The 128140-nt window shown below is 46.4% G+C and overlaps 6 protein-coding genes and 1 pseudogene across 10 annotated transcripts; 3 read left to right on the forward strand and 4 right to left on the reverse strand.

Moving 5' to 3' along the window:
• Window positions 1-17434: 17434 nt before the first annotated feature.
• Window positions 17435-26454, reverse strand: LOC112308861 (polyunsaturated fatty acid lipoxygenase ALOX15). The gene is given in 17 exon segments (XM_053911577.1): window positions 17435-17614; window positions 17739-17924; window positions 18028-18128; window positions 18685-18806; window positions 18983-19152; window positions 19250-19336; window positions 21221-21305; window positions 21307-21431; window positions 22596-22739; window positions 23379-23506; window positions 23509-23535; window positions 23718-23821; window positions 23976-24049; window positions 24051-24105; window positions 24198-24273; window positions 24561-24762; window positions 26320-26454. Coding segments are annotated over 17 exon segments (2001 nt in total).
• Window positions 19551-19767, reverse strand: LOC112308997 (U2 spliceosomal RNA; annotated as a pseudogene).
• Window positions 26455-50203: 23749 nt separating the features above from the next.
• PELP1 (proline, glutamate and leucine rich protein 1) lies at window positions 50204-79003 on the reverse strand. The gene is made up of 17 exons (XM_024564825.2): window positions 78597-79003; window positions 66760-66824; window positions 66260-66365; window positions 62760-62909; window positions 62458-62529; window positions 55706-55765; window positions 55256-55406; window positions 54940-55069; window positions 54699-54786; window positions 54182-54270; window positions 53985-54101; window positions 53688-53835; window positions 53387-53546; window positions 52442-52497; window positions 52092-52298; window positions 50519-51961; window positions 50204-50356 (listed from the first exon to the last, which is right to left on the reverse strand). Exons 1-17 carry the CDS (start codon window positions 78843-78845, stop codon window positions 50264-50266), a joined length of 3384 nt encoding a protein of 1127 aa, XP_024420593.2. The 5' UTR covers window positions 78846-79003; the 3' UTR covers window positions 50204-50263.
• Window positions 79004-82648: 3645 nt separating this feature from the next.
• Window positions 82649-91518, forward strand: ARRB2 (arrestin beta 2). 4 transcript variants are annotated; one of them, XM_053911503.1, is made up of 15 exons: window positions 82649-82943; window positions 86644-86704; window positions 86814-86858; window positions 87067-87263; window positions 87555-87614; window positions 88022-88089; window positions 88201-88336; window positions 88572-88656; window positions 88918-88990; window positions 89259-89396; window positions 90264-90347; window positions 90440-90519; window positions 90617-90671; window positions 90962-91096; window positions 91221-91518. In XM_053911503.1, the coding sequence occupies exons 1-14, from the start codon at window positions 82773-82775 to the stop codon at window positions 91053-91055; spliced, it is 1347 nt and encodes a 448-aa protein (XP_053767478.1). In that variant the 5' UTR covers window positions 82649-82772; the 3' UTR covers window positions 91056-91096; window positions 91221-91518. The 4 variants fall into 4 exon arrangements, with proteins under 4 accessions (XP_053767478.1, XP_024420659.2, XP_024420657.2 ...); XM_024564889.3 differs by adding an exon at window positions 86020-86050 and having other exon boundaries at window positions 82774-82943; window positions 90962-91518; XM_024564891.3 differs by having other exon boundaries at window positions 90962-91518.
• Window positions 91519-96358: 4840 nt separating this feature from the next.
• Window positions 96359-98036, forward strand: MED11 (mediator complex subunit 11). Its single transcript, XM_024564875.3, has 3 exons — window positions 96359-96537; window positions 96732-96862; window positions 97499-98036. The coding sequence occupies exons 1-3, from the start codon at window positions 96453-96455 to the stop codon at window positions 97634-97636; spliced, it is 354 nt and encodes a 117-aa protein (XP_024420643.1). The 5' UTR covers window positions 96359-96452; the 3' UTR covers window positions 97637-98036.
• Window positions 98037-98628: 592 nt separating this feature from the next.
• Window positions 98629-102809, reverse strand: CXCL16 (C-X-C motif chemokine ligand 16). The gene is given in 6 exon segments (XM_024565114.4): window positions 98629-98768; window positions 98770-98807; window positions 99486-99905; window positions 101277-101359; window positions 101627-101765; window positions 102137-102809. Coding segments are annotated over 6 exon segments (777 nt in total). The 5' UTR covers window positions 102204-102809; the 3' UTR covers window positions 98629-98738.
• On the forward strand, window positions 102746-108527 carry ZMYND15 (zinc finger MYND-type containing 15). Of its 2 annotated transcripts, none has more exons than XM_053911327.1 (14): window positions 102746-102873; window positions 103343-103949; window positions 104399-104633; window positions 104722-104877; window positions 105118-105278; window positions 105801-105953; window positions 106285-106365; window positions 106515-106631; window positions 106745-106833; window positions 106921-107019; window positions 107184-107337; window positions 107422-107480; window positions 107712-107909; window positions 108217-108527. In XM_053911327.1, exons 2-14 carry the CDS (start codon window positions 103373-103375, stop codon window positions 108514-108516), a joined length of 2379 nt encoding a protein of 792 aa, XP_053767302.1. In that variant the 5' UTR covers window positions 102746-102873; window positions 103343-103372; the 3' UTR covers window positions 108517-108527. The 2 variants fall into 2 exon arrangements, with proteins under 2 accessions (XP_053767302.1, XP_024420664.2); XM_024564896.3 differs by having other exon boundaries at window positions 107749-107909.
• Window positions 108528-128140: the final 19613 nt, after the last annotated feature.

A 128140-nucleotide genomic window follows, 5' to 3' on the forward strand; every position in this document is an offset into this window, starting at 1 on the left:
CAGTGACCAGAGTTGGAACAATTTGAAAAATAACTTAAGTAAAGTGTTATTGGGATTGTATCCCAAACTATAAAAAATATCATGATACAATTAAATGATCAAATAAATAAATGAGGGAGAAGATACAAATTTTCACGCAGAAGAATTTCAAATAATTTGTGCTAATACTTCGCCCTTAAGAAGGTGGAGCACAACACCCCACTCTTTATGTGTGTGGTGCTCCTAGTGACTTCCTTCCAATAGCACAATATGAAAAGGGGAAAAATAATAGCTTTATACAGAACAAAACTGACAAACACCACTTCAGCCAGGTGATCGGTGGTCATGAGTCATGCTGATAATACCTACCCTTGGTATGATGTGATAAGCATGGCATTATTCGTCTGTGATCTTTGTCCCCCAAACCCATACCTTCCATCTAATCATGAGAAAAAACATCAGCCAAATCCCAGTAGAGGGGCATTCTACAAAACAGCTGACCAGTACTTCTTAAAGCTGTCAAGGTCATCAAAAGCAAAGAAAGCCTGACAAACTATTTAGCCATGAGGAGCCTAAGGAGACTTAATGATAACAATGGAAACCAGAAAACAGTAGAATTAGGTATTTGGTGTATTGAAAGAAAGTATTAGTGAAGCAAGAAATGTGAGTCCAGCAAAACTCAAAAAATGTTTTTATAATTTTTTTAAATGAGAAAATTTACTTCTAAAAATCTGCTATAAAGCAAACTTCTGAGAATGTGCCAGAAGAAGAAGGAGGAGGAAGAGGAGGAGCAGGAGCAGGAGGAGGAGGAGGTGAAGGGAGAAGGAGAGGAAGAGCAAGAGGAAGAAGAAGAAAAGAAGGAGAAGAGAAATATATCTTTAAGAATTATTTGAGATGCAAGAATGTGGTAACATGTAGGGAAGCAAAACAAACATGCCAGGTTAAAGTAACTGTGCTTTATAATTTGTAGGACTTTTTCAGAGACAGGAGTTCTGGTTCTTCTCTCCCACTGAATGCAGCTATAAAGGCCTGAATAGAAAGTATGCAGCAACTTTTTAAGGACCCTGATGGTAGCAGCAGCAGATGGGTGGGGGAAAGGAGCTTACTATATTTTTTCCCTTCAGGAACTCCTAAGCTGAGTTCAAGGCAGCCTAAAACCCAGAAGTGTTTATCAGCATGGACAGGGAAGGCTTCAGGGGAAGCTCTCGGGTCTGGCTTAAAGGAGGGGAAAGAGTTCTTGTAGAAGTGACGACAGCAGCAGGGAACCTACAGGAGCCTACAACTCTGAAGAAGGGTAACTTTCCTCTACAGTAAGAAGAGGTGTGGTCCCAAGAAGGCAGGAAAAACACCCACGGCCTTTTTCCTTCTCTCTGTCCTCTTAGCACGTGAATTCGGATAAGGGCACAGTTGCAGTAAGTGTACACAGAGCAGGGTAAGTTAAGCCTCAATATTCTGGCTGGAGGATCAAAAAGGGAAATGCCAGGGAACAGAGAAGCACTGAGCGATCAAAGAGAGGGAGCTTAGGAAAGGAACCCCAAAAGGTTGTTTATAAACTCCTGAGCTCACTCCTGAACTGCACGTATAAAGATCACATCACAAACAGACTACCAAAGACTTGCAAACAGAATTAAAAGACCAGCTACCAACCAGGTTCCACACTTGCCACTGGGTGGCACATACATGAATCAGATCCAAATAGCATTACAAAGGCCTGGGAAAGAGAACTGGCATTAAAACCACAACCTCAGAAGACTGATACGAATTTCCTACCTGAACCCAACCAGCTCAACTTCTTAATAAAACAAAAAACCCAGCATTTTCTAACAAGATTGAATCTCATACCATAATATTCAAACCATCTAGAATATAATCCAAAATTACTCATAATATAAAGAACCAGGAAAATCTGAACTCACATAAGGAGAGACAATAGATGCCAATGTAAAAATAACACAGGTGTTGGGATTATTTGACAAAGATTTAAAAGGGATAATTATAAAATACTCCAACAAGTAAGGGCAAACACTGTTGAAATGAATGAAAAGATAGAAAGTGTCAGGAAATAAATATATAAAGAAGAACTAAAAGAACTGAAAAATATAAGTAAAGTTTTTAAAAATTTACTGAATGAGTTCAGCCACAGGATGGAGATGACAAAGGAAAGACTCATTGAACTCAAATACAAATGATAGAAAGTGAGCAATAATATAGAGGGGAAAAGATTGAAAATAGTAAACAGAGCCTCATGGACATGTAGAACTATACCAAAAGGTCTAGCACTAATGTCATCAGAGTCCAAGGACAGGAAAGGAGTGTGGTGCAGAAAACAAATTTTAAGAAATAACGGCTTGAAACTCCTCGAATTCCTTAAAAGACAAAGGCTTACAGATTCAAAGAGCTTAGCAAATCACCAACAGGATAAAACAAACAAACAAAAATCTTTATCTAGGTATATTACAAACTATTGAACACTAAAGACAAAGAAAAAAATCTTGAAAGCAGCCAGAGAAAAGTGACACGTTTCCAACAGAGAAACAATGTACAAATGGCTGTAGTTCTCATCAGAAACAATGGAGGCCAGAGGGAAGCAGAGTATTTTTTACCTGCTGCAAGAAAAGAACTATCAACTCAGAATTCTAAATCCAGCAAAATATACTGAAGAAATGATGGTGAAATACAGACATTTTCAGATGAAGAAAAGAAATAAGAGACTCCATTGCCAGCAGGCCTACTCTAAAAAAAAATTGCTAAAGGAAGTTATTCAAACAGAAAGAAAATGATATGAGCAGGAAATTTGGAACACCAGTAACAAAGGAAGAACAACAGAAATTTTACATATTTGGGTAAATATGATAGACTGTTCCACTCCTAATTAATTATTAAATATTTTCAATGGTTGACAGCAAATATTATAAGATTACTAATGGGTTTTTAATATATGTAGATGTGGTAAAATGGACTGACCTCTGAGTCCATCTGCTTCCCCCTCTGAAAAAAAACCCTACTTCTTCTTCCTCTGCCCAGCATGTCTTTCCTCTGCTATGTGGCTTCTACTACTTTATAACGTCTGTTTCCTTTGGCCATCTTGGTCCCTCTGATTTCTCTCCATCTTTGCTTCTATGGCTAACTGTCTGATTCTCTCTGTATTTTCAAAATTACCACACACACACACACACACACACACACCATAGCATAGAGAACCTAACTCTAAGAGTCTCCTTCTGGTTTGGGCAGTGGTTCCACTCAAGCATACCTCTTAGGCTGCTACTCCCACCAACGTGAGTGGGAGACTACTCAGATTTCAAGACTTGGTTCAAGTTGCTTCCCCTAAGAAGCTTTTTCTGTTTCCCCAAGGTAAACCCACCCTGCTTGTTTTGTGCCCACAACAGAATTCTTTCTTCATAGTAACACACAGTTGCATTTATTTTTTACATTTTCATCTCCTTCACTAGACTAAGAACTCCTAAACGGTAAAATTTCTGTAACCTCAGTGCCTGGTGTTTAACAGGTGCTCCATAAATACTTTGTGAATGAATCCAGTCTTTTTTTAAAATAATATTTTAGGAGAGCCCAGGAGCAGCTTCTGCAATTCCAGTAGGTGGGAAAGCACCAGAGCCTGGTTTTGGCCCTTGTTAGACCCCACTCCGGCTCCACTCCACTCTACTCCACTTCTAGGTTCTCTTGGAGCTGCAGTAGAGGCCCAGGGGCAACCCGTCCCCTGCAATAGAAGCTTCAGAGGAGGAAGAAATGCAGAGATATTATTCCACTATTTTTCAACCTCGATGATATCTGATAAGAGCACCTGTACATTGTGGTCAGTGGTTGAGCCTCTAGTCATCCAGCCTGAAAGGAGATCAGGAACAGACCAATAACAATCAAGACCCAATTATAACAGGAAACCTCACATAACCCACAAGGGACAGTCCTAGAGTATCCAGCTCAGGAGATCAAGGAGACGTTCCTATTCTTTATTCTCATATTTTTCTCTTCCTTCTTTCCTTTCATATTCTTTTTTCTTTGCTTTTTCTTCTCATATCTTTTTCCCTTTTATTATTCTTTTCTCTTTTCTTTTTTTTTTGTTATTGTTGGTTTTTTTAAATGATTTTTCGTTTTGTTTTGTTCTGTTAACACCTTGCTCAACAGCTTGCACAATGTGGTTGGGATGAGCCTCTCAATCACCCAGCCTGAGAGGAGATCCCACCTATGAATGGACCAAAAGCAATCAAGACCCAATTACAACAGGAAAGCCCACATAATCCACACAAGGGACATGCTAGAGCATCCAGCTCAGTAGATCAAGAAGACTGCACCACTGGGTCCCACAGCACACCTACTACATAAAACCACCCTATAAAGACTGAGAGTTACAGCAGTTTTATCTAATACATAGAAACAAACACAAAGAAACAAACCCCCAAATGAAAGGAAATTAGCAATCTCCAGAAAAAGAGCTAAATGAAATGGAGGCAAGCAATTTATCAGACATAAAATTCAAAGTAGTGGTTATAAGGATGTCAAGGAACTTAGAGAAGACTACAAGGAACTTAATGGGAACTGTAAAGAACTTAGTGAGAACTACATCAGCATGAAAAAGGAATAGAAACCATGAGTAGGAACCAGTTGGAAATAAAGAATAAAATATCTGAAACGAAGAATATACTAGAAGGAATTAAAAGTAGGCTGGATGAGGCAGAGGTTCAAATTAGCAATTTGGAAGACAAAGTAGAAAAAAAACACCCAATCAGAGCAACAAAATGAAAAGAAGACTTAAAAAGAATGAGTATAGTTTAAAGGAATTTTTGGGACAACATAAAACATAACAATATCCTCATCATATGGGTACCACAAAGAGAAAGAAATGAGAAAGGGATAGAAAACCTGTTTGAAGAAATAATGACAGAAAATTTCTCTAACCTGGTGAAGGAAAAAGCCACACAAGTTCAGGAAGCACAAGAGCCCCAGTCAGGATGAAACCAAACAGACCCACACCAAGAAACATCATAATTAAAATGACAAAGGTTAAAGATAAAAATTTTGTTATTATTATTATTATTATTATTATTGTTATCCTCATCCAAGGACATTTTTCATTGCTTTTACAGAGAGAGGGAGGGAGGGATAGAAACATCGATGTGCCAGAGAAGCATCAACTGGTTGCTTCCTATATGCGTCTGGACCAGGGACAGAACCTAGGTATGTGCCCTGACTGGGAATTGAGCCCACAACATTTCGGATATGGGACATGCTCCAACCAACTAAGCCACACCAGACAGGGCTTAAAGAGAGAATCTTAAAGGCAGCAAAAGAGAAATAGTTACCTACAAGAGAGCTCCCATAAAGCTGTCAGCTGATTTCTCAACAGAAACACTGTAAGCCAGAAGGGATTGGCATGAAGTATTCAAAGTAATGAAAAGCAAGGACCTATAGCCAAGACTATTCTATCCAGCAAGGCTATCATTTAAAACTGAATGCAAAATAAAGAGCTTCCCAGACCAAGACAAAAAAGGGTATAAGAATTTATTACCATCAAACCAGCATTGCAAGAAATGTTAAAGGGACTGCTTTAAAGAGAAGAAGAGTAGAGAGAGAGAGATAGGGGGTGAGGGGAGGAACATAGGTATAAAGGAAAAATGGCATTAAATAAGTACCTATCAATAATAACCTTAAATGTAAATGGACTAAATACTCAAATCAAAAGATATAGGGTAGTTGAATGGATAAGGAAGCATGACCTGTAAATATGCTGTCTACAAGAGACTCACCTCAGAGCAAAGGATACATAAGCTGAAAGTAAAGAGTTGGGGAAAAAAATCCCATGCAAATGGAAACAAAAACAGCTGGAGTAGAAATACTTACATTTGACAAAATAGACTTCAAAATAAAGGTCATAACAAGAGACAAAGAAGGACACTATATAATACAAAAGGGATGGATCCAACAAGAGGATATAATCCTTGTAAACATATTTGCACCTAATATTGGAGAATCTGAGTACATAAAAAAACTTTTGGTGGACTTTAGGGGAGAGGTTGACAGCAAAACAGTCATATTAGAGGACTTTAACACCCAACTGTCATCATTGGGTAGATCTTCCAGACAAAAAATCAACAAGGAAATAATGACCTTAAACAACACACTAGATCAGGTGAATTTAATTGATATTTACATGACATTTCATCCCAAAGCAGCAAAATATACATTCTTCTCAAGTGTACATGGAACATTCTCAAAGGTAGACCACATGTTTGGATACAAAATAAGTCTTCACAAATTCAAAATGATTAAAATCATATCAAGCATCTTCTTGGACCAAAATGGCATAAACTAGAAATCAACCTCAATAAAAAAAAACTGAAAAACATTCAAACACACAGAGGCTAAATAGTATGTTATTAAACGATGAATGGGTTACCAGTGAGATCAAGAAAGAAAAAAAATTACCTGGAAACAAATTAAAATGAATACACAACAACCCAAAAGCTAAGGGACACAGCAAAAGCATTCCAGAGAGGGAAGTTCATAGCATTACAGGCCTACCTCAAGAAGCAAGAAAAGTCTCCAATAAACAATCTAACCCTACTCCTAGAAGAATTAGAGAAAGAACAACAAGAAAATCCCAGAGTAAGCAGAAGGAAGAAAATAATAAAGATCAGAGTGGAAATAAATGACATAGAGTCCAGAAAAAATACAAAAGATCAATGGAACAAAGAGGTGGTCCTGTGAAAAGATAAACAAGATTGATGAACCTTTAGCCAGACTCATCAAGAAACAAAGAGAGAGGACACAAATAAATAAAATAAGAAGTAAAGAGGAGAAGTAACAACTGACATTACAGAAATTGAAAGGATTGTAAGAAAAATACTATTGCTCTGGCCAGTGTGGCTCCATTGGTTGGAGCATTGCCCTGTAACCAGAAGGTTTCGGGTTTGATTTCAGGCCAGGGCACATACCTAGGTTGCAGGTTCATCCCTGGTCTGGGTGTGTGCAATCCCCAGTCCTGGTCCAGGCATGTATGATCCCCTGTTTGACGATTACTATTCCCCGTCTGCATGCATATGGGAGGCAACTGATCAATGCCTCTCTCTCACATCAATGTTTCTCTCCCTTCTCTCTCCCTTCCTCTCTCTCTAAAAGCAATTAAAAATGTCCTTGGGTGAGGATTAAAAAAAAAGAAAAGAAAAATACTATGAACAACTATATGCCAATAAATTGGACAATTGGGGAGAAATGGAAAAATTCCTAGAAACATACAATTTTCCAAAACTGAATCAGAAAGAATCAGAAAACCTGGATGGATTGATGTTATCATGAAATTGAAATTAGTAATAATAGTAAAAATGATTAAAAAAACTCCCGGCAAGTAAAAGTCCTGGACAGATTGGCTTCACAGGAATATTTTACCAAACATTCAAAGAAGAACTAATGCCTACCTTCCTCAAACTATTCCATCAAATTCAAGAGGAGGAAAGATTCCCAAGCTCTTTTTACAAGGCCAGCATTATCTTAATTGCAAAATGAGATAAAGACACTACAAAAAAAGAAAAGTATAGGCTAATATCCCTGATGAACACAGATGCTAATATCATCAACAAATATTAGCAAACAAAATCCAGCAATACATTAAGAAGATCATGCACAATGGTATAACATGATGAACCATGAGGACATTTTGCTCAGTGAAATCAGGTAGTCACAAAAGGCAAGATACTGCATGTTTCATTTATATGAGGTACCTAGACTAGTCAAATTTATGGAGATAAAGAGTACAATCGTGGTTGCAGGGGTCCGAAAGGAGGGGAAAATGGAGAGTTTTTTGTTTAATAGGTACAAAGTTTCAGTTAAGGAAGATGAAAAAGTTCTGGAGATGGGTGGACCCATGACTGTCAATATACTTAATGCCACTGAACTGTACACTAAAAATAATAGTTAAGATAGTAAATTTTATGTCATGTATATTTTACCAACAAAGGAAAAAGGAAAAAAATCAGTACTTTATAAAATAAAAAATTTAAGTCAAACAATATATTAGACTAACCCACAAGAATCTAACACATTAAATGATGAAATGGTAAAGAAAATCAATGAAATAAGAAAACAGGGAAAGTATACTCATAATAACTCAGGAATAAAATTCTGCACATATAATTTGGCATGATCACAATAAATCAGTACCTTACTGACTCCTACATACAACACTCAAGTTTTAGAATTGTGAATCAAGTTTATCTTTTCTAATTTTATAAGATCCTAGAATCTTTTTGTATTTATTTTAAAAACATATATAACGGTAAAAGCCCAGACCTTGTGGAATATATCACATCAGAGCAATTTGTTTTGTGATTGTAGGTTGGGTGGTACAGGGATATATACTGTATATTCTCATATTACTCTTCTAAGAATTGGTTAGTCAAAGATAGGAAATAAAACATGTCGGGATTTGGTGAAGCTTGAAGGAGAGGTATTCTTGTAGACAAGTACTTCCTCTGTTCCCTGAACCCCAGCAGCTTTACATGAAACAGAAGAATGGCCAGAGGTCAATGAACTACAACAGGAACCTCTGCCAGCAGTACAGGTGAAAGACAAAGAAAGCATCACAGGTTTGACAACCATGATTACTGAGAAACCTTTGGGATATAAAAAATCAGTAAGTTATAAAGAAGCTTAACAAGTTTCAGTAGAAAACTAAGGGCAGAAGCCAACACCCACACTCAGGGTCAAATAAATAATGGGTGATTATGATATGAATCAGTGAGTGTTGATGACACCTGCATTTTGGGTAACTTTGGGGACATCTCATCTCTTTGAACTTAAATGTCTTTATTTATAAAAAGTGGTATAGCAACAGTTACCTCACTGAGTTTTTGCAAGGATTAAATGAAAGGCATTTTATATTTTTGTCTCACCAGAAAACTGAATGTAGCCACTTTTTCTTTGAGAGTGTTGGTGGTACTTCAATTATACAATTGGTAGAATCAATCTCTACTTCCTTCTACTTAAAACAACTGCTGGGAAAGAGATGATGGCAAAGAATTGAACATGTTCATGGTCACTCAAAGTCTCTGCCTTTACTTTATGCTGCTCAAACAATAAATGGTCAAGTGATTTGAATTCTTCTGTAAAATCTTAGTAAGGATTTTTGCTTTCCAATAATAATTGAAATGGCAATGGGGAGAGGGGGAGTATTGTGGGAGTGACTAGAATAAACAATGAAAAGAAAGAGCGAGAGACCTGAGTAACATGGCCTCTGTGTGTGTGTATGTGTGTGCGTGTGTTTGGGGTAGGTAGGGGGAGTACTGGAAATTTAGACAGCCAAGTGAAATCCAGCTGTCAGTAATAACCATAAAACACTTCACAATATAAATGTCTTACAGTAAACTCCATCCTCCTGGCTGTATTAGCTGATGAAACAATCTTCACTCCATTGTGCCAACTTTTAGAAAACTTGTGTTGTGTGACTGCATGAGCAATACCATTCTGGGAGGGATAACTTTTAAGTTTGGTTCATCAGATTTTACATGTCAAGCATACCTCAAAATAGTGATTTTCAAAAAATAGCATCTAATATAAAATATATACATTATTTTAGTCTGAAACCTCATTTCTGGGAACCTATCTTATAAACATAAGGATGTAAAAGGGTTTATATACAATGGTGTTCATTAAAGCACTCATCATAGTTAATACTGAATATCCATTAAGAAGGTAATCATTAAAGCTAGCAAAGGGAGTAGTTAGATGTCCATCTATTGATCTGAAGATATTCTCATCATGTATTGTTAACTGTGGAAAGCAACTTCCAAGAATGTAAAATATATAGTGTGACCTCTTTTTGTGGGAGGAATTACCCAAACCATATGAAATAATCCTATTCACAGAAAAGAGTGGGCAAGCAGAAATAGTAAATATTGTCATTACTTATTTGTCTTGGGATGGGTGTGTGGATAGAAAACAAAAGGGAAAAAAGGAACACTCCCTAAGTACACAGACACAAAAGTTATATTACAAGAAATACTCTAACATCCCTGCACTTTGAAGGGTCCCTCATAAGGGCCTTTTCTGGCCCACAATGACATTCCTAATGCCCCTTCAGCAATGCCCCGTCAACCTGGTAGGTGAAGAGAAGGTGGGTACAGTCACCCGGGAGCACCAGGAACTGCTAGCAAGAAAAGGGACAGGACCCCTTCAGAAAATGCTATTCAGTAGTAATATAGGGAGTAAGGTGTAGATGGGGGGACTGAGTGTCTAGAAAGAAAACTCTGGACTTCCAGCCAAGATAAAGGCACAAGTAGATATGCATTTCTTCCTTGCATAACCAAAAGAAGGACAACAACCAATTTAAAAACCAAAAACAACCAAAACTGCCAGAATTTCGAACTGTATGGAAGTCCAACAACCAAGGAGTTAAAGAAGAGACATTCATCCAGACTGGTGCATTGAGACCAAAAGAAAAAGAAAGAAGAAAAAGAAAAAGGCTCAAATGAAAGGACAGATAAAAACTCCAGAAAAAGAGCTAAGCGATAAGGAGATAGCCAACCTATCAGATAGAGAGTTCAAAACACTGGTAATCAGGATGCTCACAGAAATGATTGAGTATGGATACAAAATAGAGGAAGAAGTAAAGTCTATGCAAAGTGAAATAAAGGAAAATATACAGGGAACAACAGTGAAAGGAAGGAAATGGGGACTCAAATCAACAATTTGGAACAGAAGGAAAAAATAAACATTCAACCAGAACAGAATGAAGGAACAAGAATACAAAAAAAATGAGGAGAGGCTTAGAAACCTCCAGGACAACTTTAAGCACTCTAACATCAGAATCATAAGGGTGCCAGAAGGAGAAGAGGAAGAGCAAGAAATGGAAAACTTAGTTGAAAAAATAATGAAGGAGAACTTCCCCAATCTGGCAAAGGAAATAGACTTCCAGGAAGTTCAGGAAGCCCAGAGAGTCCCAAAGAAGTTGGACCCAAAGAGGAACACCAAGACACATAATAATCAAATTACCCAAGATTAAAGATAAGGAGAGAATCTTAAAAGCAGCAAGAGAAAAGGACACAGTTACCTACAAAGGGGTTTCCATCAGGCTATCAGTTGATTTCTCAAAAGAAAACTTACAGGCAAGAAGGGGCTGGAAAGAAGTATTCAAAGTCATGAAAGACAGGGACCTACATCCAAGATTACTCTATCCAGGAAAGCTATCATTTAGAATGAAGGGCAGATAAAGTGCTTCCCAGATAAGGTCAAATTAAAGGAGCTCATCATCTCCAAGCCCTCATTATATGAAATGTTAAAGGGACTTATCTAAGAAATAGAAGAAAATCAAAAACTATGAACAGTAAAATGACAACAAACTCACAACCATCAACAACTGAACCTAAAAAACAAAAAACAAAAAACAAAAAACCCAGAAACAAACTAAGCAAACAACTAGAACAGGAAGAGAATCATGGAAATGAAGATCACATGGAGGGTTATCAGTGGGGAGGGAAAGGGGGGAAATGGAGTAGAGGTACAGGGAATAAGAAGCATAATTGGTAGGTACAAAACAGACGGGGGGAGGTTAAGAATAGTATGGGAAATGGGGAAGCCAATGAACCATATGTATGACTCATGGACATGAAATAAGGTGGGAGAATACTGGTGGTAGGAGAGGGGCTGGGCACAGAGGAATAAAGGAGAGAAAAAAAATGGGACAACTATAATAGCATAATTAATAAAACATATATTAAAAAGTGTTGCTATTGATGAAAAGATGGAAATATATATCAGAATAGAGAGTTCCAAAATAGACTCACACATTTATGGCAAAGAGATTTGCAACAAAGGTGCTAAGGCAACTCAATTGGGGGGAAGAAAACATCCAATAATGTTGAATAGCTATAAAACTTCTGCAAGAAAATAGAGGAGAAAATCTTTTGCTGGACTTAGGCAAGGGTTTCTTATCTGGAACACAAAAAGCATGAAATAATTTTTTTAATTGATAAATTGGAATTCATCAAAATTTAAAACTCTTGCTCTTCAAAAGATGCCATTAAGAAAAAGAAAATGCAGTCTGGGAGAAAATATTTGCAATAGATGTATCAGTCAAATGACTTGTGTATATATTGTATCTAATATATATATAAAGAACACTTAGTAGTAAATAAAATAAGATAAATTTCTCCATTTTTAAAGTGGTAAAAAGATCTAAACAGATTTTACATATGAAGATATGAAAGTGGCTGGTAAACACATGAAAAGATGCTCAATATCACTGGTCCCTACACAGCCTTGTTTGGCCGAAATTACAAAGACTCACCATACTAAGTGTTGGAGAGAATGTGGAACAACTGTAACTCTCAAACACTGCTTGTGGGAATGTAAAATGGTGCAAGAACTTTAGAAAAATATTGGCACTGCCTTAAAATGCTAAACATATATGACCATACAACCCACTCTTAGGAATTTACCCAAAAATAAACAAAAATATATATCCACACAAAGATTTGCATATGAAATTTATTTGTCCAGACAGCCAAAACACAGAAATAACCCAAATGACCATCATCCAATGAACAGATACACAGATTGCGGTATATGACCAAAAAGGGATATTATCCAGCAATAAAAAGAAAGTACAATTATAGGGAACCTATCTGCGTGGTATGGGAAATGTAGCCCAGCCCCCATTAGGAAAGGCCAGTGGGGCACGAGGTCCGGCACACAGGACCTATGCCCACGAATAGGTTCTCCCGTGGGGAATCAGGCCTGCATTGTACCTAGGCTGCTATGAGATTTGCTTTTGCTAAAACTCCCTCCCCCTGGTTGAGTCAGCAAATGTTTACTGTATATCTCTAAAGTAGCATCCTAAAATCTGTGCTAAACCTCCCAAGTATGGAGTGTAACCAGTTCGACCACTTTTCCCCTTGATCTGTAACATCCTTCTCTTTGAAGTAATTAGCAACATCCTTTCCTTTGTTATCTGTAAAAGGTAATCACCTACAGCAAACTTGTGCATAGTAAATGAGGACAATCTTCAATGTAATGTACCCAGAAAAGCAATAAAAGCCTGTCCAGGCAGAGGTCGGGCCCTCTTGCCCTCTCTCTCACTTAGAGAGTGGCCGTGCTGTCCCTTTTTCTCCACAGGACTTCTGTAGTCCGTGTGAATTTGTTTATTGCAGCCATAACACACGGACCCTGCCAGCCAGGGTCTGCATCATACAATATGCAATAACACGGATGAATATTAAACTCATTATGCTAAATGAAACAAGCCAAGCAAAAAAAGAGTATACATTGCATGATTCCATTCTAATAAAATCCTGTAACATGAAAAGTAATTTATCACAGAAAGCAGGTGATTGTTGCCTAGGAACAGGGATGGAGGAAGGGATGAGTTGCAAAAGGACGCAAGAAACTTTTGGGGGATAATGAGAATGTTCGCCATCTTGATTGTAGTGATGGCTCTGTGGACATACACATGTGTCAAAAAATAATCAATTTATACATTCTAAATGCATGCAGTTTATTGTTCTTTAGTTTTTGGGGGGGTCTGTTTGTTTGTTTTTTAATAGAAATGAGAAGGGAGGGAGAAAGAGAGGGAGAGAAACATCAGTATGTGGTTGCCTCTCACACACCCCCAACTGGGGTCCTGGCCCACAACCCAGGCATGTGCCCTGAGTGGGAATCAAACCGGTGACCTTTTGGTTTGCAGGCCGGCACTCAATCCACTGAGCCACACCAGCCAGGGATGTACTTTAGTTTTAATTCAGCAAAGTTACACTACCAAAGTGGGAAATTTCTTAAAAGAAAAACTAAAGCTTCTTCTACTTACCTTCCAAACTTGCATTATAGTTGATGTTCTTTGGGGAAAGGCAAGCTGCAGAAAAACAGTAGGCTATTAAGCTGGTCAAAATAAATATATCCACAGAAAAATATCAATTTCTACTCAAAAGAGCCCTGACAGCTATCATTGGATTATCACATCACAGTTTACCGGTAACGATTATGTTAGTGTACCATGAGCTGTAGATATCAAAATTGTTAAGTGGAGGTTTGCCGAGACCTAAACATATTTCAAGGCTTCCTTCAGGGTAAAGACTGAGCAAAATTACTTTAGATTATGTTAGAAAAAAATAAAAGTAAAAAAGCATTTTTTTAAAATTAAGGGTAATATTGGGAGATACATGGGAGCATTAAAGGAGCTGGTGATATGTTCTTTCTTGCCCTGGCCTGTTGCTACATGATTTTCTCTTGGAGATGATCCATTAAGCAGTGCATTATGTTTTGTGCACTTTTTGTGTGTGTGTTATGTGTCAGTTTTAAAAGTTTAAGACAAAAAAGTCTTTGCCCCCAGCCAGTCCAGATCCTTGGAATCATCTTTTCCTCCCCCTTGGTACCTAATCGTGCAGACAGGATCACCGAGTCCTATCCCTTCTGTCTTCGCAGTATTTCTCACATGTTTCTATTCTCACAGACACTTCTTCCCACAAGATCACATTCTTGTGGCTGAGATTAGCAGAGAAAGGAGCTGGCAGTCAGAGAAGAAAAGCGTTCTGTGGCATAGAGAAGTTAGGGTTGGAGACGGTTTCCTGGAGGTCAGGCTTTCTCGGGGTCTTAAAAAGCTGGTCTCACACTTTTTCAGCTATCACCCCTCCAGTGCATGAATCTCTTTATCCCAGCAGTGATGTCACACCTTTATTCCCCTGAATACATGATGCAGAAACAACCATGTAACTTAAACTTCATTTACCAATATTCTGCTTCAGGTGAGCCCATTCTCAGCTCCGGACCTTTGCTCACTCTTGGTTTCCTGTCAGAAATGCCCCACCCAACCCTCCACATAAAGGGCCAGCACAAGTCTGGTGTTGGTATAGGACCCACAGAGTGGGGCCCAAGCAGCAGGGCTCATTCAGGCTTGCACTCCACTCCCCTCCCTGCAGTGAGAGAGCAGGTGCAGATCCAGCAGTTTTGATATGTAGAAACAGAAAAGTTAAAATCCTACATTCTTGCCCTGGCCGGTGTGGCTCAGTAGGTTAGAAAGTAGTCCTGTACACCAAAAGGTTGCGAGTTCCATCCCCAGATGAGGCACATACGAGGCAACTGATCCATGTTTCTCTTTCACATCCATCTCTCTCTCTCTCTCTCTCTCACTCATTCAAAGCAATGAAAAAATGTCCTCTTGTGAGGTGAAAAAAAAAATTCCTATACTCTTTCAATTAGCTTTAGCTGGAAATTGTAACAAGTCAAAGGCTCCAGTTTCAATGGGTAATTGAATGAGGAACCTTGAAAAGAATGCAAATTCTTAACACAAAGATTATGAAAGAACTATGCACTGAGCTAGCAATTATGTTTTGTTGGATCAAGGTAAATCTAGAGAGTATTTGCCAGACTTCACCTTGAAGATGCTAAGAATATAAAAAATAACCAGGTTGGGATGAAGGTTCCTTCTTGCCAGATGTATAATTATTCTATTGCTTATTATCTCAAAATTGGGTACTGGAGGTTTGTTTGCAAGAATTTCCCTTGAGCCATCCTGAGAAGGGTTTATTATAACTTCTATGTTCCATAACCCTCAATCTTGAGTCTAAGCTTCCTTTGATTCTTAATAACTTACTGTATTTCCATTTACTGATATGTGTTATAAGAAAATACATTTGTTAGAATAAGTCTGTTGTACAAAATTGAATTTACTCACCTAAAATAGTGTAAGCCACGATGACCTCATTTTTTATTTTGTAACTTCACTGGAACTTATGGGGTATATTTTCATGTGCTAGAGGACGTCAAGACCATGTGTCTTGGTTTTCTCCCCATGAGCTTGTTTGTAATAAACCTCCAGCAAATGCATTTCCAGAAAGCAATAGGATTTCATGTTTTCTCTCTCAGGGACTGAAGAGAAATGTCCTCAGAATGGGAAGATCCAGCAGGGAACAAATAAGGAGGGTGTAACTCTACAGGAGAAGGAGGTCTGGCCCCCAAAGAAAAGAGGGTGTGGCCTCCAAGGAGGATGGGTGTGGCCTCTAAGGAGAAGAGGTGTGGCACCCAAGGAGAAAGAGGGGTGTTCTCCAAAGAAAAGGAAGTGCCATTGTGAGTGTTTGACTTTCAAGACCCTGTAATGCCCTTACTTGAAATCTTTCAATGCCTGTTTCCCAAAAGTCAAGTCTAATTTCCTGGTAGGAAACATGTTCTTCATGAGACTACCCTTCTCACTACTTCCCTCCCAACTCCCACTCCTATCCCCACCACACCACGTGTGAAACTGCATTACTGCAGGATTGCTGGTGTGAAGACTGTAGTATGCTCTCTTACCTGGGCTGCGGGTTCTCCTAAATCCCGGCATTAAATCCTACCCCCGCCTCTCAACTATTTGTTTCCTATTCTTCCTTCAAGAATCAGACCAAGCATCACCTATATGTCTTCTGCCAAATTAAATAGAATCAGAGTCAAGAAGCAACTTTGTTAATATTATAAAACAACTTTGGCTTATGTGTACTGTTATCCTCTGTTTTAAAATACCCACAGATGATGCCCTGGCTGATGTAGCTCAGTGGATTGAGTGCTGGCCTGTGAGCCAAAGGGTCGCTGGTTCAATTCCCAATCAGGACATATGCCTGGGTTGCAGGCCTGGTCCCCAGTAGGGGACGTGTGAGAGACAACCACACATTGATGTTTCTCCCCCTTTCTTTCTCCCACCCTTCCCCTCTGTCTAAAAATAAATAAATAAAATCTTTAAAAAAATAAAATAGCCATGAGATTTTTACTATTTTTCTAGTTTTTTTTTTTTTAATTTGGAGCCTCTCAACTGGTAAACTGCAAATGGGTTATAAATATGAATCCCTCAGACTGAAGCCCCAAGGTCAAATACCTCCAGCTGGACGCAGCTTCTTCAGTGTAACCAGTTTGCTTCCGTTTGCCATTTTCTAGGTGAGCCACAGAGTGAAAATCTTGAGAACTGCTGTGTCAGTGTTTTGCTCTGTGCTGTGTCTGGCTTCAGGACATGTGGTAAATCCCATCTACTTAAAAAGACTTGTTATGTACTTTTGCCAGTGTTTGATTTAGGATAGTTTGATTTAATTTCTTTTCTTTCATTAGTCTAAAATACCATTTTATTGTTGTTAAACTCAGACAAGTTTCAAAATTATAAGAAATATGGAGTAGTATGTATCATTAGCCTAGTCCATTCTTGAAACAGTTTATATAAACGTGATTATCATCTGCCCTTCGGGAGACCCCAGTGATGAGGGAAGGAGGGAGGACAATAGGAAAAGTGGGAGGAAGAAAGGGGAAATGAGGCCTCTAGGTGGTTCATCTAGGGTAAAATGTATTCACTGTGGGGCATACCCAAAGAAAAAGTGACTCTCTAGGGAAGGTGGACATAGAAAGGGGTGCAGTTGGGGAGGGTAAGGCTAAAATCACCAAGGGATGGGGCTGTGGGTTAGATGGAAGCGGGGCTGAGACAACCAAAGGTCAGAGGAGCTCACACAGCCACACTGTTTTCCACTGTGCTGGGTTGCAGGTACTCGTAGGGCATGTCCAGCTTTGCATTGTGGATCTTGATCTCCTCTTCCAGGGCGGCCAGCTCCTCCCTGAACTTGTTCAGCACAGCTTTGTGCTCAGAGCCAGAAAAATATTTCTCCTTGTGCTGGCCCAGAGCCACCTGGGGTTGGAAAAGAAATGGCAGCTGAGAGCCTAGGACCCCCAGCTGGGTTGCCATACCTCCCACAGCTGCCCCTTCCTTGGGGACCAGCAAAGAAAAAATGGTGAGACCATCTGAGTCTCACCATAACTTGCTGGTGTCTGCCCAGTTGCCAAGTGAGAAACATCTGGAGAGAAGCCTGATGAAAGTTAGGCAGGGTTGCCATCACGGTCTCCATGGTCACATCCTTGGTGGTCAGTGGGGGCAGCCATATCATGCAGGGTCCATTAGGGACCCAAGCATACCAATCCAGCCAAGGAGGGACAGATATCTAGAATCAATGTCTGCTAAAAATAAAAACTCCTTAGTCACCTGAATACAGCCCCTTCCCCCACTCCAGGTGCAAATGCCCATTGACCCCCTATAATGAGTACCTGGCCCAGCTGGACTGAGGAGTGCTGGCCAGTACAGGTAAAGATGCACATGGTGACAAAGTGGCAAAGCTGGCCCTGGGACTCCAAGGAGGTGGGAAACCCTGCAGGAAGTAAGGAGAGTTAGAAGCTGTGAGGCCAGGAATAGAAGCAAAATTCAGAGAGGCTGAGCAGGAACAAGAAAGGGAGAAAGGGTGTCAAGGACTCTCAGGAACTGTAAGAACTGACATGAGCATGAGTTGGGGTTGGGGAAAAGGGGAGATCTTCTGGGAGGGCCCCACTCAATGGGGTACTGGTATGGCTCAAACTGGTTCTCAAGAGTTAGTTATGTTAAATGTTCAGGTATTTAATAAGCTGGTTGACATCAGAATGGTAGCTATGGTGGAAATATTTACACCATGGAAATAGGCAAATGCTACAAATCAGGGCTTTTTTTCACCCCAGAGAGCCAGTTGTTAAACATATATTAGCAACCACTGGTCCCACAGCATCTGGGACCTAGAGGGTTCGTATTGCATAAGAAACTGAAAAGGACTTTGGGCATTTTAATAGGTGCTGGCCATACTTCTGGGAGGTTTCATAGAAGTAGGGAAGACTCTGGGGGATGTTCCAAGGAGGAATCTCTCAGATTGGAGGTCTCAGTGCAGGGGCTCAATTCACCTTGGTCCTGGGCTCCTCACAGGCCAACTTCAGTGATCTCTCGACACCAGGCCTGCAGTTCAAGGTCCTGTGTCACTGCCTCATCTGTTTTATAGTGAAGATTCACAGTTCCTTCCACATAGCTGCCAGCCAAGGGGTTGGACCAAGAGAACCGAAGCTGACAGTGAGCCTCCAGGCCCTTTGCTCCTTGCCTACATGGTGAGGTCAGGGCTCCCAGCCCCCCAACACAGACCTCCTGTTCTCCCAAGCCTCCTCCTGCCTGCCCACCCCCACCAGCCCTGCCTTCCCCTTGTGTCACCGAGAGATGATTTCCCAGAGCCACAGAGCATCATGGGCATAGAAGGAAGACTTGACTCCCCAAAGCCCCCGATTAGCCGGGTCATCAGGAGCACATAATGATCTATAGGTTATTAAGGGTCCAGCTTGCCTAAGCAGCTCCACATGGCCTCCCCTACCAGTGCTCACCACCTGAGAAGCAAGGATGGGCAGGATCAGGCAAGTCCACCTGCCACAGGCCAGAGCCAGAGGGAGCATAAGCTCCAGATTCTCCCTTCTCTCTTCATACCCAGTCAAAAACGCCCATGTCAGAGATCAGCCCAGTCCTGGCCCGCACATTAATTTCCATGGTGTATCGCAGGTGGGGGATTATCAGCTGAAGGGAGAGAGCAGGGAAGGGCAAAATCAGAACAGAGCTGTGGCAAATCCCTGCAGGAAACTGGAGGAGTTGAAGGGCAGGAAAGATACAGTGGTCCCTTGACACCAAGAGTGTTCGGTTGGTATGTAATTCATTCTACAAACCATTGACTTATTGCTCTCTGATAATTGGAAGACATCATTCTCCTTTCCTTTGTGTGTGTGTGTGTGTGTGTGTATGTGCTGTTCTTGGAAGTACTGCAAAACCGGGTTGGTGTGTGGAGTAGATGGAGCAAGCTCTTATTCCATCTCCCAGCTCCAAAAATCCATTTAATGTAATTTCCTCAGATAAAGGATGAGGACATTTAATGTAATGTCCTCAGATACCAGATATTAAACTGATAAGAACAGATACTACACTTGACCTTAGCCAAAAGGCTGAGAAGAGATCCTTTTCTTTTCATATAAGACCGTTAAAGATCAAGCTCAATGCTTCAAAACTGTTTTTCATTATTGCTCCTCTAAAGAGCCTTTTCAGATATTTTTCCTCATCTCACCTCTCGTGAGATTTTAATGCTACAGATACACTGTATCTGTTATGTACTGTGTGTGTGTATATATGTGTGTGTGTGCTTTATACATAAAAATTATTAGTTTGTCCATGGCCTTGGGCCCACTTTAGCCTCTGGAGGGGCATAATTGCCTTTGCTGAGAATGCATGCTCTAACCTGCCTACCTCCCCAACTCCATCTCCTACCTTCTCCCTTTTGTCCCATTACACTCACCTTTGTACCTTCGTTCTGTTCTTCAAGCATGCCAAGCTTGTCCCTGCCTTGGGACCTTTGCACTCTTCTAAGCTGGTCTCTCTGCTTAGAACAATGTACACCTCGATTATCTCAGGGCTGGGTCCTCATGATCTCATTCTCTATGGCATCTCGTCCAGGGAGCCTTTCCTGACCACCCAATCTAAACTTGACATCACATCCCTCTGCTTTGATTCCCTGCATTGTACTTATCACAGCTGATATGATATAATGCAATCTTTATTGCCTGTAAGCCCTCATTGAAAATGAAAATCCCCAAAGATCAGGACCTTGCTTGTATTGCTTATTAGCACAGGCATCTAGAAGGGTTCTTGCCCAATTGGAGGCACCCAAGAAAAATAGTTACTGGGTGAATGAATACTTGGTTCAAATGTCTGTAAAAACAAACAAACAAACAAAAAACCCAACAACAAGCAAATAAACAAACAAACAAAAACCCCAGGCTACTGTTGTTGACCTGAGCTTGTCTCTGTGTTACTATTTTTTTAAAGATTTTTATTTATTTATTTTTAGAGAGAAGGGGAGGGAGGGAGAAAGAGAGGGAGAGAAACACTGATGTGTTAGAGATACATTGACTGGTTGCCTCTCGCACAACTGGGGACCAGGCCTGCAACCCAGGCATGTGTCCTGACTGGGAATCAACCGGCAACCTTTCGGTTTACAGGCCCGCACTCAATCAACTGAGCCACACCAGCCAGTACGTGTTATGATTTTAGAACCAGTCAAAACTGGCTGGAAAAGTCTTTTATGTTATTTGGGACCCTCTTTTGGGATGGAATCCTCAGTCCTTTGTGTGTACTGTTGATACACTGTATGCTCATCTATTTGTGCTTTATAGTTAAAAAGAGTAGACTTCTTGCTTTTCCTCCCCACGCCCACACTTTGCCAATGAATCATTTTCACCTCCTCTAGAGGCAAAGTCACCCTGTTAAAGATGCAGAGCAAGCCATGCTCCCTTGTTTCATTGGTTGGCTTTCCCCACACCCTGAGATTCCACAGAGAGGTTGCCTCCAGAGGCAGGACTGTGCCGTGGGGCAGAGGGCAGTAGGCAGGCAGGAGAGCAGGTGATAAGGTACCACCTTGAAGATAGGATGTATTGACGGAAGGCATCTCATGGTGGCCACAGCGATGATAAGTTGAGCCATCAAATGTGTCCTCAGAAAAAGACTGCAGTTCATGAAGCTGGAATTCAGAGCTACGGACCCAGAATTTGGCTAAGAGCAAGGCCATTGGGGGATCTATGGGTAGAAAAAGTGGTGGTAGGGGCTATTCCTCACTCGGCAATTGGAGCTGGAGCAAGGATAAGAGTGTGGGGGAAAGAGGGATGAGTGCAAGTTGCTCAGCACATTCCCCCTCCTTCATACATTTAACACCTCTTTTCTTGCCAGAATTTGCTTTGCTTTTTCCATCTCACTGCTGCTGCTCCCTAAAGCCGCTATTCCTTCTCCTCCCTTTCCTACCCACTCAGTGCATTAACATTGTACAGGCTGCTCTGTCCCTGTCCTTCTGCGGAAACTCCTTTTCCACTGACTTCCTGGCCTCCACTTTGCCTTTCAGTCCTCTCAGGGTGAACAAGATTCAAACCTTCTGCTTCCTTTATCCCACACTCTTCTTCAAAAAGTTCAGCTTCTCTCTCATCTTCCAACACTGCCAGTACTCAGCTAAGTCTCCAGTTCTCAGCTAGTCACTAGCTGGATGTGACAATTTGAATGTCTCCCTATTACCTCATAGTTAGCCAAACAAAAGCCCACCTGAGCATCTTTTTCTCTTTTTTGTCCTATTTCTGCAGGTGTCTTGCCTAACGCTACCTTTTCTCTTTCCTTGAATCCAGGCCAGTTTAATTTTCTTCTGTACCCCCATCCATCTTTCCTCTGCACCCCCACAGCTATTTCTCACATCTGAGCCCATCACCCGTGTCTTGAACAATTGCTGTAGCATGTCACCCTATCCTCTATATCTAGCATCTCCCTTTTCTGATCCGTCCTAAACAAAATGACCCATAGAATACACCCACAGCATCTTTCATAACAGCCTACACCAGCTTCCTGTGTTTATACTCCTTGACTTGGCATCCACGGCCCACTACAGTCTGGACCCTCTCACCTCACATTATTCCCCACCACTCCAACCCAACAGTCCCCTGGTAATCTAACTTCTCACACCTTAGCCTCTCTGCCCAATTCATCTTCCCCTGCAGGAAGGTCCTGCCCCTTCCCCAAAGCTCCCATGACCCCTCCCAGACTGTCTACATCCTCAAGAATTTCCTCCGCACTGGAGGGTATTTAGATTTTTCCAGTCTATCTCTCCAGCTAGACTGCCCCTTTCCTCCTTTGCCCATTTCTTCCTTTAATGCCATCTCCAGTGCTCAAGCACAGGTGACTCCTCAGTGAATCTGGGTGAGGGGCTGAGCTGAGAGGGCCAACCACAGGGACAAGAAATCCTGGGTCCTCTGACATGGATGACCATGGGCAAGAGTTTCCCATCAGGATGCAGTGTTGGCATGACCAGAGGGGCAGCCAGGTACTGCTGTTTACACAGGATGACGTTAGCCTTGATCCCATCCAGCAGGGAGAAGGCGGCTTCAAACAGTGTTCCTCCCTGGATGGGGCAGAGGGCAAGGGCTACCAGCATAAGGCATCTTCCCACGCTGATTCCCCGAGAGAAGAGGAAAAAGAAGGAAACTAATTTATCTCCATCACCTATTTTGTACCAGGTAATGAGTCACGTGCTGATTGCCTCACATAATTCTTAAATGTACTTGAATTAGCCCCAGTTTTATAAAAGAGGGACCAGATGAGAAAAAAAAAAAAAATAGACATCTTGCCTGAAGTCATACCACTTAAAACAGTAGAGCCAGGGTTCACACCCAAGTCTGTCTCACCCTATAAACCATGAATTTTATCTCCTAATTGATCCCTGTTGACTCTTGATTAGGAGTCCCACCCTTGACCTGATTCTCCTACTCCACACTCCCTCAATCCCTGGCACCAAGGCCCAGTTGTTTCTTTATTTTGACTGCCTCTATTACCCGTCACACTCTTCCTCCACAATATATACTTCTCATTCAAGGAGGAAAGCCATGTGGTTGCACATCTCCAGGATCACTCAAGATTTCCCCTGTAGAATTCTCTCTTGCCATTCGTCGGCAAGCTGGGCTCACAGTGGACCCCGAAGCGGCGCAAGCACTGACTACTCCCTTTTCACTGTGTGGCCTCCAATGGGCTGTTATGTCCATACCTGGAGTTCCTTCTGCAGCTGCGTCTGCAGTTCCTCCATCCCTGGAGGAAACACTAGGTGGGCGGGAAGGTGACCAAAGCACCTTAGCAACATGGGGTTGGCACCATTGAGAAACTGGTACCCAAGGTGTCTTCCTTCCAGGAGTCCCGCACCTGAACTGGGGAAGGCAGTTGCGCAGCACGTTGTGAGATCTGAGCTCCTCATTCTTCCAACCCCCACCAAACCATCCCCTCTTGACCCCAGCCTACCAGAGGGACCCAGACAGACATATCTCCCAGCCCTGGGTCCCTAAATGAGTGGTAAGGGTCCTGGGAGAAGTACTGGGGTAGGGATACTGACCAGCCAGCTTGCTCTGGCCACACCGGAAACTCCTGTTGAAGTCATCCAGATCATTCCACTTAACCAGAACATTTAAAGAGTCTTTGACAGCTAGTTCAGCCAGCCTTCAGGGGAGGATAGGCAAAATGTTTGAGAGTTATTCTCAGAATCAAAATCACAACCGTAGGCACCCACCTTGGGCTAGTCCAGCCCTGTGCAGTCCATAGGAACCCAGTGGACCAGGACACCTCCTTCTCATCCAGTCACCCTTGTTCTTACCCCTTGACCATTGAAGTCTCAAAATCAATTTTCTTGTCCTCCAGATATCTCTCATCTAGCGGGAGGTCAGATAAAATCAGTTTCGACCACATTCAGGATTAACCCTTCTTTCCAGATACCCCATCTGTGGTGCAGAAATGAAATCAGGTATTGATTGGAGGAAGGGCCAGGACTCACCCAGGGGTCAGGAGGAGTCACCCGGTAGGGGCAAGGCTAACCAGTACAGCATCTTTGTCTTTCAGCTCCTCCTCCCTGTATTTCTTGAATAGGCCTTGAGGGTCTTCTACCAATGTGCGGCCTAGAAGTGCAGAGGAAGGAATGGACGATGAGGCTTCTCCTGAAAGCCTCTTCCCTGTGCCTGCCAGGGGTGCCTTCTCGGTCTGTCCTTGAGGGGAAAAGGGTCTGACACGCCCCTCCCCAGGCTCCATGCTGCTGCGTGCCAACTCCAACAACTGCTTCTTCCACAAGCCGAAAAGACCCGGACCTTCTGTTTCTGCCCCAATGCCCTGTTCCCTCTTCTCCTCTCCCCCACCCCCAGCTTCTCTTGTGCCCCAGAGGCCTCCTCACACCCCAATCTCCTCGCACCATTGCCCTCGGGTGGGCTCTGGACGCCATCACCCACCACCCGGCGGTAACAGGGGAGCCTGAACTTGTCCCCACTGGCCCTGGGGCCCTGAACAGTGATCCAGTCGCAGAACCAGTTGTCATCCTTTAAGAAGTGCCGCTTGCACGTTTTCACGAACAGTAGTGGCCCCAGGTACTCCTTCACATCCACCTCGAATTCCTTCTCGTGCAGGCCACAGGAGAGGCTCAGTCAGCATCCCTGACGATCGCTGGAAGGGGGACGGGGACTGATCTCAGCGCCCGCCCGCAGACCCACCCAGGCCCTTCTGCCGGGCCTCTGGGAAAGCGGCGCAAAAGGAGCGAAAAAGAGAAAGGAGCGCACCGACTAGGGGTCTCCACGACCCCATTATGGGTTGTCGAGTTCGTCTGTCCGGGGTGAGGCCGAGGAGGGAAGATGCACTCCTTCCTGCCCTTTTTCCCGCCTGTGCTCATGGATTGTACCAATTGCTGAGCTGGGCACTGGTCACGCGCGCCACGCACCGGGCGAGCGCACAGTTGCGCCGGGAGACACACTGTTGACCTGGCGGTTTCAGCGGTGCGACCCTGGCAACCCCACCACCACCTCCAAGGCTGAGCTAGAGGCCCCCACCTGGCCTGGGGGCAGGCTTCCCGGAGGACTTTCTGTCTAAGCGGAGACCTGTAGGTGCGAAGGGTTTAGCCAGGGAAAGTGTGAGAGAGGAAAAGTTCGGTGAAATGCGTGCCTGGGAGAGAAAGTGAAAAGCGGAGGCTGAGCGAGGGCGAGCAGTGGCGTGGAGCGGAGCACAGAGCGTATGGGAGATGAGCACGTTAAATCGTGAAAAGTCTCGAAGGTAAAGCCACGGCTTTGGATTTAGTCCTGAAAACAAGTGGAAGCCATTCAAATGTTTTAGGCGGGAGGGGTGTGTGAGGAAGAAGTCGTTCTGGCTGCAAGAAGGGCTTGGAAGGGCCAGAAAGAGAGCGGCAAGGTGGGGGAAGAGGCTGAAGGAGGCGTAGGCTCAACGGGACTCTGGTGGTCGGGGTGGGTCAGACATCTGGAAATGGATGCCGGAGATGTCCAGGGTCCAGATTCTTGGTTAAGGACGAACGGAGTGGGATGCGCGAGTGACACCTAGGGGAGGCGAGAGCAGGGGTGTGAGGGGTGGGACAACGGGAGGACCTCGCTGAGGCACGTTCCTTTGCGGCACCGCGGGACAGACATCTGGATCCAGGGGTGTTGGAGAGAGCTAGATGGGCGATGGAAATCTGGGGACGGGAATTGCGGAAGAAAAAAGTAACGGGAGCCAGGGGCGAATACCAGGTGGATGTGACGGGAGAGGAGAAGCTGACCAGGAATTTCAGCTCTTAGCTTCTCGCCGACCCCCTCCTTAATTCCTCCACCCCACCCCACCCAACCCCGGTGGTAAAGCCCGCAAGGTCGGAGGTTTAGCAACAGCAGAGGAGGTTTGAAATAGCTTTTAAGAATAAAGGAAACAGGAGAAGCACAGCCGCTTCAGGGGCCCCGAGTTTCAAAAAGAGAGAGCTCTGTGAACAGCGGGTGTGCAGGAGCATCCTTCCCCTCCATTCCAAGGAAGCCGGGTGGTGGGAACCTTTACTGAGCGCTTGCGGTGGGCCGCGCTCCACCCCCTAAGCGCTCTGCGCCGCGGTCTCCGAGCGCTGTTAGCGCAGGGGGCGCTTCTCTCCCCAGTATCTGACGGCCTCCGGGCTGCAGCGTGCAGCCACCGCCCGGCTCCGGCCAGCTCACCTGGCTCTTCGCCGGCCGCAGGCGCGTCTCGAGGGAGGATCCTCGGTGCTGGCCGACCAGCCACAGCTGCACCTGGTTGTTGGAGCCCGAGTAGATCGAGGACCCAGTGGACACACCGACGCGGTAGACACCCATCTTGTCCAAAGACTTTTCCTTTCGTGCCTTCCGAAGGGGAAGAAGAGTGGATGGGCCTAATAAAAGGGCTCAACACCCCGCCCCTCGAAGCCTTGCTGGGGTGGGGATGTGGACGGCAGGTCTCCAACCAAGTCGGCCTGCCCGCAAGCTCTGAAAGGAGGGGCCCTGGCCGCGGGACCAGGTGCAGACTATTATCCTTGTGAGAGGGGGATGGAATGGGGAGGTAGAAGAGGGTATGGGCAGAAAACATGCAGAAGGAAGGAACCGTCGTCGCCTAACCCAGCAGGCAGGTGGGGTGTGCGGTTGTGTGCCGGCCTCACAGGTTGGTCCGCCCCTGCCAACAGTCATGGCTATACGGGTGGATGAGGAAGCAAGGAGGCTTGGTCTGCAGCAGCCTTTGAGGAAGGTACGTTCAGGCCACCAAATTAACTTGACCGACTTTGAACATCTGTCTGTTCCCTATGTAGGGCTCTGGGGTTCATTCCTTTCTAGCTTTCAAGCACCTGTCTCTCTGTTACCTGCAGGATGAAAATCCAAACTTGTCATTCAAAGCTCTTGCTAACCTGGCCTGCCATCCACCACCTCATTCCACTGCACCCCATTCTCATCTGCGGTCTCCCCACTTTGGGCTGGAGCCCTGTGCTTCCCAGAACCCACCATGTTGCTTGCCTTCAGTCCTTGCTCTTAGAAAATTCTATTCAGCCTTCTACACCCTGGTTAGGCTCCAATTTTTCAGAGAATTCTTCCGTGGCCATTCCACCCCTCCCCACTGCCCTCAGCAGGGCTCATCAGCTTTCCTCTGTACCGCTCTCACACTGTGTGTGCTTCTATTGATGTTATTGCACACTTAACACTGCAGTAACTTGTTAGCACGTCCACACCTCCACCAAGGAGAGCTCCTCCGAGGCAGAGAACACATTTCCAGGACGAATTACTCACTTTCGTTTACCCTGGATTTATCACAGTGTCAGGCTTGCCGGTGTCAATGTTTGCTGGAACGTACTGGACTGAAAGATCAGTTACAAATAAATCCCTCCCTTGGAGGAGACAAAGGTAAACACAAAACTCCCAGACAGTGTAGATAATAAGAGAATAGTGAACAAACTCTGGGACCACCATGGTACAGAGTGCGACCGGCATGATGAACAAATAAGTTGATGGAAAACGTCTGTAACGCCCATTTTCTTATTTGATGGGTGTGTGTGTGTGTGTGTGTGTGTGTGTGTTTGGTGAAGGGGGAATACATTCACTGGATTCAAAGTTCACAAAATACAAAATGGTAGTCACTGGTGTCTCCCTCCCTCTTGGCCCCAAGCCTCCCAGTTCCTCCACCCCACAAGCTGGGCGTATTCACAAGCAAGCACATGCCTATCTTTTCTGTCCTTTTTCTGCACATGGTACAAAACTTCACATATTGTTCCGCACTCTGTTTTCTCCACGTTGTAATACAAATCAGGAGATCACTGCGTATCAGTCTGTACAGAGCTTCCTATTTTTAAGGTTGCTGCTGAACATTTAGTTTGTTTGCAATCTTTTCTAACTATAAAAACAGTGTTGCTGAGCCCTGACTGGTGTGGCTCGGTTGGCTGGGTGTCATCCTACAAAGAGAAAGGTTGTCGGTTTGCTTCACGTTCAGGGCACATTCCTGGATTTCGGGCTCTGTCTCCAGCCAAGTGTGTGCAAGAGGCAACTGCTTGATATTTTTCTCACACACCAGTGTTTCTCTCCCTCTTTCTCACTCCTCTCCCCTCTCTTTTTGAAAATAAATAAAATCTGTTTTTTAATTTGCTGAAAAAAATCACATATTTAATTTGCTGAAAAAAATCACATACGTAACTATCACTATACAGTCATAGTTACGTATGAAAAATCACTTTTTCATATGTAACTATAACTGCAGTACAAAATCCTAGAAATGGAACTTCTGGGCCAAAAGCATGTGTAACTTTGGCAGAAATTGCTTTAACTGCCCTCTGCAGAAGCTGCACTGATTTACACTCCCATCAGTGTGTTTGTTCACTGATGTACAAGCACGCCCATTCTCTCTCACTCTTGCCGATCGTGTGCTGATACATGTTTCTACATTAGTCAATCTGATAGGTGAAAAAATGATACCTTAGTGGAACTTTAATCTCATCTCTCTTATTATGAGTAAGGTTCAGCATCTTTTCATATTGTAGGAGCCATCTGTATTTCCTTTTCTGTGAACCAGCTATTCCATTTTCTGTTGTATTTTGGTCTTTTTCTTATTGATTTGTAAGAATTATTTATATATTAGGACAATGAGCCCTTCTCTGGCTCTATCATTACTAAAAGAGTCCCAGTAGCAATGACAATCCTTTTTACCTACGTCAACTCCTTAGAGCCAAGATTTTGGTCTATAATGTTATTCTCCACTAAAAGAATCCTGGGCTCCTTAGAGGGCCGCTGGTGCCAGCCTTGGGGCAGGTAAAACTCTGGATAAGCCAGAAACAAGCTGTTTTGCTAAAATAGTAAGGGTGCTCTCAAGTAAGTCACAAACAGTTCTGACAGGGCAAGATGACCCATTTGAGGGGCTCCCACTGGCTATGTTGTGACTTTTCGAGAAGCAAAGACTGAATAATAAATAGGGTTCATTGAAATAGATAAATGTATCAGTTAGTAACCAAAAAATCAATTAATTAATTGTTTGCAGTTAACAAAAAAAATCAATTCAAAATGGCTCAAACAATAAGGAAAGTTTATTATCTCAAAAAAGAAGCCCAAAAGATAGGTAGGCTCTAAGGTTGTTAGTTCGTGGCTCAACAGCGTCATCCGAAAACCAGGGTTTGTTTGTTTCTCTGTCAACAATGTGCATAGACTCTATCAACAATAATGTAGAAAAATACCTAAAAGGGTGTACCAAAGGATCGACAGAGATTATTTCTAAGGAGTGGGAGAAGATGAGAAAGAGACTTTGGGTTTTTTTACATACTTCAGAATTGTTTAAATTTTTACAGAAGTGTGAGTTATTTCTATAATCTCAAACTTTTAATCTTTTTCATTTCGTGGATAATATCTTATTACACTGTCAGCTGGGATGGCTCAAGACTGCTTTTACCACCTCTTGGTGTCTGAGCTAAGAATGCCTGGCTCAGTTCCACCTGGAAGTCCACCACATGTACGTGTTGCTGCTGGGATCATCTTAGGTGCAGCTGACACACTTGGTTGCTCAAGCAGGCTGTCCTTCTACATTGGACTTGGACTTCCACCCTGGTATGTGCTGTTTGTATCGTTCCATAGTCCATCTCAAGTATAAGTGTCTCTGGCCTGCTCCACTGCACTGCGGGTGGATTCTCAGGTCGCCAGGCATCTCTGGTGGCTTCTGTGCTCAAATTTTTAATCTTTAACAAAATTCAAGGCTACAGGTGCCATCATAAAAGCATTAACTATAATCAAGTGTGGCTGTAAGGGAAACCCCAGGCTGAAATTTTGTGGGGCATTGGAAATAAAATTCAGAAAGATCAAAATGTAATGAATAAAAGTCATTATTTGTAGAAATGGCACAAACCTAATAATTTTCTCTCTCTTTTTTTTTTTTTGAAGATTTTATTTAGTTGTTTCTAGAGAGAGGGGAAGGGAGGGAGCAAGAGAGGGAGAGAATCAACATGTGGTTGCCTCTCGCACACTCCCAACTGGGGACCTGGCCCACAACCCAGGCATGTGCCCTGATTGAGAATCGAACCAGCAACCCTTTAGTTTACAGGCCGGCACTCAATCCACTGAACCACACCAGCTAGGGCAAACATAATGACTTTCTTATGGATGAAAAGTGTGATTGAAGAGTTGGAAAGACACCCAAAAGTCACTCACAGCAACTTGTGGATAGTTTTAGGGAGGTTAGATTATGGTGCAGTTGCAACCTTGAGAGATAAAACCCAGACCATTATTCCCCTTTTTGAGTAGGAATATCTATAGCGGTTATCCTATGCCTGTGCCACCATTGTATGTTGGGAAGAGGGAGCAGATGGCATCCTCTTCTGTTCACAGGTCTTTGGACGGAGAGGAATTTCACTCAAATGTGTCCTTAAGGAATAGCTGTCCTAAAGGAAATGCACTTGAGGAATGTCATCCATACCTGGACCTAATTTAGATGCTAAAATTCTGGACTTCAGGCTGATGCTATAATGGGATTAAAGTTTGGGGTGCCTTGAGAAGGGGGTTAGTATTTTGCAGGTGGGAGGAACATGAATCATTGGGGGAGAGGGGCATACAGAGATAGCAGTCTTTAGAACAGCCTGCAGTGACCCCCTGCATCATGGTATTCATGCCCTTGCACGTTACCCTCCCAAATGGTATTGCGGTCGGTCTGTAAACCAGTAGGAAATGGCAGAAATGATGGTAGATGACTTCTAAAGCTAGGTATTACAAGATGTTGCTCTGTCTCTCCCTCTATCTCACTACTTTTCTGGGAGAAGCCAGCTGCCATGTAATAAGGACATTCAAGAAACTGTGGAAAGGTCCACATAGCAAGGAATTGAGTTCTCCAGCCAACAGCCAGAGAGGAACTGAGCTCTCCAGCCCACAGCCATGGGAGGGACCGTCTTGGACACAGACCCTCCAGCCCCAGTCCAGCCTTCAGATGCTGTAGCCCCAGCTGACATCTTGACTGGAACCTCAAGAGAGACCTCAGCTAGAACCACCTCTCAGAAACTGTGTGAGATAATACTTGTTTGTTATCCTAAGCCACTGAGATGAGAGGGAATGCAGCAATACATAATAAATAACCAATATAGTTGACATACTTATTTTCTGAATCTCTGAACTCACAAACTTGTGTAAAACTAAAAATGCTCATGATGAACTGACCACTTACAAAATTAGTCCTCAGGTATTCCTAACAACCTTGCTCATCTAATTGGCTACAGAGTGAAACTTCAAGTTTTGATAAAGGAGACTTCATGCCCTGGCTGGTGTGGTTCAGTGGATTGAGTGATGACCTGTGAACCAAAAAGTCGCTGGTTCGATTCCCAGTCAGGGTACGTGCCTGGGTTGCAGGCCAGGTCCCCTCTGGGGGGCACACGAGAGGCAACCACACATTGACATGGATGTTTCTCTCCCTCTCTTTCTCTCTTCCTTCCCTTCTGTCTAAAAATAAATAATTAAAATCTTTAAGGAAAAGAAAAAGAAAAAAGACTTCACAAAGTCCATGGAAGTGCTGTTAGAAAACAAATCAAGCAGCAAAGAATTGACAATGTTGACATTAGAAGAACCACCCGCCTGAGATAATTCAGATAGGGGCTAAGCAGGGTTTCAGGGTAGACTGTCAATAGGAGACACACTGGCTGCCATCAGAGGAACAACCAGAAAACTTCTCTATACAGGCGATGTCCACTGGTCACTTGCGTGTGCACCCCTCTGTCCCTGAGTGGCTCCTGTGCACCAACAGATGGTGCCCTCAAACTAAGGGCAGAGGGAGCCCTGGACATGGACCCTGCTCATCTCTGTAGCTCCTCCCAGTCCTCACTCAGCACTCTGAAACTCAAAAACCCAAAACTGAGGCTCAAGTGCAGTAGGCCCAGATGAAATTGTGGAGGTACCAGGACCATAAACACTCATATGTTAATGTTGTGTTTTATTAATATTATTCCACCAAAGCGTGGCCCAGAAATGTAATGTAACGGATTACAAACAGTGCTCCTAACAGCCATGGGGAAAGGCGCAGGATATGGGGGCAAAGAAATGCTGAGACCTGCATGTTGCATGATGTGGTTCCTCCAATAAACCTTTTGGCCCTTCCATAAAAATTATGAAACGCCTGATGTAATGGGAAGTAACATTGAGTGAAGTAACTGAATTTTGCATCTAAATTTATTCAAGGGCCCTCAGAGATACCATACTAGGAGCTGGGGTGAGAAGCAAGAGGTAAAACTATTAGTCTGAAGCCTTCTACAGAAATTTGGGGGCAACTTTTGGATTTCTCTAGACTGAGAAAACTGGGGGAGGGGAGTAAGGAAATTTTCCCTAGAAGTAAAGGACATGGATGTCCCTAATTGACCATTATGCTACATTTGAGGTCCCATCCAGGATAGTTTGAACTGAGGTGATGTAGCCAACTACATGTTGATCCTGAGCAAGAAGGGCACCCTTCCCACTACCGCCCAGTTCTGCATAATCTATGCCAGCTAAGCCCACAAAAGCCTCCATGGTACTAGGAAGTCCGCTTCAAAGACAATGGCAAGATGTGTGACTACACTGAAACCAATCGTAGAGCCTTCGGGAAATAGATGTACAATCTCAGCTTGGATGTTTCAGTGGTAAGCTATGTCTACATCACTATTTGAACTTAGAGCTACTGTGCCTAACCTGACATAAGTGGTGGCAAGAAGACCTCCATATCTGGTGCTTACCAGCCTCTAAACACCCCACTCCTTTAAGAGAGTGGAGCTTTTCAGGAAGCATATTTGATATGCTTGAATTTGAGCAGCCAATACTCTGCTCCTTCTGTTGAAACAGGATTCCATTGTCCAGTTGAAAAACATTGGATTGTTTATATTTTTTAATTATATTTTTAAATTTATTTATTGATTGATTTTTTTAGAGAGACATTTTTTGTGGCACTTATTTATGCATTTATTGATTGATTCTTTTTTTAATTTTAATTTTTTATTGTTATTCAATTACAGTTGTGTGGCTTTTCTCCCCATCCCTCCACCCCACCCCAGCCAAACCCCCATCCCTCCCCACTTCCACCCTCCCCCTTGATTTTGTCCATGTGTCCTTTATAGTAGTTCCTGTAATCCCCTCTCCTCACTGTCCCCTCGCCACTCCCCCCTGTCCGTTGTTAGATTGTTCTTAACTTCAATGTCTCTGGTTATATTTTGTTTCCTTTTTTTTTCTATTGATTATGTTCCAGTTAAAGGTGAGATCATATGGTATTTGTCCCTCACCGTCTGGCTTATTTCACTTAACATAATGCTCTCCAGCTCCATCCATGCTGTTGCAAAGGGTATAAGCTCCTTCTTTCTCTCTGCTGCATAGAATTCCATTGTGTAAATATACCATAGTTTTTGGATCCACTCATTTGCTGATGGGCACTTAGGTTGCTTCCAGTACTTGCCTATTGTAAATTGTGCTGCTATGAACATTGGGGTGCACAGGTTCTTTTGGATTGGTGTTTCAGTGTTCTTAGGGTATAATCCCAGCAGCGGAATTGCTGGGTCAAAGAGCAGTTCCATTTTTAGTTTTCTGAGGAAATTCCATACTGTTTTTCACAGTGGCCTCACCAGTCTGCATTCCCACCAACAGTGCACTAGGGTTCCCTTTTCTCCGCATCCTCTCCAACATTTGTTTGTGGATTTGTTTATGTTGGCCACTCTGACTGGTGTGAGATGGTACCTCATTGTGGTTTTAATTTGCATCTCTCTGATGGCTAGTGATGCTGAGCATCTTTTCATATGTCTCTGGGCCCTCTGTATGTCTTCCTTGGAGAAGTGTCTGTTCAAGTCCTTTGCCCATTTTTTAATTGGGTTGTTTGTCTTTCTGGAGTGGAGTCGTGTGAGTTCTTTATATATTTTGGAGATCAGGCCCTTGTCCGAGGTGTCATTAGCAAATATGTTTTCCCATACTGTTGGTTCTCTTTGTAATTTGGTGCTGTTTTCTTTAGCCATGCAGAAGCTTTTTATTTTGATGAGGTCCCATTTGTTTATTCTTTCCTTTATGTCCCTTGCTTTAGGGGACATGTCTGTGAGGATGTTGCTGCGTGGAATGTCTGAGATTTTCTTGCCAATGTTTTCCTCTAGAACTTTTATGGTGTTACGACTTATATTTAAGTCTTTTATCCATCTTGAGTTTATTTTTGTGTATGGTGTAAGTTGGTGATCGAGTTTCATTTTTTTGCACGTAGCTGTCCAGATCTCCCAACGCCATCTGTTGAAGAGACTGTTTTTGCTCCATTTTATGCTCCTGCCTCCTTTGTCAAATATTAATTGACCGTAAAGACTTGAGTTTATTTCTGGGCTCTCTGTTCTGTTCCATTGGTCTATGTGACTGTTTTTATGCCAGTACCAGGCTGTTTTGATTACAGTGGCCTTGTAATACAGTTTGATATCAGGTATTGTGATCCCTCCTGCTTTGCTCTTCTTTCTCAAAATTGCTGCAGCTATTCGGGGTCATTTATTGTTCCATATGAATTTCTGAAATGTTTGTTCTATATCTGTGAAATATGTCATGGGTACTCTAATAGGGATTGCATTGAATCTATAAATTGTTTTGGGTAGTATGGCCATTTTGATGATGTTAATTCTTCCAATCCATGAGCATGGTACATGCTTCCATTTGTTTGTGTCTTCCTTAATTTCTTTCTTCAGTGTTGTGTAGTTTTCTGAGTACAGGTCTTTTACCTCCCTGGTTAGGTTGTATTGATTGATTGATTCTTATATGTGCCCTGACCAGGGATCAAACCCACAACTTGGGTGTATCAGGAGGATGCTCTAACCAACTGAGCTACCTAGCCAAGGCAACACATCGGTTCTTAAGATTTTGACAGTGACTTTCCATAGTAACAGCAAAGACAAGCAGGTTGTCTTTTGAAAGGAAATTTGGTTTTCAGTAAGATGAATTCCAGTGCGGGTGGTAAAGATGTGTGGGTGCTTGTGCGCCCATTACAGACTGTTAAATATATGTTATGTGCAACTTGTAAGGCTAGATCATAAGAGGTTATAGCTTCTCTCTCTCTCTCTCTCCCCACTCACTTGGAATCTAGCTTCCATGTTGGGAGGAAGCCATGCAAATATTCCAACCTCAGCTGAAGTCTCAGCCGACAGCCAGTATCAATCACTAGACAGTCGAGTGAGCAAGCCTTTGGAGGTTTCCAGCCCTCAGCTTTCAAGCCCCTCCAAATAATGCTGAGTAGAACAGAGATAACATCTTCACAGTTTTTAACGTCTTTAGCAAATTAAATGTTGCACTGCTTAAACCATTAAGCTTCAGGATGCTTTGCTTTATAGCCACAGTAACTGGAGGAATGGGCAACTCGAATAAGGCAGAGCATGGTTACATGAGAAACGAGGCAGGAGACTCGGCAGGGAATGGAGAATAGTCGTTATGGTGAGGCTGCCCTAGGCCCTGTGCAGTTTGTCATTAAGATGAGCCCGACATAGAACAAAGACCTCCAGCTCAGCTGAGGCTCTTCTGTCCCCTGCGTGCTGGTGCTGGGTCTGACTGCTGAGAAAACACGTGGATCACCTCATTCGGTGTTCACTCTGGGCGATCCACAGGACCGTACTGAGCAGGCACAAAGGTATCATTGTGCACGAGGTTCAAAACCATCACCCCCACAAAAGGGGGGCAGGGCTCCACCTGCAGCAGAATGTTTGCAGTCAGAGCTGCCCACAGGTGGGATGAGCTGGCTCAGAGGTAGCGAATTTCTCTTCACTTGCAATGTTCAGGGATTAGATGGCCACCTGTGTGTGACAGCATTTTACAGCTTTACTAAAGCATGATTGAAAAACAACAAACTGCACATATTTAATGTATATACACCTACAAAACTATCACCACAATCATAATAATAAACATACCCATCATTCTTCCAAATTTTCTTGTGTCCCTTCTAATCCCTCCTTTCTGTTCCTCCCAGTGCCCTGGCTTCCCACCTTCCCACCCCAACCTCAGGCAACCACTAATCTGCTTTCTCTTACTAGATGTTTTCATTTTCTTGATTTTCGTGTAAGTGGAATCCCACAGTGGATAATCTATCTTGTCTGGCTTCTCTCACTCAGAATCACTATTTGGAGACTCGTCTGTGTTGTTCTGTATATTAGTAGTTTGTTCTTTAAAAAAAAAAAAGATTTTATTTATTTATTTTCAGAGAGAGGGGAAGGGAGGGAGAGAGAGAGAGGGAGATAAATATCCATTGGTTGCCACTAGCACACCCCCAACCAGGGACCTGGCCCGCAACCCAGGCATGGGTCCTGACCGGCAATCGAACAGGAGACGGAGACCTTTCCCTTCACCGGCCAGTGCTCAATCCACTGAGCCACACTAGCCAGGGCCGTAGTTTGTTCTTTTTATTGTTGAATAGTATTCCATCATCTGGATGTACCACAATTATCCATTTAGCTCTAAATAGATATTTGGGCTGTTTCCAGTTTGGAGCCATCACAAATCTTTATATGGATCTGTGCTTTTGAGACAGGCTAGTAAGCCAGGGCAAGTGGAATAGGGAAACTGAGAGAGAGTTAAACAAGCAGTTTGTGGCCATCTAGTAAATCCAATCTTCACTAAACCAAGAACACTTATGAGTAAATGGTTTGTTCTTTTCCTTCCCAACCAGAGGGTAGATAGCTTAAACCCTCAAAGTTAAGGTTCCTGAGTATGCTCTCCTTCTCAGGGAGCATGCCTTCACCTTTTTCTTCCCCTTCTCCTCTTCTTCCCCCTCCCCACAGATATGCATCCCCTAAACCCTAGGAGATCCCACAAAGCTTGCATTCAGGGGAGCAATGGGTAGCAGCAGCCTGTCCCAGGTGGACCCCCTGACCCTACCCTGTCCCCATTATACATGAAAACACAGGTCACATATCAACTCCTTTCCAGGCAAATGGCATTCAAAACAATATCAGTCAGTCATAATGGGGGGGAACCCCCCCAAAATGGGGAGGGATTGAGCTGATGGCTTGCCACACTAGGGATTCTGGGGGAAGGATTTTTTAAAAAGCACATGAAAACGCTGCTTCTTTTTAGATCTCCCCTCCTTTTCAGCTGCTGAGGCGGAAGTCCTGGGCGCAGGCACTGGGGACAGTAAGAGGGAAGGGGCCCGTCAGTGGAGCGCAGGCCTGTCAACAGCAGGCATCTGCCCTTTTTACTCCCAAAATGATACATCCGAACACTCTATACTTCTTAACTCATTTAGAAATGACCAACTTTAGAACAAATTATTGTCTTGTTTTTAAACAAGTATTTTCATAATTTATAACTTCTATTACAAAACCATACAATTTCATTTCAAATTAATTAAAATTCTTTAAAGAATTCTTTTAAATTTATTTTTAGAGAGAGGGGAAGGGAGGGAGAAAAAGAGGGAGAGAAACATTAATACAGAGAGAAACATAGATCAGTTGCCTCTCAAAAGTGCCCCGACCTAGGACCAAACATGCAACCTAAGCATGTGCCTTGTTTATTTTGTGCATTTGTGTGTTTAGTTTGTGTATTACATGCTCTATGTCTGAGGCAGTCCATAGGAACCTCTGTACAGCCCTATTCCTTGCCCCATCCTTGAGCCACACTCTGCTCTTCACTATGGGGAGGGAGGGACACTGGTCAAAAATGCTCCAATTCTTCTTGAGATCACTCCCTTCTATGCTTATGGACCATAGATTAGAGGGATCACACTGGAGTGTGCTTCAGCTCAGTCTGAGTCTTATGAGAACAAAAGGGAGAACTATCCGGGACAAGGTCTACAAGAATTTGAGGGAAATTCTCACCCACATGCCTGGCCAAATTGTCAATCAAATGTCAGGATTAAGTTATTTTCAGACATGCAAGAAGTAAACCATTTTACCTCCTCTGTACCCTTTCTCAAGAAGCTTTTTGAGGATGTGCACCACTGAACTAAGGAAATAAGCCAGGAAAGAGGAAGGACAGGATCAGGAAACAGAGGAGAGGCAAAGAGAATAACCAAGGATGATGGTGAAGGAAAGTTCCAGAATAACAATTAAATAGCAGGCCTAGAGAACAATCTAGGGTAAGGCAGGAAGTACATCCCAATGATGAATGACGAAGTTTAACTTTAATTAAAATCTTAAGATATAGAAATATTGCCCTGACCAGTGTGGCTCTCGGTTGGTTGAGCATCATCCCACAAAGCGAAATGTCACCAGTTTGGTTCCTGGTCAGAGCACATGCCTGGGTTGTGGGTTCAGTCCCCAATTGGGGCACATGTGAGAGGAAACTTATCAATGTTTCTCTCTCACACTGACGTTTCTCTCCCTCTCTCTCTCCCTCCCTTCCTTTCTCTCTAAAAATAAATAAATAAAATCATTTTTTAAAAGATATAAAAATATTTCTGAGATTATTATAGAGCTGTCACAACAAAAGACAAGAAATAAGATGAATTTCCCCATTAAATCCTCTCTGCTCAACATTAGTTAATGTTTTCTACTACTTCCCCTTGCAATGCCAATGCATAATGACATTGCTATAACAAATACCAAAGTTTTTTTCCTGCTGCCTGCTGTCCAGGCAATGCCTGGCTTCCCCAACCATTCCTTTATGTTTCATTCATGGCACAAAAATATGAGTACTGGCTGTGCTGTTAAAACAGCAATTGTAGCCCTGGCTGGTGTGGCTCGTGGGTTGAGTGCTGTCCTGAGAACCAAGGAGTTGCTGGTTCTATTCCCGGTCGGGGTGCAGGCCAGGTCCCCAGTTGGGGGTGCGTGAGAGGCAGCCACACATTGATGTTTCTCTCTCTCTCTTTCTCCCTCCCTTCCCTTCTCTCTAAAAATAAATAAATAAAATATTTTTTTAAAAAAGCCAGCAACTGTATCACACATTCAGCCTGACCCGTAAGTTCAGAGGTCTTTTTGAGTGTCAGCCTCAGTGCTCTGGGGCACTGAAGTGATGCAAGCAGTGAGACCAGGTTCAATGTGTGTGCGTGTGGGGGGTGTGTCTGCCTTGCAGCGGCCACGGGCTCCTCTCTGGATGACTGTGTTACCAGGTGAGAAGAGAGAGATGCTTGGTGGGAACCTGATAGTCTTATCAATCCTGCCACAGCCTGGACCTTTTGGCATTCATGTTTAACAGCTATCTTTTTAGCTAAAAGTTATAAATACCTGGTCAGTTGGGATTATGTATGCTTTTGACTGGAAAGAGGTAAATACTAAATCTAGAATGTCATGTCTAACAACTAACTAAGCAGGAGGTAGCAGAGGTGACCCATGCCATAGAGATCCATCTAAGGGCCTGCGTGGGGGTCGGGAAAGGGATGAGGCTCAGGAATGGGACAAGGGAGAGATCAGGTCAGAGACAGACACAGGGTACCTGGAACTTGATGCCATTAAGAAGCTGAAACTCACCAACAGCTATCCCGGACATTAGTGAGACTACTGAGCGAATGCGGATATGGTGATATATTAGGTAACAGTATTCTCTGAACTGTTAGATTTCTTGACTGATGAAGCATATCATAATGGTGTAAGAGAGTGTCATTAATCTTAGGAAATACTGTATAAATATTTAGGGGTGTGGAAGTATGTAAGGGTAAAGAGTCAGGACAATACAACTTACTCTGAAATGGTTCAAGAAAAAATACAGATATAAGGAAAGCAAATGGGGCAAAATATCAACATTTGATTAGTCTAAGTGAAAGGTATATGACTGTTAACTGCTATTCACTTTTCTACAGATTTGAAAAAAAATGTTTAAGTAAGGAAGCTTAAATTTTTAAAAAAACAACTTTGTTTGCTACAATGTGAATGTCAAAATGTCCAGCCTCTTGGTTCCAGTCTCCTAGGATCGGTGGAGCTCCAGAGTGCCTGCCCCCCACACCGCCCAGACGACTGGCCCTGCTCTCTCCAAAGCCCTTCTGACACCACTGTGTCTCCCCACTGTCCCCACCCCTTCACGGACCCAGCAGCTCTCTTTTGGGGCTCCCATTGTATCCTAAATAACATAGCAATTTCACTGCATTGTACTCACCTATTTACCTCCCTCTCTGAGGAAACTGAGGTATCCTTGAAGGTAGTGACTGCAGTTTTCATTTTTGTTTCCTCCACACCCGGCATAATGTGTGGCCCACAGGGAGGACTACACACGTGTTGTGGAAGCAATGAGCGAAGGAATGACCTGTTGGATGAACAGATAGGCAGTTGGTAGGTGGAACATGACAAATGAAAGCAAGTAACCTCCAGGCTGCTTGACAGGGACTGAAATGATCAAAGTGTTAACAGATTTAGATTCTTGGTGTCCGAGACCCAAAAATGTGGCTTAAGCACTATCCTACCACATGGAAGCTGGAGAAACCAAGGGTATGCTAGACTGGACGGAGTCAGAGAGGTGAAGACATCGGGCAGAACTACATTAAAGTAAAGTACTAGGATGCCCTGGCTGGTGTGGCTCAGTGAATTGAGTGCCGGCCTGCGAACCAAAAGGTCACCAGTTTGATTCCCAGTCAGGGCACATGCCTGGGTTGCAGGTCAGGACCCCAGTAGGTGATGCGTGAGAGGCAACCACACATTGATGTTTCTCTCCCTCTCTTTCTCCTTCCCTTCTCCTCTGTCTAAAAATAAAATCTTAAAAAAAAATAAAGTGGGAAACATCAGAACAGCACGAGATCAGGGAAACTACATGTAAAAAGAACTGAAAATGGGCAGCTTCCTCTTAACTCCGGATCACACGCAGACACATTTCAATTATTCTGCATTTACTAACAACTCCTGTAGGACAAGCGTTTTTCTAGGAACCACAGTGAGAAAGGAATGCCGAACACAGTCTCTGTCCAGAGAGTGCCTGCCGCAGATGAGTAACTTCTTAAGGAAACCCACTGGGCTGGTTGTAGGAAGGTCACTCATCCAGCTTTTTTTTTTTGATATATTTATTGATTATGCTATTACAGTTGTCCCATTTCCCCCCCTCACTCCACTCCATCCTGCCCACCCCCTCCCTCCCACATTCCCCTCCTATAGTTCATGTCCATGGGTCATACTTATAAGTTCTTTGGCTTCTACATTTTCTACACTATTCTTACCCTCTCCCTGTCTATTTTCTACCTACCATTTAGGCTACTTATTCTCTGTACCTTTCCCTCCACTCTCCCCCTCCCGCTCCCCTATTGATAACCCTCCATGTGATATCCATTTCTGTGGTTCTGTTCCTGTTCTAGTTGTTTGCTTAGTTTGCTTTTGTTTTTGTTTTAGGTGTGGTTGTTAATAACTGTGAGTTTGCTCTCATTTTTACTGTTCATATTTTTTTATCTTCTTTTTCTTAGATAAGTCCCTTTAACATTTCATATAATAAGGGCTTGGTGATGATGAACTTCTTTAACTTGACCTTATCTGAGAAGCACTTTATCTTCCCTTCCATTCTAAATGATAGCTTTGCTGGATACAGTAATCTTGGATGTAGGTCCTTGCCTTTCATGACTTGGAATACTTCTTGCCAGCCCCTTCTTGCCTGTAAGGTCTCTTTGGAGAAAGCAGCTGACAGTCTTATGGGAAGTCCTTTGGAGGTAACTGTGTTCTTTTCTCTTGCTGCTTCTAAGATTCTCTCCTTCTCTTTAATCTTGGCTAATGTAATATGATGTGCCTTGGTGTGTTCCTCCTTGGGTCCAGCTTCTTTGGGACTCTCTGAGCTTCCTGGACTTCCTGGAAGTCTATTTCCTTTGCCAGACTGGGGAAGTTCTCCTTCATTATTTGTTCAAATAAGTTTTCAATTTTTTGTTCTTCCTCTTCTCCTTCTGGCACCCTTATAATTCGGATGTTGGAACATTTCAAGATGTCCTGGAGGTTCCTAAGCCTCTCCTCATTTTTCTGAATTCTTGTTTCTTCATTCTTTTCTGGTTGGATGTTTCTTTCTTCCGTCTGGTCCACACCATTGGTTTGAGTCCCAGTTTCCTTCCCATCACTATTGGTTCCCTGTACATTTTCTTTTGTTTCTCTTAGCATAGGCTTCATTTTTTCATCTAGTTTTTGAACAAATTCAACCAATTCTGTGAGCGTCTTAATAACCAGTGTTTTGAACTGTGCATCCGATAGGTTGGCTATCTCTTCCTCGCTTAGTTGTATTTTTTCTGGAGCTTTGAAGTGTTCTGTCATTTGGGCCTTTTTTTTTTTTTTTTTTTTTTGTCTTGGCGCGTCTGTTACTTAAAGGGGCGGAGCCTTAGGTGTTCACCAGGGCGGGGTAACACTGGTTGCTGCGCTGTGACGCTGTACGTGGGGGAGGAGCCGAGAGGGATCAATGGCGCCTGCTCCACTCTCCACCGGATTTCAGTCTTTCAGTCCGCTATCCACAATCAAATTGGGCCCCTCTGGTGCCGGTTCCCGAGTGGGTGGGCTTGTGCATGCTCTAGGCCCCTGTGGGTCTCTCCAACGACCTCTCCTGTGAGGCTGGGAGTCTCTCCTGCTGCCGCCCCAACCCCCATGGGCGTTTTCAATCAGAGGTTTGAGGCTTTATTTCCCCGCGCTGGAGCCCTGGGTTGCGTGGTCTGCTTAGTTCCCCTCTGTTCGTCCTGGTTTATCTGTGCACGAATGTGGGGCCGCAGGGTCTGCTAGTGGTCAGACTGCCTCCCCTGTTTGTCCCACACTCCGCCAGTCTCAGTCCAGCCACGACCACGCGAGTCCTCTCTGCCCCGGTGCCCGTCTCCACCCCTCCTACCGGTCTGGATGTATGTTTCTTTTTTATCTACTTGGCATCAGACTTCCTTGCCGTTGGATTTTCTGTCAGTTCTGGTTGTGCGAGGAGGTGCAGTGTGTCTACCTACGTCGCCATCTTGGTTCTCGATCCACTCATCCAGCTTTTAAAAACAGATTTCTACCTGGTCTCAGGCAGCTTGAGACTGACCGAATGGGAGAGTGAACCAGACACACAGACTGGAGACCAGTGTGATCCTGGAGAGACAGAGGCCCAGGAAACTGCCCCGTGAGCTCCACAGGACCTGTGCTCTGAGAGTTGCCCCTCAAAAGATCTCCTTGGCTTGCAGGGGGCAGTGCAGTTCCAGGGGCACCTGACAGCCCCAGCCCATGCTATTATTGTGTTCGGTCTTTTCAGAGGGAGAGGCCTGGACCAGACACTGTGTGAGATGGTTAAGGGAAGAACAGCTTGAGGACCAACCTGACAAGCTACACTCCACTGAACTCCACTGAACTCCATTTCTCTGTCTCTGCCAGCAATATACTCCCATCCGTGGGACAGGGAGCCTTCCCATCCCTTGCAGAGCTTATTAAGTTGTGGGAAAGGTTTGCTTATCTTCCACTTTTGGCTCCTCAAGGGACTAAGATGGGGCCACTGCCATGCATGTTTATGACCTGCCAGGGCTCATCAGGGATTCCTCTTCAGTTATTCATTCGGCCATTCATGTGTTCATTCATTCAGTAGTGACTGAGCCCCCCACTATGAACCAGGAATTTGGGACTGGAGATTCAACAGTACTCTCCTGTGCTTACATTCTTTGGGGAGGAGACAAACACTAAACAAATTCATATCAAACAATGTAGATCGGGTGGTGATAAGTGCTAAAAGGTGGGGGTGGGGCAGGATAAGGGCTTAATTATGGGAGACAGGGGCAGGAGGGGTGATTTTCAGCAGCAGGGCCAACATCAAATTGAAAACATCAAATCTCTGTCTGTTAGTGGTGGCCAGGGTCCATGGCCTGATGTCGGTCTGGGGTGCTGTCTCTCCCTGGAGGTTGTGGTAGGAGCCACATCCAGGCTGAGAGGCTGAAGAGCGGCCCCTCCTGGCAGACAAACCATTCCGAGCACGCCACTTCCTGAGCACGAAGGGCCTGTGGATGGGTGGCTGCAGAGGCAGCAGGGTGACCACAGTCCCTGGGGGGAGACAGCAGTGGTGGAGAGCCATCGGCGCCCTCACCCTGCATCTTCTCTCCTCCCTTCACAGGCAGAATCTGCGACTCACCTCCCAATTCTTCTCCTGGCTTCTGCCCCCACCACCTTCTGAGACTGCTCTCCCACCGACTGCTGACAAACCCCAAGGCCATCTCTCAGTAGCACCAAGGCTCCCCCTCCTGTCTGAAGCTACTCACTCATTTTCTGGGACCCACCCTCTCCAAGGTCTCTTCATTCTTCAAAGGCACCTCTTGACCCTAAAATGTTGGTGGTGTCTGGGTTCCACACTTAGCCCACTTCTTTTCATCCCAATCATATTCCCTGGGTGCCTTCCCCTCCCAAATCTCTCTGCAGCCCCAAACCCCACTCCTGAGCTCCAAACCCCACATATCCAAGCTGCTTACATGCTCTAAATTACTGCCAGACTGTGAATGCCTTTAGAGCAGGGGTGTCAAACCCATGGCCACATCAGCCTCGTGGTTGCCTTCGAAGAGCCAAATATAATTTTAGGACTGTATAATTGTAACTACTCCTTAACTAGGGGCAAGGAGCTTGGCACTGCCGCCAGGTAGAAACAAGGTGCTGGGCCAGATAAAACAAGGTGGAGGGCCGGATTTGGCCCTCGGGCCTTGTGTTTGCCTCCTGTGCTTTAGAGAAAGATCTTGATTAATGTATCAACCCCCCAATGCCTGGCACCCTGCTTATATACCATAAGCACTCAATAAACCCCAAAATTACTCCTATGTGGGCTACAGGTCCTGCCATTTGGGGGATTATCTGCCACTTCCAGCTGGCTATTCTCCCCAAAAAGCCCCGACTAGGGGGCAGAGGAGGGGAACGCTGTAACAAGCAATGAAGACACTGACACACTGTACTGACGACAGAAGACTAAAGGCCTCGGCCAGGCAGTCAGCTCTTTCTGAGGAGCAGAAAGACCTAGACATTGCTCCCAGGTGAGGCCCAGCCAGCCTTTGGTAAGGGTTCCCCAAACTGAAGCAATTCAAGACTCCATCCATGCCCTGACTGGCATGGCTCAGTGGTTGGGTGCTGTCCCACAAAGCAAAAGGTTGCCGGTTCGATTCCTGGTCAGGGCACATGCTTGGGTTGTGGCCTGGTCCCTGGCCTGGGGTACACAAGAGGCAACCCAACAGACTGATGTTTCTCTCCCTCTTTCTCCCACCTCCCCCCATCTCTAAAAATAAATAAATAAATAAATTTTTTAAAAAAAAGACTACACAGCAGCCCAGCAGCCCTACCCTAGGCAGCAGACCAGGGGCACCCTCAGATGCCAGAGTAGCCAGACCAGCCACACCTCCTGTCCCCAGCACGGCCACTGCCTAGACCAGTGCACATTTCCTCTGTGATCTCTTGGGCTCCAGCCCTCCTCCACAGGTTGTCAAAGTTGACAGAAAACAGAACTAGTCACTTCCCTCCTCACGGTTAAACTTGAATCCCTGCTACCTAGAGAACAAAGCCCAAAGCCCAAAGCCCAAATTCCTGAGCACATCTTCCCAAGGCATGCCACAAACCCATCCAACCACCACCACCCCTCCCCGCCATTCCTCCTTTAGTTACCCCTGCCTGGCTCCAGCTCCGGCTCTTGCACCTGAAGGAGAAAGGCTCTCCCAAGTCCCCCACTTATCTCCGAATCCTCTCTTTCTGCTAAGCCACATCTTCTTCCTATATTATGCAATTGCTTGCAGAGCCCAAAAACAAGAACCGTACTCAGATCCCTATGAAATTCTACCATGCAACTTCTTAAAACTCCTTGTCAAACAACTCAAAATACATGCTAGCATTCCAACTTTGAGTCCCATAAAAATTTAATAAACATATTCCACATCCAAGTTGCTTATATGGTTGTGGTTTAGGTCTGGAGCATACCCCCAAGAAATCTCCAGAATAGCCCTGATCTGTTAACCTTTGGGTTTGGTTACTAACTGCTTGAATAATTTTCTAACTATCCTAATACAGGGAGGGTGAGGCAAAAGTAGGTTTACAGTTATCGGTATGGAAAATACAATAATTAATAAAAATAATACAAGAGTAAACTTTCACATACTCACAAGTGTAAACCTACTTTTGCTCCACCCTGTATTCAGCCAACATTCTCATACTGTGTCAGAGCTTATGAAGGCAAGTGCTCTCCCATCTCCACAATCAGCAACCCAAAGCCCCAGAAGAGCTAGTCTGACAGGCCCTGTTCTGAACAGTGAACCCATTTTGGCTCCAACCAATTTATTTTTTCCCAAGGTGAAGCCGAAACCCACCTTAATAACCTAACCTACTCTTCCTAACAGATACTGGAATATATCATAAAGCCACGATCAATAAGTACACGATCAATCAGGTAGATAATGGAACAGAATACAAGGTCAAGAAATAGATCCAAATACAGAGGGATCTAGGAAATAAAGGTGGCATTTCAAATCAGGGAAAGATGGATTGCTTCATAAGTGACATTTAGACAAAACAACAAAGTTGGACCTGCACTAGGGTAAACTCCAAATGGATAAAAGGTTTAAATGTAAAACTAAAACCATGAAAGAAATTAGTATTTATAAAAGAATGGCATCATAAAAATGCTGGAAAAAATGTTAACACCTTGTAACAATCTCAGAATGGTGAGGGCTTTAAAAATGATTACTTAAAACCCAGGAGTTTTAAAAGACTGATGAATTTGTTTAATAAAAATAAAAATTTATCAGCATGGCAAAACCCACTATCAGCAATCAAAAGCCAAAAGCAAACTGACAAAAAATGCAACTCACACATAGACAAACGGCAAAATTCCCTAGTGTATTATAAAAACCTATGAGACAAGGAAATAATAAATCAACAACTGAATGGGCAAAGCATGAGGACATTTCATAGAAAGGTAAATTCGGAATCTTAGACATCCAGAAAGAGCTCAAACTCTCTCGTGAGAAATAAATTACATAGAGTGGCATGTCATTTCCATGGAACACATTGGCAAAGGTGACAGTTTGCTAACATACATCGGCAGCAGTTCCTGGTGGGGCAAAAATTGGTACAACATCCAAGAAAAGATTCAACAGTCCTGCTCCTGAAAATTCACCCTACAGACCCTTCCATGCAAATGACATGTGCCCATGTTATGTGTAGACATGTACATGTCCACTTGTTTTTTGGCAGTGAAAGATAGGGAATTAATCAAATTGTTCAGGGACTGGTTAAATAAACTATGGTATAATGAAATTCTAAACAATTTTATTTTTTAAAAATTTTATTTATTTTCAGAGAAAGGGGAAGGGAGGGAGAAAGAGAGGGCAAGAAACATTGATGAGCAAGATAAGTATCAGTTGGGTTCCTCTCACACGCCCCCAACCAAGGACCTGGCCCCCAACCCAAGCATGTGCCCTGACAGGGAATCGAACCAGTAACCCTCCGGATCACAGGCCAGTGCTCAATCTGCTGAGTCACACCAGCCAGGGCATAGACAGCTATATATTCATTTATTCATTCCCTCCTTCCTTTTCTTTCTGTTTTTGTTGTTCATTTATAGTCCCCATTCTCCCCCCATGACTCTCCCCTGCCCTACCCACCCCCACCTTCTACATTCAATTCTACCCATCTTTGTCTTTGTCCGTGGGTCCTTTATACACTTTTAAAAGAATGAGGAAGCACTGTATAAACTAAAATGGAATAATCTTCAAATTTTGCCATCTACCTTCAGAAATTATCTAGAAATGATCCAGAATCCAACCACTTCCCCAAGACTTGCTTGGCCTAAGACATCATCTCTCCTGGCTGATCAGCCCCTCACTGGAGTCTCAGCTACCACCCTTACTCGCACTCATCTAGTTCCCAAGAGCAGCCAGGTCCTGCCCAGGCGTAAACCGCAGTGTGCCCAAGTCTGTGCTCAAAATGCTCCGGGGCTTTCCTCCCTCCCTGAGTAGCCATAAGCACTGTGTCACTGCCTCCTCATTCCTCCTCCCAACCTGACCTCTTTTCCTGTTCAACCCCACAGGACTCCTTACTCTCCTTCAACACCCCAGAATGCTCCTGCTTCAGAACCTTTTCTTCACCGGTACCCTCTGCCGGGTAAGCCTTCCCCCAGAAGCCTGCATTGCTCTCCCTCGATTCCTTTGGGTCTCTATTCACTGTCGCCTTCTTGGCCAGACCTTCCCTGACCGCCCACTGAAAACTGCACAGACGCGCACACCAGTGCAGAATATGGTAGACACATGGGTATTCTCTGATTCTTTCAGCTTTTCCTAGGATTTGAAATTCTTCAAAATGTTGGAACACACCCACACAAACCAATTCCCCTTTCCTTGCTTCCCCCTGCACTAACATCTAACACCCATTGTACTTACTTATTGTCAATCCCACACACAACAGAGAATTTAAGCCCCATCAGGGGCCGAACAGGGATTTCTGTGTTTCACTCTTGTTTCTTGTAAAACAAAGCCTACTAACACCAGATTCCTGGTTTCCACACTGCACTATAATCCCGTCAGATGTAGCCACTGGGGGGGCGGGGGGGGGGCAGGGCAAAGGGCACCTTGTCACTCCCTCCCTCCCTGTGCCATCTGCAACCTCCTGTGAGCCAATCACTTATCATATTTATTTTTATACTTTTAATAAATATATTTATTTATATTATAGTTTTATATATTTATACTTATATATATACACACATATAAATATAAAAATGAGAAAACAGTGCCAAGTACCTGACACTCAGTACTTGTTGAATAAATACCATGACTTAGTGAAATTGAGGGATTTATATTAAGTAATAATATACTATCATTGTGAGAAAAATAAAGGGAAGGATTTTTATACATAACTGCTCCTATCTGCATATATTATCTCTGGAAGAACAAGTGAAAACTGATAGTACTGGCTGCTCTCGGTGACTGGAGAACAGGGTGAAGACTTTTCAACATTTTGCAGCTTTTGGGTTCTGAACTATGTGAACGTTATCTATTCACGGTACAGTTTAAATTTTAAAACTTCCTGTTGCAGCCTATTCCTCAGGATCGCCACCTTTCCCTAGCTACAGCTCCCAGAATTCAAGGTCTTTACATTTTTGAAAAATCGCTACTGCAGGAGTTTTCGCCCCTCTGCACCCATCCCTGCAGTGAGCCCGAGGCCACCAGTGGCCCTTTCCACCGAAGAACACTCTGGAACTTAAATCTGAGAAAAACAAAAACAGCTACTGAAGACATTTTAGAGATAAACAGGACACTTGAATATCACAATATAGTACATACAATATTATTTTATTACTATGACTTTTCTTAGGGCCGATGGTGGTATGTGATTAAGTAGAAAAATGTCTTTACCGTAGGAGATAATGTTGAAGAAGGGAGAGGTGCAAGTCACTTTTTACATGGTCCCACAAAAAAGGAAATGTATGCACATATAAATATGTATCGATTACAGACAGATTTATGTACATATAAACACATGTCTATATGTAGATATACAGACATTATAGAGATAAAAGCTAACATGAAAAAATGTTAACAACCGATGAATCTAGGCAAAGGTATTATACTGTACTATTCTTCCAACTTTTCTGCATGTTGGAAATTTTTGAAAACAAGTTGGGGGAAATTTTTAAAAACCCCTAAGTTTCCCAAAATTAGCTCAAATGTCACTCCTCAAAGGCCCTTCAGGATACATACAGTTGGGAAGTCACTCCCTTTGCTGCAGTTCCAAGGTCCTTTACTAACGTTCATCCTTCAGCAGACTGAAAAAACCAGGAGCATTCACCTCAAGCCCACAGATTTCGATACCCTCTCAGTTACGCACCTCTAGGTTCACGCTCACACAAGCGTCCCAGCAAGGCCTAGAATTAACAGAACTGTTTAAAGGGATCAGACACTGGCTAGGAAATGTCCAAATCTCAAGAATGGGTAGGAAGGCCTGGGGTGAGCTTGTCAAATTCTTCCCAGGAGGGTGGTGGGGGAGGCAGGGGAGAGGTGTGGGGCTGGGACGTTGTCACTAGAAGGACCAGCCCCAGAACAGAGCCCATTCCCCATACTCACTATGGACGCCCCTCAATTTGGTACACCCAAGGTTCAAATCTCAAAGAATTCAATGACTAAGCTCTCTTTAAGTCGATGGTTCCTCCTCTGGACAGTGGAGACAACAGAACAGCTATGGAGACACTTGAGGAATACTCCGGATACCGTGAAAAGCCCGCAGACAGCGGGGCTTCTGGCTGGTGGCACAGTTGTGGCAAAAGGCAGAAGCAGCAGTCGATATCCAAGTACATAACTTTATTGGGAACGATGGGGGTGGGGGGTCGTAGGAGAGGACTAAGAATCAGGCTCTGTGACCGGTGATGGCTTCTCATCATCAGGAGGACAATCAATGAAGTCAGCCAGCATGGCAGCTGTGTCATCCTGTTCCTTTTAGGGACAAAGACAGAAGGTTCAAAACCATCCCCCATACATACACAGAAGAGGGGGACACGCTGGGGAGAAACCTCTTCCCTAACACAAGCAGCTGCAACACCTTCTTCTCCCCGCCCAGCCTTCCCTGGGCTGCGTCCCCCCAGCCTGCCCACTCACCTTTTCCTGGAGAGCAGGGGTCTCCGGCTCCAGCTCGGGCTCCATTTCTTCTGCTGCAGCTGTCTCTGGTGGGGGCGGGACCTCGTTACCCCCACCCTCAGTCCCTTCTTCCAGCAGCATCGGGGGAGCACAGGGCTCCTCTTCAACAAGCTCCTGAGGCAGTGGCCCTGCTGGGGGGCTCCCCTCTTCTCTCTCTAGCTCCTCCTGGGAGGGCAGCACCTCAGGGGCCAGTGTGGGTGCAGTCTCGGCACCAGGCTCCCCACCAGCCCGTGGCTCCTCCACTTCTAACAGCAGCCCAGGCTCGGGCTCTGGCTCAGGCTGCACCTTGGGGGACTCGGCCGGGGGCAGAGCTGGAGGCAGGCTGGTGGGCGGAGGTCCTCCTTCTTCCACCTCCCCTCCTGCGGGGCCAAACTCCAACTCTTCCACCTCTTCCAACTCTTCTTCCTCCTCCTCCTCCTCCTCCTCTTCTTCTTCCTCCAACTCACCTTCCTCTTCCTCAAATTCCTCCTCAAACTCTTCTTCCTCTTCTTCTTCAAAATACTCTTCTTCATCCTCCTCTTCTTCCTCAAAATCTTCTTCCTCTTCCTCCTCTTCCTCTTCTTCCTCCTCCTCCTCTTCCTCTTCTTCCTCCTCATCACTGCTGTTGATATTAATAACTGTCATATCTTCTTCCAGGGCTGGGGGTGCTCCCCCACCAGGAGTTCCTTCAGGGACCAATTGGGGTGGCTGGAGTGTTACAGGGCCCGGAAGAGGAGGGGGTGGGGGTGGAGGGAGAGGCCCTGGGGCTGCTGGAAGTTCTTCTGGCTCCTCCTTGGTAGGTAGAGGAGGGGAGGCTGTTGGTGGCCCAGATGGGGCAACAGGGGGTGGGGTGGTGCCTGAAGGGGGTGGAAGTGGCAGGGGCGGTAGCCCCTCAGGCACGATTACCACACTGTCATCAGAGTCGCTTTCCAAGGAGATCTCCACATCAGATGCCTCTTCCTTGTCATAGTGGACAAAGGCTGGCCTGGGCACTCTCCCCCCAAAGGTTTCATCTGGGGGTATAGTAGGTGGAGGAGTGCCACTAGGGGCAAGGATGGGGTCCTCATTTGAGCCTGCCCGGTGGTTCTCAGGGCCAGGAAGGAGCCGGGGGGGTACAGATGTCAGGCCTGGGACAGAGAGACCTAAGTGGTTGGCTGTGGCTGGAGGTCCAGGGCGTGCTGGGGGCATTGGGCCTGATGGTGGCATGGGGCCCACCGAGGGCACAGGGCCAGCTGAGGGCATGGTGCCCACTGAGGGCATGGGGCCCGGGGGATGGAAGGGTGGGGCCCTGAATGGAGATGGGGCCTCTGGAGGAGGAACTGGAGCAGGTGGGGGGCAGGAGGGGCCCATGGACTGCAGAGGAGGAACCCGGGGGTGGGTCAGAGCAGCACAGGTCACCAGTGCTTCCGAACAGAAAGAAGAGACCTGAGGAAGGATGAAAAAGCAAGGTGAGCCTCTAGAACACAGGGTTTCATGGCACAAGAGAGCCTGCCAGCACCAGAAACAAAAGAATCCTGAAACCAAAGAGGCAGGCTCTGCCCCAGTCAGCAGTTACCTCCAGGTTGTCTTCTCTCTGGCCAAGGGAGAAGGCTTGCAGGGCACAGGCAAGAGGAGGTGGGCAACGAGGAGAAGGTGCCAGCAGCAGAGCCAGCAGCAGGCGATAAAGTTCACGGCGGCAGGGGTAGCTGGTATATGGGGAGCTGCCTAGGACGTCGCCCTGCTGGACACTCATAACCAGGGGAAGGACCAGATCATGCAGTCTCTGAAAAGGACACAGGGCACAACTAGAGACACCACTGAGACTACCTAACCCTTCTCCAGGGCCTCCTCCCAAGTTGGAATTGACACCCTCTGGGGGCAGAGCCGCCCCCACCCCAATCTCCATGAGGACCATGCTCCACTAACCCTGTGAGTCTCCTCCTTGATGAGAGGCCCGCACATGAGGATGGTCCGGCTGAGGCCTGGGGAAGAAGAATAGTGTCTAAGAGGCTACTAGGACTGAGAGCAAGGGCTTCTGCGGCACACAGTTCAAGGGGAGTGCCCAGCTTGCCCTAAAGCGGGCAAGTCACTTAATTGCTCTAAGTTTGTTTGCTCCACTATGAAATGGGGATCATGCTAAGTAGGACTGTTGATACTGCAGGCCACAGGTGGCAAACACAAGGCCCATGGGCTGAATCCAGCCCTCTACTTTGTTTTACCCGGCCCGGCACCTTGTTTCTACCCGGCGGCAGCACCGAGCTCCTTGTCCCTAGTTAAGGAGTAGTTACATTTATACAGTCCTAAAATGACATTCGGCCCTTTGAAGGCGACCGCGAGGCTGATGTGGCCCCCAGTGAAAGTGAGTTTGACACCCCTGCTGTAGGCCCATTATAAATGTACATTTGTAGATCTGAGGAGCACTGGCTCTCCTCTTTACAAGGGGTGGGGTGGCAGGCAGGGACATGACATGCACAGGGGACCCAAATGAACTATATGCATGAACTGACTGTACTTTTGCTTCCAGGTTAGCGACTGTGTTGGAAGCAGGGAACCCCATTGAGCAGCCCGCCTGAACAGAATGTAAACTACACTGGGCAGGGATTTCCGCCTTGCCACAACTGTCCCTGGCATGTGCCGACAATGTGCAGACAAAATAAGTGAGATTCTGGGGCAGTGTAAATGGCCGAACCCCATCAACAGCAAGGTCCAAGATCCCACCTGCAGCCCTGGGAGTTGCTGGGCTGCTCCTGACCCTTTGGTCCCCCTGCAGGTTTTCAGCTGGTTCTGCATTTTATCTGCACCCTCCAGGTGCAGGCTGCAGCCCCAGGCCACCCCAGCGCCCCGAAGGTGCGGAGCAAAGGCCTCACCCACCTCTCAGTGCAGCTGCACACACATCACTGTTGGCGTTGCTGTCCCCCTTCCGGTGGCTGGGAGGGGCCACAGCCTCCCCCATGTCCAGCTTTAGCTTCTTGGGGGCGCTGGGCTTCCCCGTCTGCAAGCCCCCATCAGGGCTCCCACGGGGACTGCGCAGCTGGCGGTGGAGGGAAACAAAAGTCACGTTCACAGGCAAACAGGGAGGCACGGGAGACAGTGCTGGACACGCAGGCTCACTTGGATGAGGGGCGCAGGATGAGAGTCCTGGCACAGGGAGGCGAGCAGAGGCCTCGCTCACCTTCAGGGCATCGGCTGGCGGGGAGATATCACTGAGCAGGTGGGTGAGCAGGGCCTCTCCCGAGGCTCCTCCCTGAAGCACTCCTGCCGAGGCGCCACACACCTGCACCCACAGCTCTAACACAGCGTACACCTTGGTCCGCATGGCACTGTGCAGTGAGCAGAGGGCAGCTTTTCAAAGGGGGCTGACGTGCCAGATCCCGCCTCTCCTCCCTCAGTATTCCCAGCCCCTTGGATCCCCCAGTCCACCCGCGTCCCTCACCGCCCCCTCCTCTTTATCCCCGTCCTTAATGGTCACCTGTAAGGCTTCTCCTGGCCCAGAGAAAGAGTATCTCTACCAATGCTCCACGCATTGAGGACCTGGGGAAGCAGGCGGCTGATCAGGGACCCAAAGCGCAAGAGCCGACCTCCACACCTGGGGACGAAGACGCAACGGTGACCTCCATTCCCAGCATGTCCCAGTCCCTTCATCACACTCTGCCTAGTCCCACTTACGCGAGGATGAGCGCAGAGAGCAGGTCCAAGGCTTCAAGGTGGATAGAGGGCAGCAGCAGCAACCGCAGGGGACCATCTCCAAGCAAGCTCTGCAGGAGAAAGTTGGCAAAGGAGTGGGGCAGAAAGGGAGACATAGAACAAGGAATGGAGACAAGGCAGGTGAGTGACTAAACACATGTGTACACACATGTAAGGAACCCACCCCCAAGCCCAGCTCTCCCAATGGGATCAAACCCCCAGCCTATGAAACAGACCATGAAGGAGGATGAGGGGAGGAATGGCTGACCCTCACAGCAATGACGTAGCTGGCCCCCAAGTCCTCCCTCCCCTAGAAAAGCACATGCTACTGGTGTCCCCACACTAGGTGTGTTGGGACAAACACAAGGAATGAGAGCATTGGGGTAAAAGGAAGGCCCTGTCCCTGCCAACCGCTTGGGGAGCTTCAGACCCCACACTACTGTCCTGGTTGCCCGGGGTCCCGAGGAAGGACCGTGAACAGAGGACACACACCACTTACAATATTCTTGGTGCTGATGCTGAGGGTCCGGCAGATGACATCCAGGATATCCTGCACGGGGATGGACACGGGGGCCCCAAACTCAGACCTAAAGAGAATCAGAGCAGGGATACCCTCAGCATAGGTTCCCCAGCGCGACTCCATCCACACCCTCAGTCTCCTTCCTCATGATGCAGAAGTCACCCCCATATAGACCCCTCCCCCTCCAGGCCCCCACTCCTTCCAACGCTCACTCACATACCTGAGCAGGAGCCCCAGGCAGCAGGCCACCCCAGAAAACCTCTGCCGAAGCCGGAGGAGGTTATGGGCATCACCATCCTCTGAGGGGGAGAACAGCATCTCCACTCCAGGACCTTCATACTGCATAGGAGCTGGACATACGCATAAGCACCTTCATACTCCGGGGCTTTTTTCCACCCCCTCCCTTTTCATTTCTAGTGGATGACCTGCCATTCTGCCTAGAAATCAACTGTCCCACCTCTCTGGGCCACCCTCCTGGTTCCCTTCTGCCACGTTCCCCAACCACTCTGCAACTGACTACCAGCCATGGTCCCTACCTGGTTCTGCTCCCTCGTAGAGAGCCCCTAGCAGACTGTGCAGTGAGGCCAGCAGGCTGTGCAGCTCCTGCTCCCAGCTTTCCGTGTGCTTCAAGCCCTGGGAAAAGCCAGCCCCTAGAGAGGGCAGCCGGGAATAACACTCACACGCCAACTGCAGAAGGTCAGAAACTTGGTCAGACAGGAATCCAGGCCAGCCAGAATCCCCCAGAGCCACCAATGCCAAGAAAAATGGAGGTCACAAAGAGGCCTTAGGGAACATAGAAAAGGGACAATGAAGCAGAAGGACACAGATGGAAACATGGAGGCAGAAATCATGCCTGTGCCTCTATGTTAACAGGGAGGGAAGTGGGAACACAGCCCAAGCAGTAACAAGAGAGAAATGCAAAGAATGAGAGATAAGAGAAGCTCCAACTTACACCTAGGCTTCTCATCTCCCTCCTTTTCGTTTACCTGCTGGAGCTGCGGGCTCAAGGCATCTACCCGAGACAAGAAAAATGAGGCCAGCTTGCCCTGGGTTGTGCAAAAGAGAGGAAAAAGCTGGTGAGTGCACCAAGGGCCAGAGACATTCACCCTATCCATTCCCAGCAGCAGAATCTAAGCCCTCGCGGCCTTCTTTCCCGCAGACACAGGAAGCGAAGCAATCAACAGGGGATTGCGCCTGGTGGCTGACAAGCTCTCATGGTAGAAAGACATCCTCAATGTCAGCTCCCGTCCTTACCCTCCTTGCTTGGTGGGGAAAGGGTCCAGCCTGTGCCCCACAGACTCTGGGCTTCCGGCTGCTGCATTTCCCTCAAGCCAAAAGGACACCGAGTACTGAAAAGCAGCAACCCCCACACTCAAATCCCTAGCAAGAAGTGAGGGTCCAAGGTGGGAGCTGAGGCTCCAACCAGAACTGTGAGGGTAGGTCAAGGCCAAGCGAAAAGGAAGGGCCTCGGGAGAACTGAAGCAGCACATCTCAGAGCAGTGACCTGTGAGTCAGCAAACATTTACTCGGCCTGCTATGTGAAGGTGCTGGCACGGGAGTGTTCGACCTGGGCCACAACTTATTTGGGGGCTGAATGAAAGGGGCCTGTGAAATGGATGGGGGGAAAGTTATGTCATTTTCAGTAACCTGTAAGTAAAACATAGCGTTTCCTTCAATTATAAGTGTAAACAAAAAGCCACAGTAGTATTAGCAGTACCTCTGGTTGTCACCAATAGAAATCATTCGCTTTCATTTCACATTATAATTGTAACAGGTACCCTGAAGTGGTCACATGTATCACTAATTTCAAATTATGAGACCTGCTGCTAGATCTTGCTGTTTGACACATTAATGAAGAAGCACATACAACTCTATCACAACTTTTTAAAATATATACTTCAACAGAATCTGTTTCCCTTAAAATTCTACGTATTTATTTTATGAATTTAAAAACACTCTGAGCCGGAGAACCAAGATGGCGGCGTAGGTAGACACACTGCGCCTCCTCGCACAACCAGAACTGACAGAGAATCGAACAGCAAGGGGGACCAACACCAAGGAAACAGAAAATAATCATTCATCCAGACTGGTAGGAGGGGCGGAGACGGCACTGGGGTGGAGAGGACTCGCGTGGCTGTGGCGGGACTGAGACTGGCGGAGTGTGGGACAAATGGCGCAGGCAGTCCGAGCACTAGCAGACCCTGCGGTCCCACATTTGCACAGATAAACCCAGAGGGCCGGACTCAGAGTGGCGGAGAGTGGGGCAGGCAGAGTGGCGGATAGCACATTGCAGCACCACATTCGCCCACAGATAAACCGGACGAACGGCGGGCAGAGAAGCAGACCGCTGCGCAACCCAGGGCTCCAGCTCGGGGAAATAAAGCCTCAAACCTCTGATTGAAAGCGCACCTGGGGGTTGGGGCGGCAGGAGAGACTCCCAGCCTCACAGGAGAGGTTGTTGGAGAGACCCACAGGGGCCTAGAGTGTGCACAGGCCCACTTACTCGGGAACCAGCACCAGAGGGGCCCAGTTTGATTGTGGGTAGCGGAGTGAAAGACTGAAATCCGGAGGAGAGTGAAGCGGGCACCACTGCTCCCTCTCGGCCCCGCCCCCACGTACAGCATCACAGCGCAGCGACCAGCATTACCCCGCCCCGGTGAACACCTAAGGCTCCGCCCCTTAAAGTAACAGACGCGCCAAGACAAACAAAAAAAATGGCCCAAATGACAGAACACTTCAAAGCTCCAGAAAAAATACAACTAAGCGACGAAGAGATAGCCAACCTATCGGATGCACAGTTCAAAGCACTGGTTATCAATATGCTCACAGACTTGGTTGAATCTATTCGAAAAACAGATGAAAAAATGAAGCCTATGCTAACAGAAACAAAGGAAAATGTACAGGGAACCAATAGTGATGAGAAGGAAACTGGGACTCAAATCAATGGTATGGACCAGAAGGAAGAAACAAACATTCAACCAGAAAAGAATGAAGAAACAAGAACTTGGAAAAATGAGGAGAGGCTTAGGAACCTCCAGGACACCTTGAAACGTTCCAACATCCGAATTATAGGGGTGCCAGAAGGAGAAGAGGAAGAACAAAAAATTGAAAACTTATTTGAACAAATAATGGAGAACTTCCCCGATCTGGCAAAGGAAATAGACTTCCGGGAAGTCCAGGAAGCTCAGAGAGTCCCAAAGAAGCTGGACCCAAGGAGGAACACAACAAGACACATCATAATTACATTACCCAAGATTAAACGCAAGGACCTACGTCCAAGATTACTATATCCAGCAAAGCTATCATTTAGAATGGAAGGGAGGATAAAGTGCTTCTCAGATAAGGTCAAGTTGAAGAGGCTCATCATCACCAAGCTCTTATTATATGAAATGTTAAAGGGAGTTACCTAAGAAAAAGATCAAAAATAGGGACAGTAAAAATGACACCAAACTCACAGTTATTAACGACCACACATAAAACAAAAACGAGAGCAAACTAGGCAAACAACTAGAACATGAGGGGTGTCAATAAGGGAGTGGGAGGGGGAGAGGGGGGTAAAGGTACAGAGAATAAGTAGCATAGATGATAGGTGGAAAATAGACAGGGGGAGGGTAAAAATAGTGTAGGAAATGTAGAAGCCAAAGAACTTATAAGTATGACCCATGGACATGAACTATGGGGGGGGAATGTGGGAGGGAGGGGGGTGGGCAGGATGGAGTGGAGTGGGGGGGGAAATGGGACAACTGTAATAGCATAATCAATAAATATATTTAAAAAAAAAAAAAAAAAAACACTCTGAGCCCTGGCTGGTATAGCTCAGTGGGTTGAGCATCACCCTGAAAACCAAAGGTCACTGGTTTGATTCCCAGTCAGGGCACATGTCTGGGTTGTGGACCAGGCCAGGTCCCCAGCTAGGGGCACATAAGAGGTAACCAATCAATGTTTCTCTCCCTCTCTCCCTCCATTCCCCCTCTCTCTAAAAAATAAATAAATAAAAATCTTTAAAAAACATTCTGAGACGCAGTCCATGGCATAAAAGGGGTAAGAACACTGAAGAAGACCTATGGAAAGGAATGATGGGACTTTCACCTTTGGTGGGATGTGGGTTAGTCCGGCAGACAAGTCTATGGAAAACAACACTGGGGGACCAGAAGTGGCCCTGTACCGAGATGAGGGCAGAGGGAGGGTCCAGAGGGACTGATGGTGGGTGGCAGGGCTAGGGAGGGCAGGACTGAGCCGGGCTTAAAAGAAAGGGGAGAATCCCCATGAGGCCAGCAAGGGGAAACACTGAGGAAAGCTACAGACCCAGAAGATGCCACAGAGAAGCAGGTTGAGGCCTCACATCCCAGCCCAGAAAGGATGAAATGTGAGGCCTTCTGGGGGAAGGGAGAATGGGGCACCACACACACAAATCTGCAGAGAAATCAGCAGTGACACCAGACATACGGCAAGGGACTTATGGGAGCAAAGCAGGAGCAGAAGCCTGTCAGTGTGCAGTTCAGGAACCACCCCTCCAAGGACTGCTTCCCACTGACCCTGGGGCAAGAACCATTTAGTCACCCACATAACACTTCGGGATTCTGGTGACCATGAGACAAGCACCGTTACAGCCGATGCCCTGTTACACCCAACGCCAAGGTAAAAGACGACCAGGAACCACTTTCCCTTGGGACTTGGACGTCAGCACTTTCACGTCTGATGTGGTAGGACTCCCAACACTTCAACCCAAATGCAGTATCCATCCACAGGTCTCCTGACTCACCAGCTCTCCAAGGATAAGATTTCTCAGAGAGCTGCTAAAGCCCCACCTGTAATGGCACTTAGTCCTTTTGGACAATTTACAGCTCACACTTCTCCTGGGACTCCAAAAGCTGGGCTGGGGCCAAAAGTAGTCTGCTTATGCAACTGCAATAAAGCAGAGTACAGGGACATGGCTCGGACCACAGGTCTGCCCCAGGGCCAAGCAAACTAAAGCAGTGGCTCGCCTGGAGCGGTTCACTTGAGATGCAAGCGCATATGCACGTGCAGGGTCTCTCTCAAGAGTGGGGTTAGCCTTCGCACTCATTCCCAGGAATTACTAATCGATTTGGCAGAGAGGTAAAGCCTTTACAGGAGTGGCTCCACGGACTCAGAATGCTTGAGTTTCACCACTTGGGAGGAGTCATCCTGACCTTGAAGACTGCACCTGCCCTGGGAGCTTCTGAGCATAGGACAAAGAACAGACAAACATTGCAAAATGGCAATTACCGATTGCCTAAGCACTGGTCTGCAAGATTTTTCAAGTACAAACTGCCCCTGGGGCCTTTGCACGAAACAGACTCTTATCTGACATGTTGGCAACAAAGACAAAATCTTCAACACAAGTTCTTCGGGTGACACTTCATTCTTAAAGAAATAAAGGCATACACACACTGTTAACATGTGAAAGTTTTGTCAGTTTGGAAAGAATACTCAAAATGCAGGCCATAACTTCAAAACTACACCTCCGACGAAAGGTGAGTTATAGATGAATTCTCCTGACCACCCACCAGGAAAAGTAGGTGGCACCAGCAGAGGACGCGCTTCACATTCTCGTCTCCCTGACTCTTCAAATGCTGACCCTGCAGATAACACTCAATCCTCCCTCCACTTTCATGGGGGGATGCAGGTAGATACAGGTTACCCCAAACCGAGGTAAGTCAACATAGCACCTCACAAACTTTGACCAGTGAGGGGTCAGGGACAAAGATCTTTCTAGCCTGTATAGGCAAACTGGCCTCTATGTAGCCAATTTGATTAAGTTAATTTACAGAATGTTTTACAATAAAGGCAGTTTTTACTTAAACTCAGTAAAATCATGAGTTACTCCAAATGCCTTCTTGACCAAAGTCTTGCCAAGATTCTGTCACCTGGCACTAGTGGCATTCACATGAAAACAGTCAGAAGCATGACCCCATGTTCTCTGAGGAGTATCAACTGCTCGGGGACCTTTCAGACACTGCAAGTAACCAGTTCCTGGAGCCACAGCAGATACCAGCCTGTCACAGCGCGTGCCCGCAGGGCTCCGCATAGGGCTCACGACCCTCCGTGAGCTACTAACAAATGGTAAGAGCTGGCGTTCATGTTGAAGCCTGCCTACCAATCCTGTCTACGTTCTTGAAAGCTTCTAGGGAGTTTGATTAAGTGGAAAAAAACACAGGCTTTAGGGGAAAACAGATCTGGCTCACACTGGTTTTACAACTACCGCATACACAACCTCGGGTTAAGTCAGTCAAACACCTGTGGGCCTGTTCCCTGGTTAGCTGGGTGACACCAACTCCGCACACCTGCTCTAGTAATAAAATCAGATGATGCATCTTGGACATGCAGCAGGATGCCTGGCATATTGTGGTGCCTATACCAGTCCCTTTACCCTTTCTTTTACTTCCTAGATTTGGTCACAGACCCCTGTGATCTTACTTTCAAGATAATTTGAATGGCGAACTCCCCCTTAAACTGATAATACTGATACAGTCAACCACAACGGTCATACAAAAACAAATTATTAAGTTGGCACTAATTCCAGTTCTCTATACAGATTTGTGCTTCCATCTGAGTAAGGGGATGCTCAGTCATTTGTCAAACAACGATGAGATAAGAAAACAACAGAATATTTATTCTACAGGAGAACAACAATTTATTCTTAGGTATGAGCTAGCATCCAATTATACTGCAAACAACAGATGCCGTTTATGTATGTCCTGGAAAACAAAGCCAACTCTTTCACCGGCCTCTCTCACCTGACCCACATACACCTTACCTGTTTAACCGAATGAGGCTGTGCTGTAAGGTCAGAGCAGCTTGGAGCAAAGGGTGGGGAAGTGACAAGGGGAGTTTAGTCAAGAATATAAGGAGGCGTGTTGGAAAACTGTTAAGGGAAGTAATATGAAGGCTTCCTGGAGGAAATTACAAGAGCTTCATGGACAAAGACTGAATGGCAGAAAAAGAGGTGAGGCACTCTAGAGGTACAGAAGAGGGGAGAAAGAGGAAGAGCCCATTGTTAAGAGCCTGGGCTTTGGCATCAGATATAGTTTCCCACCTCTATTGACTTTAGGCAAGTTATTTAATTTCAATCTCTTCATCTATACACATAGAGTGCTACAAGGTGATATAATTATAGCTGTGGAGATCAATGATAGAACAATCAAAAGACAGGTGCTTAGTCCTGACCAGTCTGGCTCAGTGGGTTGGAGCATCATCCTGCAAAGTAAAAGGCTGCCAGTTCAGCCTTGACTAGCGTGGCTCAGTGGATTGAGCACTGGCCTGCGAACCCAAGAGTCACTGGTTCGATTCCCAGTCAGGGAACGTCTGGGTTGCAGGCCAAGGTCCCCAGTAGGGGGTGTTCAAGAGGCAATCACACATTGATGTTTCTCTCCCTCTTTCTCCCTCCTTTCATGTCTCTATAAAATAAATAAATAAAATCTTTAAAAAAGCTGCTGGTTCAATTCCTGCTGGTTCAATTCCTGGTCAGGGCACATGCCTAGGTTGTGGGTTCAGTCCCCAGTTGGGGCATGTATGGGAGGCAACTGACCTCCCTCACATCAATGTTTCTCTCCCTTTCTCTCTCCCTTCTTTCCCTTCTCTCTAAAAATAAATAAAATAAAATAAAATAAAAAAGAGAGAGAGAGAGAGGTGCTTAGAAGTCTCAGCAATGGAATCTGAGGTAAGAGAGCTAACAAGGCTTATGTTGGTGCGAAGAGGAATGTCCGTGAATACTTACTTTGAGAGACCCACAAGCCCGAGGAAAATACGTCATACACGCCTTCATTCCCTCCAGTGCTGAGAGCTCACACTGTGGGAAAATCAAAAGGAGGAGGAGGTGAGAGCCCAATGCCCCACAGAGGCCATCTCCACCCCACAACCCCCAAGGTCCCTCCTCCACACACTTTTTCTTGGCCCTTCCTTCTCACTTCTTTGATCCAATTCTCCACTCACTTCCCATCACATTCCTTAATCCAAGTGGTCAGAGTTAGGGAGGTACTTCAAGGGGCCAAGGGGCGGAGGGTCTGGGAGGTGTCTCACCTCTGGTCTAAGGCCCAGCAGGGAGGTGAGAAGGCCCGGGAGGTGGTTCATGGAGATGTCCCGGAAGAGTGTAGGAAGTTGGGCTGCGTACCGGAGCAGGTCCCTCAGAACAGCCACGGCCAACTCCATCGTGGGGGGCGGGTCCTGCGACTAAAGAGTAATAACACTCCATGCTTCCAACCTCACCTTCGTGGTAACCAAGAAGAGGAGGAACAACAGATAGAACAACATAGGGCTTTTGAGAAACACGACAGTTAATGTCAATATTACCATCAGATCCACTAGGAATAGAGTGCATTAGAAATATGGAGTATCCAAAAGTAACATATTTGTCTATAGAAAGGACATGTGTTTACATTTTTGTATTAGGGGTATCTGGGGTCCTAGGAATTTGAGGGAGAAAAAAAGTAACAAAGCCACACCTTAAAGATCTAACTGGAAGATCTCAAGAGCTTGATTCTCTCGTACTATACACTTCCCTAGAATGGAATGGAGAACAGCACTCTCAGACTGAAAAAAAGTCTTGGCCACAACAAAACCACCCCACCTCTCCAAGCTGGCTCAAACCTACCCTGGAACTCATGGAGGAAAAGTGGTTTGGATTTAGAAGGACTTCCCTAAAATGTTAACATGTATCTAAGGAAAAGCATTCAGCACGTATTTCCTACTAGACCAGAGAGGTCATGTGTCAAAGAGGCAAATAAAAATGTTTATTAATAAAGTAAGAATAGTGGACCTACCAACTACAAATGGGCCCCTAACACTGGCCAGTCATCCTACTGCACTTCTCTCTGGTTAGCTCCCCTGCCACTCAAACCTTCTCCCACCACCGTCGCCTCTGGAAACCTAACCTTCAACTTCACAGAGGAAACTGAAGTGCAGAGGGGCACTCCCTCAGCTTCCCACTATCAAACCTGAAAGTCCATCTTCATCCTCACCCACCTTCTCCTTCCCTCCTCTTGTCACTCTAGAAGAAGTAGGTCGCCTTGTATTCGAGATAACCACCCCCACTGCACTTCAGAGACTATCCCCTCCCTTCTTCTAAGAACCCGACACTCTTAACTGGACCCCTCTCTCCTATATTTCTAACCAGTCCCTCCTAAGAGGACTCTCCCCACTGACATTCACACATGCTGTCTTTCCTATCTTAAAATCCTTCCTTAGTCCATACTTCACCCACCCAACCTCAGCTATTTCTCTCCCTTTGTTATTCTCTCCCTTACCCCAGTCTCAGGTATTTCTCTCCCTTTGAGCCAAATATTGACTATTTTGGAAGGACTGCCTATCTCCCCGATTTCCATTCCTTTTCCCACTCCTCATTCCAGGCACTCTGGCTTTGGTACAGACTGCTCCAAGAAAAATACTTCGACTAACCCATGAGCTGCTAAATCTGATAAATAATTTTCAGTCCTTGTTTTATTCCACCTCAGAGGGGCATAAGCAGAAAGATCTTCCCCTATATTCCACCCAACCCACCATCCTGATTCTCTCCTGCTATATGAAAGTTTGTATCCTTTCTGCTGCTGCCTCGTTTTCCTTTGTAAGCGCATCACCCTCCACATGACCATTAAATGTGGAGTGCTTTAAAGTCCAATCCGCATAAGGGCCACATCTTGATCATCTCGTTTTCTTCCTCACCTCCAGCCGCCATATAAATGCTGAACACCCTTCCCTTCGTAAAACCTACGGAATGAAGCCCCCCACCCACCCACCAAACACTCAAGGTTACACTCTGAGACACCCGGCCACTTCCACTCACATCAGATCTGGTTAGATGCTCATTAAGGAGCCTTCTACTGAATTCTCAAGGCCATATTCATGGCATTTTAACCTCTCACCTCTGAACCTGGCTGTCTTCCAATGTTCTGAAATCTAGAAGTCCTCCTGGACACATCCTCTCCCTGACCCTACTCCATCATCAGGACCTGTCCACTGTGCCTCTAAATCTCCCTTGAACTCGTCTACTTATTACTTCTACCAACTCTAACCTACTCTAAGCTACTGTGAATGTTCTCCTGGGTTATTTTAATAGCCTTCTACAAGGTCTTTCTCTTCCTGTTCTGGCTCCTTTCTAATCCTTTCTCCACAGAGAAGCTAGAGTGACATTTTAAAATGAAAACTGGATCATGTAGGCTACCACCACCTCTTCCTCACCCCTACTGAAAACCTTCTTGAACTGCAACTGTTCCAAAACTAAAAGCCAAACTCCTAACATGCCTTCCACACCATACCTGATCCCCATCTACTTAACCTCCCCAGTCACATGTCATCAGCCCCAGACATACCAGCTTGCTTGCAAGTCTTCACATGGGCCAAATTCCTCTTCTCTCAGGCCTTTTGCACACTTACAACACTTTCTTAGCCCAATTTACTCCTAGTCACCAGCTCAGAAAAGCGCTCTCTGAATCATTGCCCCCGATGACCCACATCACCTCAGTCTGGGCCAGTCTCTCTTGCTACATGTTCTCAGGGGACCACCTCCTTTACCTCCATAGCGCCTCCCTCAGTTTATCACTTCACACTCCTCTGTATAATTAGTCAATTAAAGTCTCTTGCACTATAACAGGAATCAGCAAAGTATGGTCTGTGGGTGCCTGTTTTTACATGGCCCACAAGCTAAGAATGATTTTTACATTTTTAAAGGGTTGAGAAACTAACAAAAAAACCTACACACAACAGAAACCATACATGGTTCACAGAAACCTAAAGGATTTACTACCTATAAGCATGTACTTCATAGAAAGTTTCCCACCCCCTGAGCTAGACTTCAAGCATCAGGAAAACAGGGTCCAAGTCCATCTTACCACTGTTTCCCCAGAGCTGAGCACACACCCTGCCCCCTGTGCTCAGAAGATGATGCAGAAGAACTAAATGGAGATGTCATCAAAGAATGTAAAAGCAGGAAAAAAATGAAAATGTTAAAAGAGAAATGAGAAAAAAATAAAAAGAAAAAAAAGGAAGGACTAGGCAAGAAAAAAAATCAAACACCTAGAAAAAGGCACTTTAGAGATGTCACTCATTAGAAAAGCTAATAAGGTCCCTGACTGGTGTGGCTCAGTGGGTTGGGCATCATCCCGCAAACTGAAGGGTTGCCAGTTCATTTCCCAGTCAGGGCACATGCCTGGGTTGCAGACCAGGTCCCCAGTCGGGGGCATGTGAGAGATCAATGTTTCTTTCCCTCTTCCACCCTTCACTCTCTCTAAAAATAAATAAATAAATATTTTTTTAAAAAAGAAATGAAAGCTAATGAGGAAATGAAACAGTCAGAGGTTCTGGTATGTGAAAGGTTGGATGAATTAAAATTAACCCAGTAGATAAAATGTCTAAAAGTTTCAAAGGATTTCCATCTGAAGCTTATTGTCCCTGCTATCAGAAAACTGCTTCAATTATTCTGTCCTCAGAACTGAATGTCCAGCCACAGAGAACATACCATGTCCAGAATGGAGAACAAGGAATGGTTGGAGGAGGGGATGGGGTCAGGGCAACAGCTGTATCCTCACCTGCAAGACCTGCTGAATGCTCCGAAGCCAGGAGACACAGTGCTGCTGGAACATCTCTGTAGAGCTCTCCCCCACCAGCAGAGACAGCAGACAGAGGCCCTCAAACCTTACGGGAGAGACGTGAGTGGTAACAAGTAGGTGGAAGCTACACTTCAGGGAAAGCTATTTACTGCTCTTTCACTCTCACTGGACTAGGGCAAGACTTCCCCTCCAGGTCACTGTGGTTTCTAACTCCTGAAATACTTAGAAGACCTGGAGTGAGGTGCAGGCAGCAAGAAAAGAAGGGAAGAGAGATCATCCCAGATGGGCACAAGAAACTTGGAAGCTGGAATAGTTGATATTCAGCTCAAGTGAGCTCACGGAGAGAACGACATGCCCCAGCCTCTTGGGAATGGAGAAATCTCCTGAATCCATGGGGTGGTGACAATGGATGGACAGATGTATAGCTCACTTCCTAAGGAAACATTCCCCTGGGAAAATAAACAAGGTTAAAGACTTACCGAGTTTTGATAGAACCGAGACGTGCATTACTGAGACCCACCAACGCCGCAACAGCTGAAAGGTTCTAGAAGAAAGAAAACAGAGAAGTGAGTAAGGATCAGGATGCTAGAGATGCAGAATTTCTTCAAGCCCTCCCCTGTCCCAGTATCTATGAAGCCTTTTCTGAAGTCATTCCTCCTTTTGAGGATAAAAGACCATTCCTTAGAGGCCTTCAGCCTTTGTCCTATTTTCAGTAGGTAACACACACAGCAGCCTGTCCCAGAGACTTTCCTCAACTCACTTCTTGCTTGACCCCTTCTCCCACCTTCCACCCAACAAATTAGTGCTATAAAGAGGAGAGCCAAACTCATCCCAGCTGGCAGACCTCAGCCCCTAGCACAGAGGAGACATTCATAACGTTTGCCCAATGGACAGTGAACTCATCTCTTACTCTTCCTCCTTCGCTCCCACACAAATCCCCGCCTCCAGTCCCTGGATTCCTTAGAGCTGTTAAGAATGCCAAGGTAGGCTTCTGGTCAAGATAGGAAAGTAGGTAAATGCTGTGCTCACATCCTCCCATAACCACATCAAAAGTACAACCAAACTACAGAACAACCACCATTGAGAACGGCCTGAAATCTAGCAGAACAGAAGTCCTACAACTAAGGACATATAGAAGAAGCCAGATCGAGACTGGCAGGAGGGCAAAGGTGTGGAACAGGCTGGTCCCGCACCCACCTGTGGTGGTTAAAAATCAGGAGGGATATCTCAGCTGGAGAGGTCACCCCTCAGGAGCAAGGGGTCCCAGCCCCACACCAGGCTCCCCAGCCCAATGTCAGGGAGAGAAGTCCCCATAACTTCTGGCTGCAAAAACCAGCAGAGATTGCAGTTTGGTGAGATGGAGGGCTTCTGCAGTTCCAGCCATTCCTCTTAAAGGGCCCGTGCACAGACTTATTACTCAAACTCACTCACTCTGAGCTCCAGCACTGGAGCAGCAGCTGCAAAGGTGCCAGGGATGTACAGGGAAAAATTGAATTGTCTGGCTGGGAATAAGGGATTAACAGGCAGCCTTCTCCCAAACAGAAGTGTTGGCAGAAGCCATTGTTCCTTTGCTGAGCCCTCTCCCTGCAGGTGCAGGTGGTACCACATCTGAATCTCCACCAACCTAGCTAACACTGTTAACACTAGTTAACCCCACCCTGGTAATTCCCTGATCTTGCCCCACCTAACTTGCCAACCCACCCAAGTGGCTTCCAGTGGCTTTCCCATATAAACAGCCTGTCTAGGCTCATGTCAGACTCTCCTAAAATCCTGCGAAGATCCACAAACCCCCAAAAGGCAGCATCTGGGCTCAGCATGCCCCATCTGGCTAAGCATCTCCAAGAACAGCACTAGCAGCAGCCAGCCTCAGTTCACAACTTAGCCTCTCCCAGCCACCTCCAAGCCCATCACAAACGGCAATCTGCACATCACTTCGTAGCTCACACCAGGTGGTCCCAGCAGAGCACATGCAGCAGCTGACCTTGGCCTGCACCTCCCAAGAGGCCCCAAAACCAACACACCCAGTGGCCAGCTTCAGACCACACCAGAGCACCACCCAACCACCTCCAGAAGTTACACTCTCAAAGGGCAGACTCGACTGGCACCAGAGCCCCAATAAAGCAAATCCTGCTCCCACAGGGTCAACCTATGCCAAACAGTTCCTCCACTATAGTCACAGCCTGTCCTCACAACCAGTCAGCCTGTGGATCAATCCATCCCACTGACACGCCCACAGCAATCAAGGCTGAACTACAACAGGAGGGCACACACGACCCACACAGGGGACACATCTGGAGCACCCAACTCAGGTGACCAGGGCTGGGTCCCACAAGACATGTATCACATAAAGCCACTTTACCAAAATGGGGAGACATGGCAGCTCTACCTAATACACAGAAACAACAGGGAGGCTGCCGAAATGAGGAGACAACGAAACATGGCCCAAATGAAAGAACAGATCAAAACTCCAGGAACAGAGCTAAACAAACTGGAGACAAGCAATCTACCAGATGCAGAGTTCAAAACACTGGCTATATGGACAAAACCAAAGGGGGGTAGGATCAAGGATGGGAAGTGGGGATGGCTTGTGGGGGGGCAGGGGAGGGAAATGGAGACAACTGTACTTGAACACCAATAAAAAAAAGTGACTTAGCTTTGTTCTACATGGTATTACCTTGACTCATCTGGACCTGGGTTTAACTTTTTGAATAAGGACTTTACCAATCTATCTTTACCTAAAATATTCCCAGTTCACCCTTGCAGTGTGGAAATGATAAAAACTCAGTTGTTTTTTGCTGAAAAACAAAACAAAACACTGGTTCTAAGGATGTTTGATGAACTCAGTGAGAACGTTAACAAAGAGATAGAAAACATAAAAATGAACCAGTCAGAAATTAAGAATACAGAAACTGAAATGAAAAATAATATATTAGAGGGAATCAACAGTAGATTAGATGATGCAGAGGATCAAATCAGCAATTTGGAAGATAGCAGAAAACACCCTATCAGAACAGCAAAAAGAAAAAAGAATACAAAAAAAATGAGGATAATTTAAGGGACCTCTGGGACAACTTCAAGGACACCAACAATTGCATCATGGGGTTACCAGGAGAAGAGCGAGAGCAAGGAATTAAAAGGAAATACTCATGGATTCAATATATATTTATTTAACATCTACTTCATGTGAGACATTGTTTTAGATGCGGGGGGGGGGGGAGCTTATTTTCTAATTAGAAAAGACAGAAAATAAACAAATGACCAAATAATAAATAGTAAGTTGGATGGTGCTAAGTGCCATAAGGAAGAATAAAGTAGACTAAGGAAGGGAGGGAAAGGCTGGACTAGGAGAGAGAACATTTGACGCAGAGTGGGCACAAGAGCTCTCTCTAAAAAGGCCATTTGAGCAGAGACCTAAAGGAGAATGAGGGCAAGAAACACTGATACCCTCATACACTGCTGATAAGGAGGTAAAAAGATGCAGTCACTTTGGAAAACAGTCTAGCAGTCCTCAGAAAGTTTTACAGAGCCTTGGCCAGGTATTTTAGTTGGTCAGAGCATCATCCCAATCCTCCAAGGTTGTGGTTCGATCCACGGTCAGAACGCATACAAGAATCAAACAACAAATGCATAAATAAGGGAAACAACAAATTGATGATCCTCTCTCTCCCCCACCTTTCCTCTCTCTCTCCCCCAATCTTCCTTTCTCTCTCCAAAATCATAAGAAAAAGACAACTTTTTAAACAGGGTTATACATAGAGTCACCCACATGACCCAGCAATTCCACCCTAGGTACATGCAAGAGATATAAATGAGAACGTGTTCTCACAAGAACCTGTACATGAACACTGACAGCGGCATCACTCACAATAGTCAAAACATGGAAACCACCCAAATGGACATGTCAATTGATGAATATATGAACAAAATGTAGTACATCCATACAATGGACTATGCTCAGACATAAAAAGGAATAATGTTCTGAGACACTGATGAGCCTTAAAACATTACACTAAGTGAAGAAAGCCAGACCCAAAAGGCCACATATACCGTGTGATACATTTATATGAAATGGTAAAAATAGGCAAAGCTATAGAGACAAAAAGTAAATTAGTGGTTGCCCAGGTCTGAAGGGCAGGGAAGGGGTAGGGGATAATAGGGAGTGACTACCAATGGCAGTTTCCTTTAAAAAAAAAAATAGTTTCTTTTATTGATTCCAGAGAGAGGGGAAGGGAGGGAGGAGAGGGAGAGAAACATCTGTGAGAGAGATACATCGATTGCCTCCTGCATACATCCCAACTGGGGAACCCACCTACAACCCAGACACGTGTCCTGACCGGGAATCGAACCTGTGACCCTTCAGTCTGCAGGACGAAGCCCAACCAACTGAGCCATACCAGCCAAGGCTATTGTTTCCTTTTGAAGTGATGAAAATATCCTAAAACTGATCTTGGTGGTGGGTGCATAACTCTACAAATAAAACTAAAAAGCATTGAATTGTACACTTTAAATGGATGGACTGTATGGTATGCCAATTATATATCATTAAAGCTGGTTTAAAAAAAACAGTATATTGTTACCCCCCCCTCCCCCCCCCCCACACAAAAGGCAAAGTATTCCAGGCAGAGGAGAGAAGAGCATAGGCTGTGAGATGACGGCACATCTGGCAGAGCGGACTGACTAGAGAAAAGTGAGTGAGAGAGAGGGGAGTGATAAAAAATGAAGGTCCCAGCAGCAGGGCCAGACCTTGTAGGGTCATAGAGGCAACTGCTGACTTTTACTCTAAGTAAGATCAAAGTCATGGGGACAGAAAGGAGTGATATTGTCTGACCTGTGATTTCTTTTTTAAAACACCTCAGTTCCCTTATTGAGAAGGTGGAAGCAGACAGAAGTAGGAAGCTGTTGTAATAACACAGGAGAGAGACGATGCAGCTTAAGGAGCATGGTGAAGGTGGGGATACAAAGCATCAAATTCTGGATATATTCTGAAGGTAAAGCCAATGTGGTAACAAAATGGATATCGGTGGGAAGTAAAGGTAAAGATTAATTCCAAGGTTTTTCACTTGAGCGATTAGCTATTTACTAAGGAAAGGAATACTGCAGGAGGAGCAGATTTGCGGGGTGAGAATCAGTTAAGTTTCAGATATGTTAAATCCAGGATATCTATTAACATCACAATGGAGATGCCCACAGATGTTGGGTAAGTAAGTCTGGACTTAGGATAAATCCTGGTTAGAGTATGAATTTGGGAGTTGTCAGTCATGAAGCTGGATCGGCTCACCAAGGGAGTGAAAACAGAGCAGTACAAGGACACTCAGAAGTCAGAAACGTGAGGAGGAACCAGTAAAGATGACTTGAAAGGAGCAACCAGAATAGTAACAGGAGAATCAAGACAGAGTGGTATTCCAGAAGCCAAGCAAGGGAAACTTTCCAAGAAGGGAGTGATCGGCCCTGACCGACGTGGCTCAGCTGGCTGGGCGTCAGCTGGGTTCCTGGTCAGGGCACAGTGGGTCACACAGGCAACCAGTCGATGTTTCTCTCTCGTACCCATGTTTCCTTCCCTCTTGTTCTCCTTTGCTTCTCTCTAAAAATATATAAAACCTTTTTAAAAAAATTAAAATAAAATAACTATCCTGTACTCTTGAAAAAATGTCAAGATCATAAAACAAGGACTTTTTAAAGATGATCTGAGAAACTACTTCAGATTAAAGAAAACTAGAGACATGACAAATAAATGCAATGTGACGCCAGAGCGGATCCTGGACTAGACATTTTCCTTGTGCTACAAAACACCTTCGAGACACTTCAGATTAAATCATTTATTATATCAACGTTAATTTTCTGATTTTGCTGACAGAATGTGGTTACATAAAAGAACATCCTGTTTTTAAGGGAATAAACGCTTAAGTAGTTACAGGTAAAAGGCCTGACGCCTGCAACTTACTCCTCCACAGACCCACAAAAAATATGCACAGGGAATGCTAAAGCAAGTATGCACTGAAAATGTTAACATTTGGGGAATATGAGTGAACGGTACATAGAGATTCTTTGAACTAGTCTTTCAAATTTTCTATAAATTTTAAATTACTTCAAAATAATGTTATTAAAGAAAGAATGGGAGAAGACTCAAAGGCAGCAAGTATAAATAACTCATTTGAGTTTTCCCATAAAGGGAAGCAGAGAAATAGGAAAGGAGCTAAAGGAGGATTTTTTTTTTTAAAGCAGGTATGAACTGTATGCTGATAAAAATGACCCAACAGACTTCTAGCCAAGATGCAGGCGTAGGCAGACACACTGTGCCTCCTCGCACAACCAAAAGAAGAACAACAAATTTAAAAACAAACAACAACCAGAAGTGACAGAAAATCGAACTGTATAGAAGTCCAACAACCAAGGAGTTAAAGAAGAAACATTCATCCAGATGGGTAGGAGGGATGGAGACGGGCAGCCAGGCAGGGAGGACTCTCGAAAGGCAGTGGCTGGAGGACCTGCGAGGTGGCAGCTGGCAGACAGGGCAGTCCCACATTCGCGCACAGATAAACCAGGAGGAACAAATGGGGAGAGAGACAGACTGTGCAACCCAGGGTTCCAGCATGGGGAAATAAAGCCTAAAAGCCTCTGACTTAAAACTCCTGTGGGGGTTGAGGCAGCAGCGGGAGAAACTCCCAGCCTCACAGGAGAGCTCGTTGGAGAGACCCACAGGGTCCTAGAACGTATACAAACTGACCCACCCAGGAATCAGCACCAGAAGGGCCCAATTTGATTGTGGGTAGCGGGGGAAGTGACTGAAAACCGGCAGAGAGTGAAGCAAGCAGCATTGCTCCCTCTCGGACCCCTCCCCCACATACAGAGCCACAAGGCAAAGTAGTGGGTTGCTCCACCCTGGTGAACACCTGAGGCTACGCCCCTCACTATGTAACAGGCCCACAGAGACCAAAAAAAAAAAAAAAAAAAAAAAGGGCCCAAATGAAAGCACAGATCAAAGCTCCAGAAAAAAATACAACTAAGCATTGAAGAGACAGTCAATCTATCAGATGCACAGTTCAAAACACTGGTAATCAGGACACTCACAGAATTGGTTGAATATGGGCACAAATAAGGAAAAAATGAAGGCTATGCTAAGTGAAATAAAGGAAAATGTACAGGGAACCAACAGTGATGGGAAGGAAACCGGGACTCAAATCAATGGTGTGGACCAGAAGGAAGAAAGAAACATTCAACCAGAATAGAATAAAGAAACAAGAATTCAAAAAAATGAGGAGAGGCTTAGGAACCTGCAGAACATCTTTAAACGTTCCAACAGCTGAATTATAGGGATGCCAGGAGAAGAAGAAGAAGAAGTTGAACTTATCTGAACAAATAATGAAGGAGAACTTCCCTAATCTGGAAAAGGAAATAAGACTTCCAAGAAGTCCAAGAAGCTCAGAGAGTCCCAAAGAAGTTGGACCCAAGGAAGCACACACCAAGGCACACCATAATTACATTACCCAAGTCTAAAGATAAGGAGAGAATCTTAAAAGCAGCAAGAGAAAAGGAGATGGTTACCTACAAAGGAGTTCCCATAAGACTGTCAGCTGATTTCTCAAAAGAAACTTTGCAGGCAAGAAGGGGCTGGAAAGAAGTACTCAAAGACATGAAAGGCAAGGACCTACATCCAAGATGACTCTATCCAGCAAAGCTTTCATTTAGAATGGAAGGGCAGATAAAGTGCTTCCCAGATAAGGTAGAGTTAAAGGAGTTCATCATCACCAAGCCCTTATTCTATGAAATGTTAACGGGACTTATCTAAGAAAAAAAAGATTTAAAAAATGAACAGTAAAATGACAACAAACTCACAGGTATTAACAACTAAACCTAAAACAAAAACAAAAACAAACTAAGCAAACAACTAGAACAGGAACAGAATCACAGAAATGGAGATCATATGGAGGGTTATCAGCGGGGGAGTGGGAAGAAGAGAGGGGGAGAAAAGGTACAGGGAGTAAGTAGCATAAATGGTAGGCAGAAAATAGACAGGGGGAGGGTAAAAATAGTATGGGAAATGTAGAAGCCAAAGAACTTATATGTAAGACCCATGGACATGAACTAAAGGGGGGGATGCAGGTGAAAGGGGGGTGCAGGGGGGAGAGGAATAAAGGGGGGTAAATAAGACAACTGTAACAGCATAATCAATAGATTTTTTTTAGTGACCCAACAGAGAAGGAAAATCTGATGATGGAGAAGTGGAGAGAACTGCTGAAGCAATGTGCTTGTGTAAGCAGAGAAGGAATACATCTGGTGCATAAGCAGAGGACTGGCCTTAGGAGTATGGACCAGTTCATCCCTGGTAATGGGAGGGAAGGCAGGGCATATGAGCAGAGATGCAGTAAAGCCAGCAGACACCGTGGTGGGAGCCTATGGGAATTCCCATCTTCCTGTCTCTACTTTCTCAGTGAAATGGGAAGCGAGGTCATTGGCTTAGAGCAAAGACGGAAGGAAGTAATCAGAGGTTGTCTAGGAATGCAGAAATGTGAATGGCTTGCTAGGCAACACTAAGGGTCCACTTGGGATGATGATGGCCATGAATGTAAAGTGAGACCAGTCAGCAAAGACACATGTTTTTCTCCAGCTATGCTGAGCAGTGCAGGTGCAGGCAAGAAGGAACCGAGTTGGATTAAACAAAGACAGGGCATGCCAGGCAAGTTCAATGAAGAGAAAGGGAAAAGGAAGTGATTACAATACAATGTAAACTGGATAGAAGGAAAGAGAGAACATGACAGATTAATAAATGAGTTAATTTCTTTCAATCAGTGACAAATGCTAGGAAAGAAACAAAACAGGACAATGTGAAAGAGAATGACTGGAACAGAAAATACTGCTTCATTTTACAAAGGGGCAGTCTGAAATGGCGACATGCAAGCTGAAACCTAAATGAGAAGCTCACCTTTCCATGAGTTGCCCAGCAAAGAGTGAAGGAACTGATGAGCGGTGGCCTCACGTGCTCCAGAAAGAGGTTAGCTTGGGTGGCTGGAGTATGGCTAAGACTGGGAGGGAGTCACATGAAATGAGGTCAAGAGGTAAGCAGAGGCCACATTATGTAGGGTCTTGTGCAACGATGAGTTACTGTACACTTTTAAGCAAAACAACACTGTACTCTTACTGATTTTTAAAAAGATAACTGGCCACTAACTAAAGAATGGGACAGTACAAAGTCCTGGGGATAAAAGGCAGAACAAGTCCCTCAAAGCACATGCAGTTATAGGAGAAATGAGATCTGAGATTTGCTTTAAATGCTGCAGGTGGGGGGGAAAGGCAGAGTGGGGGTGGTGGGAACTGAACAACATTGGTAAAATGTTCATTGTTAAATGTGGGTGAAGACAGCATAGGGTGAGATGGTTCAAAATACTATTTTTTCTACTTTTGTATAATCTGAAATTCTCCATAAGTTGTTTAATTACATACAAAACAAATTAAAGCAAGTTGTGTGGGTATGGAGGAGGGAGGCTGTATATATATGTGAAAAGAATAAACAGACAATTTCAATATGCTGTACTAAAGAACAGCTAACCACAGCTGGTTTGGGAAGGCTTCCCAAAGGCAGTTACAAATAAGCAGAGACTTGAAAAGATCTGGGGAGGTAGGCAGCACAGGAAGAGATTCTAAGCTGAGTACAGTAAATGCAAAGTCCCGAAGGGAAGAAAGCCCAGGTACTGAGGACTTTAAAAGGCAGCAAACATGAATAGAATTTTCCTTCCAAAACTTCATTTCAGTCGCTGTGTGGGAAATGGATTAAAAAGAGCAAGAGTGGAAACAACTTTCAGCCAAGATGGAGACACAGGTAAACACGCCTCACCTCTACACACAACTAGAGCAAAAAATACAACTAGGCTACAAAAAAAAATATCACCCAGAATTGTCAGAAAATCGAGCTGTGTGCAAGTCCAACAAGTAAGGATTTAAAGAAGCGACGTTCATCCAGACGGGTAGGAGGGGCAGAGACACAGAGAAAGTAGAGAGGGTAGAGATGCGTAGGAAGGCAGAGGCGGGAACTGGCAATACCACATCCTGGTGTGGTGGATAAAAAACAGGAGGGATACCTCAGGAGCGAGGGATCCCAGCCCCAGTGCAGACCACCCAGCCCAGGGTTCCAGAGCCGGGAAGATAAGTCCCCATAACTTCTAGCTATAAAAACCAGTGGGGGTTAGGGCAGTGGAAGAAACTACTAGTTTCTCAAAAGACTCCTCTTAATGGGCCCACAATGGACTTAGGGCTCATGCAGACCTACCCTCTTTGGGATTCAGCACCAGGGCAACAGCTGGAAGGGCACCAGTGGCATATGGGGAGAAAGCGAAGTGTAAGAGCCAGGAGACAGCTTCCTCCCAGGCAAAACTCCAGAGGTCTGGCAACGGCATTGTCCCCTCTGCAAGCCCTCCCCCACACAGAGCAACAGAGCAGTGACACAGGTTGCCTGGCCCTGGCGATTACCAAAGGCTCTGCCCCATACAACTTAACCAATCAATGGATCTTTTTCTCTCCAAGCCTACTTACTTTCATTATTCATCTTCACTAGACTAGAAATTCTCTGAGGGAATTTCCCTTATTTATCTACCTAAAGATAAGGAATAGTGGCTAACATACAACAAATACTCAGTAAATGTTCATTGAATGAAAATCTATGGAGATGCAAAGGAAACCATACAGTTCCACATATTGAAGACCCAATGCCAGAGACATAAGTAGAAAAAAAATTCAAGGCAGGATATACCCAAAAATGTGGTACAGACAATAGTAAAGGGAGGAGTCCGGTTTCCCACATTACTCTTTTCTTCTTTATTCAAAATTGTACTAGACTTTAGACACTTAGAGAAAATAAACAAGACATTAAGTTCACATGGCTCACCGGAGGGAGGAGAGTAAGACTTGAAAGAGATGATGAAAGAAATCACATATTTACTGGCAGAATAGATGATATTTCAAAAATACTTAGGAATCACATGAATCAGAGGAGGAGGATTTAGAAGGAAAATACACAATCAGCTCCTGCTTCTTAAACTGGGCGGACAGCAGAAGCATGGTTCTGGCATCCTCAACAATGAGGAGTGAGGTTAATATAATAAATGAGGTTATACCCCCCATAAAATTAGGGCTAAGATAACTGAACCACCCAGCAGGTTGTGGCAACCCTCTTCCTGGAAAGAAGCATAGCGCTGGGAAGGTCCCAGTAACAAAGACTGGACAAAGAAGACCCCATGTACATTGGTCTTGAAGAATGGGGAAAATTTGTGGGAGGACTGGGGGAAGTATGGAGGGCAAGAGATACTACCATAGGCTCATAAATGCCTACCATAGGTTAGACATGTTATGTATTCTTAGAATCAGTGCCTTTAGCTGGGCAAGATGGAGGTTCAAGCTGGGATGGGGGCAATGACAACGATATGGAAAAGAGTAGACAGACCTAAAAACTACTCAGAGGATAAATAAAATCAATAGGACCTGACAGAGTGCATATGAAGATGTGTGAGCAAGAAAAAAAGTGTTCAGATGGATGACACTTAGGTTTCTAATTACAGAACAAAATAGATACTAGTTTCTACCCATAGTACATCCAAAGAACCTTTCTAAGCCAGATTAAGAAGCTCTGCATGGTCTGTCCACTACGCACTCACCGTACCAGCTTCACAGCGCCCACTCTTTCCCTCCACCTAAGCTTCAAGCATAATGACCTTCTTTTCAGTTCCTTCCTACCACAGGGCCTTTCCACACGAGCTTTGCACTGATTGAACCACCCTCCCCATTTTCTCTTACCCAACCCCTACTCATCTTTGGGGGTCTCAGCTTAAACTCCAATACCTCTAAGCTAATTCTCCAGATGAGGTTAGAGGTTCCCTACTATACAATGCTCAGAGTGTTTTATAACTATGAGCATTTGTTCATCGCCATCGCATTCTACAACTAACTGAAGGGTCCAGTAGTTGGCTTTCAGTAAATATTCACTTATTGAATACGTCCATTCACTCAGTATAAAAAATCCCCCAAACAGATCCTGCCGGAGGAAAAAGAAGCTAAACATCATAGATCTAGTGAGTGGAGCAGCCTGGAATGTGTGACTACCAATAGCCTAGGAACAGAAAAATGAGACCCATATTCTCCCGACTTTCTACTCGTGACTGATAAAGGAAAAAATGCGTGAATTTCGTGCAGACTGATATCGTATTCACTTTCTGCCCCCAGCTCTCCCTCCCTCCACCTCCCTTAGAAGCTGCAGTTCAGCGTGAACCTGGCGTAGACTTGCTACACCAACCTTCCAACAGGGCCGCGGACGTGCGGCACACTGACTCACCTGGGCCCCGCCCACCGTCCCATGCAGCCGCAATAAGCGCATGAGTCCGGGCAAATGTGGGGCCGAGCGGACTGGGGGATGCACAGGAGGTACAGCGGAGCCCGTTCGCGGCTGGAGCAACCCGGACACGCTCTCCAGCAGCAGCATTCGGAGACGCGGGCCTGAGCCTACCGCCGAAAGACCCCCGGTCCCGCCAGAAGCCCCAGCCGCGGAGCCCGCAGAGGGCCCACTAAGAACGGCTGCGGCCATCTTCACCGGGGTCTAGTGGTGGCGTGGCGCGATGACGCAAACACACCGCGACGGACGCCTCGCGCGCAGAAGGAGTGAGAAGAGGGTTGTGGTCTTGTACAACCGGTGCGCAAAGATTGGACTCTGGGTTCTGGCTGGGAGAGAGCATGCGCTGAAAGGAGGACGGGGAAGCCGGGCCGGGAGTGTTTAGCTCAAGGGCTGTGAAAGGCTGGTGGGTGGGGCGGCCCGGGGGCGGTCCGGGGGCGGTCCAGTGGCAGTTAGGGAACACGTGGCCGGGACCGAAGGCGCCGGAGTCCGAAAGGTATCCGTTCAAAAAACAGTCTCCAACACTTTCGCTCTAGGGAACACTGATACCTAAGGAACTGGCCCGTTATTTGAAATCACAGACAATTTAAACTACATTTACAACTGCAGAACTGACACAACACACTCCTTGAAAATTTAAAAAGATAAATCTAGTATTGGGATGATGTATAAAGCATAGAACACTATTCTGTATGGTTGGCGGAGTAAATTGATGCAAACTTTCTAGACAGCACTTTTATTTACGTTTTTTTCATCTGAGGTGATACTGATTAACAGAATTATACAGGTTTCAGGTGCACAATTCTACAACACATCATCTGTACACTATATTGTGTGTTCTCTACCCCAAATCACTAGAGTCACCCCATTCTGCCAGTTCCCGTCAAAATTAAAAATAGGTATTCTTTTTCATCTGGCACATTCATTTATTCATTCAACAAATATTTACTGAGCACCTTTTAAGGTGCCAGGCACCATTCTAAGTGATGATAATAAAATAGTGAAGAAGCCCTGGCCAGGTGGTTCAGTTGGTTGGAGCGTGGTCCCAAGCACAAAAAGGAAAAAAAAAGTTTCAGGTTCAAATCCCAGTTGTGGCACATACCTAGGTTGCAGGGTCAATCCCCCAGTCATGGTGTGGTGAGTACAAAAGGCAACCAATTCATGTTTCTTCCTCTCTCTCTCTTCCCCAGCACCTCCTCTCTCTAAAATCAATAGACATGTCCTCAGGTGAGGATTAAAAAGAAAAGAAATAGTGAAGAAGACAAGACTATCTCTAGAGAGAAGAGATAGTCAATAAATAAGAAAGTAAATCTTGGATAGTGCTATTTAAAAAGTTCTTTTAAAAATTAAATATGGTAATATGTTAGAGGATGACATGGATTGGAGTGGGAACTTGAAAGCCCTCCCTAAAGTTGGCAAGATGGTGTCATTCATAGAGAGTCAAAGGAAAGTTTCTATAGGCAGAAGCAGCAGTATGTACAAAGGCTGTGATGTGGGAATGGGTTTGCTGGAGGATAGAGAGGGCTAGTTTGGCTCAAGAATAGAGAAAGAGAGGAAGAATGATTGATGCATGTGGTATGTGTTAAAGTCAGGGAGGTGGGCATGGATCAAATCATGAGGATTCTAGAAGGCTTAGGCAAAAAGATGGGGTTTCATTCACAGAATATTTGGAATCCACTTAAGGGCTTTAAGCAGGCAGTGACAAGAACTGACTTACATTTGCAAAGATCACTCTGGTTGCTATGTGGACAAGGAACTTAGAGGGCCAAGAGGGAAGCAAGGAGAGCAATAAAGAAGCCACTGTAAGAGGCCATCATAACAGGCCAGGTAAGAGAGAATGGTGACTGGGACCAGAGCAGCATTGGAGATGGAGAAATAGAGAAGAAATAACCCAAAGTGTTAATGTATTTTGGAGGCAGAATGCCAGGACTTGGAGAAGGATTAGACAGAGGGCAGTATGAGAGGGAAAGAGATGACCCTTGGATTTTACTTTAATTAGATTAAAATTATTAGATTACTTCTGTGCACAAAAAAGTCCCATTGTTATTTGATATGACATTAAACTTGTAGACAATTTTCAGTGAAACGACATCTTTATAATGATGTGTTTTCTCACCTAAAATGGGATATATCTCTTCTGTTCTTTCTGGCCATTAATATGTTACTTAAGTTGTCTTTCTATTAGTAATACAGTACTTTTTAATACAGTAGCCCTGGCTAGTGTAGCTCAGTGGATTGAGCGTGGGCTGCAAACCAAAGGGTAGTTGGTTCAATTCCTGGTCAGGACACATGCCTGGGTTGCAGGCCAGGTCTCCTGTAGGGGGCACACGAGAGGCAACCATACATTGATGTTTCCCTCTCCTTCTCCTTCCCTTCCCCTCTCTCTAAAAATGAATAAATAAAATCTTTTAAAAATATATAGTAGTTTTCATTCCATGTAGAACACTTAGCCTTTCAGTTCCAAAACCACTCGAGATATGTAATAATGAAAATCTCATTACCTTCTGGTCATGATGCTTTAACAAAAGTGATTCACGAGTCTAAAAGAAGTGTTTAAATCTCGAAAGAGGTGAAGAGAGAACTTAGAAGGTGGTGATAGAACTGAAGTGTGGGGAGTGGCAGCTGGTGGCTAGGCCTGTGTCTGAACATTAAAGATGATCTCAGAAACTGTCTTGTGGGCATGTTAGTTTTTGTTGCGTACAAAAGTGGAGGGGTAGTGTGAAGTTGGTTCATTTGGGGAAGATAGGGGGAGTATGGAAAAAGAGATGGAAGAAGAAGAAATACTGTAGCTCCTTAAATCTGAAATGTCAGCCATCCATCATCCTTCCCAAGTCCGGTCAGTTTTGCCCTAGAAATGACTCTTCAGCCTGTCACCTTGCCCCCTTCCACACTATGGGTCATCATCTCTCCTTGACTAATTTTAGTCTACAACAGCCTGGCCACACTCCCTCCACCCTCCACATTGTCCAGAATTATCTTCATACAAATCTCATTATGCCACTCCTTTGCTTAAAAAACCACTGGGTCCATGTGTCCTCCTCCAAAGAAGGGCCTCAGTCTCATTCCTTTACCTGCTGTACAAAATCTTTCAGACTCTGTTCCAGTCTCCTCCTCAGCCTTATTTCTCCTGCTGTCTTACCCCACAAACACTTCAGAGCAGGATGTGCCTCGCCTTTCTCTCTCTTTGGAATACCCTTTCTCAACTTCTACCCACCATTCAGAAGGATCGTCCTCAAATGTTCCCTTCTCTGGACAGCCTACACTCCTTCCACCCCCACCCCAGCAAAATGCTTATAGTTGCTTTGTCTTCTGGGTCATACCTCCATTATAGCATTATATCATAATACCTATTTATGTGTCTCCTCAAGTATACTAGGATGGCAGGGCCCATGTTCATTCCTGTCCGTTGATTCTTGCCATAGCAATGTAAGTGGCTGGCACAAAATAGGTAGGCATGGGTGGATGGATGAATGTTAGCCGCAATGAGTAGAGAGATGAGTAGTAGTCAAAAGAAATTAGGCAAAGTAACCTTGGAAAGATTAAACACAGACACCAGGGGGAGCTGACACACCACAATACAGAAGCGAGGGCCGGCCACAAAAGGGGCAAGCACTGGGGTGAGAGGGTGAGCTGTGCGCACCAAAGCAACCATCCCTCAACTGGAACTGCTCACCCACGTGTGCATCCCCTCACCCTCCTTCGCAGACAGTGCTTGAGCTCATTCTACATCCCCCACCGCCTCCATCACCCCCCACCGCTTCCACCACCCCACTACCCCCAACGCCACCAACGCTACTGAGCAGCAAACAAAGGGGAGGGGACCCCTGCAAGGTTCTGGATGCAGAGAGCCAATCACAGGGCTCTAATGTCCCGAAGGCGGGAGCCTTCGTTTAAGGGGGTCCAATCAGTTCCTAAGGGGGGTGAGGGAGGGCGGAGAAATGGGCAAGAAGAGCAGGGAGTTGGGAAGGGTCCGCGAGTGGTGTAGGACGCGGAGGGGGCGGGGCCGGAGCCAATCACTGTGTCTGTGAGGGAAGGGCGGGTTGCGCGGCGGCGGCGCGATCTGGGCTGACGCATCTGGCCCCGGTTCCCCAGGACCCAGGACGGGGGAGGTGGCGGGTGGAGATGGGGAGGCCTGAAGGGGAGGGGGAAGAAGAGAAGGAGCAGAGAGCGCGCGTGCGCAGTGGCTTGGGGAGGAGCAGGGACCTAGCTTCGGACTGGGAGGCAGCGAGCAAGCCTTCGACCCGGCGGGCGGGCGGCGGGCGCGTGCACGATGGGGGAGAAACCCGGGACCAGGTAAGGGATATGGGGCCACGCGGCGGGACGTGGGCTGCGGATCTGGGCGGGTGCTTGGACGGTTTCTAGACAAGGACACCAGGGAGAGAATCGGGAGCCGGACGCCTGGGTCCCTGGGGGGCGGCCATCTGGGGCCGCACGCCTGGATCCTCGAGGATAATGAGGGGGACGCAAGCCAGGTTCCCTGCAGAAAGCTAGTGCTGAAAGGGAACAGGAAACCGGCTTCTGGGTTCACTCAGGGATGTGGGGGCCGGACGACTGAGTTCTCCCATGCAGGCTGCGATGCAGGGGCGGAGGAAGGAAGAGCAGGTGGCTGGTCCCAAGGGGTAGAGTATGGGCAGGCTGGATGCCAGAAGAGGGATCCACCATAGACTGGTGCTTAGCCACTAGAAAACCTCCTGTTTAATACCCCACAGGCAGTAAGGCTGCCCCCACCTGTCCCACGGGCTGGGGAGCTCCGCTTCCAAACTTCTGCCTTCCCCGGGGTTGCTAGGAGCAACAGCCTCATCTTGAAGGAGCAGGGTGCTTGGCAGCCCTCCCTGAGTCTGGGCCTTACCCCTCTTCCCGCGGATGAGGGGAGGAGGTATCTGCCCTGGGCACACCATCCGCTCCCCGGATGTTTTATGTGTAATCGAGGCTCCTTCCTTACACTGGCACCCCGAGTTCTCTTTTTTGGTCTCTAGCACAATCCACTTCCTGTTGTGACCCAACATCCTCAAGGGGGCTGTGGGTGAATGCCTGAGTCCCTTGGGAGCAGGAGCAAAATAGGAAAAATTGGGGCTGTACGCCTCTATCCAGAGGGGATCAAGGATGGGGGCCTGGTCCTGAGCATCACTTGTTCTGCAAAACATTATCATATCAGACCCACCACTCCCCACCCATTGGGAAGGAGAACCCAGGTTTCTGTGCACCAAGTTGACCAGTATTGGAGAGAGATGATCACAGGAAGAATTGGTGTCCTGGATTTGAGGTTAAACAACCCAGAGAAAGGGGAAGTCGCTGACTTGAGGGAGGCCCCCAATTTCCGTTAAGTGGTTCAGAGAGGGGGAAGGATGGACCAAAGGGGGATTGCTGACTTGGCACAATTCCCCCTTACTCCTATCAGATTCTGGGCCACAGGAAATAAAGAGAATAGCAGGAAGTGTGAGGTGGCATCTGCTTCTGTGCACCCCCTCCCCTCACGTTCTGCCTCCTTGGCCAGTCTCGGTATACACATGCTGCTTCTGCCTAGCCTAGCCTAGCAGGATCCAGAGGGCAGGTGCCCTGCAGCTGCTCCTGGGCAATTACCACAAAGCAATACTCCACTTGGCACTCTGATTGTGGATGCTGCAGCCCTCTACCAGGGCTCCTAATAGGAAGAAACACTGGGCCAAAGAGGAAAGCAGAAGCAAAGGGGAGGGAGAGCTGAATGATGCCATAGCAATCAGAAGGACAGTAGGTGGGGTGCTTATTCTAGCTGCCATCATATCAATGTTTACTCTCCTCTATTGGATGGGGATACCCAGGGATCTCCATAGCCTTTGCCCAATGGCCTTGGATAGCTTAGCTTGGCCTTCTGGGAAGAAGGAGCAAGTGAAGTTATAGCAGAAACAGGTGGTAGGGTTGGAGGAAGGATGGGCCAGTTGGCAGGATTTCATTTGCTTCTATCTGGGGACCGTACCCAGAGATCACTGCTGAGGCAGAGTGGATTGGGAATGGATTGTAAGGTGGTGCAGCAAAGAACAAGCCCACAAGTGGCCAGAGCATTGGAGTTGCCAGATACTTCGCAATTCTTCCAGCAGTGAGTGGAGTACAGGCTTAGATTGTTTCAGCAATTAGGAATTGAATCCCTTTCAATTCAACAAACTTAACCTTAATTACAGAGGCAGGGGAGTTTAATAGTTTGGTGACTAAGAACGTGGACTCGGAGCCAGACCTCCTCTGTTTGTCTACCATTTACACTGTGACCTTAGGCAAAATACTTGACCTCTTCTGTGCCTCAGTTGCCTCACTTATAAAATAGGGATAGTGGGATCTCCATCGTTGTGTTATTTTTTTTTCTTTAAAGATTTTATTTACTTACTTTTAGAGAGAGGGGAAGGGAAGAAGAGAGGGAGAGAAACATCAATGTGTGAGAGGTTACCTCTCACATGTCCCCAGCTGGGGACCTGACCCACAACCCAGGCATGTGCCCTGACTAGAAATCAAACTGGCAACCTTGTGGCTCGCAGGCCAGCACTCAGTCCACTGAGCTTGTTATGAAGAGTATTAAATAGCACATGAAACACTTCAAACAGTGCTGGGTGTACAGTACGCACCCAGTAAACGTTAGCATTATCATCGGCATACGGCTGGCACTGTGCTAGGCTGCCTTCGTGAATAAGGCCTCTGATGCTCACAGTCTGCCTAGTGCAGCAGACAGTACACAGCTAACTGCCCTTGTGTGGCATCACACCACGAATAAAACATTAAAAAAAAAAGGAATGACCAGGGTCTGGGCTTGATCCACTTTTTAAAGGAGATGATATCGGAGCTGGACCTTGAAAGACAAGCAGGCTTTTAAGCTCCTGAGATCATAGATGGGGAGAGTTGGAGGTTAATGGAGTAGGGCCACAGTTAGGTAGTGCCTATAGTAGAAACCATTTTAGAGGCAAAGGCCAAGGTCATACTGTTTCAGGTACTCCAGCTGTGTTTGGAGCTGGAGACCAGAGAAGATGGAAAGCAGGTTAGGTCTTATACAGACAACACTGCAACTTGCCCATTCAGGTCCCCATGGGGGAGGTCCTCTGGGAAGAGCCAGGGTGGTTCCTGTGGCAACCAGTGACCATTGCCATGGCAGGGGAACTAGTAAGGGTGGAGGGAGTTGCCATGACAACCAGCTTTGAGGGGCTGCCAAGTTGGGAATATTAAGGACCTGTGGTTACCTTTCTTTCTTGGGAAAAAGTGGGAGGGGGTAGGCCTGGACCAAGCCCCAAAGCCTCCAGGCAGGAACCCTGGGTGAGCTCTGCTTCTCAGGCTGGGGAGGGACAAGGTCCTAGTGCCCAGGTCCCTGCTGAGTCTGAGGGAGGCAGTGGGGTTTCCCTTTCTGTTTTGTTAGGGTCTTCAAGAAGTCAAGCCCTAACTGCAAGGTGAGTCTCCCACAGAGCTTCTCTTCCTGACCCTCCCTGGGCCCTGACAGGGCCTAGCCTGCCCCTAGACGATCCCCAACCCCTAGCTGCCCACTTCCTGTGACAGCTAAGAGCCAACTTCCTTCCCTCCAGAAGCCCCTTGCCACAAAGGCTGCTCCACCTGAGCCAGCCACAGGGCTGGGTGGGGACAAGCCTGGATCCCTAAGCAAGACCAAGGGGGAGGAGCCAGAAGCCCACACCTATCCCTCTTAGGAACCAACCCAGGGTGCCTGGGGCTAGGAACAGTTAACAGCTCCCAGGCTGTGGCCTGTTTACTGCAGAGCCCCTCTCTAACTGGCTGTGACCTACAAACCCACACAGACTTCCGATTGGTGTGCTGAGGTGTGAAAAGATATTAGAGAGGCTAAAAAGCCTCAGAGTTGGGCAGTCTGTGAAGCCCCACCACATTCCCCTTCCAGCCCTACTGGGAGGAAACCAGGAGAAATCCTGGACACCCCAGCCTGGGAAGACCAGGGGCAGGGCAGCCCGTGTGAGGCACTGATGCCCTACCACCCTCCTGCCCAATCTTCCCTGTGACCCCTCTCCATCCTCAGCTCACTGTGTACTTGGGCAAGCGGGACTTTGTAGATCACCTGGACAAAGTGGATCCTGTAGGTAAGTGTGCCCAGGAAGGGGCATCCCGTCCCCCGAGAGGAGAAGTTCCTAGACCCAGGAACAGAGGAGAGGCCCTCACAGGAAATGAGCTCATATGTCCCTTTCCTAGATGGTGTGGTGCTTGTGGACCCTGACTACTTGAAGGACCGTAAAGGTACTGGCCCCCAACTCCAGCGGCCCAAGGGGAGGTGGGGAAGTGAAATGGGCTGGCACTGAGACCAGAGATGTGGAGGGCTGAGGCGGAAGCCAGGTGTAGGATTCAGACCAGTCTCCTGCTGCCAAGGAGAAGCAGCTGCTGCTAGGCACTGGGGGGACTCGAGAAGGGGAGCTCCTGACCACCCCACCTTGCCCTCCCTTGCCAGTGTTTGTGACCCTCACCTGCGCCTTCCGCTATGGCCGCGAAGACCTGGATGTGCTGGGCTTATCCTTCCGCAAAGACCTGTTCATCGCCACCTACCAGGCCTTCCCCCCAGTGCCCAACCCGCCCCGGCCCCCCACCCGCCTGCAGGACCGGCTGCTGAGGAAGCTGGGCCAGCATGCCCACCCCTTTTTTTTCACAGTGAGGATGCCTCCCCACCCTCTGCAGGGCAAGGGGTCTGGGACTCTGTTTGGGGGGTGAAGCACCTGTTATGAGCTGATCTGGGAGAAACAGTAAGGAGGGACCCTAGACCCACCTCCCCACGCGGTCACCCTGCATTCAGGAAGCCCTTCTCTCTCTGCCTCCTTCCTGAGGTTCCTTCCTTTTCCTTCCTCATCCCCAGGTCTTCTTCTCCAGCCTCTAATATTGAGGCTGGGAGGAAGACTTGGGGGCTTAAAGAGGAACTGAAGTCTCCCCTTTCCTCTGCCACAGATACCCCAAAATCTACCCTGCTCTGTCACCCTGCAGCCAGGCCCAGAGGACACAGGGAAGGTACTGGAGAAATGGTTCTGAGGACTCATGGGACAGAGTAGGGTCTAGCAGGCCCATGAGATGAGGGTGGGCTGCCAAGAAGCCAGGGTGGGATGAAGGATAGGGTAATCTTCCCAGGGAGTGTGGGGTGTGCATGGGACAGTCACTGCTCACATGTGACCCTGCTTCTTGGTCTTGACCTGCACTGCATATGCCTGGGTATAAGGGCTCATCTTGACACAGCCAAAACAAAGCCTCTGCCAGGTGCCAGGCCTTAAGCAGGCAGAGGGGGAAGGGCCAGGCCCTATGCTCCTCTGACCAGGATGGGGCAAGCGTCCCGCCCCAAGACTGAGGAAAGAGGGAAGGAAGGGAGTGGCGGCGGTGGCAGGGGCCTTGTGTAAGACCTGGCCTTTTCTCCCCTTCCCGAGGCCTGCGGGGTAGACTTTGAGATTCGAGCCTTCTGTGCCAAATCACTAGAAGAGAAAAGCCACAAAAGGTGAAACCCCTGTGGTTTGCCCATTCCGTCCCAGCTCCCAGGAGCCCTAGTCCCTGTGGGAGGTGGAAGTGGGTGTTCGGGTATCTGAGGTCTGACCCCTCTCACTCCCAGGAATTCTGTGCGTCTGGTGATCCGAAAGGTGCAGTTTGCCCCAGAGAAACCCGGCCCCCAGCCTTCAGCTGAAACCACACGCCACTTCCTCATGTCTGACCGGTCCCTGCACCTTGAGGCTTCCCTGGACAAAGAGGTGTGTGAGAGGGTGGTGCAGGTGCTCCAGCGCAGGTCCGACCCTGGGGGCAGGGTGAAGCCACGTGTCAAGATGGCATCTTTAGAGGAGGCTGTCTTAGCTACTGTGGAGAGTTGCTGTGGGCTTAGGGTTAGAGGGAAGAAGCCAAGCAATATGTTTGTGTTGGGGGCACACTGGTAAGGACTGGGACCAGTGAAAACAGAACCGATTAACCTGACCCTCCTCCCCTCCAAAGCTGTACTACCACGGGGAGCCCATCAGTGTCAATGTGCACGTCACCAACAACTCCACCAAGACTGTCAAGAAGATCAAAGTCTCTGGTAGGAGGAGGGAGTTGGGAGGGGATCTTAGCGGGGAGGGAGTTGCTACACACGAGGCTTCTGGCATGATCTCAACCCAAGAACATACCCAGTGTGGGAGACCCACCGGGGCTCAAAGAATTCATGTAGGCTGTCCCAGAATGAGGTGGACACCAGGCGTTTGCTGCCGCGGAGGGGGGCAGGGTGTGGGCCCGGGGCGGTCACCTGCCCCACCGTCTGGAGTGGGGCAGTAGTCTTCACTGCCCCCGCCCCGCCCCACAGTGAGACAGTACGCCGACATCTGCCTCTTCAGCACCGCCCAGTACAAGTGTCCCGTGGCTCAGATCGAACAAGAGTGAGTATCACAATGGCACTGGGCCCCAACCACAAGGGAGGAGAGCGGGCCTGGAAGGACATGAGGTGGGGGTGGAATTCTTCCTGAACCATCTCCACCTTCAAGGATATTCCCAGCCAATGGCTCTGAGCTGTTCATTTTCTTGGGCAGGTTGAGCCAGAACCTACTCCCTTGTGACGTGTGGCCAGGGAAGGGGCTAGTGACGGGGACACACTCTGCCCTTCGCCCAGCCCGGCCCCTCCAACAGTCTTGTCCCCACCCCCTCCAGTGACCAGGTATCTGCCAGTTCCACGTTCTGCAAGGTGTACACCGTAACCCCGCTGCTCAGCGACAACCGGGAGAAGCGTGGTCTTGCCCTGGATGGGAAGCTCAAGCATGAGGACACCAACCTGGCTTCCAGCACCATGTGAGGGTGGGGCTGAATGTGGGTGAGGGGCTCTCCTGCAGCCCAGGAGACATTCACTCCACACCAGCTGTGTGCCAGGCACTGTGCTAGGTGCCAAGGTGCTATCAGTGAATAGAAGAGACAAAAAGCCTCTTACGTTCTGGGGAGGGAGGCTAGACAAATCATGTATGTAGTATGTTTAGTGACCAGTGTTAAGGAGAAAAAGTAAGGGAGAGAAGGGAGAAAGAGAGAGGGGCAGGGTGTGTTAATGTTCAATAAGGTGGCCAGGGAAGACATAATCTGGAGGTGAATTTCAAGTAAGGACCCAAAGGAAGTAGGCAGTCTGGACGTGCAGGAACGGTGTTCCAGGCAGAGAGAGCTGCAAACACAAAGGCCCAGAGAGGTGCTGGAGGCCGGTGTGTCTGAGGAAGTTCGAGGAGGCCGCTGCTGGCTCCTGCAGTGCCATTGTGCCTTTGGGCAGCAGCAGCCCTGGGGTAAGAGCTTCACAAAGTAAGGGCTGAGCTTCACCCCCACTGACGCCTTTGTTCAGGGTACACCCTGCAGGACCACACAGAGAAGGCCTACAGGCCAGCATGGTGAGAATGAACTACCAGGACAAGAGTAGCAGGTGGGGCGGAGGGCTGATGGCGAGCAAGACAGTGCAGGGCCGTAAGGCCACAAGGACTTCAGCTTTTATCGTGAGAGAGATGAGAAGCCACGGGAGGTTCCTGCACAGAGGTTTGGCATGGGGTGCTCCCACTGCACAGCCTGTGCTGCTGGAGCCCTGGGAGCTGTGGTGGATCCTGCCCAGGGTCCTGATGGGAGCCCTAAGTCTGGGCTAAGGTGCAGGGCCATGGGCCATGATCCAGCTTCTCCTCCCAATTGCAGCGTGAAAGAGGGTGCCAACAAGGAGGTGCTTGGGATCCTGGTGTCATACAGGGTCAAGGTGAAGCTGGTGGTGTCTCGCGGCGGGTGAGTGTGTTGGGCAGCCCGGGGTGGGGCCTGCAGTGGTTCCATCCAGCTCTGTATTGCCATGTTCTCATGCTGCCTCTCTCCCGCCCCAGGGATGTCTCAGTGGAGCTGCCTTTTGTTCTTATGCACCCCAAGCCCCATGACCACATCACCATCCCCAGACCTCAGTCAGGTAAGCACACCACCCACCCCAAGTCCCCAAAGGCAGGGCCATTGGAGAAAAGCTGGTCTTCCCAGCGCCCGTCCACCCACTTTCCTCCTCCCCTCAGCTGCTCCTGAAACAGATGCCCCTGTGGACACCAACCTCATTGAATTTGATACCAAGTAAGAGCCTCATCCCCTCCCTTCCTACCTTTGACTCTTGGATAAAGATTCCTGTTAATGTTCAAATCTACCCACCCCCACCCCCATTTTTTTCTTTTGGGGGAGGGACTCTTGAAGCATCAAATCAAGATGACAGCCTTGTGAGCTGCCTCTTACCGCCCCTTCTTTGTGCCTTCCTGCAAATACCTCCAGTCCCACTGCCACTCTAACACCTCGGTCTGTGGAGGGAAGTGGGAAGTTGAGATGAGGGTCTGAAGCCCTCGCCTCACCCCCTCCTTTCCACCACCAAGCTATGCCACAGATGACGACATCGTATTTGAGGACTTTGCCCGGCTTCGGCTAAAGGGGATGAAGGATGATGACTATGACGACCAGTTCTGCTAGGAAGGGGGGCTGGAAGAAGGGAGTGGATGGTGCTGGGAGAGGTAGGGGCAGGACCAAAATTCCCACTGTCACTGGGGAGTGGGTCCCTGCCTCTTTTCCCTTCCTCTCTACCCAGCAGCTTCCTCAACCCACCCCTTCCCTCCTTTCCTCTCCCGTCCCCACCAGATACGCACTGGACCTCTCTCTTGTTGAACATGGGCATTAAATTTTTGACTACAGCTGTGCTTCCCCAACCTGCCAATGGGTGGCAAGCTGTGTTCATACCTAAACTTTTTGGAGGGGGACACTGAAAAGAGGAGTGATAGTAGGAAAAGGGGGAAGAAAGAACTGCCACGTTCAACCTCACACCAACACTCCCTCTTGTCACTGTCTGCCTCCCATTCCTTCAAGCTGAGACCCCTTGCAGGGGAAAGGCCACTTCTTTGTTTCTGAGCATAAAGAATAAACCTTTTAGTAGGCATGAGTGTGTGTGTGTGTTTGCTATGTAGTGTTTGAGGAATGTGCTCATCCATGAGTCTGCTAGCTTGTGCGTGAGGACCGAATCTCCTCTCTACCCACATGGCACAATAAATGTTTATTGAATGACTGGGCTGTACCTGTGTTCCAAGGTAAACGTCAAAACTTAATTTGGGCAGTCCAATGTTCAAGGGTACAGTTTGGAAAAGCCACAAAGTATAGACTGTTCCTTGTTGCGGCCCACACACATGATCACATGGTGACCTGTTCTGACCTAGTGTATCCGTTTCCACTGCTCCTGCTTGTGCAAGCAGTCCATTCCTGGGGCTCAATGGGACGTAGCTGCAGCCTCATCAGACAGAGGTCACACAGCGTCTCCGTGGAGTCTGGCACTTGCATTCTAACACAGAAGCCATGGCTTTAGGCAGCCAGAGTCATGATGCTACGGGCAAGTCTGAGGAGCTACATCCAACTGCTGCTCTTTGGCTGTTCCTCAGAGGCTCCCTGAGGCTTGGCCAAAGCCCCAGGCCAAGCTGGAGGGAGTTGGTAACGTGCCACCAGCATTCCTCACCTCCACACCCATCCCCACTCCTGTGCCCCAGACTTTTACTATTTAAGGCTCATTCATTCATTCCATGAACAGTCTTGATTTTAAGTCCCTTTTATGTGCCAGACATAATATAGGGAATAGCAGTGACCAAAACAAACATTAAATCATTCCTTAATTAACTACAGTATCTGTGCCTGGAAGGAGAAGTACAGGAGCTATGAGAACATGTGACATGGAATTCTGACCCAGGCTGGGGTTTGGGGAAGATCGCCCTCAAGGAAGTGACCTTTGAGCATTGAAACAAACTTTGAGGAGTTCCAGCATTCCAGGCAACAGCAACACTACGTGTGAAGGCAGAAAGGAATAGCTTATTTCAGGGCTGAAAGAGGCCAGAGGTACTTCGACAAAGATAGTCATGGGCAAAGTAGCTCCAGATGAGGCTGGTAAGGCAGATGAGACAGCCCATACAAGCCTATTACAGGTCATGACATCAAATCATCATTTACCCACAGGCTTTAAGTGCTGCCAAAATGCCAATGAGCTTGCTTACCCTTCCACAGTAGCAGCCTACCCTGCCCAGCCTGGTCTTTTTCACACAGAGGAACGGCCAGCATCCCTCTGACTCCCACGAACCTGCTCCTTGATCTCTGGGCTCAGCCAATGGATCTCAAACTTTTTTGGGTGAGTCAGAATCCTCTGGGATGCAAGATAAAGACAGAGTCTCAGGCTCTGCCTTCCCAGGTTCCAATGCAGTAGTCCCACAAGAATGTATGAAATTTGGATTCTAAATTAGCACACACTTGGAAAACCAGTGCTTTTTTCTCCTGGGTTTTTATGTTTTTAAGGTAGTAAAAAATATGCTCATAATTAAAAAAAAAAATTCAAACAGTAAACAGTGAAAAGAAGGCTCCCTCCTGCCGCTGATTCCCAGCCTCCCATTTCTCATTTCCAGAGGCAACCACTAGCATGTCTGATATTCTTCCAAAGATATTCTTCTCCAGACTCAGTCGTACTCATGCATTTCCCTTATTTTAAACACATAGCATACTATGAACACTCTTCTGCACCTTGCTTTTTTCCTTTTAATGATGTTGCTAGGAGAGCATTCCTTTAACAACCCATAGATCTACCTCAATCTATTAAAATGCCGCATAGCTTTCCATTGCCTAGATGTTATTTTTACTAATTTATTATCAATGGACATGAAGAATGTCCACTCTTTTGCTAATTCAAACAGTAGTGCAATTATCTTTAAGATATGTCCTTTTGCCCATGTAAAGTATATCTGTAGGGTAAATTCTTAAAAGTAGAGTTGTGGGGTAAAGACAGCATATTTTTGATCACTGCCAATAAAGCAGGTGACATGTGACATCATCCTTACTTCAGTTTGCAATTTTTTGTTTAGGAGTAAAAACTAACTTCTTGTTTAGGAGTGAGGATAAAACAGATTTACTGGGTTGATGTTGTGACCCAGTGGTCGCTGGCGCCAATTCAATGCCAACAGGAATCCCCAACTTGGGGTGGGGTGAAGAAGGAAACGTCATTCAGCGCAGAACAGCTCAATTGTTATACATCGCAGCTGTAGAATGCCACGGCTGTGGAGAGGCCATGGGGCCAGGGCTAGACTGCTCCGCTCTGCTCTTGAGGAAACGCCCTCAGTGTTTCAGCTCCAGCCAGGGAAATGGAGAGGGACAGTGAACTGGAGGTGAGCTGACTTATATAGACGGAAGTTCCCACCCTGGTCCCTGATTGGTCAGTCCTCTTGCAAATAAGGACTCCAAATTGTCACAATTTGATCGTCCAGATACTGTCCTGACTGGTCAGAGTGGAGATGCTCTGATTGTTTGGTAAAGAAGCTGATGGAAGATACAGCTGCTCAGCTCCAGCTGGACGGGGAAAGCCTTAGTCCTATGGTTGAAACAGGATTCCCAGCACTCCTTTGTAAGGGCTGGTTCAGATGGCAGAAACCCAGGCGGTTCAGTGCAGCGGCAGGTAGTACAGTGCAGACTTCTCCCTGAAGTGCAGTTTGCATGAGAGGCCCCTGTGTGGAAACAGCTGCTAGGCTCTGGGGGTGGGGGTGGGGTTTTTGTTTTAATTTGAGCCCAGTTAGCCACCAGAAGCCCTTCTTAGTAGATATCTTCTTTCTCAGGATCCACAATGTTATCTTCTTAATGTACTCTAAAAGCTCTTTATATAGTAAAGAAATTAGCGCTTTGTCATAAATTTTGCAAATATTTTCCCCACTTTGTTGTCTTTGAATTTGTTTTGTTTTTTAACTGAGGTCAAATTCATATAACATTAAGTTAACCATTTTAAAGTGTACAATTCAGTAGCATTTAGTATATTCACAATGTTGTGCAACCACCACTTACAGTTTCAAAGTATTTTATTTCTGCTATTTTTAATAATGTATGTTTTTTTCTTTTAATGTAGTCTATTATAATTGTTTTCTCATGGCTTATTTATTTATAACAAAGCTCCTGACTCTCTGCTTCCTCACAATTTGACACTTCCTTTTCTTTCCACATTAAGTTCAAGATCGTCATATCAGTATCTCATCAGCACCCTCAACTCCTTTCACAACACCTGCTCTCAAACCCCACCCTTGCCATGTGTCAACTACCACCCTGCTCTTCCCCACCCCAACACTGGGCTGTGAGCACTGCCAGAAAAAAAAAAGTCACACAACATATTTATTCATTCATTAAGCAAATATTTGTGAACACATCCTAGGTGCCAACACTGTGCTAAATACGATTTTGGGACCACTACAAACTCATGGCCGCAACAGGGCCCTCAATACCGGACAACCCTTTGTCTCACTCCATGACTTTGCTCACCTCCCTCTGCTGCTCCCATCTCGCTCATTAATTTTCCAAACCTTCCTCCAGTTCATAGTGACTCCTTCTGTTTTTCAGAGATTAAGCTATGAGGAATGAATGATTTCAACTTCCCACCTTCTACCAACAAACACTGATAACTACACTAATTCTCCCAGACAACCAAGGTTAAGATGGCTTCTCCAGTTCCAAGCTAATCCTTCCACCTGTGCCCAGGTCACTCCCCTCCTCCTCTTTCTTCTCCCCCCACCCCCCTCTCTTCAACCTCTGCCTCTCTCTCTCGGTTCTTCCTTCATGGTAAATAAACCCACTACAGAAAGGAAGGGAGGGAGGGATGCAGGAAGGTGAGAGGGAAAAATGAAGGAAAGAAACCAAAGAAAAAGACATTTCTCCATGCTTAATTCTTTCACAGTAAAATGTATTTCTAGTCCCCCTCACTTTTTAAAAAAGATTTTATGTATTTATTTTTAGAGAGGGGAAGAAAGGGGGAAACATCAATGTGTGGTTGCCTCTGGCGCGCCCCCTACTGGGGAATCTGGTCCGCAACCCAGGCATGTGCCCCGACTAGGAATGAACCCTGTGACCCTTGAGTCTGCAGGCCAGCGCTCACAATCCACTGAGCCACACCAGCCAGGGCACAAACCTTTTCCTGATGTGTCCTCCCACACGAGTCTCACCAGTCACACCTAACCACCACCACACTCCATTCACTCCAAACTGAACCCCTTGCTGTACTTTAGATTTGCTAGACCTCTTCAAGCACCATACGCTTGCCTGTGCCAGTTCCCTTTTCCTCAACCAGGTATAGACACCTGGTTACCCTGAAGAATCGGTTCAAGCTGCACCTCCTCCCAGAATTCTTTCTCTATGCTCCTGGTGATACACCTTGGGCATATCTCTAACAAAACGCCTATCCCACTGTCATGGGCGTGCCCATCTCATTCACCTCAGTATCCCGTGCCCACCGCATAATAGAAAACCAGAAAGGGGAAAAGGCCGAAATAAGCCTGATTCTGAGAATATACTGATGGTATTTCAGCTGGGCTCCTGCAGAGGAGCAAGCGTTAGGGCTAATAACATTAACACTCACCAAATTAAGCTTTCCCCAGACCCCAACAGACGGCGGAGCCCGGTGAGCACACAGAGAGGTTCCAGGGCTGTGTAGTCTGGAGGAATACCCCAGAACTCCCCTCCCATTATCATCACCTAACACCAGCAGACGCTTAATAAGTTCTTGTATAAGAAATTAACTATAGACCATAAGACAGTGTCGTGAAGGGGGACTGGTCAGTAGAGCCTCTGGCTACAGAACGTTGCCACACTGTCTCTTACACAGGTAGTCCCGTGGCAGTGACGCAGCCCTGGGCATGCGCAAAACTCCCTGAGAATTATCGTCCACCAGGTGACGGAGAAAGGCGAGGCTGCGCTGATCATCCTGGGAATTGTAGTGCCGCCTAGAGAGTGCTCTCTCCGCAGGCGCAAACGACCGTCCCTTCCGGGTTCCAGCGTCGCGTTTCACAAAAGAAAATCCCTTCGTTTTCCAGAGTGACAATGGCAACCTACAGTCTGGCAAACGAGCGACTCCGCGCCCTGGAAGACATCGAACGGGAAATCGGCGCGATTCTTCAAAATGCAGGTTGGGGATACGACGGCCGGAAGGCAGAGAGTGTGGGAGAGCCGTGAGCACCAGCGCCAATCCGAGAATTGGAGCGGGGTTGGGGAGGGATCCTACGAGCTAGCGCTGCGGGTGCCGGAGTTGGAGGGGCTGGCCCGTGGGCGGGGCTCCACTGGCGCTCTCTGAGTAGCCCAGCCCCCTGTCTTCCCGGGCAGGTACCGTAATTTTGGAACTTTCGAAGGAAAAAACCAACGAGCGGCTGCTAGACCGGCAAGCGGCGGCATTCACGGCGTCGGTGCAACATGTAGAGGCGGAGCTATCGGCCCAGATCCGTTACCTAACCCAGGTGGGTGGGTGGTAGGAGGTGCAGTGCGCCCACCCAGCTGTCTGCCTTAGCCTTAGCTTTCAGAGGGCCCAGGTAAAGCCTTGGCCTTGGGTGCCAGGCAGAACCGGGCCGCCCAAACTGGCACCAGGCTGGATGACCCTGTCAGGACCCCTTTTTTCCAGGGCCGGTTTCTTCCTCTTAAAGGATAGAAAGGTGGGGCTTAGTTCACTGGGCTTCATCTTATGGGCCACTAGATGAGGAAGGCTTTGGAGAGGGCTTGTAAACAATCCCCAAACCACAGGACTTTGCCCCTAGAAACTTGACCTGACCTCAGGAGCACGAAACCCTAGATGGCTACATCCTGAGAAAAAGGACAGGATTGAGAGGGTTCTGAAGTCATTATAATAGCAACCACCATTCACCAAAATTTCACAATGTGCCACTCTCCATTATCTTATTTAATCGTACAGCTCTAGGAATTAGTTACTGTCACCCCCATTTTCCAGATGAGGTTAACAGAAGTTACCCTAGGTCATTCAGATACCATGTGGCATAATGGATTCAAACTCAGGGAAGAAATGAGACGAAATCTGATGCCCTGTTGGGGAGATGGACAAGGGAGGGGGTGCTTCATTGACCAGTTGAAATGTCCTGTAGGTGGCCACAGGGCAGCCCCATGAGGGCTCCAGCTATTCTTCAAGGAAGGACTGTCAGATGGCCCTGAAGCGAGTGGACTATGCTCGCCTAAAGCTCAGTGATGTGGCCCGAACCTGTGAGCAGATGCTGGAAAACTAAGCCAAGTAGGTGGAGAGACAGCTTGGAACAAGACCACCACCTGCGCCCCTGAACAGAACCTGGAGACCTGCAGAATGAGGAGCACAGGCTGCCATGCATGCCCTGTTGCTCAGAATATATGAGGACAGTGAGGTAAAAGGTGGGAACTGAGAAATTTGAAGACCAAGCCTGCCCACAGCTCTGCCCTGGTTCCTGCAGCAGGGTGCTGCTGTTCTGCATGCACTTCACAGAAGTGCTAAAAAGCTCAGACAGGAGACAGAGATTCAGACACCCAACCCACTTCCTTATGTATTTCATGTCCTTGTCCCAGGCTTCCACAGACTTCTACATTCTTCTTCATTGGGAGAGATAAAACAAGAACTAAGGGTTTTAATAATAAAAACAGTAACAACAAAAACAATGAGCTCAGACTATCACTGGGGCATATGTGGGTGACTCAAGGGATTGAGGAAGTAAAACCAGCCTGTATGGCGGCTGCTGAGGGAGAGTGGGAAAGCCCAGGCCTTAAGTGTGGGGTCAGGAGAGGAAGCAGGAGTGGGCTGAAGTTGGTATAGTATGAAGGGAAACTTTGGGGGATGGGAACAGGAACATCAGCAAAGAAGCTGAAGCCAGGAATCATGGTAAAGGGGCATGAAGCCAATGTATACAGAAAAAAGAGTCAATAATTATACAAATAATTTTTAGTAAAAAAGAGTATACATACAGAATTTGTCCAGAATTTTACAAGGTTAAAAGTGGAATTAGCCCTGGCTGGTGTAGCTTAGTGGATTGAGCGCAGACCTGCAAACCAAAGAGTCACCAGTTCGATTCCCAGTCAGGACACATGCCTGGGTTGCAGGCCAGGTCCCCAGTGGGGACATGTGAGGGGCAACCACACATTGATGTTTCTCTCCCTCTCTTTCTCCTTCCCTTCCCCTCTCTCTAATATAAATAAATCTTTTTTTTTTAAAGTGGAATTACACTTATAGGGGGAAAAAAAAAGCAGAAGAAAGTCTGAGAGAGCAGTGGCTAGTTGTTTATATACAGAGTGCTTACCATGTACCAGAGAGATTGTTTAAATATACAATTCAATGTACATGATACTTAATCATAATTTCTGTCCTCACAGGCTTCCATTCTTAGCCCAAGTGTTGGGAGTCTGGTGCCACAGGTGTATATTGAAGCTGCAAATCTGGAAAAGATAAATTGAGAGATGCGCTCTGAGATCAAGAGAAGTTGGGGTGGGGGTGGTGATAACTGGGGTGGAGTGGAGAATCAGACTCCAAAACATTTAACCATACAACCTGGTACACAGTAGGTGCTCAATAAAGATGTGTGGCCCTGGCTGGTGTGGCTCAGTGGATTGAGCACTGGCCTGCGAACCAAAGGATAGCAGGTTCGATTCCCAGTCTAGGGCACATGCCTGGGTTGCCAGCCAGGTCCCCAGTACGGGGCGCACAAAAGGCAACCACACATTGATATGTCTCTCCCTCTCTTCTTCCTTCCCCTCTGTCTAAAAATAAATTAATAAAATCTTAAAAAAAAAAACCCTAAAGGTTTGTGAATTAAATGGATAGTTCCTACTTTCCATAGCTTCATCTCCCACTAGCCTGCTCTAGCTGACTTCTTGATGTTTCTCCAAGCACTGCCTGGCTTTCGAAGGCTAAGCACTGGTCCCTGGACCCATGGTGGCTTCCCTTCTTATTCTGTAGTCTGGCTAACTCTTCTCTTGTGACCTATGGTCCATGATGCAAATAACTTGCATATTTGCCTGCCTGGGGTGGGTTTCCAGCTACCTAGAAGCTACTGGGGTCAGGATGCCTGCCAGGGAGACCAGCCCCTAATGGAGGGGTTCGGAGTTCTGGGGTACCTGGAGAGCACTGCGGCGACTTCTTATTCTTCCTCTTACACACCACATAGAGGAGGGCTGCAGTGAGGATGAAGCTGACGGCCAAGAGGGACAGCACTGGCACCATGGCAGGTGTCTCAGCTGTAGGACCCACATTTTCTTCCAATCGCTTCTTGTTCTGCCCAGCCTCAGGCCTAGCCTCCAGACTGTGGCCCACAGAGGAAGTAGTGGTTTCATCGGCGTGAATGAGCTTTTTGTCCAAAAACAGCGCTCCTCCTGGACGGGTGGGCTGCTGGGTAGCCTGCAAGGTGGGTGGCAGGTACGTCTGGGCAGAGGTTCCTGTGACTGCAGGTGCTCTTTCTGTGGACTCAGGAACCTGGCTGCTGGGGGGAGGTAAATGCTCCTGGTGGGCCACTCCCCCAGAGTAAGCATGTCCACATTCTGGAGAGGCAAGAAGCAAGGAATCAGGGATGTGAGGGGACACAATGAGGAAGTAGATAGAGGGAAGGTCATGAGTCAAGGAGAACATCAAGGGAATAGCTGAAGATCAGGAGAGCAAGGCAGGGGTTGAGGTGAAAGGTGGAGAAGAAAGTGAGCCAACCACAACATGAAATCACTGGAACAAGCATGTATTCTGACCTCGGAAATCAAGAGATCTGGGTTGGAACCCTGGCTCTGCTACAAAGTAGTTGTGTGACCTTGCCCCTTGTCTCTTAACCTCTCAGGGACTCATTTGTTTCAGCTGTGAAGCGGGAATAATTTTAGTACCAAGGGCCAGGGTAGTTAGGAGGATTAAATGAGATGAGGCAAGGTCTGTGAAGCCCAGAGGGCAGGAGGCTTACAACTGAGGCTACACAAGACAAATTCAGGTAGGACGTGAAAACCATTTTGTATTTTAATGGCTGTGTGTTTATTTTAGGAGAAAAATACAACCAGTGCATTAAATTTGTGACTTCACAGATATAAATGCTTAGGACAAGTTGCTATTTAGGTTTTTCAAAAGTGGCTTGTGCACACTTAGGGTTTATTCATTTCATTGTGTGTAAATTTTACCTCAAAAGAAAAAAGTAACAAAACAATATTGAATTCTACTTAATAATATGCATGCTGAAATGTTTGAGGGTATAGTCATGCCGTCAACTTACTTGTAAATGCATCAAAAAAAGTAAGGTGATTGATGATAGAGGATGGATAGATGGATGAATGTACAGTAAAGCAAATATAGTTAAAGTGCTGTAAACTCAATATTGTAAAATATATTTGCTTTATTATGTATACATATAAAGTATGTAAAATATAAACAAAAATCATACATTGTAGAATCTAGGTGGTGGGTATATGAATGTCTGTTCAATTCTCTTCACTTTTGTATACTGTATGTCTTCAAACTTCCATGAAGGAATGGGGAACAAAACTAGCGCCCTGAGCCCTGGCAGCGGAATAGCCCAGTTGGTCAGACCACTGTCCCGATACCAGTCAGGACTCATACAAGAAGCAACCAATAATTGCATAAATCTGTCTGTCTCTCTCTTCCCTTCCTCTCTCTCTCTAAAACTCAATACATTAAAAAAAATGCCTTGATTTCAATAAAAATATTAAGCAAATAATAGCACAGGATGAACTGGCAACAAATCATGAAAGGGGTGGTGAATGATGTTTGGTAAACAGGGCCTTCAGTGAAAGTATTTTGGCCAGTATCAGAATAGGAATGTGGGGTGTCACAGGGAAAAGACCTAAGGCAAGGGAAATTGTAAGGTGGAGACACGGTAACCCCTGAACACGGAGCCTGGAGGGGAGGAGGAAAGCTCTCACCTTTGCGCTCAAAGCAGCTGATCAATTCAATCACCCACGGGTCTCTGCTGCCCCCACACACAATCCCGCGAGGTAGGGAGAACCTTATGAGGAAGAACCTGGTCTCAGCTTTGTGAGGGTGCCCCCCACTTTCCCAGCTCTTTCCTCATTCCAAACAGGTGAGGTCACCCCCAACTGGGAAATTCCCCAGGAAGATTGAAGAGGTTAAGTATAAGAATTAAGGCAAACATAACCCAGAAAAGGGGTAGGTCCTCCCAGAAGCAGTTAAAGTTTGACCAGAGAGAGTCCTGGAGGCCCCTGACACGGAGGGATTTGGCAGGTGCTGCCGTCTAGGGGGTGGGTGAGATTACCTGACAAAGGAACCACACTGATTATAGTGTTTCAGTCGTTTTCGGAAATATTTCACTAGTTGAGCCGTTGGAGGGTCATTGGAAGGGATCCTTTCACCACAGCGACAACTTCCAGTGCTGCTGCCCTCGTTGCCACCGCCTGAGCGGGACAGAGGTGGTCAGGCACTGGTTCCCAGGCCAAGGTGCTCCGCAAGCTGTTACTCATCCTCCAGCCCACTGCCCCATGGCAGCCTCTCCCGTAGACTCCGGGCCTGATTCCCAGGCTCAATCCACACATCATATCCCCAAACTCGTTCATAATCCCAGCTGTACCCAGGTGTCCTCCAGCCTGACCCCACCTCCAGGCAGCTGGCCCTCTCCCTGCCCCGGCTGCCGTGGGGATCCTGGAACGCCTGACTCCCCATTTATTCAACTCAATCCCGAGGCCCTTAGCGCCCCACCCTCACACACAGACCCATTCCCCTTCCCCCCGAGTCCAGGATCTGAGCCCCAGCCTTGCCCCTGACGAACCTGGCAGAGTCAGCACCGCTAGCAGGAGGAGGAGAGCGAGGAACTGGGGTGCCCGGTCCCTCCTCATCGCGGGGCCACCTGGCCCAGTCTGGCTCCCTGAGAGGCGGAGAGTGACAGCGGCTGGTTTCTCTAAGGCTGTCGCTTCTTTCCCCTGCTCTGCCTGAGATTCTGGGAGAGACAGAGGCCGCGGGAGCCCGAACCCGGCCTAGACCGGCGGGAGGTGGCTCACCGTCCTCCTCCCTCCCGGCGCTCGCAGCTCTGGAACCGACAGCACCTCGACTCCCCGCGCGGACTCCCTCCTCCCACGCCGGGAAACCCCCAAAGGCGGAGCTCCTTCGCCCTCGTCCCCTGCGGCACTGGAGCCTTCGTCCACCGTTGACCAAATGTCCGAAGAAAGAGAAAACTGGCGCTGCGGCGAGGCCGGGCAGGCGGGCAGCGACCAGACGGGCTGATTCGGCGCCGTTTAGAGTCGCCAGCCCGCCCGTCCACTCTCCCACTCCAGGTCGCCCACGGGACGTCCACAGGGGAGTCTGCACCCCGCCTCCAAGACTCTTTCACTTCCCTGGCGCGGTCCTGGCGCAGCTGGGTCGTCACATGGCCGGGGGAGGCGAGCAGGGGAGTCCGCGTGCTCAGCCGCGCTGACACTGGCCTGAACCTCCGGGACACACGCTGCCAACTCACGAGGAGCGGGCGGTGGGCTCCGCAGCCCTGACGTCACGCCCGCCCCCACCCCCGAGGTATTTACCTTCGAAAAGTGGTGGCGGCTGCAGGTACCGGAGTAGTGGAACTGCCGGAGTAGGTCTCCTGGGGCTCACGACCACACCTATCCAAGCTGAAGGGATGCTCTGGCTCCTCCTGTTCCCTCCTCCCACACCCCACGGACGGACCCACAATTCTTCCCCCCCTTGCCAAACCCTTCCTGATAGTATTAGCCCTCCCTCATCTCTATCCCAACTCAAACCCTACTTTTGAGGTTTGAGCCTCAAATACCATCTCACTCCTGAGTCCATCTTTAACCCTAATGGTCCTCTTTCAAGCGTAGCCCCCATTCCCATCCCTGGATTCCCATCTTCAGCCTTGAAAACGTTATTCTCAGCTTCTAACTCTTATCTGCACAGCCTTAAACCCAGCCTCCCGCATTTTGTGACCGAGCCCCAAATTCTCACCACCATACTCTCCCTCACCATAATCCCTTCCTCTGCTTAGTCTGAGCCCAGGCCCAGTGCCCCCGAAGACATGGAGTTTGTGTCTGGATACCGAGATGAGTTCCTTGATTTCACTGCCCTCCTCTTTGGCTGGTTCCGAAAGTTCGTGGCAGAGCGTGGGGCTGTGGAGACCAGCCTTGAGGGACGCTGGCAACAGCTGGAGGCACAGATCAGAAGGCTGCCCCAGGACCCTGCCCTTTGGGTGCTCCATGTCCTGCCCAACCGTAGTGTGGGCATCAGCCTGGGGAGAGGGGCAGAGCCAGGTCCTGGACCAGGCCTGGGGGCTGGCTGGCTGCTGGGAGATGAGCCCCCACTCCACCTTCGAGACCTAAGCCCCTATGTCAGCTTTGTCAGTTTGGAGGAAGCAGAGGAAGGGGAAGAGGATGAGGAAGAGGAAGAAAATGGAGAGGATAATGCAAGCACAGAGAAGGTAGAACCAGAGGAGGATGGGGAGCCATCCCATGGAAGCAGGGAGTCCCCCCAGGAAGCAAATCCTCCAGGGGAGCCAGAGGAGGCCGAGCAGGAGGCAGGAGGTGCTGAGGATGGCTGCCAAGAGGACAGGGCAGAAGACAGAACCGGGCTGGAGAGGAGGAAGGGACGGAAAAGTGGTAAGAACCTAGGGCTGGCCCTGCCCTTAGCCCCTGCTCAGACACACTCCCTCTCTGAAGTCCTACTTGCCACTCAGACCCCAGCTAGGAGTCACAAACAAAAGGGTGCCTTTAGGTCAGTCTGGTCTGAAAAGATGTTTTCATTGTCCCACATTGTTTTTGTTTTTAAATTTGAGCCAACATTTAAACATTGGAAGTAAAAAAAAACTCCTCAAGTGTGGAGTTACACCCTCTTAAGAAAAACTGAAGTTCTGACAGCAGGCCCACATTTCTGCACGGCAGCAAATGCTGGTACTGTGAAGCAGCTGACCCTTGAGATGAGGCACGCCCTCTCTACCTAGTCCCCCTTACTTAGTTTACTTTGCCTGGCCTCTGGAGGCATTTGGATTTGGTACCCCTGACCCTGATCATCTTTGCTACACCGCCCACCTCCGACTCTTCTTCTCCAGAGGCTGCCCCCCTGCATCTTTCCTGCCTCTTACTGGTGACCGATGAGCATGGCACCATCTTGGGCATTGACCTGCTAATGGAAGGAGCCCAGAGGAGTGCAGGCAAGGGCTCAGAGACAGAGAACCTGGCTCCTCGGGCCTATGCTCTCCTCTGCCACAGCATGGCCTGCCCCATGGGCTCTGGAGACCCTCGAAAGCCCCGACAGCTTACTGTGGGAGATGCCCAGCTACATCGGTAGGGAAATCTGGTATCTGAGGGTAGGAAGGCCTAGGGGGCCTGGACTTCTGAACCCCATAGCCTAATGCCCTGACCACCCCCACAGAAAGCTGGAGAGTCTGATCCCAAGGCTGGGAGTGAAATTGGCCAAGACCCCAATGAGGACATGGGGTCCCCAGCCAGGCTTCACCTTTGCCTCCCTTCGGGCTCGAACCTGCCATGTTTGTCACAAGCACAGCTTTGAAGTGAAGCTGACACCCTGGTGAGCAGCCCACAAAGATGGAGTAAGAGAAAGGAAGACCCAACAGTCAGGCAAACAGAGAGAAAGCAGGCTGGTGGGGGACTCTGCAGACAGACAGAGTGGAGGACAGGGAAATAAGATGAAAACAACAAGCTGTTACTGGCAGAGAGGATACAAACAGAGCGAGTGACGTGTGGGCAGCAGCAGGGTGGCCAGTGGGCAGACAGGACTCACAGACATCAACACTCCCTGTGACCCCAGCCCCCAGTGTAGTGCTGTCTTGTACTGTGGAGAGGCCTGTCTCCGGGCCGACTGGCGGCGATGCCCAGATGACGTGAGCCACAGATTTTGGTGCCCGAGGCTTGCAGCCTTCATGGAGCGAACAGGGGAACTGGCAACTCTGCCTTTCACCTACACTGCAGGTACCATAAGGAAGTCAGGATGAGGAGGAGGAACTGGGACCCCGTCTTTGTGTCTGGTGCCTGGGTATCAGGGCACAGGGTCCTGGAGGTTAAGTGCCTGAGGCTGGAGTCTGGATCCCTGGAATAAGGCCTGGGTTCTGGGTATTTTGGGCTGGAAACTAGACCCCCTGAGGCTGGAGACAGGGTCTCTGGAGCTAAGAACTCAGCACCCGGGTCCCTGAGAGAGCTTAGGGGATTTGGAACTATGAATTCAAACACTTGCTTCCCAGCTCCACCACTAACGGGTGACCTTAAGCAAATCACTATATTTCTTAGTGCCTTAGTTTCCTCATTTGTAAAATGGGGATACTAATTAATGTTTCCAGGGAATTGTTACGAGAATTCTGTAGGCTGGATGCCCACTACACTGTAGACACTCGGAAATGTTCACTGTCTCTAGCACCCCACTCGCACCCAGGGTGAGGAGAGCTAAAGTCCGGGACCCTAGCCACCAAGCCCTCAGCCCTTCTCCTCCTTCTCCAGAGGTGACCAGTGAAACCTTCAATAAGGAGGCCTTCCTGGCCTCACGGGGTCTCACTCGTGGCTACTGGACCCAGATCAGCATGCTGATTCCAGGCCCAGGCACCCCCAGGCACCCCCGGGGCAGCACTCCATCTCTCGGCCTTCTTCTCAATGGTGCGTGGGACTTCTCTTCAGGTGTGGGCTTCTCAGACTAGGGGAAAGGAGGGGAGAGAATAAAGTTGTCTGAGTCCCAGGTCACCCCACCATATACACGCTGAACCTTACCACTACTACCAGGACCATTTCAGTCTTTTTCCTAACCTTCTAAATCACTGCTGCCCTCCCCATCCAGAAACTGCATCCCTAGGCAACTCCCTCCCCCCCTTCCTCTTGCTGCAGTTCCAGGTCCTCTCAAGTAATACAGCTCCTTTGGAAGGGAGAGGGAAACATGCCAGCTGGGGGTCTCCCTGACACCGGGCTCCTCTTCTTTCTTTCCTCCTCTCAGGAGATCCCTACCAGCTTCTGCAGGGGGATGGGCCTGCCCTGATGCCTCCTGTGCCTCCAGATCCACCCAGGGGCCTCTTGGGTGAGCTGGAGGGGCCCTGTAGGAACTAGAGATAGGGACAGGGACTGGAGAGCCAGCAGTCTGGGTGGCTGAGATAAAGGGGACTATTAGACTGGAGGTGTTGGGACCCAGACCTGGGGCCAGGTCCCCCAGTAACGCGCTCTTCCCAGGCTCGTGGCAGGATTACTACGCATGGCGGGGCCTCAGCTTGGACTCCCCCATGGCTGTGCTTCTCACCTACCCACTGACTGTGTACTACGTCATCACCCACCTGGTGCCCCAGTCTTGTAAGGAGAGCGAACGCAGGGGGAGTGCATGAAGAGGGGCAACAGGGAGCTGGTAGGGGACAGGAGGGAAGGGGAGGGAGACCATATCCTTAAATGGCTAGCTTCTCACACAGTCCCTGAGCTCAACATCCAGAACAAACAGTCACTGAAAATCCATGTGGTGGAGGCCGGGAAGGAGTTTGACCTTGTCATGGTGTTTTGGGTAAGTCCCTCCAGGCCCAGAAGTTGGACATTGGGGTGTGAAAGTAGATGCAGGGTGGGACCTAGATCTGTCCTCTCTGTCCTATAGGAGCTCTTGGTCTTGCTCCCCCACGTGGCCTTGGAACTACAGTTTGTGGGTGATGGCCTGCCCCCAGAGAGTGACCAGCAGCATTTTACACTGCAGAGGGTGAGGGCTGAGGGGGACCCTGCTCTTCAGCCCGGGTCCTCCTATGGTCCTCCTTATTGGAACTTGCCCTTCTGCACCCTCCTCCCCTCTCCTCTGTCCTGCCTGATGCATCCTCCAGTACCCTAACTTCCAGCGGTTTCTCCACCCCACTCTTGGCTCCCCAGGATGGCCCTGAAGTATCTGTCCGTCCTGGTTCTGGGGTATCAGCAAGGCTCAGCTCTGGAACTAAGGAGAAGGGGGGCCGAAGGGACTTGCAGATCAAAGTGTCTGCACGTCCCTACCACCTGCTCCAGGGGCCCAAGCCTGACTTGGTTATTGGTAAGAACCTGGGGTAGGAGTGGGAGAAGGTGGGACAAGAAAACCATGGGAGCCAGCTTCTCCCTGCTCTCCTCTGGTCCACAGGATTCAACTCTGGCTTTGGTCTCAAGGACACTTGGCTGAGCTCACTGCCCCGGTTACAGGTGGGCAAGGGGCAAGAGGGAACTTCTCTCACCTGCTGCCCAGTCCCTCCTCCTTTCCTGAAAGTCTCTGCTTCTCCATCATCTCTGTGTTCCACAGCCCTGGGGGCCGCCCATGGGTCCTCGTGCCCCTCCCTGCGTCTACCTTGAACCTCTCCTCCATCCCGGTCTATCTGGGTCCTCAGTTTCCAACCCAGTCTACAACCCTTGCTGCTCGGGGGTCCCTGGGGGAAGGAGCCTGAGAGTGACCGAGGCCCGGCCCCCACCCCAGTCCCTCCGAGTGCCGGCCTTCTTCACCGAGAGCAGCGAGTATGGCTGCGTGATGGACGACCAGACCATGGCAGTGGCCACCGGAGGGGGCACCAGCCCTCCACAGCCCAACCCCTTCCGCTCCCCCTTTCGTCTCAGAGCCGCCGACAACTGCATGCCCTGGTAAGGGCCCGCCACCCTCCCTATTGCCCCCCACCAACGGCCCTTAACTTCTTCCTCCCTAGCTGCGCATCCTCAAAGGCCCACCCCTACCCTCGTCTCTGCTCTCCTGGGACCCTCCTTGCCTCAAACCTACAACCTGCCTTTTCTGCCCTGACTACTCACCACGCCCCTGGCGGGTCTCAACAACCCCAACACACCCCTCTTGAGGTCCAACTCACAAAATCTCTCCAACTCCCCGCCCACCCCAAAGACTCGGCTTCCCCCAGGCTGGTGGGAATCCGCCCCTGACGGCGCCACGCCCCCTCAGGTACTGCAACGCCTTCATCTTCCACCTGGTCTACAAGCCTCCGCAGGGCAGCGGGGCCCGCCCGGCGCCCGGGCCCGGGCCCGGGCCTCCGGCCCCAACTCCCGCTCCTCCCGCCCCCGCCCCGGCCCGAAGGCGCCGAGGAGAAAAGAAACCTGGGCGGGGGTCCCGCCGGCGGAGGTGAGGGCTGAGAGGCAGCAGCCCGCCTCCCCCCGCAACTCCCCCAGCAGGCCCCGGAAAGGGACACAAAACACGCAAGGCCGAGGGGGAGGGCGGTCGGCAGAACACGGAAAAGGTAAATAAAATTGCTTGTTGGAAACCACTGAGTCAAATGCTCATAACTGGGTCACTAAACGGGGAGGGGAGAAAATATTTCGGGATGACATTTTCCTCCAGCTTCTTGCAGCCCCTCGGTGGCTGACTCCTCTCATGCTTGAGACTCTGAACCTCCTTGGTAACCCCCAAACTTCTCCTAGTGTATATGTAGGTAAATCATTTCCCCACCCCTGCAGCCCTCAGGGGTCTGCCCCAAAGAAGGACCAAGTAACTTCTCACTGGGGGTCGGGAAGCACACAGCCTCCGAGGGTCACACAGACCCCTTGGTGTATATTCCGTGCAAGGCCCCAGCCACTCAGCTGCTCCAGTTAGAAACCTGGAGGCGTAGGTGACTTCACCTGCTCTCCTGCGTTTCCAGTCAGGAACCGAGCCCTGCTGAGTCAGACTGCTAAAGTCAGTCAAATCCACCAATGTTTGTCCAGGCCCAACACAAACTCTGCCACAAACGCATCTCCACCTGTCGGCCAGCATATTCCTTCTCAAACAGACATTCAAACACATTACCCTGCCCCCAAATCTCAGTGACTTCACTCTGCTTGTAAAGTCCCCTCAGTGTAGGCTGGACTTAGTGACTCTCACTGTGTACAGAAAAGGGAAAATAGTGGTGAAGCCTGGCAGACGCCACCTTCACCAAGAGACTAAGGTTGAAGAAGCAATGAGTCATGTTTGCATCATATGCTCCCCGACATGATGCAGTGAGACGGCCACATCACCACTGCAGTGTTCTTTGCAAAAACCCGTAACTTCAGTCGAATCATGAGAAAACATCAGACAAATCCAAATTGTAAAACAAATTGCTTGACCACTCTTCTTCAAAAGTGTCAAAGTCATGAGAGGCAAGAGAAGACCGAGACTCTGGAGATGGAACGAGACTGAGGAGACACGATGGCTAAGTGTGCAGTGGCCCGAACTGGATCCTGGAACAGAAAAGACAAGAGTGGAAAAACTGGAGAAACCTGAATACAGTCTGTAGTTTAGCTCATGGCATTGGACCAAAGTGAACTTCTCGGCTTTGATAATACGCCGTGGTTACATAAGATGTAACGTTAAGGATGGGCGGAGGCTACATGGGGGTGCTCTACTATTTTTGCAACTCATCTAAACATCTAAAATTATTTCAAAATAAAAAGTTAAAAATCAAGTTCAGACTCCTTGCTATGGCTTTTGAGGTGCTGAGTGCTCTCTATTATAAATATTTTATTATCTAAGTTTCCAAATATTCACAAAAGCCCAGAGACAGTATAATGAGTCTCTATGTGCCCATCACTCAACTTCAACAATTATCAACATTTTCCCCATTTTATTATTACCCCCTGTGATACTATGATGTAGTAAGAAATATATATTTGATCTGTCTGGAGTTCCTGGCATAAAACCCTTGGGATTTCCAGTGTGATACGGGTGATAGGAGTGTCTTTTGTTATTCATAAACTCCTGTCAACCATATGTGTGTTTGTGTTAATGAGGTGACCCTAGGTGAGCCCATATTTAACTTCACATGGGGGCTGGTTGCTAGAGGAACCAGCCATGTGACCAGAGGACTGGAACTTTCAGCCCACCCCTCAACCTCCAGGGAGATGTGAGGGCGGCTGGAGATTGAGTTAACCACCAAGATTTATTCAATCATGCCTCCATAACGGAATCTTCATAAAGACCCCTACCCCTGCCCAATGGGTTGGTGAACAACACACAGGTGCTGAGGGTGGTGCACCTAGAGAGAGCATGGAAGCGCCACACCACCTCTCTATGCCTTGCCCTGTGTGTGTCTTCTGTTTGGCTCTTCCTCTACAATAAACCAGTAATAGTAAACTGTTTTTCTTGAGTTCTGTGAGCCATTTTAGTAAATTAGTGAACCTGAGGAGGGGGTCGTGGGAACCCCCAATGCAGAGTCAGTTGGTCAGAAGTACGGGAGGCCAGGACCTATGACTGGCCTCTGAGCTGGAGGGCAGTCTTGAGGGATTAAGCTCACTCTAGGTATTTAGTGTCAGAACTGATAGAATTGTAGGACACCCAGGTGTGTGGGTATTTGGAGAATTGGTTGGTGAGGGGAAAAAATAACCCACAAATTTGGTGTAAGAAGTGCTGGTAGTAAAAACAGCTAATAGTTGGTGTCAGAAGTGAGATTTGCTAGATTGGCCCTGGCTCACAGAAATATGTGGTTTTGATGCGGAAGGAGTAAGTCCCTTAGGGGAGACTCAAGCCCTAAACCAAAAGGATTCTTGGCTTCTTGTAGGAAAGAATTTAAGACTTCAAGACATGAGCCAGACGAAAGGTGAAAGTGGAAAAGCAGGTTTTATTGAGCAGAGAGGACAAGCAAGAAAAGCCATTCCATAGACAGAATAGCAGACTCTCCACCCAAGAGAAGGAAGAGACCCCAACCATCTCTAGAGGTTGAGCTTATATCTGTTTGCGGTTTCTACAGAAAATTGCTGGTATGGGGAAATACAGAGTGGAAAAACATGTCAGGTTTAACTTTAACCTTTACAAGGTATATTTTGTGGCCTGTTTTCCCTTCATGGTACAGGTAAACGATAAGGTAAGGTGAGTAGCTATTATTCAATCTGTGCCGGAATTTTCTTTGTCCAGAGGCTCTTCATGATCCGCTTGCATCTCAGGTCAGCTGAGTTCCGTGCCAGGCAGTATGGAGCAGGCCCCTGACTTAACTTTGTTTGACTTCAGTTAATTTATATAGCTCTTATGCCCCTCTCCTATATTAGTCTGGGAAAAGAAAGAATGAAAAGGTGGGGAATGAGGAAGCTTTGATGCCCGGGTGGTCACATGGTCACCACTGGTATGGAGCGTCAGCTGTGCTGCAATCATTTACTGAAAGTGAAAGTTACAAATGGAATTTAAAGTTGGATCCAACTCCCAGGAGCTGGTTCACTGGATGCATAAGGAAATACAAACTAATAAAAAAAAAGTGAAATATACAATCCTTTGGTTATTATCTGTAATAGCTAAAACGAAATTTTAAAAAAAGAGCTCTGGCTTGGACTTTGAGGCTAGACTAAGTTCAGATGTTGGTCAGTTTAAGCTTTAGCCAACAGCCTCCAAGCTGTCCGAAAAGTGAAAAATTATGCTGGGACAGCAGGAAGTACCTCTAAGGCTTCTAGTCACCACGAAGATAGTCAATATGAGGGGAGGGCAAAACCAAGAAAGTACTAAAACCAGGGGGTATTAATGTGAAGGAGCTGCTTCATTTTATAGATCAGTGCCATCAGCTTCCTGAAGAACCTTTACCTAAAATGGAACATGAGAGTGAATAATTTAGGAGCAATAACTTTGGTATTAATGCTACAGGATAGAAGAGCATGTTTTGGTTGGTACAGGACCCACAGCTCCCACTTAAACAATCACAGATGGCTGTACACAACCCAGACATGCAGGAGGTTATTCCTGAGAAATAATCTTGAAGCTCTGAGGGCCTACCAAGAGTCACCCCCTCAGTAGCAAAAAGGCAGGTATGGTTGAAAGGGGCTTATGAATAGCAAAAGACACTCCTCTCACTCTTACCACTCAGGAAGTTCGGAGGGTTTTACAAGCACTAGTGCCAGGAATTTGGGACAAAGACCAAATATGTACTTATTATTATATCACAATATCACACACCCCCAGTTTTTTCCCAATGTTTTAAAGCACACCCCAAACATTAGCCATCTCATTTATATGCACCTATAACTAATAAGGGCTTTCTTTTTAAAGATTTTATTTATTTATTTTTAGAGAGAGGGGAAGGGAAGGGGAAAGAGAGGGAGAGAAACATAAATGTGTGGTTACCTCTCAAGCGCCCCCTAAGGGAACCTGGCCCACAACCCAGGCATGTATGTGCCTTGGCTGGTAACAGAACCAGCGACCCTTCGGTCACAGGCCAGCACTCCACCCACTGAGCCACACCAGCCAGGGCTAATAAAGGTTTTTTTTTTTTAATGTAACCACCATGCCACTATCATACCAAATAAAATTAATAATTATTCTCCCAGTTCATATTCAAATGTCTTCACTTAACTCAAAGATGCCTTTTACAGTTGGTTTGTTCCAATCAAGAAATAAACAGGCCTGGCTGGTGTGGCTCAGTGGATGGAGTGCTGGACTGAAAACCAAAAGGTTGCCAGTTTGATTCCCAGTCAGAGTACATGCCTCGGGTGCAGACCAGGTCCCTAGTTGGGGGCATGTGAGAGACAAGTGAATGTTTCTCTCAAACACTGATGTTTCTCTCCTTCCCTTCCCCTCTCTCTGAAAAGTAAATAAAATCTGCCCTGGATGTTGTGGCTCAATGGACTGAGTGCTGGCCTGTGAACCAAAGGGTTGCCAGTTCGGATCCCGCTCAGGGCACATGCCTGGGTTGCAGGCCAGGTCCCCAGTCAGGTCGTATGAAAGGCAACCACACAGTGATGTTTCTCTCCCTCTCTTTCTCCTTCCCTTCCCCTCTCTAAAAATAAATTAATTAAAATAAATAAATAAAATATTTTTTTAAAAATCCATACATGGCTTTTGGTTATGTCCCTTAAGTGTCTTTTATTCTGTAACAGACCAACCTCCCTTTTTTTCTTTCTGTAGTAGCAAAAAAATGTATTAAAAATTGAAATGGGAGACATACAGTTTACAGTTCCACATGTAAGGCACTTGAAGGTTGCCATTTGTCCTAATCAACCTCCCTTTTCTTTTTTTTTAATTTTCGTGCCACTGATCAAATGAAAAACTGAATCATTTGTCTTCATTCTGGATCTGGCTGATTATTTCCTCTGGGTGTTTTTTTAATTTGTTCATTTATTTTCTTTAGTTCCTTAAAAAATATATATGCTATTGATTATGCTATTACTATTGTCCCATTTTTTCTCCCCTCTGCCCTGCACCCTGCCTCCCACCAGCATACCCCCTGCCTTAGTTCACATCCATGGGTCATACATATAAATTCTTTGGTTTCTCCATTCCCTACACTATTCCTAACCTCCCCCTGTCTATTTTGTACCTTCCATTTATGCTTCTTTTTTAAAGAAAGAGAAAGGGTAATGGAGGGAGAAAGAGAGAGAAACATCAATGTGTGGTTGCCTCTCCTACACCCCCTACTGGGAACCTGGCCCATAACCCGGGCATGTGCCCTGACTGGGAATTGAACCAGCGACCCTTTAGTGTGCAGGCCCACACTCAATCCACTGAGCTACACCAGCCAGGGACATTTATGATTCTTATTCCCTGTACCTTTTCCTCCATTCTTCCCCCTCCACCTCCCCACTGTGATTCTGTTCCTGTTCTAGTTGTTTGCTTAGTTTGTTTTTGTTTTCAGTTTTTTTAGTCTCAGTTGTTGGATAGTTTTGAGTTTGTTGTCATTTTAATGTTCATAGTTTTGATCTTCTTTTTCTTGGATAAGTCCCTTTAACATTTCATAAAGTAAGGGCTGGGTGATGATGAACTCCTTTAACTTGACCTTATCTGGGAAGCACTTTATCTGCCCTTCCGTTCTAAATGATAGCTTTGTGGGATAGACTAATCTTGGATGCAGGTCCTTGCCTTTTATGACTTGGAATGCTTCTTTACAGCCCCTTCTTGCCTGCAAGTTTTCTTTTGAGAAATCAGCTGATAGTCTTATGGGAACTCCTCTATAGGTAACTGTCTCCTTTTCTCTTGCTGCTTTTAAGATTCTCTCCTTCTCTTTACTCTTGGAAAATATGATTATGATGTGTCTTGGTGTGTGTTCTCTTGGGTCCAAGTTCTTTGGGACTCTCTGAGCTTCCTTGACTTCCTCAAGCCTATTTCCTTTGCCAGATTAGGGAAATTCTCCTTCATCATTTTTTCAAATAAGTTTTCAATTTCTTGCTCTTTCTCTTCTCCTTCTGCTACCCCTATGATTCAGATGTTGGAATGTTTAAAGTTGTCCTGGAGGTTCCAAAGCCTCTCCTCATTTTTTAAAATTCTTGTTTCTTCATTCTGTTCTGGTTGAATGTTTATTTCTTCCTTCTGCTCCAAATCATTGATTTCAGTCCCGATTTCCTTCCCTTTACTGTTGGTTCTCTGTATATTTTTCTTTACTTCACTTTGCATAGCCTTCACTTTTTCCCCCATTTTGTGACCATATTCCATCATTTCTGTGAGCATCCTTATTACCAGTGTTTTGAACTGTGCATCTGATAGGTTGGCTATCTCTTCATCACTTAAGGGTTTTTTTGGAGTTTTGATCTGTTCTTTCATTTGGGCCATACTTTTTTTGTCTCTGCACACCTGTTGTATTGTAAGGGATGGAGCCTTTAGTATTGGCCAGGGCTGGACAACCCACACCACTGCATTGTGTCACTGTATGTGGGGGAAGGATCAAAGAGGGAACAATGCCACTTGCTCAGCTCTCTGCTGACTTTCTGCCATTTCACCCACTACCCACAAGCAAATTGGGCCCTTCTGGTACTGATTCCTTGGTGGGGGGCTTGTGTACATTCTAGGACCTTGTGGGTCTCTCCAAAGAACACTCCTGTAAGGCTGGGTGTTTCTCCCACTGCTGCAACACACACAGGTTTTACAGCCAGAGATTTTGAGGCTTTAGTTTCCCATGCTGGAACCTTGGGTTGTGAGGTCTATCTTGCTCCCCAGTTGTCCCTCCCAGTTTATCCACACACAAATGTGGGACTGCCTGGTCCACCAGCTGCTGCCTTGCTGCAAGTCCTCTCCTCCCCGGCTGCCCATATCCACCCCTCCTACCAGTGTGAATGAATGTTTCTTCTCTAACTCCTTGGTTGTCAGACTTCCATACAGTTCGGTTTTCTGGCAGTTCTGGTTATTTTGTTTTCAAATTTGTTGTTGACCTTCTTTTGGTTGTGCAAGGAGGCAAAATGTATCTATCTACATCTCCATTTGGAAGAAAATCTAATTTCTTTAGTTCCTGTAAACTGGTAGTTAGATCTAGATGATAAGGCTCATTTAACGTAGTCCCTGCCAACCTCTTGGGATGATCTCATGCCATCTCCTGCTCCCTCTCTGCTCTCCACCCAGACGCCTCTATGTGAAGACACCACATTCTCTCATTGTGTAACTTCCGGTTTTCTTGCTCAACTAATTCTTTCTCAGGCTAAATGTCACTTCCTTATGGCTGAAGGACTTTCTTGACCCCAGATGAGGGTAGAGCCCCCTGCTAAGACCTCACAGAACCTTGTATGTTCCCTACAGCCATAACAGGGAAGCTTAGGTCCCTGGTGGACTGAGGGAAAATAGAACTTTTCACCACTCCCTTGGCCAGAAAATAATCTTTTTCTGAATTCCTATCATCTACTCTATAAAAATATGAAAGGATATGATTCTCTCTGAGTTGTGGGATACTAAGGATTTGTTTATTCATTGTGTTTACCTATACTGCTCATTTTTCTTCCATGAACACACAGTATGTTTGCAATAAAAATGTTAAATTTACAAATGCTCCCTTAATAATTCATTTACTAAGTCCACTTACAAAGCACACAAGGCTTTGTGTTGGACCTTAGAGATTCAGTGGGGGAAAAAGACAGATAATGGTCCCTGCCTCTGTGAAACTTACAGTGTATGGCAGGGGTCAGTAACTATGGTCTTCGGCCAAATCCAACCCAGCACCTGTTTTCGTATGGTCTGCAAACTAAGAAATCAAAGGGAGAAGAATATGTCATATAATTATATGAAAATTCTTATAAAAATTATATAAAAAATTTAAATATAATTTATAAATTGAAAATTATATAAAATTCAAATAGCAGTATCCATAAATGTATATTGAAATAGACCCACAAGCATCTCTTTATGTATTACATGTGGCTACTTTCATGATACAAAAAGCAGGGCCTGAGTACTGTGCTTATGATACAAACCATAAGGCCAGCAGAGCCTGAAATATTTACTAACAGGACCTTCAGAGAAAAAGTTTGCTGACTGCTGGTCTAGGTCAAGATTTTCAAAATGGTTTATGAGGTTTAGTGTGGGTCATGAAGTCAATGTTGTGGGCCTCAGATAGCATTCCTTTTTTTTTTTTTAATGAAATAGAATAGAATTAAATGTTAGTTGTGTCACATGTAGTGAGAGTGAATATTATTTTGTGAAATATTTGTCATATATACAACATATGCTTATATGTGTGTATGTGCTGCATCATGATATACAATATATTTCTGACTTCTGGTCACGATGGAGGTAGATAGACAGGTTCACTTCCTCATGTCACCACAAGAATAATTACAACTAACCTCAAAACAAAAAACACCCAGAACTGCCAGAAAACCAAACTGTATGGAAGAGTGACAACCAAGGATTTAAAGCCATATTCATCCAGATGGATAGGAGGAGTGGAGACACAGAGTTGGGACAGAGGACATGGTGTTTCATGGAGAGGCAGCAGCAGCAGACCAGTCAGTCCCACATTCATGTGTGGTGGATAAAAATCAGGAGGGACACCTTGGGAGCAAGTAATCCCAGCCCCAGGCCAGACCACACAGCCCAGGGTTCCTGTGCTAGGAAGACAAAGCCTCATAACTTCTGGCTGTAAAATCCAGTGGGGGTTGGGGCAGTGGAAGAAACTGCCAGTTGCTCAAGAGAGCCTGTATGTGACTGGCCCCACACAGACTAGAGCATAAATAAACCCACTCACTCTGAGAATCACCACCAAGGCAACAGCTAGAAGGGCGCCAGTCACATACAGGAAGTGGTTTCAGTAACTGGAAACAGAGCTAGTGCCAGGCAAACCTCCAGAAGCCAGGCAGCAGCATTGCCCCCTCTCTGACCCCTCCTACCACACAGAGCCACAAAGCAGTGAAGTGGGTTGCCCCACCCTGGTGAATACCCAAGGCTCCACCTCATACAACTTAACAGGTTCACTAAGACAGGGAGTCAAAGCAGCTCTACCTAATACACAGAAACAAGCACAGGGAGGCTGTCAAATTGAGGAAACAAAGAAATATGGACCAAATGAAAAAACAAAACAAAACCCCAGAAAAAGAATTAAACAAAATGGAGATAGCCAAACTGTCAGATGCAGAGTTCAAAACACTGGTGATTGGGATGCTCAGAGAACTCACTGAGCATGGCAAAAACACAAGGGAAGAAATGAAGGTTACACTAAGTGAAATAAAGAAAAATCTACAGGGAACCAACAGTGAAGGGAGGGAAGCTGGAATTCAAATCAATGATTTGGAACATAAGGAAGAAATAAACATTCAACCAGAACAGAAAGAAGAAACAAGAAGTCAAAAAAATGAGGAGAGTATACGAAGATTCTGGGACATCTTTAAAAGTGCCAACATTAGAATCATAGGGATGTCAGAAGGAGAAGAGAAAGAGCAAGAAATTGGAAATCTTTTTGAAAAAATAGTGAAAGAAAACTTCCCTAATTTGGTGAAGGAAATAGACATGCAAGTCCGGCAAGCACAGAGAGTCCCAAACAAGATGGACTCAAAGAGGACAACACCATGACATCTAATTTAAAATGCCAAAAGTTAAAGATAAAGAGAGAATATTAAAAGCAGCAAGAGAAAAGCAGATAGTTACCTACAGGGGAGTTCCCATAAGACTGTCAGCTGATTTCTCAAAAGAAGTTTTGCGGGAAAGAAGGGACTGGCAAGAAGTATTCAAAGCAGTGGAAGGCAAGGACCTATAGCCAAGATTACTATATCCAGCAAAGCTATCCCCAGAATGGAAGGGCAGATAAAGTGCTTCCCAGACAAGGTAAAGCTAAAGAAATTCATCATCACCGAGCCATTATTACATGAAATGTTAAAGGGGCATATTTAAGAAAAAGGAGAAGATCAAAACTATGAACACTAAAATAACCACACACTTACAACTATCAACAACTAAATCTAAAAAAACAACAAAAAAAAACTAAACAAACAATCAGAACAGAAGCAGATTCATAGATATGGAGATCATTTGGAGGGTAATCAGCTGGGAGGGGGGGAAGGGGAGAATGTGGAAAAAGGTGCAGGGATTAAGAAGCATAAATGGTAGGTACAAAATAGACAGGGGGATGTTAAGAATAGTATAGGAAATGGAGTAGCCAAAGAACTTATATGCACGACCCATGGACATGAACTAACTGGGGAGATTGCTGGAGGGAAGAGAGGTATCGGGCAGAGAGGGGCAAAGGGGGAAAAAGTGGGACAACTGTAATAGCATAATCAATAAAATTACATTTAAACAAATCTTGTTTCTTGGTTTCTCCTGAAAAAGAAATTAATTAAATGAAATATATTTCTTATAGTAGAGCATGGTCAAAACATCTAAAAATCACCAGCTTGTAGGAGACCTGGAAAAAATAGAGAAGAGGAGAATTACAGTACGTGATTGGTGTGATTATGGAAGGGTTAAGACTCTTACAGACATGGAGGAGGCACTTAAGACAGCCTCACAATGCCAGGGAGGGATTCCTAGAAGAAATGACACCAAGCAATGACCTGAAATAGTACTTAGCCAGGTAAAGAAGAGGAGGAAAAATAATAATAGCATGTGCAAAGGCCCTGGGGCAAAAGTAAGCAAGGCACTGGGGAAAATCTATAAGATATTCAGTGTGGTTAGACTTGAGAATGAAATGAGGTTCCCCTTACCCTAATCACTCTCTATCATATTATTTTCTTTGAGCTCTTAGCACAATTATTTTATCTCATTCATTTATTTGTGTTTATTACCTCCTCTCTTCCTGACACACCAAAAAGTAAATCCCATGGAAGGAGAGATCTTGTCTGCCTTGTTTATGACTATGCCTTAGCACAGTGCCTAGGATATAATAGCCACTCAGCATTTACTAAAATAACTTTAGAAAGATATACCTGCTACCCTGGGGGAAAGATGGATTATGACAGAGTAAGACTTGAGGAAGTAGATCAGCTAGGAGATTTTGGTAATGTAACAGGCAAGAGCTGATGCTGCCTTGATGTTAGAGAAAAACAGGAGGATATTAGGGATAATGAGGAGGTAGAAATAACTGTTGGTCACCAATGAATAAATATTGGGGTAAGTGGAGGGCAGTGAAGGAACTGAAGAGATGAAGGATGACTTCTGGTTCCTAGCTTGGGCAACTAGATAGGAGAAGTGCCATTTACTCACAGTGTGGACACAAGAAGGAGTAGAGTTAGAGTAGATGGAAGGAGGTGGGAGAGAAAGGTAATGAATTCAGGGTAGGACTTGTTTAAGTTTCAGTGTTTGTGGGACCTCCTGGTGGAGATTCTGGTAGGCAGTTGACATGCGAGATGGAACTCGCACGACTAGGAGAGTGCATGAGAGCACCTAGACAGAATGAGAAGAGGCCTTAAAAAGAGAATCCTGTTGAAGATAAAAATGTCAGAGGGTCAGAGGAAGAGGAGCCAGCAAGGGGAGAGAGAAATGCTGATGGTAGCAGGAAAACCCAGGAGAGTTCAGAAACAAAGAAAGGGTGGGCAGCTGTGTCAGATGCTGCTTAGGTCAGGTAAGATCAAGGTGAATACGTGTCTTCTGTACTTGGCAACAAGGACACAAGAGTATTCAATAGTGTTGGTGGCAGACTTCAGAGAGCAGATAAGTGAGAGGGGGCAATAAGGAGTCAACGTAGAACATGCTGAGAACACTAAAAAGAAACTTCAAATGACCCTCAATCCCAATACCCAGAGATAAACGTGATGACCACTTCAGTGTGTTTACAGTCTCTTTTGTAAGACTTTAAATATTTTTACAGAACTTTAATCATACTTTACATAATTCTAACTAGCTTGTTTTTTAAATAAAACAATATTTTTTTGGATTGCAGGAACTATTATAAAGGACACATGGACAAAATCAGGGGGGGATGGTGGGGGTGGGGGAGGGAGGTGGGTTCAGCTGCGGTGGGGGGGAGGGAAGCGTAGAAAAGGCATACAACTGTAATTGAATAACAATAAAAATTTAAAAAATTTAAAAAAACAATATTTTTTGAGCGGCTTTTTCATGTCATTAGTCTCTCTTCATGGATGGCTGTATTAGTTTGCTTTATGAGTGCAACATAACCTAGTGGGACATTTGGGCAGTTCCTAATTTTTCTCTGTTATAAATGAAGGAGGAGGTAGAAGGTGTTGGTCCCACTTGGAACCAGACCGGGACCCAAGACAGTCAGGGTCTGCCTGGTAGGTGGGGAGTTGATTTGCCTCAAATGCTTTGCATAGAGTTTATGGAAGGAGAAAGGCAGTTTTTAGGTATTGGGTAGAAGCATGGGATGAGGAAGCAAAATAGGTCCGTGTGGGATGCTAGTCCCAACACAGCCTTATGGACTCAGGTATGAGGCCTACAAGAGAGGAAACATAGGCAGAGGCCAAAGGAATCACTGTAAAGCCACAGAACACAATGAACACAAGACCTAGGTACCAGGAAACAAGTCACATGCTCTCGTCTCACCTGTGTAATGCTCCCAGCATGAAAGTGAGAGGAATGTGAACTGGAGACAATAACCAGGCAGCTGTAGGGGGCACTGAGAACACCAAAGAACCAAAAACCATGGCCCTGGCACGTGAAGGACCAGTCATTCATGTGCCAGGAAGCTGTCACTTTCATAATGGGCACATTACACATGTGTGACAAGAGCCAGCAAGCTACAGGTTGGTACCATTAATGGCCCCATTTAGTGCCCACATGCTAGTGAGGACATGGGTTTTGTTTCCTTTCCAAGTGTTCGGAGATTTTCCTGTTAACTTTCTGTTAGTAGTTTCTAGTTTGAGTTCCTTGTGGTCAGGAACACTCTGTATGATTCCAGTTCTTTTAAATGTATTGAGGTTTGTTTTACAGCCCAGTGTCTCTCTTGGAACATGTTCTGTGAGTGCTTAAAAAGAGTATGTATTCTGCTGCTGTCGGGTGGAGTGATCCGTAAGTATGGGTTACATCCTGTTGGTTGATGATGTTGTGGAGCTCTTCTGTATACTTGTGATTCTCTGTCTAATTGTTCAATCAGTTGCTGAGAAGTAGGCCATGGGTTGTGGATTTAGAGAAGGCTGATTTGAATGCAGGCTGACTTAGATCCAGAACCCCGGAGAAGCTCTTCTGAGGTTCACTCAGTTGGCTTATAACGGAAAGTACAAAGAGCAAATAGACACACAGTGCTTACTGTATGCCACACTGTGTCCTTAAGCACTCTGCTCCTCAGAACAAAACTACAAGTCAGGTATTATTATTATTTTACAGATGAGGAAACCAAGACACAGGGAGGTTAAGTAGCCTAACCAAGGTTAAGTAGAGTAGCCTGAAAACAAACCCAGGCAATCTGGCTCCTGAATATGTGCTTTGAAACTCTACACCATACCGTTTCTTAGAAAATGACATAATTTCCCAGGACAGATAGAAAGGCTCACTATGAAAGCCCTTTTTTCCTTGATGATTGGCCAGGTAAAGAATCACAAACACTTCCAACAAGTTTTCTTTGAATTACGTGGAGGGATTTAAGGGAGGCCCATAAAGACAGCTCCATGAGCTCCCGGTAAGATCGCTACTTGCTCATCACAGCGTTGTTTCCCTCCCCACTGCAGTGGGAGGTGGAATGGCAGAGGATGCAGATCGAGGCTTACGAATGAATGCAGTGTCACTCACCACTTGTGGCTATTGAACACAAGAAGTGCGGCAAGTCTGACTTGAGATGCGCCTCAGGTGTAAAAGGCAAACTGGATTTTGAAGACTTATTATGAAGAAGAGAATGTAAAAGTTCTCATTAATAAATTTTTATATTGATTACATGTTGAAATGATAACATTTTGGGATATATTAGGTTACATAAAATATACTCTCAAAAAAAGAAAAAAGACAAGGCTTAGGGATCAAACAGCCCTGAATTTCAATCCAGGCTCCTCACTTACTCGCTTTATGACTTTGGGAAAGTTATGTGACCTCTGTGTCTGTTCCCCACCTATTAATGGTATCAGAGAGTAACAGGGTTGTCATGAGGATGAAGGAAATGAATAAATGTAAATGTTTAGAAGAGTCCTCAGCATAATTCAATAGGCGTTATGTTGTTGTTGTTGTTGTTGTTGTTGTTGTTATTATTGTAAACTGCCTAAGAGGCCAATCCCAAAACAGAGACTACAACTAACACTAACCTCCTGCCTTTCACAACAAGAAGATCATGCTTTATATCCCTGTTAATTGTAGGCATTGCCAGGGCATCCATTGTCACCTTGACCTATCCCCAAATGACTCCGTTTACCGACTCTTGGGTTCAATTTCCTTCCTCCTCCCACCCTGCCCCAAATTCTTTCACTGGACCTTCTGGAACTTAAAGTCAACAAAATCCCCAAATCATCAATCTCTTTTCTCCAATTCCTTTGCCTTCTTGCTCTCATAGAAACTTGGGCTCTCTTCTGCAGCCACTGCTCCCTGGTAACCCTATGAGGAGGTCATTGTTTTTACTCCCACACTCCACATACCCTGAAGTGAGGTGGGTGTCTTTCTTACTCCCTTTGTTTTTCCCCAAAACTTTCTCTTCCCTTCAAAACCCCAGATTCTTTGAGGCATGTGCCAACAGACCATATACCACTCATTACCCATTCTTTTGAAATCATCTTCCACCACCTGCCTTCACTGAAGGCTTAAGCATTTGACTTACGTTTACTCACCATTAATCATGATTTCATTCAAGTAGACTAAGATGTCCACTTAAACAACCCATTCGACACCCCAACCTCTCATTTCCTTGTCCGTCTTCTCCGTGCCACCTCAACAACACATGCCAATGGCCAGACCCTAGAACTCTGTCATTATCAGTAACTGCACCACTTCCAACCTCCTGATTGCAAGCATCCATCTTTCCAGTCCCCTCTCTGGACCCCCTCAGCTCAGCAGTCCTTCAACACTTTGGCCTCTTTAGTTCGATGACCAGTCCATGTTTGCACTGCCCACCACCCTCTTCATGTCTTCACATTCCACCTCACCCAGTTTAGATCTGATTGTTCATTACTAGAATCATTCCTTTGCATACACTTCTAATTCTAATTCTGTTGTCCTTCTCCCTCCATCTTACTTGCAAAACTGTAAGCGTGATTAAACTAAACTCACCAACAATAAGACTTTTTTCTGAGCCACTAAGCATAGCTGGAGATAAACAACCATACTGACAGATCTCACTTGGAATTTATCATAAGTCACAAGTAAGCTGTTAGTACTATGCAACCATCCTATGATTTCCCTGCTCAATTCTCTCTCCTGTTCTCTGAAATGATGACTTCCTATCCCTTCTCTCCTCGAATGGCAACCCCCCATCCTCAGCTAGTGTTCTTAATTTTTATTTTATAGAGAAAAGGGAAGCAACCAGGAAAGAAATTACTCATCTTTCCACCACTGCGTCTTATGATGCATATTCCCTTCAAATTCCTTTTTTCTATTTGGTTTTGGACTTTTGTGTTGAATGTGTTCCTCAAATGTCTAGTCATTCTTTCTTCCTCATTCACATCTGCATCACTCCAGAGAAAGCACCCTTATTGAGATAATGCCAAATCCATGGACAGTACTCACCCTCCTAGCAGAATTTAATGGAGCTGTCACTCCCTTTTTGAAACACTATCTTGGCCTCCAGGACAACACACCCTGTTGGTTATCCTCCCACATTGCCAGGGGATCCCTCTGCTAGCTCCACCTCCTCTTATCAGTTTCTCTATCCTCTACCCTCTCTTCTCTGACAACACTCACTTTCCCACTGCTGCCCCACACCCCATGCTTCCTCGTGTTTATTGATGGTGCCGACCATCCCACCACTAGGTCCAGATCTTAGGGCTCGTCCATGCATGCAAACTCTCAGAAGATGCCAACAGCTGTATCTTGAAACTGTATCCCAAATCTGGTCACTCCCCACCACCTCTATCATTACCACACTGGTCCAGGCCACGTTTACCCCTCACCTGGGCTGCTGCAATAACCTCCTTAATGATTTCCCAACTTTCAGTCTTGCCCTTCTACAATCCATTCTCCTCATAACAAAGGGTAACAGTAGAACCTAAATCAGCTCATGTCAGCCACTGTTCCAAACTCCCCAGCGGCTTCCCCATGACACCTATAACAGCACTCACACTCTTACCTCCACTGACATGGGTTAGGGCCCTACATCACCTCTCCAGTTCTTCTCCTCTCTCTCACCAAGCTCCAGCCACTGAGCCATTCTTTGTGTGCCTACAGCAGGCCAAGTTCATTCCCTCAGGGCCTTTGCACTTGCTGTTGCCATCACTGAGTCTTCTCCCAAATCTTCCTTCCTTCCTAATCATCACTGCCTCAGTGGGACCTTCCCTGACCTCCCTAACTAAAGGAGTTCACAATACCTGTTAGTCTGTCTCCTTAACTTGGTTTCTTTTTCTTCGTAACACTGATCCCTACCTGAAGTTGTATATTCATTTGCCTACTTGTTTATTGTCTCCCTCTCCCAACTAAATCCCCAGCATATTGAACAATACCTGGTATAGCCCAATAAATCTTTGTTGTATGCAAGAAAGAAAAGGAGAGGGGGAAGAAGGAGAGAAATAACAATCAGATATGCAAAAAAACTGGTAAAACTGGTTTTGTCTGAAGCTGACTTAAATCACTAGCTCTTCCCCTCTTCCCACTTCATTGATCATGTGGATCATTCAGCACAGATTTACAAGAACAAGGATCAGAGTCTGACAGGCCAGAGTGTAAGTCCCAGCTTGACTAGTTTCAGCTGGGTGGTCTTAGGGAAGTTCCTTAATCTCTCTGAGCCTCATACATTCATTCACAAATACTTACTGAGTGCCTACTTTACCAAGGGGCGCTATGCTATAGCTGTTATGAGAATTATATAAGATAATGTATGATGAGTCTTTAGCACCAAGCCTAGCTAATCATAAGTACTTAATAATCTGGTGTTATTTATACCCATTCTTCAAGTTTTGCCAGGATACATTCTCATGTATCCAACACAGATTATTATAATCTGGCAACACAGATTATAATAATCTGTCTTGGCAATTTGGATGTTCTCATTGATTAAAGAATTATTTAGGGCTGTTTTGGGGTTTTTAAGAGATTAGGTTTTGTTGCTTAAACACTTGTAAATGTCTGGCTTATTGTTTTGTGGTCAGAGAATGTGGCCAGTACAATTCCAGGTTTGGGGAATTTGGTATTTCATTGAGAATCTAATATTGGATCATTATTTGTAAATGTATTATTAGCACTGAAAAAGGTATGCTCTTCATTTATGAGATACAAAGTTCAATAAATATTATTTGAATGCGAGCTCTAGGATGGAGATTATCTATTTCACTTCTGTCTTCCTGGAATCTGCCAGTGGGCCTGGCACACATCACAGACTCAATAAATATTTGTTGAATGAGTGGCCAATTAAACAATCAACTTTATTATTATTTAGATTCTTGATATCTTTATATATTTTTCTTATTGCATCCGCCCAAAACCAGTGAATTATGTATAGTTTCCCAGTGTATTCCTAACAATTTTGGCTTTGTATATTTCAATACAATATGATTTAATGCCCAACAGTTTTATTGCTATTACATATCCATTGTAAATATGCCCTATGTCAGCGATTTGCCACCTCTTCATCTCATGGCACACATTAACTAATTACGAAAATTCTGCAACACACCAAAATATTTTTTACTGATCTGACCAAAAAATAGGTGTAATTTAGGTTCATTCACATCAGAGAGCTGTTACTGTATTGGCTGTCATCATTGTTTTATTTGACAGCATGAGGAAAAGAGGTCAGCACCCCTGCTTAAACAGTCAGGTACTGCATGTTGTAAAAATTCTTGTGGCACATCAGTGTACAGCGGGACTCTGGCTGTAAATCGCTGCCCTATAGCAATATAAAGTGACCATCAAACAAAACACTAGTCATACAATGTGGTTTAAATTTATTATGCATTTTTTGGATAAGGAACACATAATAATAGAATTTGAAAGATACAGATTACCTTTTCACAAAAGTGAAAAGTAATTTTCCTTTCTCTCTTGTCCCCCCCCATTCCCCTCCTCTGAGACCATGACTCTTAATAGAATCTTGCTGATTAGCTCACTTTGAAAACATTAATATTTCTCATAGAGGAGTGTAAAATATTTACATGAATTGTTTTGACCCATCTATTTTGTACAGTCACCTTCTTTTGTGCTTTTTGGCTTTTATGCTTCCTTGATGCTTTTTATCTTCCACTATGTGGATTAAGTTTTCCTCTATTATGTCTTTTCTGGGGCTCTGGAAGATGTATACCCTATTTTTAATTTCTCTAATGTTTCCCCTTAAGATTTTCAAAGGAATCCTTAACTTGTATTTCTTGGCTTGGGGACCAAGAGTAAGTAACATGCTATAACTCTCCCCAGTTATGTCAAAAAGTTAAGCATATCCCTTTCCTCCTCTCCTCAGATAGTTGATTAAATTGGGGGTTACAGATACAGATTATCATAGTTCTAATCTGGCCTTATGGCTGTAAGGAAGATTTAGCCACCTGTTATGGGCTCACTTGGCTCTTGAAAATTCGTATATTGAAGTTCTAACCCCCACTGTTATTGTATCTGGAAACAGGTTCTTTAAATAAGTTGAAGTGAGGTCATGGCAGTGGGCCCTCCTCCAAAGTGACTGGTGTCCTTATAAAAAGAGGAAATTTGGACACAGACATGTACAGAGGGAAGACCATGTGATAACACAGGAAGAAGAACGCTGTCTACAAGCCAAAAAACCCCAGCCCTGCTGACATCCTGACTGATCTTGGCCTTCTAGCCTCCAGAACTGTGGGAATAAATTTCTGTTGCTTAAGCCCCCAGTCTGTGGTGCTTTGTTACAGCCGCCCTGGCGAACTATTACCCAAAATAACTCAAAGAGAAGGCGACCATGCGGCAAGCCCCCTCTCATCTTCCCACGGGGTGTCTCTAATGACCCTCTCTGGAGGAACCAACAGACAGTACAGAGCGTCTTGTGTTCCACACTGAGCTGCCATCTACTGGCAGCTCTTCCTTGCCGCTCAGTGGTCCCTAATGAGGATGTGGTGACTGACGCCTCTTAGATGACGTTTAGTAGGGAGTAATGCTCTCCCCTGCTCAGGATTCCTCCTTGCTAGCCTCCCCTAAAATAAACATATACTACATTAATAAGGAATTAAGCAATCTTTAAAAATTTTTATTTATTGACTTTTAAAAATTTTTTTATTGTTATTCAATTACAGTTGTATTTATTGACCTTTTTTGGAGAGAGGGAGACAGGCAGGGAGAGAGAGAAACATCAATTTTTTGTTCCACTTATTTATGAATCCATTAGTTGCTTCTTGTATGTGCCCTGACTGGAGACCGAATCCACAATCTTGTTGTATGGGGACAACGCTCTAACCGACTGAGCTACCCCATCAGGGCAGCAGTTAAGCAGTCTTGCCTGCCATGTTTAGATATCTTCTCCTGGGGTTGATGAGGAGAGAGATGTTGGGCATGGGACTCCTGCTTTAGCAACGTTGTTCCTTTTCTCCATACTCACAGATGGCTCCTTATTCCTAGTACTCCGCCTCTTTCTACAATTCTCTCCTAATCCCTGCTGAGTTGAAGTCCTTTTCTCAGGAAGCACAACCAATTCCTGCATATGGAAAGAATCCACCCTATACCTTCTTGAGTCTTCCAAATATTACAGCCAAATGCATTTCTCCCTCAGTATCTCAGTATC

Source organism: Desmodus rotundus, chromosome 9, assembly GCF_022682495.2.
Source record: "Desmodus rotundus isolate HL8 chromosome 9, HLdesRot8A.1, whole genome shotgun sequence".
In the NCBI taxonomy this organism is placed as follows: Eukaryota; Metazoa; Chordata; class Mammalia; order Chiroptera; family Phyllostomidae; genus Desmodus; species Desmodus rotundus.

Excerpts from the sequence above, each read along its gene's own strand:
- PELP1 (XM_024564825.2), bottom strand. The coding sequence starts at position 78,845 with ATGGCCGCAGCCGTTCTTAGTGGGCCCTCTGCGGGCTCCGCGGCTGGG. Across the intron at positions 52,299-52,441 it reads TCAAGGAGGAGACTCACAGG|AGACTGCATGATCTGGTCCT; the intron begins GTTAGTGGAGCA and ends TGTCCTTTTCAG. Across the intron at positions 51,962-52,091 it reads AGAGAGAAGACAACCTGGAG|GTCTCTTCTTTCTGTTCGGA; the intron begins GTAACTGCTGAC and ends ATCCTTCCTCAG.
- ARRB2 (XM_024564891.3), top strand. The coding sequence starts at position 82,773 with ATGGGGAGGCCTGAAGGGGAGGGGGAAGAAGAGAAGGAGCAGAGAGCG. Across the intron at positions 82,944-86,643 it reads GGGGAGAAACCCGGGACCAG|CTCACTGTGTACTTGGGCAA; the intron begins GTAAGGGATATG and ends CTCCATCCTCAG. Across the intron at positions 87,615-88,021 it reads GCCCAGAGGACACAGGGAAG|GCCTGCGGGGTAGACTTTGA; the intron begins GTACTGGAGAAA and ends CCCCTTCCCGAG.
- ZMYND15 (XM_053911327.1), top strand. The coding sequence starts at position 103,373 with ATGGAGTTTGTGTCTGGATACCGAGATGAGTTCCTTGATTTCACTGCC. Across the intron at positions 106,834-106,920 it reads ACCTTGTCATGGTGTTTTGG|GAGCTCTTGGTCTTGCTCCC; the intron begins GTAAGTCCCTCC and ends TCTGTCCTATAG. Across the intron at positions 107,910-108,216 it reads GCCGACAACTGCATGCCCTG|GTACTGCAACGCCTTCATCT; the intron begins GTAAGGGCCCGC and ends ACGCCCCCTCAG.
- MED11 (XM_024564875.3), top strand. The coding sequence starts at position 96,453 with ATGGCAACCTACAGTCTGGCAAACGAGCGACTCCGCGCCCTGGAAGAC. Across the intron at positions 96,538-96,731 it reads CGCGATTCTTCAAAATGCAG|GTACCGTAATTTTGGAACTT; the intron begins GTTGGGGATACG and ends CTTCCCGGGCAG. Across the intron at positions 96,863-97,498 it reads AGATCCGTTACCTAACCCAG|GTGGCCACAGGGCAGCCCCA; the intron begins GTGGGTGGGTGG and ends AATGTCCTGTAG.